This window comes from Lutra lutra, chromosome 2 (genome assembly GCF_902655055.1).
Source record: "Lutra lutra chromosome 2, mLutLut1.2, whole genome shotgun sequence".
NCBI classification, from domain to species: Eukaryota; Metazoa; Chordata; class Mammalia; order Carnivora; family Mustelidae; genus Lutra; species Lutra lutra.
The window spans coordinates 1,904,698-2,046,948 of NC_062279.1; the positions used below are offsets into that span (position 1 = coordinate 1,904,698).

The 142,251-nt window shown below is 52.4% G+C and overlaps 1 protein-coding gene and 1 long non-coding RNA gene across 3 annotated transcripts; both read left to right on the forward strand.

Moving 5' to 3' along the window:
- The first annotated feature begins 3,374 nt into the window (after nt 1–3,374).
- Nucleotides 3,375–74,816, forward strand: MYOM2 (myomesin 2). Its single transcript, XM_047713570.1, is given in 38 exon segments — nt 3,375–3,535; nt 7,613–7,731; nt 9,179–9,340; nt 11,151–11,176; nt 11,179–11,288; nt 11,438–11,595; nt 12,599–12,691; nt 19,731–19,819; nt 19,899–19,949; nt 21,878–22,042; nt 23,802–23,963; nt 26,242–26,383; nt 28,311–28,510; nt 29,156–29,209; nt 34,057–34,184; nt 37,102–37,285; nt 38,034–38,208; nt 39,488–39,609; nt 41,194–41,381; nt 42,919–43,045; nt 44,158–44,336; nt 45,398–45,512; nt 46,498–46,654; nt 46,735–46,841; nt 49,120–49,164; nt 49,705–49,841; nt 54,019–54,163; nt 54,274–54,333; nt 55,242–55,309; nt 58,167–58,280; nt 58,475–58,562; nt 59,071–59,109; nt 64,441–64,546; nt 69,743–69,906; nt 70,140–70,176; nt 71,710–71,732; nt 72,840–72,895; nt 74,090–74,816. Coding segments are annotated over 37 exon segments (4,401 nt in total). The 5' UTR covers nt 3,375–3,535; nt 7,613–7,624; the 3' UTR covers nt 74,408–74,816.
- Nucleotides 74,817–92,410: 17,594 nt separating this feature from the next.
- LOC125090680 (uncharacterized) lies at nt 92,411–106,035 on the forward strand. Of its 2 annotated transcripts, none has more exons than XR_007124413.1 (4): nt 92,411–92,814; nt 94,380–96,984; nt 100,457–102,742; nt 103,164–106,035. It is a non-coding gene; the product is annotated as an uncharacterized LOC125090680 (long non-coding RNA). The 2 variants fall into 2 exon arrangements; XR_007124415.1 differs by having other exon boundaries at nt 94,380–96,035.
- The last annotated feature ends 36,216 nt before the right edge of the window (nt 106,036–142,251 follow it).

Sequence of the window (142,251 nt, forward strand, 5' to 3'; positions counted from 1 at the left end):
GTGATGAGCACGGGCGTTCTACGCAACCGACGAGTCACCGACCTCTGCCGCGGACACTACTGATGCTCTCGATGTAATCAACTGAAAGTAAATCAAAACAAAACAACCCCCACCACGAAACACTCAATCTACCGTCTTACACATTTTAAGCGAACAGTGCGTTATTCACTATGTGCAGCCTCCGGGCAAGACTTCCCTAGACTGTGCCCATCCTGCCTGACTGACTCCCGGTTTCCACGGGGCAGGACCTCCCCGATTCCCCGCCTCGGCCCCCCGCGGGCCAGCGGTCCGTCTGCCTCTGTGAGCTGGACCCCTTCACGTGCCTCCTGCCGCGTGTCCCGCCGCGCCGTCCGCCGTGCTGGCTCGTTCCCCAGACGTCGAGGCAAGGTCTGGTCACGCCGCAGCGTGCGGTAGGCAGCCTTCTGTTCCGGCCGAACACCACGTGTGTACACCGCATGTTCCTTATCGGCTCGTGCACTGACGGACACGGAGGTCACGTCCGGGCCTCGGCTGCGGTGAGTCGTGACGCAGTGAATGTGGGTGCGGCATCTCCTTCAGATCTGCCCGTTTTTATGGATGAAGAGCCAGAACTGGGCTGGCTGGGTCACACACGAATGTAATTTTTAATTTTTTGAGGAGCCTCCGCACTGTTTTCTGGAGCGGCTGCCCCGGTTTGCGTTCTCAGCGGCCCTGCACGGCCTCCGAAGTCCTCGCGCCCGCCGACACTCGCTCTTCTCTGGGTTTCTGCTGTGGTTTGGTCTGAGCCCTTCTGGCAGTGGGGAGACCTAGCCTGGGCCACGGATTGGCATTTCCCCGGTGAAGAGCGGCCTCAAGCCCTGTCGCCCATCGCTGCTGGCCATCTGTGTGTCTTCCTTGGAGAAGTGTCTGTTCGGGTCCTTTGCCCATTTTTAAAACCGGGCTGCTTTTGGTAGTGCACCTTCTGGTTTAAGGAATGTCGGGCAGAAGTTGGGTATTTTAAGCAGATTAAAATGGGACTGAGGCCCAGGCGACCGAACGGCTCTTTAGTTAATCTCTGCTGCAGGTGGGAGGCGTGAGGCGGCCGGGGGCGGGCTGGCTCTGGGTGGGCAGCCTCAGCCCCCTGGGGTCCCAGGCAGGAGGGAAAGTGCTGAGACCCTTGTGGATGTGACTAGGTGGTCGTGGCCTGTGTGGCGGCGGCTCCTGGGGAGCGGGTTGAACAAGGTGGGGCCAAGGTCCCGTGTCCCGTCCACAGGCCAGGTCGAGGGGTGTCTAGGTGGGGGGTGGGTCGTGTGTCCCACCCACAGGCTGGGGTCGGGCAGCCCATCATACCGCAACCCGAATGCCAGGACCAAATTCTTCTGGGAGAAACGAATGCCGTTCACACCGGCGAGAACAGTCTAGGGAGAGTCCGGAAGCCGTGCTGCTGGGATAAGCGGGGTCCTGTGACTGGGACGTCTCGCGGACAAGGCCACACCCCATGTCTCTGAGCATGCTGGTGGTTTCCTAGTGGCTGGTGTGTTCCATGCACACACACACACACACACACACACATATACACACGCAGGCCCATGGCTTCATCTGCAGAGGACAGTCCTGGACGCACGGAGGTAGTCGAGCCCACACGGGCGGTGCGGGAGGGTCTTAGACCTGGAGGCAGTGACGCTCTCTCCTGCCAGGGGCCAGCGCTGTCCCAGCTCCGCGTCCTGCGGCTCTGAGTAGCACGGCTGGGCCGGGCAGCCTCTCCGAGAGGCCAGAGGCGGCGTCCTGGGAGGTAACACCCTGCTTGGGGGAGGGGCTGGAGTGTTCGGAAATTTACTGTCAGGGCTGTGAGGCGCCAGTAGGTCTCTGGTCTCTCCCTGGAAGTGAGACTGTTTTGTTTCCTGGGACTCAGGTGACAGAGGTGCCATTTGACAGGAGGTGGGGCCCTGTAATCGTCCCTTTGTGCCTGGAGGGGCCACCCCTGTGGGCGGACCCGGATGCATGCTCCCCCGGGACCTCCCCAGCGAGGGCAGCGCTGGCTTCCTTCTGGAGGGGTTGCTGATCAGCAGAAATAACACGCCAACATCCTGTTTATTCGATACCCCTTACCACACAGGTATTAAATTAAATGCTGGGCCACTGGGGTACTAAAGGGGAGAAAACACAAGGTGAAAGTAGTTAGCCCTCCATTAGGTACTGGGGACACTCAGGTGAGTCAAGTCAACGACTTCTGCTCTGTCTTTGTCGCGTTTTACAGACACATTCGCTGACTTCTTCCGCTGGGTGGGTCCTTGGCTGTGTTCCCGATCCGCCCCATGTGCGAACGTGGAGAGTTTTTCGCGCGTGGGCACTGGGGCAAGGCATTTCCTCCGATTATCGCGACAAACTGAGCTGGTGTTACAGGTGGGGAGGACGGCGAGGTAGGCCAGCCGGCCGGCGGGCACACCCTCTTCATGCCGAGCTGTGGTTCGAATGGAGTCCTTTGGCTTCTGAGGTCCGGGCCACCCCATTCGGCCTGTCTTCTTGGCGCCACGTGCCCGGGTCCAGACCACGGCCACGCCAGCTTGTGTGGGACACATGCGCACAACGATGGACACCCAGCAATCATCCGGTGGCTACATGCACGGGAAGCACATCTGTGCTATTAACTATAAATAAGATGGAACTTGGCAGCTGGGCACGGCTCCTCTTTTAGGAAAGGCCTTCCTGCTAAGTTAACTTCAGGATGAGACCCGTGAAAGCTTGAGAGTTTCTGGAGTAAAAGAAAAACCAAGAAACCTCCCAAACACACAACCCCCGAGAGTCGGGTCCGCCGACCAGCACTCAGCAAATGGCAGCCAGAACTTGGGCAGCTCTCGGGCTCGTCCGGAAGCACCAGCAAAGGGCCTGGGGACCCTCAGCTCGACAGGACCGAAAAGAAGGCTGAGAATTTGTGTGGGAGCGTTAAACAGAGTCGGAGGAACATCAGGCATGGCAGAACCTCGGCCTTATGCGCTGTCCTGGGAGGAGAGAGGTGCTCTCCGTGGGTCAGGACGGACACTTGGTACTTTCTGATTTTCATTTTTTCCAGCTCGTCAATTTTTCCCTCCTAAGATCAGGCTGATGACTGATGATGTAGGTCATGGATTTGGGGCTAGGCTGTCCCTGTGGCTATATTTAGCATCTTCCCAGGCCATAAATGGGAGGGAGGGCTGGGCATTTGGAGGGAGAAATAGCTCTGCCTTCTTCAGCCAGAGCCTCGTCGTGGGTGAGCTGGGTGAGGCAAAGCTGCTCTCCTCTTGGTCTTTTTCCTCTCTCTCTGGGTAAGTTTCTTTTCTCCTTTCCTTTTCTGATTTGGGACTTTGCAGGAACGACTAAAGACGTGTGCCGAGGCTGGGGCCATCCGATTTCCTCCGTGGACCTGTTTCGGGGGAAGCTGGTGTGAGCTGGCACGTTCACCGAAACACAGAAGGCAGCCAACAACTTGGCCTGAGTCTGTTTCTTGGACCGGATTTCAGGATTTGCTTTGTTTCCCGTGGTCACAACCTCCACTGCCATCACGTGCGGTCGCCCCAGAGCCCCGGCCCGTCAGCCCCAGGTCTGTGGTGGCTCCCGGGGGACCCCCAAGCCCATGCGCCAAGGTCTGTGCTTTCCCGAGAGTCTGAGCCAGGAAGGTACCCATGGGGACAGTGCAGGTGTGAAAAGGTGTGAAATAGAACTGGCCATTTTCTGAAGAGAAGAAGGGTCATTAGGTCATTTGCACGCCCTAGACACGGGTGTCTGGGGGACACGGGTATCTGGGGGACACGGGTAGCTGGGCGTCCAGGCTGCTCCTTGGCTCTACAGGCTTTCAGCTTGGAGCGACAGCTTCTCACGGCTGTCTTCTCGTCTGGGCTCTCCGAGGAGCTATAATCCTGCAGAGTCGCTGGGCTTGGTGCCCCCGCTGGCGCCTGGCGCCGTTCCCCGTGCCTTGGAGCTGTGCCTGCTGGAGGGCAGTGGGGCGGGGGCTGGGAGGCAGCCGGGCTCAGGCCAGCGGGGTCGTTCCACTGGGAGGGCTCCCTTTTCCCACCTCCTGGGCTCAGCCCTTGCTTCCCAGGCGTGAGTGACCCAGGCATCAAAGATTGAGGGGGGCAAAGGTCACTAAGTGGGTTTTTTAAATAAACCAGGTCCGGCCTCTGCTCGCAGCGAGTGTACGTGGAGCCAGCGTTGACGGAGGGACGCCCGTCCCTTACCAAAGCGAGAGATTCTGGGGTAAACCCTAACTGGTGGTGACGCAGCTGTGTGCGTTGCTGGAAGGTTCTCCCGTCCAGGAAGCCACACGTGATCTTGTCGCTCGATTGAATTTGATCCTGCAGGAGCGTCAGGACAGAAGGACTCAGGGTCCTTGGGGGCCGGAGAGCTCTGTGTCCGCAGGGACAGCCTCCGCCGCTCCTACCGCGGCCCCGAAAGCTTGTTCGGAGAAACGCGGCAGAAGTCGAGCTGCCGGGAACCGGGTGCCACAGCTTGTTGGACGCCTCGTGGAGGACGACGTTTACAGGGATTTTGTGCTCGGTGGTCGTTTCTTTTGGTGCCGAGCCGTTCGGGGAAAGCTTCGGGGAAGGAGACCCCGGTGCGGACGAGCTTGGGCGGAGCCCGTCTGGGGTTCTGAGGGTTCAGTTCCTCGGGGGCCTGGGCCAATCGTGCGCCCTCCTGTCATTTCTTTTCCTCTCAAGAAGCCTTCATTTGGTGTGTTCACTGACTGCGACTTTTTAGGTGTCCTTTATGAGGTGGCAGTCACGCATGGTCGCTGAAATGTTTCTGTGAATTAAAATCCTTGCTGGCCTGAAAGATGGGTGTGAGGGACCCGGCGTTAGGTGTGAGCAGGTCCCGGACGCACGGTCCCCTGTGCCGGAGGGCGGGCTCGCGTTTCCTGTTGGTGTCATTCTGAGATGTGTGCGAAGCTTTCCGTGAGCTGGTGGGCTGGGTGCAGAGTCAGGAGGGCGAGGCGGGACACTGGCCCTGGGTCCCACGGGCCGGAGACCTGGGCGGATGGTTTCCACCCCCCAGAGCTCTGTTTCCTCGCAGGGAAGGCCGGCATGCCAGCAGGACAGCGTGAGCTCACACACGTCGAGCTGTGGAGCGGCCTCTGGTTTCAGACGAATGCCTGTGCCCCAGGCTGTCACTGCCTGGCATCTGCTGAGTCCGCAGGGAGCCGGTTTCCAAGAGAGCTCCTTGCTCTGGCCTGGGGAGCTCAGGGACAACGGGGGAGGCTCTGAGACCCGAGGTTCCCCGGGTGGCCTGGATGTGGGCTCGGCTGCGTGGTGGGCCTGCTGCTCTGTCCGGCTTGCCCATGGCAGGGGGGAAGACAGTCCAGGCAGGAGTGGGGGCTGGCGATGACACATTGGGCCAGGAGTCCCCTGTGTAGAAGACGTGAGCTTGCAGCCGTCCGCGGAGGAGGGCCTCTGAGACTGTCCCGTCCTTGACAGGCAGTGCTCCGTGATTCAGGTGCTCTGCGTGTTCGTGGAGTGGGAGACAGGTAGGAACGAGGATGACCCCATCGGCAGAGTCCCCGGAAGCTCCCGATGCTGATGGCCCTCAGCTTCGTCAGGTGGGAACAAGTGCAGGGACGTGTTCTGAGACGGCCACGGCCCCCACTGCCTTGGGTGGTGGCCGGGGGAACTGTAGCAGGTGAACTGGCAGAGCGAGGAGGGCAGGAGCCCCGTGCCCTGGGTGCTGGCTGTTCCCGAGTGCTCGCTCCTCCCAAGGGCGGTGCTGAGGCCCCGCAGGCCCACAGGCGCATCAGCCATGGGCCGGTTAAGCGATGTAGTGAGGGCCGGTCGGCCGGAGCGTCGGCCGGGCTCTGCGGGGCGGTTAAAGGGGTCCCCGGGCTGTGAGGACAGCTGGCCTTTCACACTCAGAACAAAAGCACAGGCCCCTTGAGTGTGCCCGGCCCTCTTCCGGGGCGCTCTCTCCCCCAGTTTAAACCTGTCGAGGTAGCCCATCCCCTCTTCTCACCTGGGCCATCTGCGGACTCGTCCCTTGGCCAGAAGTGCGAACAGGTCTGAAGTGAAGTCAGTAAGCACAAGCGGATGTTGAGGCGGGACATGACCAGGCCACCCCGAGTGCCTGTGGGGGCTGCTTGGAGAGTTGATTTTTAGGAGGGAAAATTAGTTTTAGTGTGGCAAAGTATGAAAGGCCCAGACACAGAGGTCTGGGTGGGTCAGCCCTTTCTACATGGTTTTAGGGAAATCCTTTCTCCTCTCTGGGGTCCTGTCCCCACCCCAAGTATAACGGGTTTGGATAATCCCTCAGGATCTTTCCAAGTTCTGTGACCCCATGCTTCTAGGAAATCACAGTCTGCAGGAAATGGGCCGCCGGGAGTCTGCTCGGAGGGCGTTCTGTGTTTGCTGGGTTTCCTCATGGACACTCCAAGGGTTCTGAGCGAGGCGGTGGTGCAGGGGGTAGGTGCAGGCTGTCCCACCTCAGGGCGGCACCTGCCCCCTGTCCCCTCTGATCTGCATCCCTGTTGTCCCTGGCGCCGGGCCATGGGGCCTTGCCTTAGAGTCGCTTCTATAAATTGGGGCAGATTATTCTAATCTAAATACCAAGGACAAGTGGAGCTCAGATTTGGAATTCCTTCAGTCCTTTCTTTAGGGAGTTGGTGATCACCGAGAATTAGGAATGCTGTCGATGCTGCATTTTAGCGAGACCTGAGTCAGCCAGGGAGCTGGCACCTGGTCTGTTTGGGGGTGCGCACGGGTGGCAAACCGCTGGGTATCCTGTGCCTGTGCTACTCCGTTCACAGACACACTGCCCTACGGATCTCAGTCACTCCTCATTTTCCAAGAATTTAACCAAAATGTGCTGGCTTGCCCACTTCCCCCCGGCTTTCTTGCTGGCCCCTACCCTGCTCCCTGCCCACCCCTGCCATCCACGTCCACATGTAACCAGTGAGATGCGACTTTTCTGCACAGTGTCCTGGAGATGAATTCCCTTTCTAGGTCCCCTTTCGAGCAGTGAAGCCCCCGGCTCGCGGGGCAGACGCGGAAAGCCCCCGTGTGTGGCGGCAGCCCTTCCGGACGGATCTCTTCTGGCGTCTCATCGAGCATCTAGAGATCCTGTGTTTTCTGGTCTCTTCCCTTTGCTTGTGGGGATGCCTGCCCCTGCCCCATCTCCACCGGTCAGCCTGCCCATGGTCAAGCTTCTTCTCGAGGGTCACCTCCTCGGGGGCCTCACCTGGCGGCCCCCTGTCCTGCCAGCTGTGCTCCCTCTTCACTTCCCAGAGCAGCTCGGGTCTCCCTCTGCTCTTATCTTGTATTCTAAGTATCTGTTTATGTCTCTAGTCCGTGTTTTATTTTGTCCTTATCACTCATGTGGCTTTTCACGCTGCCTTGACCCAGCGGGTTTTCCAAACGTATTTGTTGAGCTCACACTGCAAAGAAATATAGTCCAGGTTTCGGATTTTCAGAGACACAAACCCATGATGATATCTGGTCCCGGGGAACTTACTAGGGATCCCGACTCGAAGCCCGAGATTATATTCACTTGGACAGTGTTTCTCCCATCCCCCATCCCCTGAATGAGTGTCGTTAGTGGAAGTTGACTGTCCCCCTGGGGATGCCGGTGCAGAAAGTCCAGCAGCAGGACCGCATGTGTGAGGGAGCTCGGCACTGTCTGACTCACGCTTTGCTCACAGGTGCACACCAAGATGTCGCTGGTCGCCGTGCCCTTCTACCAAAAGCAACACAAGCACTTTGACCAGTCGTACCGCAATGTTCAGACAAGGTACCTTCTGGATGAATATGCTGCGAAAAAGTAAGTTGAAATCCAGCTTTCGGACTGGTAGATCTTTGTTTGTGGGGTCTGGCATTAACGGGCTTTACCTCGTCCCCTGCACCCTGGCCATGAACTGGTTTGGGGAGGGTCAGGGATGGCACATTACTAGCACCGGCAGGGAAATTCGGCTCTCCTGATTGCCCAGCAAACTCCGTGTGGAGCACTGCTGGGACCCTGGTGGATCCCAGTGGATCACAATAGATCCTGGTGGATCCCGTGGATCCAGGGAGACTGGCTCTGAGCCCCTCATTTAGGTTATGAAGGCAGAGACTTTTGAGTAAGTGCTCCTTGCCGGCTCCTCCTCATGCAGCTCGCAGAAGTACAATCTGAAAAGTCACCAGCGCAGAAGGGCAGCCAGGAGGGACAGTGGCAGGGGGAGAGAGGCTTCTGGGGGCAAAGGGATGATTGCAGGGAGGCTGATGTCAGTAGTTTTGCTCCAGTATTAGTAAATGTAGTAGAAAGGTGAATGTATCCTCTGCCTCAGTGGCTGGTGAGAAGCCGCAGGTCTTGTGCTAGTGTCTGGAGCCTGGGGTCCTCGGGGACATGCCACACCTGCCTGGGGCCGCAGATGCCCTCGGTCTCAGGGGCCCGTGAGCCGGCCGTGCTGCCCAACCGGAGGCAGTGCCGGGCGTGCCGGGCTGCGGTCTCTGGAGCTTGAGCGTGTCACCAGGAGGCTATATTTAGACATGCCCGTGGCCCTCGTGTCAGTTGCCATCCCTGTAACAAAGAGCCAAACACCCACAGTCTCCCAGCGGCCTCTGGGAGCTTCAGATCCCCGGACATGTGTATAATCACGGCATTAGGCCACAGCGCGGGGGGAGGCATTCGCAGGCATGGGTGTAAAATGGTGAGGGAGAGGAGTGCGTGTGTGAATGCGCCCCTCTGAGGACACACGTGTGCAGACCTGCCAGTGCAGGGACGTAGGTTTCTGTGTGTGTGTGCATGCGCGTGACTGTGCACGTGTGTGTGAGTGTCTATGTGTGCACGAGTGCACAGATAGGGCAGTGCCTGCTCAGGGATGTAGGTTTCTGTGTGTGCACATGAGTGTGTCAGTGTGCACGCATGTTTACGGTGCAGGTGGGGCAGTGCCTGCGTAGGGTTTAGGTTTCTGTGTGTGGGCACGTGTGTGTGAGTACACGTGTGTGTGCGTGCATGCGTGTCATTGTGCACACATGTTTAATGTGCAGGTGGGGCAGTGCCTGCGCAGGGACGTATGTTTCTGTGTGTGCGTGCATGTGTGTGTGCGCACGTGTGTGCACACGTGCTGGTGTGCTCAGGGAGACACACACATGTGCACGTGCTCATTCATGTTCCTGTGCTGGCACGGTTCGAGGCTGACTTGCGTGCAGGAGAGAGGGGTGCAGTTTTTCAGATGACTTTGCACACTCCTCCAACACACCTGATTGTTTGTCCCGTGTCCCTCCAGGCGCACGTCCACCCAGTCGTCCTCCCAGAGGTCTCTCTCCCAGAGGTCGTCCTCCCAGAGAGCGACCGGCCAGACGGCGTCTGGAGGGACCACCTGTAGCATCTGCGCCAAGAGACTGAGAACGGACGCTCTGGAAGAGGAGGAGCACGAGAAGAAACGGAGGTAACGCCCTGTCCTCCGCTCCTGCGCCGGCCAGCACGGCGGCCTCGCGTCTCCGTGGGCAGGGGCTCCGCGGGGGTGTGCGGCCACCACGGGAACCACGACACGCCATTAGCCGAGAGCCTGGAGGGTCACCCTTGCTTCTCGCGAAGGCAGTTTCCGCTGTCCGGTGCTCGCTTTCTTCTCTCCCGTCTGTCTCAGTGAGTCCTACGGGATAACCGTGTGGGGCACTTTCCGGAGCGTTCTGCACAGCAGAACCTGCCCATGGGGCCACGACGCGGGGCCATGCCGTGTCCGTGCTCTGCCCTGTCCCACACCGCACCCCCCAGCTTTGCGCAAGGAGCAGCCTTCTCCTGTGAAGGCGCCGAGACCTGACAGGTTGAAGTTCATGTCGAGTTTCCACTGACGAGCCTTTAGCCATGAACGCGGCCAGATTATTCCCAGATCGCAGAGAAGCAGGCGGAGACCTTACAAGAACCAAACAGTGAAGCAGCCCATGATGGTTTGTGTTAGACCTGCTCTGGTTTTCCCCCTCGCCTCCCTGGACTTTTCTAGAACATTTTCTCTATATTCGAACACACTTAAAACCTGAAGGGAAAAATGAGAATTTGGCAGACACGTCCTATTTTGAACGCTGCACTACGAAGCAGGGATCCGTGTCACAGACACAGGCCGCCGAAGAGATCAGGCTCTATTGTGCAAACTTCGAATGATCCTTTCGAAGCCTTGTGGGAACGTTGCCGTATAAATTTTATAATAAAACGATGATTTCTTTTGTGAGAGAATCACTTCAACATGTACACGTGACCAAAATCTGGATTTTCTGTTACTGGACTATTTAAAAAATGGTTCTGTCTTCATTTAGGGTGTGGTTGTGGGGAGTGAGAAGCCCCGACCCTTATAATCTTATTAATTATTCCTGGTGGTGACCTTGAACACGTCACAGAAACTTTCTATTCCCCGATTTCCATAGGAGTGAATGGGGGGAGGTTGACTTGTACTGACTGGAGGGGCTGGGCCGTGGGATACTGTGATGTACGTGGTTGTGGTGATAAAGGCTCTGGGGACAATCCCTACAGTGGGAGGTCCTTTTGAGACTGGAGGGGCTCCTCTCCCAGAGCTGTCTGTTGACCCCCAGCATGTATGTGGGTTGTGGCCTGGGTCTCTCTGGCTCCTTGGTCCCCCCACCCCCTGGGGCAGATGCTAGTTTAAGGTGTGGGACAAACGCGTCCTTGAAAGATGGACCCATGGGTGCGTCGGTTTGAATCACTATTGTGTCTTCGTGTGATGGAAAAGCCAAGGCGTCCTTGGCGTGCTCTGAGCTCGAGGCATGGCCCTCCGGAGGATACGGCGGGTTAGAAATACCCCTTCGGTGCCTTTCCATCTGTCCTAGTGGAAGACGGGCCCAGAGGCATGAACAAGTCCATTTTAGGGGCTTCAGACTCCCTCTGTGTTGCTGCGTCCCGGCGTGTCTGCCCACAGCGACCCTTCTGAGCGAGCGCCGGCCTCGGGATGGTGCTGACTGCACTCCCCGCAGTAAAGGAGGGCTGGCCCATCTTCCCCATAACTGTTTTATTGATGAGTCGTACACCTGCCCTTCTTACAACAGCTCCGGGGGTGGTATTCGCTCACTAGCTGGGCCATAGTCTTGAAAGAAAGACATAAAATGAAGCAGAAATAACATCTCTCCCTTCCTCTCCGTGTGCCCCACTTGAGGAAAGGTTGGTGGCGAGCGTTTGTGGCCTCCAGACCTTCGAAGAGCTCTTACCCTCTCTGCGTGTCGTGACACTAACGTCCCCTCTTCGCCTGGCAGGTACCAGTCTCTGGTGGCTGCTTACGGGAGGCCAAGCGGGAGCGTTTCCTCCGGGAGCTGGCTGAGATGGAGGAGAACGTGCACCTGGCCCGCGCCCAGGCTCAGGACAAGCTGGACAGATACGCCATCCAGGAGATGGTAGGGGGACCCCGGGGCTCTGTGAGAGGCGTGGGTCTGGGGTGGGCTGGCCACGTGATGTGCGGATGGCCCGTGGGCAGGCAGCCTTGCTTGCCTGGGCCGCACCCCCTTCCCACAGCGCACTGACCTGTTCTTGCTTCCCGGGGCAGGTGGAGGACAGGCTGGCGGGCCACAGTCACTCATACTTGGAGCGGATGCGCCGGGCCCCCGAGATCCTGGTGCGCCTGAGGTCCCACACGGTCTGGGAGAGGATGTCTGTGAAGCTCTGCTTCACCGTACAAGGGTTCCCCACGCCTGTGGTGCAGTGGTGAGTGCGGGGTTCCTGCCCCGGGGCCCAGGGGGGCCGTCCCGCAGTTCCTCTTAAGGAGCCAGGAACGGTGGGGGCCAACGTGCAGAAGGGGACCGACCCCTGGGGGGCGCGCATGGCACACACCCTGTCCCACTGCCCACCGCGTGCAAAGCTTGACGGGACGTACATTTAAATATTTATAAACACTCCCCGAACGTCCACTGTCAGCGCCGTACCGGCCCTGTTATTTCAACTTAGCTGAGTTTTCAGAGGATTGTTGTTCAAGAGTAAGTCCCTTCAGATGACCTGAACGCGGCCGGGCAGCATGTGGGGCCGTGGCCGAGGGCCTCCGGTGACGTCAGGGGTCGCGTCTCCAGGCCCCGAGGACCCTGTTTTCTGCATCTGTCGCATACGTGTTTGTTTCCCACTTGCTGGAAGCGATAATGATCTCCCCCGAGTTCGTAGCCTGCTGCAAAGGCCACACACATTTCCTTGTAACCTAACCAGGTGCTCAGCACATTCAGAGAATTAGTGCCGGGTCCCGTGGCTGTTGGCCAGGCGGGCTGGGGAGGCAGAGACCCCACTGACTCTCGGGCTCAGGGAGACGAGGTCCTGCCGTCCTGGGTGGGGCGCGGAGGCCGGCTTTGTGCCTTCGGGATCCTGCATGACTCTGCGGAGAGGCTGGCCTGGGACCCAGCTAACGTGGGTAACATTCTTTTCCCCGGGAGTGATTTATCCTGCATTCCTCACGCATTCCGAGGACACCCGCAGCGTTCTCTGTCACAGGCTGAGGGTGGCCCCAACAGGCTGGGTTCTGCAGCAGCCGCTCTTCCTTGGGCGGATGGACAGACATGGGCCTTGGGTCAGTCCCCTCGTTGCACCACGGTGCACCGGCCTGAGGTCCTGTGAGGTGGGGCTCCCAGGGCAGGGCGATAACTTCCCCAGGGGCCCTAAGGAAGGCTGGGACAAAAGGCAAATACCAGTCTGTCTTTGCGGTAACAGGCGTGTTTCCCTCGTGTAGGTACAAAAACGGTAGTTTGATCTGCCAAGCGGGAGAGCCGGGCAAGTACAGAATCGAGAGCAAGTACGGCGTGCACACACTGGAGATCAACAGGTAGGGCATTGGGGGTGTGGTGGGCACCCCAGGGCACCTGCCTCACATAGCCAGCATCCAGACCCAGGGCACCTGTCATAGTTAGAAACAGCTGCTCAGGGAGCACCATGTCCACTCTGTGCCGTGGGACTTTGGTGGTGTTTCTGTGTTAATCTGTGGGAGAAGCTTCTGGAAGCTTCTGGAAGCTGTCCTTGCTGTCGGGTCCCCGGGAGGCAAACCTGCAGCTCTGTCCAGGCTCCCGCTCTGGGAGCAAAGAGAATACACAGGTGGTTTAAGGACAGATGTGGCCATCAGGTGCGCAGGTGACCGTGGACTCGGACAACTTCCCCACACCTGCCCCGCAGGGGCGCAGCGAGGGCCGGGCTGGGGACCAGTCCCTAACCACACCCAGGCTCCTCAGAGGAATGTATGTTTTATAGCCCTGTGTACTTTGTACGGTATCTTGTCCCAAGGAGAGGCTTAATAAATAGACCGAGTAAGCTAAAAAAAAGAGAAAAAGAAATATAACTTCTATCTTTTTTCTCATAAATTGAAAAAAGTGTAGCATACAGATGAGGAAAAGAGAATAAAAATCTTTCCTGTTTCCCACAGCATCAGTATTGTCCTGTAAAGATAACATTTCATTTTCCTTACACAGCACATGCACACACGCATGCACACCTAGATTTTTTTTTCAAAAGTGAGATTCTGCCTCTCTTTTTCTGCTTCTGTGCACACACAGTTTGTATGTTATAAGATCATAACATGGTGCAGTCCACTTCTCTCCCAGTATATCGCGACATTTTCCTGTGCTCAGCTGGTACTCTCACAGGTTCGGGGGGCTCCTTCCTGCGCTGTGATTAGGGACCACGGCCAGACACCTGGGTTTGGATCCCTGATCTACCATGTACCTTGTGACTTTGGATGGGTCATGAACTCTTCCTGAATTGTGGTATTTTTATCTGAAATCATTATCAAGACACAGATGATAAACAATGGAACGATCATGAAAACCAGATAAGACCGTGTATGTTCCTATATGTCATATAAACACGTGGTGAGTGTGTGTGTGTGTGTGTGTGGTAAGTTAATTCAAGTCCTTTCTAGGAAACGATGAGGGAGACTAATATAGGTACAAAAAGTCGGTGAGGCATCGGGGTATATAACTGCATTGATTTTATTATTACTAACTTGTAGAGCGACTATATCATAATTAGGCTTAGTTTACTTAGAGGTAAGATAACCCACAATAAAAGAATTGTTAGAAAATGGTCCCACTGAAACAGTCCCCAAGGTGACTCGGAGAAGTCACAAGTTAGCACAGCAGAGCGTCCATCACGGGACCTTCTCCCCAATGCCTTCTTACACCGAGGACATTCTTTCTTTTTTAATTAAGAGTTTTTAGACACTGGTTCTATTGACCCGTTTTATACACTGCTTACTCTGATGTGCTCCATCTGCGTGACCAACGCGTGGGGCCCAGGCCCGCACGCCAGAGGGGAGTGGGGTGTGCACCCCCGGAGCAGGTGGGAGCAGGCAGGGAAGTCAGGGAGAGGAGGCCTCAGGGGTTGGGGTCCTGCCGGACCCACCTCATAGGCTTCTTGCTGAAGGCGGGCGGGGCGATGAGATTCATCGGAGGTGGGGGTGGGGAGGCGCTTGCCCAGACACGCTGCGGGGCAGGGGGAACCCTGAGCGGACCCCACAGGCTTCCTGTATGTGAGGATGCACCCAGGGCTGAGGATCGGTGGGGTCTGACCCACGTTGGTCTGGGAGGGAGTCCACCATCTCCCCTTTTCCACCCCACGGGAAGTCCGTGTCACCTCCTTTCTTTGCTTTTCTGCCTCGTGCTCACTGGGTCCTCCTCAGTCTCCTGCCTGTGTTCTCCCTCCTTGTTTCCCAACTTCTGACGGCGGTCCCCCTCCAGGCACTGCCCCCCTGGCGCTCCCAGGACCACACCCGCCGCCACACCGCACATGGGCTGGCTTTCTCACCGGTCAGAGATGGCCTTGGAGAAGCCTCTGGAGGAGGCCTGGGGGGTTCCCCATCACCAGAACCAGCTCTCCACCTGCGGATTACTCAGAACTAGTGTTAGAAAGTTGTGATTAAGATGAAAATTTGTGACAAGTCATTATCCTGGTTTTTCAGGTAAATCTGAGGCTGTTTCAAAAAGCTGGGGGTCTGGGCCTTCTGGTGCCATTTATTGAGAACCAACTGGGTTCCAGGCACTGGTGTAGATGCTTGGGATACAGCACTAAAACCAAGGTCCTCTTCTTTGAGGTCTTACAATCTGGCAAAAGGAGGTGAACTGTAAGAAAAATAAAAAAGTGAATTATATAGTAAATCAGGAGGCCACAGTGCTGGGCGTGGGGAGTGGGGCCCTGTTGGTGTGGGGTTGGGCTGGCATGTGGGGTGAAGTAGGGTGGCAGTCAGGCTGGCCCTCACTGAGAAGATGTCTTCAGAGCAAGGCTGTAGGAGATGCAGAATGGGACAAATCAGGGCAGTGAGCCGGGAGGTCTCTGTCCCAAGGGAGCAGCTCTGGCAGAGGCTCGGAAACCATGGGTCCCAGCTCCTGGGGCTGGAGCGCTGGGTGGCCGTCACAGGCCGGGAGGTCAGAGGTGTAGCTGGGGCTGTGGTGGTCAGACGGACGCTATCAGCCGCAGCAAGGACGCTGACTTTTCCTCGGAGTTGTGGGGATGCGGAGGGTCCGAGCTCTGGCTCTGAGCACAAGGCTGGGCTGTTGGTGGTGGGCTGGCCTGGCTAGGACGACACGGTTCTGTGCAGGTGCTGGAGGGAGACCAGCGGGAGGTGGATGGTCAGACATGGCGTGTTGCTGAGAAGGGGCGCCGCTGGGGCAAGGCAGGCTGGGGATCTGCACACACACTTGTGCAGAGGGTCGGGGGGCCTCGGCACCCTGGGTGGGAACACCCACCCCTTCCGCATTTCTCAGAGAATAACCTTCTCTGCTTTGATTTCTAGAATGTGTAGCTATTTACTAGCCAGAAAGCCACGCTGTGTGGGAGGAGCAAGCTTGTGTCCAGGGCCGTCTCTTCTCTAACCGGGGTGCCCTGTGGCCGGTTGGGGGTCCCTGGTCAGCCCGAGGTTTCACCCAGCTTGCTTCTGAGTTACTAACTGCATTTACAAGGGAAAACCATTTCCCGTTCTCCAGTATGAGACTTCGACTCTTATCCCGGGGATGTTAGCAGCTTTGAACCTGGCGCATGGACAGACCCGTGAGTCTGTCAGCTGCAAGTTTGTAAACTGAGGCCCGGGACGCTGTGGCCTGTGGCTCAGCAGCCAGGCCCCCCGCAGACGCACTCCGAGTTTGTGGAGACGGACGCGTGCAGCACTGGTCTGCCTGGGGACCCCTTTGGCAGCTGCGGGGCCGAGGGGAGCCCAACTCCCGCTGTCTCCACGCGACTCAGCTGTTCATGCCGAAGTGCTGAGTCGCTGTCATTTGATCCATGGCCGTTCCGAGTGCGGCGGAATGTGCCGCCGTCCCCAGAGGGCAGCCTGGGTGACGTCTGCTGCTCTGAATACCCTCTGGCCGCTGAGCCCTCCAAGTGCTTCCCTCCCTCCTGCGCTGTCGGATTTAGACTGTAACCGACACGGGTTTATGTGCTCGCAGGACTCCCCGGGGACTCATAATGTGAGTTCTCTTTCTTCGCAGAATTTTAATGTCGTGCTCGTGTTTTATGAAAGCGCGTGGAATGACCTCGGGCGGGTTTTGTTTCCAGCACCCCTGCCTCCTCCCGGTGGCTCGCAGCACGGCTTCTGGGCCAACCTCCCGGCACTTGGGTGTAGACGTCTGTCTTCAAACTCTCATTTGAGTTAGATTGTGAATCCAGGGTGGACGTGGCTCCCAGGGAAGGATGCTGGGCCCGAGTCCCCAGCACAGGTCAGGGGTCACATGGGCACTTGTCCAAGTACCCTCCTGGCAGGAGATCAGCGGGCATGACACTGTTTCGTGAAGCTGGTCTGGGGACACCTTGAGACTCGGAGATGTATAAGGGCCCCACGGGTGTGTGTGAAGATCGGGACCTCGGTCTGTTCTGGGAAGCCGTCCAAACAGAACACGAAACCCTCTGCCTCTTAACCGCGTGCTTGCAATTTCTCCCAGCCCGAGGGACGGGCCGTAGCAGACTCTGGAGGCTGGCTGCGTGCGACCTGGGGGAGGAGAGAGGGAACGCAGTCCTGCTGGGGTGTGGGAAGACATGTAGGTCCCTGGATTATCTGTGGACAAAATTCTGAGAAGGGCCCAGGCTCCTCAGTCTGGGTGCCCGGCCTGTCTGCCCCTGGGCGTGTACTCGCGCCGGCGCTCTGGGTCCCATCCTTCCCGCAGCCGCACACTGGGCAGCACGGGTGAGCCCGGCCCCCAGTCCAGGCAGGTGATCTTATGATCTTGTCTGTGTGTCCCAGCGTATTTCATGCCATATAAAACACGCACAATGGAGCGATTCAGAAACAGTGTTGTGAGAGTGACACACAAGGACAGGCCCATACCTCCTCGCCCCGCGGGCTGTTTGGACGTCCTCCCTGGGACGCTCGCAGGGAAGCAGTGGGTCGGAGTATCTGGGGAAGTGTCTGCCCTGCCTTACACGCCAGAGCACGCCACGGGTCCTCTCCGGGAGGAAGGCGCACCGACGGACACCCCAGCTGCGAAGGGATCCCTGGCCCGCCCCCTGCTGAGTGGCACTTGCTAACTGGTCCCTTGAGAAGCCCGCGCGAGTGCGTTAGGTGGTGCTTCTCGCTATCCGATTCTCAGCTGGAAAACTGGCTCAGGATCTTGTGGGACAGGCCGCTGTGTGGGTGGGCCGCTTGCCCTCCCCGTGGGACGTTTGGTTTGAAAACTCTGGGGCACTGTCTGAGACCACTGGTGTTCAGTCCTCCCCTGAAGGGTTTGTGGCCGAAGGACCAAGAAGATTGCTGAGATTAATGGTGGCCGACTGGACAGCACTGGGAGCCCTCGGTTCGCTCTGTCCGAGGATGCAGGGAGCGTGTAGCAGGAGGAGCCTCCCCCCTCGGGAACCGGAGTGACACTGGCCGAGGGACCATGTCCCGGCTCAGCGGGTTCGCCCCCTGGCCGGACCAGCCCGCTGGCCGTGCTCCGTGAAGTGTCGGCTGTGCCGCTCCTCCTCCCTGAGACTCAGTCCCTGTGCGGTTGCAGTCGGCCTTCGGGTCAGACTTCCGTCAGGTGGTTTTCACAGGGTGCTGGTGGCTGTGCATGTGGCTCGGGCCGGAGGACCATCCCGGCTGGGGCCGTGGGGTGCCGGCGCTCCCTCCTCTCAAGTGTCATCATGGAGCCTGTGAGGGTGTCGGTTGTGGGGAGAGTTGTGGGGCTAATCCCAGAAGAAGGATCCCTTCCCGTTTGCAGAATGCATTCATGAAAATATAATGGTTTCATTGTTCAGAAGAACTCACACAAGCACACGCACACATACAATAGTTATAATAATAATTCAAGCAGTGCCTGAGGGCCGGGGAGAGAAGTCACGGTGCCTTCCGTGTAGAGCCCCGCCCTGCTGCCCCCTTCGGTCTGTGCGCCTCGAGGGAGTGTGTGTGCGGGCGCGGAAGGTGATGCTCAAGGGGGAGAAAGCCCCCGGGGTCACGGAAGTTCTGTGTTTTCTCCGGGGAACAGGCTGCACCTGCCGTGAGACTGGACAGTGTGTGGCCAAGCAGCCCCTGGGAGGCCAGCCTAGGTCTGCAGCCTCACCGATGGGCTTTGTAGCTGGGCTCGCGTGGCCACATGGTGAGCCTAGGGCCAGTGTGCCGTGTGCCCAGCCACAGGGGCGGAGCTCTGTCCGTTCGGCTCCCGGGAGCCCCGCACTGAGAGCCAGTGGGAGGAGCCGGAGGGAACTCCGCGGAAGAAGGGACCCGGTCTCAGCAGAGAGCATGGCGCTCCGAAGCCTCCCTCCCCGTTATTGGAGACACTGTCTGCTTTTTGGTCAAAGGAAATATTTTCAGCTCCAAGGAAGAAAATCAGGTTACTAACGAGCCCCGGAGAATGGGTTTGTCTCTGAGGCACAACTTCTTGATGCATTTGAAAAGGAAGCCTGGGCTCAACTTTTTCCTTTGTTCCTTGTGAGTGGGGTTTTGTGTGTAATTTCTCTCCCCAGAGTAGTATCACGGTCCCGATGCCCACTTCTGGGACAGGCAGTGGGCGCTGCTGGAAAGAGCGCAGATCCTGGATTTGCGCACACCTCGTTTACCCAAGTTCTTCACGTGTCAGTCTTCTCACCACGCTGCTACGTAGCAGTGTGTGTTCTCTGGGGGCTGGGGCTGTGACACAGGACACTCAGGTCGAAGTCGCTGCAGAGCTGGCATCTAGGAAACGCTCAGCCGACGGGTCCTCCCCTTAGGTCCCTGGTCCCGGGGATGATTTCCAGATTCTGGTGGGAACATAGCTCACAGCCAAGAAAATAAGCTTTGTAAGATCGATCTGGGGGTGCAGAGGAGCCTGCCCTGGAGGAGCTGGGGTCCGGGGGTTGTGGGGTCATTTTTCTTTCTGGAGGGGACACGCCGCCTCCCCACGACTCCTAAAGGATGGCTGCCGTGGGCAGGGCTGCAGACAGCTTCAGAGTATCCTGGCGGCTGCCTCCTGTCTGGGGAGCGTCTGCTTTGGGGACTTGGGGAATAACCTCTCACACACGGGAATGTCTGGTGGGGAGGGAGGCAGAGTGGACTTTCCCAGAGGCTGAGGTCAGTGGAGCCTTCCCACTGGCCAGATAAAGCCACGAATTCCACCCCTGTAGGAAAATGCAGGCAGTGTAGAGCAGAGACTGCCCCTCAAGGACGAGACTGAGGCATTGCAGGGATGTCTGTATGGCCGGTTTCCCTCAGAGGCAAAGACAAGCCATGGTCTGGAATCAGACATTGCTGTGTCTGGAACCGACACTAGCTCCCAGGACAGAGCGGGCACTGTTCTTAAACTGGTCGTTCATGAACAGAGGGTCTAGGTCCTATAAGAGGCTTTCAAGGAACACCCCAATCGATCTGGGTCACGGGCTTCCAGGGCGGTCCCACAGTGCATTTAGGACGCTGCCTTTCTTTCTCTCTCTCCAAGGGCAAACTTTGACGACACAGCGACATACTCTGCTGTGGCCACAAACGGGTACGGGCAGGTGTCAACCAACGCCGCCGTGGTGGTGAGAAGTGAGTGGTCCTGACCGGGCTGGGGGCACGCCTCGTGCCTTCTGCCTTTGTCGGAGCCCTTCACCCGCTTCTCTTGCAGGGTTCCACGGGGACGAGGAGCCGTTGCACTCGGTGGGACTCCCGATTGGATGTAAGTCGATGCTGTTCCTTGCTGTGCAGAAAAATGTGTAGCACTAGCACGCGATCACAAAGAAAGTGTTTTCTGAGGGTCAAATCTTCTTAAAATCATACTTCAAAAGATTCTTCCCAATCACTCCTGGTGGTGCTGGTCCACGGAAAGCCCGTTTCCGTGTCCTTCTGTGGCCAGGGGGCATTTTAAGACACTGGTGAAACTGGGAGAGTTACATGTTTGAATCGAGTCCCAATCCTTGAGCTGAATGCTGGCTCCTGCCACTGTGTCCTGTCCCCCACCCCGATCGTCTGTGACCACTTCGAGCAAGCAGCCACGTGGATCGGGACGAGGATGACGTGATGTTGGCTCTGGGCTGCCTCCCGCCTGCCTCCGGAGGGTCGAGCCTTCCCCTTCCTGAGTGTGTGACCTGCCCATAGCTCGTGGGTCTGCACCCCGCTGTCTCCTGTACCCCTGCCCCCGCTAATGCCTTCCTTCTCCACTCTGAGTGCGAGTGCATGGGCCGGCTGTCACCCGTCCATGCCCTATTTGCAGGGTAACCTGCAGCAGCCCTGTCTTGGGGCGAGTCGGGGGTGTCTCTGAGCCCCTGGGTCAGTTCTCGGCCGGCAGGCGGGGACGCCGGGCTGACCCGAGCCCTGTGAGTGTGGGGAAAGCAGCCGTGCCCGGAGCATCTCTAGGACCAGGACTTGGTAGACCCACGTACCGTGGCTCCTTGATGGTTTGGGAATGAGGTTCAGGACTGACCTGCCCTTCCAGATTATGACTGTATCAATCTGGGGTCCGGATGTTACAGGTCAAGTGTGGGTGAGAGAGGACCTGACCCAAACTGTGCTCCAGGGGAAAGCCTTTCTGGCAGCCGTGCACGCCTGTGTCGTTGGCTTTGGGTCATCTCTGCATCGGTCATACTGGATTCTCTTGTGTCCCACAATCGGGAGTCGTGCAAGACCACAGATGGGCGAGCAGGACAGGGGCGGGGCCACATGGGGGGAGGCAGGGCGGCCCGAGAATGTGTGTTGGTGCCCCTGGGAATGCACGGATGATGGCGAGCCCCTGGCTCATCTGGCATTGTACTTTGGCGACCCCTGGTAGGAGCTCAGGGCCTCCGGAGGTGACGGAACTCCCTTCCCTCCCTCCCGCCCCTCCCCCACGCCCTCCCATGGCGGAACCGTCCTCTGGAAACTCCCAGCTCTTTAGAAACATCTCCCCTGCATGCACATGTTTCTAAATTATATATCTTTGTTTGTTTGGAAAATTTACTGTGCATTTTCTTCTGAAATGTACCCCCCCCCCCAGCTAAATGTTATGTTTTGAGATTTAATTTGCTGCCTCTGGATGTAGTTGGTCCGTTTTCTGTGCAGAGTAGAGGGCGTTGTGCTGATGAACACAGCACAGCGGGTTCTAAAGCCCAGAACCCTGTGCCTCGGGCTCGAGGGGACCTTCCGGAAGACCCACAGGTTGGGGCTGACGAGGATTTCAGCCCTTTGGTCTCACCACGGGGCTCGGAGTCCACGTGACCGCCCTGTGCCTGGAGGATGGGCCGCATCTCCGTGTGGGTCTTCTCACTCCTCGGGAGGGGCTCGGCATCTACTCTTCACAGCTGGGGAGAAGTCAGATCCCACGGCGCTGGCCGAGTGGGGGAGGCCCTCCTCCGGGTGCGTGGGAGGCACCTTCTCGCCTCTGCGGCCGCACATGGAGAAGGGAGGCCGGGTCTCCTCGCGGAGCCCATGGTCAGGACATTGTGCGAAACCTCATCACCTTCCAAAGCCCCCGCCTCCTAATACCTTCCTGCTGGGGCTGAGGGCTTTGACCTGTGCATCTGGGGAACATGCTCTCTCGGGGGTGCGGGTGCGTGAGGTCCTGGGGAAGTGCTCCTGCCGCATGGGCGCCAGTCTGCCTCCCGCTGTAACCATGTCCCCTCATCTGTCCAGTGCCCCCTTCGTCCGTGATTCCGTACATGCACTTCGACGTCCAGTTTCTGGAGAAGTTTGGGGTCACCTTCAGGAGGGAAGGCGAGACGGTCACTCTCAAGTGCACACTGCTGGTGACCCCGGAGCTGAAGAGGGTGCAGCCGCGCGCCGAGTGGTACAGGGACGGTGAGTACGAGGCAGGGACCACCGCCCCAGGGGGACGCTGAGCTCCCATCACCCGGCTGAGGACGATGGGTAGGCTCGAGGGGTGGTTTGGCGGTGGCGCCCACCACGGGGATGACCACAAGCAGCACGGCCAGCAGAGCACCTTGACCTCCACCCCGGGGATGTGGACAGGTTAGCAGGGATGCCCACGTTTAGATGAGTCCCAGGAGTTTTCTCTATAGCCTCACAAGAAGGGTCTTCCTGTGATTAAACAGGACAAGTGCAGTGTCTGTATCTGCCCGTTTTTCCTTGGCTGGGACAAGTGCTCATAGTTACTAGAGGCCGTGGAGTCCTGGGCTCTGTCCTGAGTGTGAGGTTTCTCTTCCACTGGGTCTGTGGGACAGGGTTGGGGCAGCTCCCCGGGGCCTGTGGGGGCTCCCCCAGGTGGGGATAGGGCAGACTCTTCTTCCTCCTTAGTCTGCACCCCTCTGCGGGGCCGTCCTCCCTGCCCTGTGCGTGTGCGCGGCGCAAGGGAATTTTCCTGCGTCTCCTGTGGACAGGGGCTCCTGAAGGACTCTGGCTTTCTGTGGGGCCAGCAAGACTGTCCTGCTTATACTTACTTGGGACCTAACACCATGCAAAGTATTACAAAGAAGCCCACGCCAGCCTGCCCAGACAATATTTATAATCGAGCTGGGGGAAAACAGAATTGCAAAGCCCTGTCTGAGAAAGCGTGAGAAGTGTCCCAGAACAGGGTGTGACGCTTTGCCAAAGGCATGGTACTGACCATGTGTGCCGACCCTGTGGGGCCCAGCGAGGGGCCGAGACTCGGTGGTGACAGAGGAGATCTGGTTTACCCTCTGCATGCCCTTGGACTTGTCCTTCACAAAATAAGACCTCACACCCATGTCCCCAGGACGGGGGTATCCTGCGCCGCGGTTGGCTGGAGGGCCCCATGCCCCATTCCACGGTGGTCTGCATTTGCCCCAGGGCTCGGGGTTGGAGTTGGTCCATTTTTTCCCATTAGGAACAATTCTTGAATGAAGTCACTGTGGCGTGCCCGTTCGCTACCTCGGGGCCCATTCTTGGAGCGTGCCTTGGGCGCCCAGACAACGCGCTCGCTGAAGGGTTTTGGCCCATGTTTCTGCTCGTGCGAGTGGCTGTGCTCCCGCAGGCCAGAGGGGGCAGCGTCCCTCTGTCCCATCCAAGCAGGGATGCAGCCGTGTGGTTGTGTCTGCCTGACATCAGGGAGGCCAGGGGTCACTCCTCCTTTTGTCTGCTGCTCCTTGCTTTCCCACGTTGCTGTTTCTTGCCCGGGCCTGGCCTCCTCCGCAGCGGCCGGCTCTGTCCTGGCCTTCAGCTGGACGGTTTACTGCTGCTACAGGTCGCTGGCAGGCACAGAGTGGAGGGCCGTCACTGAGCCAGCCCTGGCCACAGGAGGGTGTCACCTCCACAAAACCATGGTGGTGCACTTGGTGAGACACCGTGGGGTGTGCCAGGGCAGGGAGCTGGCCCCGGCCACCGCCATCCCCTCAGGCAGAGACACGCTGTCTCTGTCCTTCCGACGCTGACCATGGTCCCATCCTGCAGATGCCCCTTCCCTTGCCATTGGCTGTTGTGTGTGCTCTCGTGTGAAACGCGGCTCTCAGACGGTTGGGAGTCTGCCGCTTCCCCCCTCCGCGTGAGGCTCGAAACCCCGCCCCCCACCAGGCTCCTCTGCGCACCTATAGTCCGATTTCCTGGACGGTTTCTGAAGCCGTCCCGCATGGCCACTCTGCAGATGTGCTGCTGAAGGAGTCCAAGTGGACCAAGATGTTCTTCGGAGAAGGCCAGGCATCCCTGTCCTTCAGCCACCTGAACAAGGACGACGAGGGCCTGTACACCCTGAGGATTGTGTCCAGAGGGGGCATCAGTGAGCACAGTGCCTTCATGTTTGTCCGAGGTGTGTGGCCATGGGTGTGCAGGTGGCACGGCGAGGGCGTGGGCGTGGGAGGACGGGACCACTGACGAGGGCGGAGCAGGTGTGTGTGGGGGGCGGCTCACTGTGCTCCTTGCACGCCTCCTGATGGGGACGTCGGGGCTCTCGTCTTGGGCATGTCTGACTGTCCGTCCACGACTGACTGTCTGTCCACGACATGAGGAAGCTATAGTTGGGAACAGGTCAGGATCCTAACTTCTGCGTCTCTGTTGATGAATTGGTAGAATGTATAAAACGACTTCTAAGCCTGAGCACGCCTGTGTTGCTAATTCTCGAGAGATTTCAAGAACAAAGAGGGGTCCTGAGTAGGGAACACCGGTGGGGGGGGGCCCTCATGCCCCAGCTTGCTTGTGAGGCGAGGCCCTGAGCTAGGACTGCTGTCACCAGCACCACCCACCTTGGTGAGCGAGCGGGCACCAGGCCGACGGCCAGCCCCCGCTTGGAGCTTCACGCCCAGGGTCCGTGTGCACCCGTTTGCACCTCCTGCCTTCCCCGGGGGCCACAGGACCCCCACGTTATGGGAAGGAGAACAGAGTCATGACAGACCAGGCGGATTAGATGCTGTGCACGTTCTGTGCCGGGCACATGCACACGTCACACCCTCGCTGTAGTGAACGGACACGGGGACCCGTCACCTGGATGAAATCACGTCTATCCTGCGTACACAGTGCCCGGGGATGTATCTCCACACACATGTGTCTGTGCACACGCAGAAACGCCTCCTCGAATGTGTGTGCATAACCTGAAGCTCTGACACTGACCTCATAAGCCGGTGCCGTGATTCTCTGTCTCCAGTGCAGACGTGGGTCTCAGAGGGGACTTCTCCAGGGTGGGGCAGCTGGGGGCAGCTGTCTGGGCCTGAAGCTGGAGGCTTCTCGTGCACATTCCCAGCCCCCGGGCCCTTCTGGGCACCTGCTGGAGCTCTGCCCTGCCTCTACTCCCAGGCCCCCTGCGGTCTCTGGTTTCGGGACCCTCCTCTCCAGGGCCAGCTGAGCCACCCTGAGGATTCCAGAACACTTGGTTCTAGTTGGCGGGCTCAGCTGTCCTGAGCCTGTGGCTGGCCTCCGGCATTCTGACGGCCTGCCCGGCCTTGCCCTCCCTTACTCGCTGTTTCCCTCCCGTCGGCTCCAGGTTCCCTGGGCCTGGAACAGCTCCACCAGCATATTGCTGTTTCCAAACCTCAACTGTCGGATCAGAGCATGAAGGAGGGGCTGTATCATCAGGGAATACTATAATTTAAAAAAAAAAAAAAAGGAATACATAGAAAACAAATCCACTCTCCCTCCCCACCCCACCCCCCGAGACAACATAAACTTGCTGGGCTGGGGTTTTAGACCCTTCCACAAAGTCTTACCGTTTTTATTGGGCTGGCATTAAAGTGCACCTTCCATTCTCTGTGCTTGCCTTCTGGCAAGGTGTTCCGTCCTATAAAAAGGCAGTAAGTACCACATAGCTGAGCTCACCTCGCTTACTCAGCACCCGCAGCAGGAAGAAAATAATGCATGTATGAGGGGGTTTCACTGGCCTGATTACTTTCGGAGGATTCTGAAAGCAAAAGAAAACATTTGGCTCAACGTCAAGGAATCCTTAGTTTTTAATACGTTGAGGAAAATCGAAGACAGTACACAGTGTTCACGGCCACCCAGGCAGTACAGACTGCAGATAAGAAGTTAACGGTGTGTGTGCCCTTTGGGACCAGCACTGCTGGCCTTTGGGGCCCCTGTAAGAACGTCTGAAGACCAGATGTACACGAGGCGTGCTCACCAATGGTCCTGAGAGTGCTGTACAGACCCAACGTTTGTTCACTGTTTGCAGAAAAGAAAAAGCTTAAGTCCTCCATCCTGTGAGGACTTGGAAAGATAGAAGCGTCTAAGGTAATAGTTCCCAAGTGTTGGAAAGGCCACCTTCTCAGCTTCATTTCTTTGGTCAGTTTTTGACGTGACATTATGTGACAACCCGCCCTCCAGAGAAGGTGACCTTCCATTTCAGAATCAATTACGAAAAATCATGGACTTCAGTATTTTCTAGACGATAGAATGTTTTTGACTTTGAAACTCATAAATAGGTTTATATTTCTTGTCACCAAGCCATCATAGTTTAAAAAAATAGTCAAGTCATTGAGATGTGAGGAGCAGGTCGAGTGGACTCAAATCGGGGAGATGCAAGTCCGAGTTTGAAGAAGTGGGCAACAGGCTTTCCAGCACCCAGACCATGTGCCTTTCCTCCCCTCCCGCCACTGCAGACGCTGACCCGCTGGTCACTGGGGCTCCTGGTGCGCCCATGGACCTGCAGTGCCACGACGCAAACCGCGATTATGTCATCGTGACTTGGAAGCCACCCAACACCACCACCGAGAGCCCTGTCATTGGTTATTTCATTGATCGGTGAGTGCCTGCTGGGGACGCTCCTGAAGCGGAAGCTAAGGTTGGCCCAGACGACGTCTTTGGAGAGTCCTCTAAGCTCAAGTTCATGACACTGTTCTTGTCATGGGGAATTTGGTGGGATCGGTGCCTTCCCTCTGGTAACTTAGAGTGTGACTGAGCCGTTGGAACACGGTGGGGTTAGGGTAAGTAGATTTCTGTGGTGTTGTAATTATTTGCCTGTTCAACACCCTGTATTGAATCCACCCCCCAACTTTTCTAGACACATGAAGCCCCATTTCTGGGTTCTCTGAAGAGTTCAGTCCTGCTTCTCCCTCTAGAGGAGGAGAAAACGGGCACAGAAACGTAGCTGGGAAGGTCGCCGGCCCATTCGTACCCAGGTCCTCATTAAACTGGGTTTTCTTCTTGCTTCCAAGAAAAAAAAAAACCTAATATTTCAAAGTCTAAAACATTGGAATTTACTTTGGAGCTAATCACTTAACTGTGGACATCATTAAATTCGTGGGTCCTTTCACGTTCCTTTACTGGGTGTGGTGCTCAGGGGCTGGGAGGGAAACCAAGCAGAGCGGGTGAGTTTATTGGACACGCAGTTTATGCCCCAATTACACACTTCAATCGCCAAGAGAAACTACAGTAAAAAACAATGAATTCAGAAGTAACACAATCGTTCTGGGGAGGAATTTAAGATGTTATGTGTATAACACACAGGAAAATAAGATGTTTATTTCAGAAAAGCCGTTCAAGTCTGGTTGCTTTTTGGTTGGTTAAGTTCCCTTTTCCACACCAACAGAGCTACTTGTTTGGGTAAAATATTCCCTGTTGGGATAGTATTTGGAAATGCTAAGGTCAGATTTGTGGGGTGCATTGGGTAGGGTTTACCTTGAATTAAAATCAAGAAAAACAAAATAGAGCGATTTGCTGTTTTCCTGTGACATTTGAACATTTTTTCAGCCATTTGGCAAAAACAATTTCGTGGCCCTTCTTATGTAGGGATCCACGCCCCTCCCTCCGTCATGAACAGGGACGAACCCAACAGAACCTTCCGGTCAGAGGACCCTGCACCAGCCAGCTTGGGGTTAGCTGAGGGGCTCCCCGCCAGACTCAGTTTGGACCGTGTTCTGGCTGTAACAGGTTAGCACCTATGGGTCACAGAACTTGCATTAAAATTCTGGATCATTAGGAGAGAGAGATTTGGTTCTCTCTAAAGCAAATGTACAGCCCTGGCTTGGAATTGCTCCAAAAGATGACTTTTCTGACCTTGCTGTGTTCTCCTGGGGATTCGACGTGGGGTTTTGGTGCTGAAATTTCTCAGCCTGTGAAAAATGCAAGCTACTCTCTGCATTTCCACGGGTCTGGTCAGGACTTAATGTTTTCAAAAGACTTCCGAATTCCACATGTGAGATGCTGGAAGGACACATCTCATCGGCACTGGGACAGACTGAGCCTGCATTCTGGACAGATTTCACTCCCCAGGCTCTCATACAACGGGGCGCGTGTGGGGGACCGGCGGTGAGGGCCGTTTCGTTCCGTGCGCTGGCATCGGGCCTGTAGGGGGAGCGTAGGGCACTGCTGATTCTGCCGTGTAAGTTGGAAAAAGGACTGTCGAGGATGCATCCCACGTGACTTTTGGAGGAGATTTTGCCTAAATGTGGTTGGTTGAAGGCTGGAATGGGTCTTCAGGCTACAAATTATAAGGCTTCTACATAAGTAAAGATATACTTTACATATCCTAAATGGCTCTGTCTTTTGAAGATTGCTCATATTGCTGCTTAGGTAAATCTAGTGCCGTAATGCTTTGACTTCTACAATGTCATGTGATTTCCGGTTAGAGCTGTTTCTATACATGGAATACGTGTGTCATGTACACACAGACCCGTGTGTATTTATTCGGCTGATGTATTTGTGGTTCTCCCCTCGTTTTTATTTTAAGATGTGAAGTGGGAACTGACAATTGGGTTCAGTGCAATGACGCCCCTGTGAAAATCTGCAAATACCCTGTGACCGGACTCTTTGAAGGAAGGTCGTACATTTTCCGCGTGAGGGCAGTCAACAGCGCGGGCATCAGCAGGCCTTCCAGAGTGTCTGAGGCCGTGGCTGCCCTTGACCCTATTGACCTCAAGAGGTTACAAGGTAGGTTGTGCAGATTTTAAGCCCCAGAGGTGTCTTGGAATCTTGAGGCCATTTTTATGGGATTTGTTCTTTCTCTTCTATGCTCAGCTGTGTACAAGTTTTAAGAATGTCTTCAAGAACTGAGCATGGCGCAGTGACATTTTATAGTGTCCATATGTCCGCCAGTGTCACGTTAGGAGAGGGTGTGGCCAGGCCGGCATATTGTCCGACACCAACCACACCGCCTTCCCAATGCTCTTCACTGAGATCCAGTCAGACTGGTTGAGAATTAGCGTTTTCTTGGTCCATCGGTGATGTAATTTCAACACATTTGATAAGACTCGGAAGGCTTTGAAACCAAGCCACTTTATTTTTGAATGGCAATTTCATGTGACACAGATGCCCAAAAGGGCTTGGACCCTTAAATATGGTGTGAAGTGAGCCCCTACATTTCCCTTGCTCGCGTGGTCTTTCGAACCTAGTACAAAGGTCTGAGAAGCACTAGTATAAAGACTGCTCCAAGTAGTATCTGATTCCCTCCGAGTTGCGAGTGTGTTGTGATCATAACGCGGGGCGGATTTGGATCTCGTGCCGAGTTAGGGAAACTGGGGCTTTCTTGATGAAATCTTTGGACGCCAAATTCAGCATCTACTTTTCTCTCTGCAGCGGTCCATTTGGAGGGGGATAAAGAAATCGTCATCTACCAGGATGACCTCGAAGGTGAGTGGCGCTTGAGCACTGCAGCCTCACTACCCGTGTCCTAGGGAGTCAGGATGGTGGCCAGAGACCAGAGCGATGGACAGCCAGCACCCAGGGGCTGGTTAGAGCTGCGTGTCAGCACTGCAGCCGTAGGTCAAGTCTGCAAGTGTTTGGCCTGCAGAAGTTAGAAGACAGGAACGAGGTGGGTGGAGGGCGAGGATGGGATCCAGGGTCCTCCTGGGCGGTTTCATGGCTTCCATGTCAGTCCTGGGTCCTCTTGGGGCTGTGCAGAGAATATCAAACTGAACCCGAGTCTTTGTCACTGGCTGAGGCTGGGTCCTTTCTCTCAGACTCCATGACTAGAGGACTATTTCAGTTTTTCTTTTTAAACAAAAATTTTTATCCTTAGTATTTTAGTTGAAATGGATGGTATTCTCCCTGTCAGTATCCCTGGCCTGAAAATTCACATTTCCCTCATTTATACTGGATTTTCTGAACACTTCTCTTTGATATTCCTTTCAGAGATAGCTAGGAGGATCGATTTATTAAGGAGGGGAACCCGGCATTATTAATCAGAAATCCAGAGATTTTAAGCAGACTTATAATTAGAGTTCATAGAGGAAAACAAACAAGTTACAAATGAAGAAACATGAATTTGGAGCTAGTGCCTCAGGAGATGCACTTTGAAGCTCTCTTTTAAAAAATTGCTGCAATCCTAAAATATATATATATATATATATATATATATATATATATATATATACACACACACACATATATATATATATATATACACACATATATTTGTAAATAAAAAAAAAAAACTGCTGCGGTCCCAATGCTCTTTCCCCAAAGAGCTACAGACCTAGGAGTTCATTTGTTGATTTTCATGTTTGCCCCCAGACGGTCTCCAGACGTTGGATCTTCTGTACCTATAATGGCTTTTCTCTAGTATCTCTAGAAGAACACATAATTCCCAGAGGGACACTCCTCAGTGACATTTAAAGTCTGAGTTAAGACCTCCACTTCCGGGCATACTCAGAAATTGGGGAAGGTGCCCGTAAATAATCCACAAAAGAAAACTAATCCAGGAAAGGTTGACTTCCTATGACTTCTAAATAAAGGATTGAAGTGTAGCTATTGGAAAGTGTAAAATCTGGCTCCTGCTTGCAGAGGAAGGCATGTTCCTGTGCAGACCCACCTGCATAAATGTGCATTTTTGACATGAGAGCAGGAAGGGAAGTTCTCTTCATCACCTCCAGCAGGCCAATGGGATCAGGGTGGAGGGAAGCACCCCAGGTCTCCTACATGGGTGTGTAGACATTCAAACAAAACTACCTTCCAGGAGGAGGCAAACTCTGCATTATGTAAAGGTGGGAGCATGAAACAGTGTAATTGAGCCCCCCAGAGGGAACCGTGTCCTTCTGGGGAACAGAGCTCTCTCTCCATGTAGAGACGGGGATGAGCTGCGGGTAAATCCCAGCTACGAAGTGCCAAAGCCAGAACTAATGCATCGTAACACACTTAGCTGTCTGATCGATAGAATGGAAGTTTGGTTTCCCAGACACAGTAGATCTTCTTTCCAGCCAGAATAGACTCACTGATACCATTTGCCATCTCTCTTCTTACATTTCTTTTCTGTGAGAAGGCAGCTTTTCTGGCTGCCTGGGGCCTGTACCTTCGTTTTGTTTGAATCCTTCTCGAACTTGGCTGCATCCTGTTCATTTGTGGATAACGTTCCTGGGGCTCAGCCTGTAGCTGGTCATTCAAGGCAGAGGCAAGGACCCTCAGCTGGAAGGCTATCTGGCTGGGACTCTGAGCCTCCCAGGGCTCCCGCTCTCTGGGAAGGCTCTGCATGCTGCAAAGGGGTGGTCCCCACCATCTGGTGCAGACCTGCGAATTAGGGTAAGCTCTGTGACCTGCTTCAGGGTCTGTGAAGTTCATGAGTTTACTTTACTCATTTTAAACAACAAATGCTTTCTCTAATTAAAAAAAAAAAAGTCCTTAGAGAAAAGGGATTTCCTGATGCTTTCAAGCAACCCATTTCTGTGTTCAGGCACATGTTGTTAGGAATTTCTTCCCATCACTCGCCTTTTTTTCTTTGTGGAGGCCCTTCTGCTTCTTTTTGTGCTAGAAAAGGACTGATAAATGCTGTTCATTTTAAGGAAAAGGAACACTTCTTTGTTGGCTAGAAAAAAAAATCACCCCTCTGCTATTTTATCTACTTATTTTTGCTCATTTTTCCCAATCAGTTCAATCTTTATGTCCTCCTCAAAGGTTTTAATTACCGTCAGGGCTCTTCTCGGAATATCATCCGACTCTCGTACCCATTCTTGCATTGGTCCCTTGAGAAATGCACACTCTGCTTTGGGGCTGGCCAGAGCAGGCTTCTGTCGCGCTCGGCCAGCCCAGTTTCCCTCTGCTAGTTCCACGTCCAGGTGTCCGGGGCTGGGGGGCTGGCAGTGGCAGCCGTGTAGAAGGTAGAGTGCGCTCCAGACGGTGCGGTGCCCATGACGCATGCGCTTTCTCCTTAGCTCTGTCAACCTGGGCAGTCTAAAAATTCCCAAGACAGTTTATGTTTTTGTGACTCAGAAAAAAATCTCCCGGTAGCCGGCTGTGGAGTCTTTGGGCGGGTAGGACAAAAGGCAGGATCTGCAATTGGGGGATGGAGGCCTGGGCCCCTGTCCTGCCTCTCCACAGCCCAGGGATCCCAGGGAAAGCTTGCGGCTTTCTGAGCTCCATCTTCACCCCTATGGATGTGGCTTGTGAGAGCGGGGTCCAGAGAGGTCCAGAGACTTCCGAAGCAGAGTCTTGGGCAGCACCTGTCACTCAGAGGCACCTGGTCCACGGGGAATATCTCCCAGGTGACATATTTGGAGTTGCCTCTCATGGTGGCTTTCTTTTTTCCTTCCTTCCTTCCTTCCTTTGCTCCTTCCTTCCTTCCTCCTTCCCTCCCTCTCTCCTTCTCTCCTTCCTTCCTTCTTCTTCTTCTCCTTCCTCCTTCCTTCGGATTTATTTATATGCGTGAGGGGAGGGGCAGAGGAAGGAGAGAATCTGGAGCAGACGCCAGGCCGAGCACGGAGCCCGACCTGGGGCTCAATCTCATGACCCTGAGATTACGACCTGAGCCAAAACCAACAATTGGACGCTTACCCGACTGTCCCCCCGCAGGACACCTTCGTTTGCTTTCATTTGCTTGTCTGTCCGCGTTCTCCTCTCAGCTGTTGGGGGGTTGGTAGCACAGATCAGCTTGTGTCCCTGGCCTCTCCTTGCCTCCTGGGGCCCTCGGAGCCCTCGCCTCTTCTGTCCGTGGTTGGGGTCATCTGTGCGTCTCCAGGCCTCCTGCTGCTGCGTGGCCCAGGGCAATCCTGACAGGCTCCAGGCCTCGAGTCCCTGAGTCCAACCAGGGGCTCCCTGCTGACAAAAGCTGACTCTTCCTCCTTCCCCAGTGCAAATGAAAGGCTTCTTATTCTCTTGCTCTAGGCCTGGAATCTGGGCTGGTTCTGGAAACAGCAAATTGCTCAGATCTGGAAGGCAGCTCTGCACTCAGGTGCCTGTTCTCACTGTCCTTACTACCCGCCTAGCTTCCCTCAGGTCCCTGGGTCTGCTTCTCACGCCCTCCAGCACCTCGGAAGGAAATCGGATTCAGCCCTGGGGACTCACCATGCATCGTCCTAGGACAATTTCCTGCCTCTTCTCTCTTGCATCTCTGTAGGTGTGGACATAGCACATGGGTCCAGTGCAGGCCTGTTGGGTGTCTGGAGGCCCCACCCCACCAAGCCCTCACTGGCATTTCCCTGGAGACAGTCTGACTCCTTGTTTGAAACCTGACCCGCTTGCCAGAATGCTCCTAGATTAGGCCATGCTGTGTTTCCGTGCCTGTGGGACCTGTGAAATGGGTTATGCTCTGTAACGGGACTCCTGGGAAATAAAACCAGGCTTGTTTGTGTTGTCTCCATGGGCTTGTTCAATGCTGTGCCTGCGGCACAGTCCTCAGGGAGCAATTGGATATTGAGAAGGGCTGAGATGTCCTAGGGACGTTCAAACCTTTTTAATCATGTGCTAATCTAATTGGAAGCTCGTAATAGTTTGTATTGCAATGACAGGGACTGTGGGTCTGGAAAACCTCCACCTCGTAGGAAAAGCTCTCCTCTCCAAACATGATGCCCTGACCCCTTAAGTCATATTAAAACACGATGTGCGTCATGAGACAGGTAGAGCATACATCTCTGCTTGCAAATGTTTCCTCCTAGTTATTTGCAAAGGGCTGATTGCTGTCACTCCAGAATTTCAAACGTATAGGTGTAGGTTACTGTGCTTGGGAACGTGGCACAGATCCACCTAGGGAGGGAGAAACCATGTGCTCTGGAGGCTGACCATGGTTGCAACGCTGTGAGGGCGTATGAGGAGCGTAACCGTACCGGAGAGGCCGTTAGAGGAAGGATAATCTCATTCCACAAGGCTCTGTAAGGCAGAACACAGACCACTCGAACCTTCTCTGCACAGATTCTCAGCTCAGCAAGAGCTCCAGTCCTGGTCAAATGCCCTGTTTTTCTGGGTGAATCTTCTTCCTCCCCTTCTGGCTGAAACTCTGGAAGATTTTTGCATCAGATTTTTTTTTTTTTTTTAATGGACTGGCTCATGTTAGCAACAAAAATAATGAGGTGATCTTAATCAGTGCATTCTACTTGGCTGGGAACAACACTTGGCTCTAAATCCCAAAATAGAAATGAAGCAAAGGACAGCTCTGCCGTGCCTGTCCCTAGCGCCTGGTAGCGCACCCAAGGGGCGACGCTCCCACGACAGGCCCCAGTGAACGGGGTGACCTGGGGTTCATCCAGCGCTAACAGAGTTTGTCACTCTTGTAGGCGATGTTCAGATCCCAGGGCCTCCCACCAACGTGCATGCCTCAGAAATCAGCAGAACATATGTCGTCCTCAGCTGGGACCCACCTGCTCCCCGTGGCAAGGAGCCGCTGATGTATTTCATCGAGAAGGTATTCTGCGGTCGCGTGTCCTGACACAGCAGCTCTCTGTAGGATATCACACTGTGCTACTCCATGGGTTTTAGAGATGAGCAACCGTGAGGTCAGTCACCGAAGACTTGACCGCTGTTCCTTACTGGGGACCTGAGGGCAGGGTGAGCCCGAGTTGTGCATGTGAGCATCGGGGGATAGGGTCCGGGTCCTGGCTTTGCAGCCTTCGTGGGAACAAGTGGGTCACTTCACGTCTCCGGCTCTGGCGCCCCTGCCAGAACGGGGCTTGGTAAGTTCTTTCCCGCGGACACGTTCTAGCTCGCACATTTTGAGGACCGCGTGAGACCTGGGGAGCAGGGCAGATGGCTGTAATAAGCCATGTGGCCACGTGGTGGCGGTGTTGTACAGGGATTCGCTCCGGAGGCTGCGGCCATCGCCTGGGTGGTTTGAGGACTAGCCCGGACCCCTGGAAAGAAGCACACATGCACGCGCACACGTGCACACGTGCACAGGCACACACGCGCGTGCACACACGCACAGGCAGCGAGAGCACAGTGACGTCCGCACTGCACGCTCGGGCTCTGCTGCTTCAGTCCATCCTGCTGCTCCAGGCCCGGGACCCGGTCGTCGCCTGCAGAATCCCGGGGCTCCTTCGGCTCGGCCACCGGCTGCCCGCCGTAGGGAGTCACGGACCACGCGTGTGGCAGGAGGAGGGGAAGCGGCGGGCGCGGCCCCCGGGGAGCCTTGGTGCTCGGCGGTCCCAGGAGGCAGCGAGCCCCGTGAGAGCCGGGGCGAGCCCGGCGCTGAGCCCCGCTGAGTGGGGTTGCCGGGTGCAGGCGGGTTCGGCCGCGTCTCGCTGTGTCACAGTCCGCTCCCGGGTCGGTCCGTCCGCAGCCCGTCCAGGGTGCTCTTTGGGTGCCTTAGCTCCTCCCAGGGCCCAGAAGGAGCGCCAGGATGTGCTTTCCTCCATCTCCACCTCATGCAAGGCCAGGGTGAGCGGGTGGGCCCTGCCGCGCAGCGTCGAGGCCCTGGAAGTGCCTGGCGCATCCCTGAGCAGGTGGTCCGCATGGCAGCCCCCGCTGTGAGTCCTGCCCCGTAAGGCCCCGTGCAGGGTCGCTGGACGTTCTGTGCCCCCGGTGGGCTCCCGGACGCCTCCCGGCCTGCTCTCTCCCGGCCGAGGCCCGGGGATCATCTCCCGGGAGAGTTCTGCTTGAGGCCGGGTCGGCGGTGCCTCACACGTGCTCCTGTGGCTGGAGGTGTCCCCGCGTGGGTCCCTGCCAGCCCCCGGACCTGCGCCCCGTCCTCCCGCCTGCGGTTCTCATGAGCAGCTCCTGACTTCGCTGAGCCCCGCCGCGCCTCGCTCAGGCTTCTAGAAGCCTGACAGGAAGCCCCTGATAGTTCCCCGCTCCCTCCCCGCCCGCCACCCTCTGGCGTGAGGCTCCCCTTCCCCGATGGGCCCAGCGGCGTGTGCCCCTGACGGAGAGCACGGGGGGCCTCCTGGGTCAGCTCCAAGAGCGTGACTCCGCTTCTGCCGCAACAGCAGAAGGCTTCAAGCGCGGCCCTGACTTGTGGAAGCCGGGGTCGCTTGGGGCGACTTCCCAGTCCTGGCCGCTGTCCTCTGGGCCCGCGTGCACCTGCTCTCACTACTCAGGATCCCCTCACAGAGGGGTTACGTCCCCACCGGGAAGAGGGAAGCGAAACATGGGATGGAGGCTTTTCGAGTAATTATCAGTGATGCAACACCAGATGACGAAAATTAACCCTGCAGCAAAGGTGCAGAGACGTTTGGGGAATAAAACGAGAATCACCGATACTTCCGTCCTTTGAAGTAGTCATTACACATTTTTTCCGGACACTCAAAATCGACTTTTTTCCTAGCGCGGCTACTGAAACGTGTTTGCACACACAGGACTTTTGTAAGATTTAAGTCCAGTTAGTTAACATGGAATGTATTACTGGTTTCAGAGGTGCAGGCCTGTGGGTCTCCCGTCATGTGTAACATGGCTTGCTCCGTCTGAGCCTTCCCAAGTGTCCATCACCCAGTGAGCCCGCCTTGCCACACCCCTCCCTTTCACAACCCGGGATACACATACTTGTGGTCTTTTTCTCTATAGTCTTTTATATACTTGATGTGTCATAGGTACAGTTTGTCTCCTGGGTGACATTTAGCTAAATGGTGTAATTGCCCTCATCTGGTGGGACCTTTTCCAGCTAATGCCAGCGACTGCATCTTCAAGCACAGGAAGGAATCATGACGTGTCCCATGCTAGTACAGCCCGTTATACAGATTGTTGTTATCTTAATACTACAATGATAGCTGCAAAATAGTGAACATTTTATTCTGTGTATTTATTAGTATTTCAAAACAATTATTTATTTATTTCAGTGGGAGGAGCGCTGGGGGAAGGGCAGAGGGAGAGGGAGAATCTCCAACGTCCCCACACCGAGCACAGAGCCTGACACAAGGCTCGGTCCCACGACCCCGAGGTCATGACCTGAGCTGAGATTGAGGGTCAGAGGCTTAACTGACAGGGCCACCCAGGTACCCCTAAACTAGTGAAAATTTTAAATTGAAATGAGACCAGCTGAGTATGATGGGATTTTATAAATACCCCAAATTATTATTAATCCCTTATAGTTCATTCTACTTTACTAAAACTGCAACCTATGTATAAATTCCCCTAGGTTTTTTTAGTTTATTTGTTGTCACGTAAAATTTTTACTGGTAAGTGTTTCCAGCTTTGGGTAATTTTTCATCTGCTTTTCCAAACTGGTTTCCTTTTTCATAAAATTCAGAAAATAGTTATTGATGGCCGGGGATGGGCTTCACTGCCCGGACATCCCTGGAGATTAATTTGGCCAGCTAGAGCAGAACATGTCTGCGGCACGCCTTTGGGGAGCTCTAGCTTCCTCATGTAAATCCTGTGTCCCTTTGCAGTCCGTGGTTGGGAGTGGGACCTGGCAGCGGGTCAATGCGCAGACGGCCGTGAGGTCCCCTCGGTACGCCGTGTTTGATCTCGCTGATGGGAAGCAGTATGTGTTCCGGGTTTTGTCAGCCAATAAGCATGGCCTGAGCGACCCGTCAGAGATCACTGTGCCCATCCAGGCTCAGGATATGATTGGTGAGTACGGCCGTGCTGGTAAGTGGCCACGGCTTGGGACAGGCCCTGAGTAAGGGACACCAGATGCCCTTCTGTTGTGTTGAAAAAGACAGCTAATGTTGTCTATGAGCCAAAATGCCTCGAAGTCTCAGTTGACAAAGGATGGATGTCTCTCTGCCATGTTGATGGCTACTCAGCATTTCTCCAAAGTTCCATCTTATTTTTATGGAACTAACAAATGGGTTAGAAATATTTTTAGGCATTGGTCGCTTTTTGGAGAACCTTGAACTCACTGGAGTTTCTTGTCCATGTGGCTTGAATTTCCCGCCCTGGAGATGCTGTAGGGAATTGCAGAAATTTGGAATTGCCCTGTGGAGAATATCCAGGGTCAGATCATGACTGGGTTTTAAATCCCCTTACAGATTCTGGCCAATCTGATGGAAGTATGTCTTATTTTCTTAAAGTTGTTACTGTCCTGTTAGCTAAAGCATGTGTGCACGAGAAGGTGCTATTTAATGGTTCTGGGGGACAGGTACAGGAGACCGAGTGATTGTCCTTCCTTTCCTTGTGAGTCAGGTGGGAATTGGGAAGACAGTCCAGCAACTCCAGGGTGCCCCGGGTGGCAGTCCCCTGCCCATTTCTGCTGCTTGTCCCTCCTTGTCCGATTTTGGGGAGCCCTTCCCTGTGGACAAAGGGCTTGAGGCTGTTGGGTACAGCTTCTGGAACTGAGACACTGTTCATGGCTCCTCACTCTACCTCCTCTGTACAGCGGTCCCTTCTGCCCCGGGCCGGGTGCTGGCATCGCGGAACACGAAGACATCGGTTGTGGTGCAGTGGGACAGGCCGAAGCACGAGGAGGACCTGCTGGGCTATTACGTGGACTGCTGTGTGGCAGGGTCCAATGTGTGGGAGCCGTGCAACCACAAGCCCATTGGCTATAACAGGTGCGGGGGGCCCCAGACCCACTGTATGGGAAGGACCCATGACAGCTGGGAGCCACGCGGCCCTCAGAGTAGCGTGAACCCCGGCAGACATGACCGTGAGGCTCCTCCATGGGTGTCTGTTTTCTTTCCTGCTCGTGAGGGGCCAGGACTTGAAAGCCGATGAGTGGGTTGAGAGCACGGGGCTGGAATGGTTAGCATGTTGATGAGAGAACTCTAGAACCTTGGTCCTTCTGGAGTTATTATCAGTTAAGGCTTACCTTCCAACAGGAAAGCTAAAACAGCAGCCAGGACTCACGAGGTGTTTTATTTTTCCATATTGAGTTTTCAAACTTTTTAAAAAGGCTTTGCATGAATGACAGTCTTCTGCTCCAGCCACTGAGGGAGACAAAGTGGGGGACTGTCCCCTCTCTTATGCGGGGCAGGGGTGGGGAAGTCAGCTCGTGCTGGGCGGAGAGGAGCATCCTTGCCCCCAGCATCCATTTACCCCCCCCACTCCTGCTGAATGTGCAGGACGTCTGACTTTAGTAGGTGCTCTCCAGGGTATGCTTCTCAGGCACGTAGAGGCAGCAGTCAGATTCTCCACTGTGGATGGGTTATTGCCGATGGCTCAGCCATCTTTCCCTTTTTAATTTACTTAAAAACAAACAAACAAACGAAACTTGGGAAAAGCCATGGCTAGGAAGGGAGAGATGTCACTGAGAACAGTATGGTTAGATGTTTCAAATCCATGGGCAGCAGACTCAGAATGAGATCTCAGGACAAAAACCTAAAAACAGCATTCTCAAGATGGAGTTTTGTAAATGGTCACTAAAGGTCTGCAGGCTCTAAGAGGGGAGCAGACTTTCTCACGTGGACGGGGTGCTGGCCTCTGCTGAGCTCCTCCTGCGCGGGTTCCCACTTGATGCTTGTAGTGATGCTGGGAGGTGGGGACCATGGTCCCATTCTGCAGCTGGGACAGCTCTCTCACAGAGACAGTGACCTCTAGAGAGGATCTGTGGGTGTTGCTTTCTGTACCCTCAGACCTGTGCCGCTCCTGCCCCTGGTGTAACCAGGCATCATGGCCTTCCTTGCTGACCCTGTGTGTTGATTTGCATCCATTAACTAGAATTGAAATGGAAAGTAGATATATAGCATACATATATAAAGAACTCAAGCTACTCAAGTTCCTTCTAGTCCCAGTGAAAAAAATTTTGGAGTATTCTCATGATTTTTACTCTGCTGGAGGAGAAAGGGAAAGGCTGAGGCGCATGGTCATGCCCCTGAATGGTGTTTTGCTCAGGTTTGTGGTGCACGGCCTGACAACTGGCGAGCAGTACATATTCCGGGTGAAGGCCGTCAACGCTGTCGGCACAAGCGAGAACTCACAGGAGTCCGACGTCATCAAGGTCCAGGCCCCCCTCAGTGAGTAACCGAGGGCCTTCGTAAACTCCACAGGAATAAATGCTCGCGGTGGCGATAACATGCTGTTCTGGGAGGGCTCTCATCCGCCAGCCGCATGTCTTGGAAACATGGGGCTGAGGGAGGAGAGATGAAATGCCAGCAGGGCCACACTGAGGACACACGGCTTCATGGCAGGTCACATGTCCCTGCACGTGTGTGCCCACCTTGACATGCGTGCTCTTGGGATGAACATCTCTTTCGAGGTTGCTGGTAACCTAGAAAAACATCAGTGGCCTTTCCAGCTGGTCTTAGTTTAAGGGGCTCTTGTCATCCTGGAGAATTCCAAATGTTGATGTGAACTCTGTGGCTTTGTTCATAAGTGGTTATCGTTAAAAATGATTTTGGTCAAATAAAACAATTTGGGACCTAATTTCAGAGGTGGGCTCTGGGGCCATGAGTGTTGTGATTGTCACCCTGGTGATTTCATACAAAATGGGCTACATACATGACAAACACATGCCCTGGGACATTTGGTGCATGAATGTCACATGCTACTTATTTTCAGTCATACTGATAGCCTTTCATTCCTGAGAGAAATGTTTTGCTCTTTATTTACTTTTGTCTCTAATTAAATTATTATCGCATTTTCAGAAGTTCAACTTTCTCTCCTAACAACACATAAAGTCATGTTAGAGAACAACCAAACAGTGCCCAACCTGATGCTACTTAGGTGGTCAGTATAGCACAAAATCATTCTTTTGTTTGAAGGTCATTATTCTGATCTGCCAGTTTTACCCAGGAGGGACTTCCAAACATTACCATTCCTACTTACAACAAAGCAGTCGTCTACAGTTTTATCCTGTGATGGGAACAGGTCTTTCCCCGGTCACCTGTTTCTTGGGTAACAGAGAATGACCAGACGCAGGTCACCTGGAGCTGGGCCCAGAGCTCGGGGAACAGAGGCACACTGTCCCTCAGGCCCTTGGAGAAGATGGTCCATTTCCAAACAAACTCATGTGAATTCATACTCACTTGAACTGATCTGATGTGGGAAATTAAGACCGGCTGGGCAGTAACGTGCAGCATCTCTGGTCATGGGGCACGGCTGTAATTCTTTTTTTTTTTAATTTTATTTTTTTATAAACATATAATATATTTTTATCCCCAGGGGTACAGGTCTGTGAATCGCCAGGTTTACACACTTCACAGCACTCACCATAGCACATACCCTCCCCAGTGTCCATAACGGCTCTAATTCTTCATGAATGTCACAAGAAAGCTCCTCCTGGAGGTTTTCCCTAGAGGAGGGGGAAAATCTGTTGTTTCAACCACCCAGGCCAGATTTGAATAATGGATTGTTCCTGTGTTGTTGAAATATTGGAAGGTGTGTGTGTGTGTGTGTGTGTGTGTGTGTGTGTGTGATTTCCTGGGGGAGGTATTTAGGAATAGCAGTGAGTGGAGAGGACTGAGAGTCACTGTCTTTAAAGGAAGAGATGAAAACATGCAGGCATGGTTGAGGTTTGGGGGCCCCTCTGCAGAGCAGGAGCAGCCCCAAGCAGGATGGGGCAGAGACTGGGGTGACCTTCCTGCTGTGTGTCCTTGCAGCTGTCCCTTCGCATCCTTACGGGGTCACGCTTCTGAACTGCGATGGCCACTCCATGACCCTTGGCTGGAAGGTGCCCAAATTCAGCGGGGGCGCACCCATCCTTGGCTACTACATAGACAAGCGCGAGGCTCACCATAAGAACTGGCATGAGATCAACTCTTCTCCCGTCAAAGAGAGGATCTTAACGGTTGGTTCTTATGGGCCCACTGGTTTTTGCTGGGTGGTTTCCCATTCTGGGCAGAGTCCTTCAATCGTGACTCAGAGTTCAAGGGCGTTAGATAATGTGACACGACACACAGGCGGGTTCAGAAAACTTCATAGCCTCATGGGAAAAGCTCTAGAACTGGACCTGAGGAAGCATTTTCTTTTGAGACGCAGGAGAGGTAGAGAGGCAAGGAAGCAGGTGGTGTGGGGGGTCGTGTCCCTGCTGGGAGCAGCCCCAGGCCCCCAGCCCGTCACTGCGTGGCTGTACAGGGCTGGTGCATCTGTGCTTAGCTGGTGTTCCGTCTGAACACCCTTGCGTGTGGCTTGTTCCTCACGGTTCTGCTCAGAGAGACTTGTGTGTGCAGCCTCTGAGCGAGTCACTTGCCCAAATACACGTTCTGCCCGGGCAGAGAGAGGAGAAGGAACATCGACTTAGAGTAGGAATATCTGGGATCAAATCCAGGGGCAAACCCTCCCCAGCCACAGGCTTTCTCTTCGCCTCCCTGAGCCTTCCGCTGCTCCTTTGTGTGGTTTAGGTCACAGGCATGTGTGCGGGCGTGTGTGTATGTGTGTGCACGTTGGTGCATGTGCACGCACACATGTGTGGGAGTCTGTACGTGTGTATGCGTGTGCCTGTCTGTGCATGTGTAAGCGATTCTGTGTGCATGCGTGTGTGCACGTGCACGCACATACACGTGTGAGTCTGTGTACATGCATGTGCGCACGTGTGTGGGAGCCCGTACGCACGCATGTGTGTGTGACTGTGTGCATGCACGTGTTGATGCATGTTCGTGTGCGACATTACCGATATCAATGCACGGTCAGCCCCACCGCTGTGCTGAGCTGTTCTGGACGAGGGCCCTGGCTCCTGAGAGAAGCACCCTCTTGTTTTCAGAACGCCGGCTGCTGCCGCGATGTGAGCTCCGTCCTGCAAGGAATGGGACTCTTGACTTCAAACACTTGCTTTCGAGGCTCTATTTTTCCAGGAGGTGGTGTCATCTGGATGCAGTGGGGCAGGGCTAAGGGCTCTGGTCAAGGCCTTCCCTGTACTTTTGGGGCACAGACCCTCATGTGGCCGCAGGCGCGACCTGAGGGCCGCCTGTCTGTGTGCTGGGGGTCGGTGACGGGTTGTAGGGCATCACGCAGCTAGGCTAGTCTGGTTTCAGGCTCCTGCTGGGGATTCTGCAGAAGGGATATGGGCTTAAGGGCAGGCCCCCATGCCTGCTATTCCACACACTCTCTGTGGCTTTCCTCTCCGTGAGCCTCAGATGGGCTGTCGAGGGGGTCATTGTGCCATCCTCGTAGGCACGGTGACGGGAGGAATGAAACAACGTGGTCAGGTTCCCTAAGCGACCACAGCATGGCAGCTGCATTCACAGCCCTCTGGGACTGCACCATCCAGTTTACTGGCCCAGCCCCCACCCTCACAGTTCATTCTAGGAGTCGGTCATGACTCCTCCAACAGGCAGACGGTGATGTGGTTTTTTACTTCCTGTGTTAATTTAAATGCATCTCCACAGGTGGAGGGCTTGACAGAAGGCTCACTCTATGAGTTCAAAATCACTGCCGTCAACCTGGCCGGGATCGGGCAGCCATCGGACCCCAGCGAGCTCTTCAAGTGTGAGGCCTGGACCATGCCCGAGCCTGGTGAGAGGCCCTTCCTGGACCATGGAGCTGCCCTCCGTGTCATGAGGTCACGAGCCCCAGAACTAGTGGGCATTCTGTCTGCGCATGCTAGGGCGTCCCGCCCTGTGCCAGGCATGGGGCACAGCTACGGACGAGGTGGCCCTGTCCCCCGGCAGAGGCTGAGTAGTGATGAGCGTGGGGTGGTCAGTGGGGTTGCGTGAGGGGACAGGGAAGGCGGCCCCGGGCAGGAGGGGACGGTGCTGGCTGCGAGACGACACAGAGTGTGACAGTGCGGTTCCAGTGTGAGAGGTCCGGTTCTCCCAGACCCTGGGGGGACCTGGGGGCCTCTAGTTCAAAAACGTAGGATAGTTGCTAATCTGCTTGCATTAGGACTTTATGTTTTAAGTCTGTTTTCATCAATTCTCAGAACCTGGGTCTTCACTGGTTGCCTTTTGTCTATCAGGAATCTAAACGGGACGGGTAAAATGCTCCTGTTTTGAGCAAAACTGAAGTTGAAGCTATTTTGTGCGCAGAGTATAGTGTCTTTTCCCTCCTTTCCTTTTGAGTGGTCCTTGTTTAACAGAATGAATTTGGACCCCTTAGAACAGCCAGTGGAAGGAGAGCTCTCCCGACTTCCAGAGACTTTCTGGGGCTCCCCACAAAGGGCTTAGCAACCCCTGAAGATGTGGGTGACGTAGTTCAGGCACAGCCCCTGTGCATTTTCCCTTTGCTGCCCGAGGCCACCGGACCCGGGGAGTCCGCTCTGCCCCCTGTGGAAGGCTCTAGGGTCTGAGCAGGTGATGTGTTTGGGGCTCGAGGAGCAGGCGTGTGTCAGGCAGGGGTGCGGGTGACATGCGTGTCCCTGGTCTGTGCACCTGCTCTCTGTGAGCCGCACCTACTGGTCCTGAGTGCTGACAGGGACTCACAAGTGACTCCAAGGTGCCCACGGTCCCCAGACGCTGGCCCGACTGTCCCCTCTCTGCGCTCCATACATTCTCCAGGACATGTGTGAGGAAGGCCGATGTGATATGTAGAGTCGTGAGGTCTGGGAGCCGATGAAGTTGTGTGTCCCGCGGCAGCAGACGCCCGGGGTTGGTGCATGCACACACGGCCGACTACGTCTGCCTTTTCAGGTCCTGCCTATGATCTGACGTTCTGTGAGGTCCGAGACACGTCCCTGGTCCTGCTATGGAAGCCCCCCGTGTACTCCGGCAGTGGCCCCATCACGGGCTATTTCGTGGACTATAAGGAAGAGGACTCTGGGGAGTGGGGCACCGTGAACAAGGCAGCAACCGCCAACCGTTATCTGAAGGTGACGCTGTTCCCTCCCGTGTCCCCCACCCTCCTGGGACGGGTTCTCTGGTCCCTCCTGTAGATGGGCTTAACGCTGCCAGGCCAGCCGCTCAAGCAGCTCAAACCATCCCGTGTGGCGCTGTGGATGGTCCCCGTGGGGGCGATGGCCGCTGTGTGTCCACGGTCAGGCCCGTGTTGTACCCGTGTCCTTCGTGACTGCTCGTAGAAGTCGCGTGCGTAGACGCACGTGCACGCGCAGCTGTAAGATGCCTGAGAGGAGGGCGTATGCACGTTCCTCTCTCCTGTCCTCCCAGTGGTTCTGTTCTTAGCATCGACAGCTGACCCCTCCCTGGGGCAGTTGTGACTCCCGTCTTCGGGTGGGTCAGCCACCCGTCCTGGCTCTTTGTCTCCGCTGCCCTCCTGCAGAGGATTTGCCTGCTTGCTTGTGGGCTCTGTGGTGTGGTGTGGATGGTGGCAGCTGACCAGAAGCCCACACCTGAGTCGTGCACATGGCTGGATCCTCTGGGCAGCCGTCCAACCCTGCGAGACCAGATCAGCTTCTGATCCACACCAAGTGAACTAATCAGCTTCCAGAGATCTGGTCCAATCAGTGACTGAGAAAATAGCTGGTGTGTATTTTATGTATCAGCACAGATCATGGTTCACAGAAGCTGCACACGTGCAAGGAGAGAACGACTTAATTTTGATGTGTCCCGACGATGGGAACTCTGGCCCGGTTACAAATCACATTTAAAGTAATGCTTCCTCCCATAGCATTATGTTGACTAGGAACGCTCGGCTGCCAGCGGGATATATGATTTTAATTCTGCTTTCAAATAGGCGAAGGAGAAAGGAAGCCTCTCTCAACATGGAAGAGAGTCTGTTTCTTCTTGCTAAGTCAGACTGTGAATGAGTGTGAGTCTGTCTCACCTTCCATCTGTCTCACCTTCTGCTTTTCCAGCTCACTGTGCAAAGCTCTTCCTTCTTTCAGAAAAGGGGCATGTGCATGGTAAAATGTGAAGAATGAAAAGTCCTTTTCACTTATCGATTAGCATGTGACATGGTCTCTGTCTTTTTCAGGTCTGTGACCTGCACCAGGGCAAGACCTATGTCTTCAGGGTCCGGGCCGTGAACGCCAGCGGGGTGGGGAGGCCGTCAGACATGTCTGAGCCAGTGCTCGTGGAGGCCCGACCAGGTGAGACATGACCGTGTGGCTGCTAAGGATGGCGGGAGGCTGGGTGTGGGCGTGGGCGATGGGTGAGCATGTCTGTGTGCGTGACGCAGGGAGGCTGGCTCCTGCCGTCTTGTCCATGGTGTTGAGCAGCAGACAGGACAGGCTGTCCTCCAGCCCTGCACGGCCCCAGCACCCCGAGTCACACTGTGGCCCCCAAGGCCATTTGCACAGTCGGTGGGGTCCGCATCTGGAGCAGTAAGACTGCATGCGGAGATGACGATGGTCTCTCTCGTTATTGCTGAATTTTGACGGGGAGTCAGAAGAAAGCTGTTGGTCGGGAACTTGGGGGCAAGTGGCGAAGGCTCACGGAAGGGACGTCAGCGGAAAGTGCTTCCGAGGGTGACGGCAGCTCACAGGGTACGAGGGGAAGGAGTGGTGGGTCTGCGAACTCTGAGACCGTGTTGTCTCCCTCATTGCTCCTCTCTCTGGGGACTGACCTCACATCCTCTGCTGCTGGAGCTCTGTGCTTCTGCCTTCACCGTAACTGATGGCGTCTGTGCCTGCCCAGGCTGACGGGACCTCCCCACTCTCTGCTTCCTCAGGGACAGATTCTGATGGGTCTGTGTGGGGCCAGCCTCCACCTGGTCAGAAGGGACAAGCAGTTTCCCTCCCCTCCCCCCGCGGAAGGAGGGCAGAGGGAGGAGGCCAGATGCCATGATATCAGGGGTGCCCAGGGCCCTCCCAGTGGCCAGGGGTCAGATTTTGGGGAGAAGGAGGGTCTTTACGGCCAACATGTCCTCTACAGCGGGACTGGATGTGGAGACGGGAACAGACGGAGACGTGACGACTTAAAACCCTGTCCACTCCGGCCGCCACCTGCTCCGGGAGCATCTGCCCTCCCGCGGGTCCCACTCAGCGCCCCAGGGGACCATGCAGGGAAAGCCGATGACTTGGTGCGGACCAGGACGTCGTGCTTGCGACATGGCGCTCCCTACCCTCTCCGCAGGCACGAAGGAGATCAGTGCCGGCGTGGACAAGGAAGGCAACATCTACCTGAGCTTCGACTGCCCAGAAATGACGGACGCGTCCCAGTTCACGTGGTGCAAAGCCTATGAGGAGCTCGCGGACGACCAGAAGTTCCGGGTCGAGACAGTGGGAGACCAGTAAGTCCCCTCGCGGCCAGCCTGGGGGCCGCCGGGGACGCCGACAGACACGTAATGTGCCCCGCGGTTCTTCCTTCTAGCTCGAAGCTGTACTTTAAAAACCCAGACAAAGGGGACCTGGGCACCTACTCGGTGTCCGTGAGTGACACGGACGGAGTGTCCTCCAGTTTCGCCTTGGATGAGGAAGGTAACGTCAGGGGCTTGGCGACGGAGCATGCCGGCTCGGGGGCCGGCAGGGGACACTGATGCTAACATGGAGAAGACATGCTTAGGAGACGGGCGCCTGTTCGTGGGGGGCCGGGGCGCGGGGCGATCGCAGAGGCGAAGGCTCCCTCACCAGTGTAACGAGTGCTCTGGCGTTCATGCCCGTCCGGCACCCACGTCACCGGGCCGGGGCCAGGGCTTCTGGAGTGTCCCCGTAGAGCCCAAGGTGGGTTTCCGCTGCATTTCAGTAGCTTGGCAAGCGGAGGGGAGAGGATGGGCACGTATGGCCACGAGATTAGTGTGAGACCACGGATGGGGGCTGCCCCTCCCTTCCAGCACAGAAGAGTCAGGACAGTAAGAGAAAAAAAATATATGTTTTCTGTGCGTGAAGTAAGATTCAGCCGTCAGAGTCACAATGTCTTGCTCTCTTGCAAACAGGAGACAGCAGAAAGAAGAGCCGGGTCACAGCCGGGGGCCCAGGGCAGGCAGGTCTGTCCAGGGCGGACTCACGCACCTGCATCCCTGGCCCGTGAGTGGGGCTCACGAGGCAGACACTGTGCTGCTGGGGATTGTAGTTTTTTGTGTCCAGTGCTTGTGATGGACCCGGCCCACAGTCAGGGTCAGCCTCACGGTGAGGCATAGGGAGCCCCGTCGCGTGGGACAGCTCGGTCAGATGTCAAGCGTTCTCCGGGTCTCTAGAGCTGTCTAGGGGCCGAGAGTCCCCTGTTAAAATACGGGGTCTTCTGGGAGTCCTGGCGCCTGGTGGGCTGACCCCAAAGTTCCCCGCTGGTGTGTTGGGCGGGGCAGGCGAGAGTGTGACCCCGAGGACACCTGACTCGGAGGGTCACTAGGTGTGGGCAGGGACGAGAGGCAGGGACGAACGCCAGGAGGACCCGTGCTGATGCCTCAGGTCGCTGCAGGGCAGGAGCTGACTCTGGGTAGACGGGGAAGCTTGTGCAGATTCAACGAGACCCAGCAGGAGGGCGGCCGGGGGGGTCCGTGTGGACGCTGCTGTCGAGGGTCCTCAGGATGCTCATGTCCAGAGACAGGCGGGAGCAGGTCCAGAATCTGCTCTGAATGCCTTGTAAGCTGCCATTTCTGACCCAACTCAGTGGTCTTCTGGTTTTAACTCAAAACATCCTTACATAATCCTGAAAAGTGTTCTGTTTCTCTGCACCAGTTTTAAGTTTGTAGGTGACATTTTCACTCTAATTTTAAATAGTTGCAAAGGATGAAAACTCCCAGCATGTTTTAAAACGTATGTGGACTTTATTTTTTATTTTTTATTTTTTTAAAGATTTTATTTATTTATTTGACAGAGAGAGATCACAAGCAGGCAGAGAGGCAGGCAGAGAGAGGAGGAAGCAGGCTCCCTGCTGAGCAGAGAGCCCGATGCGGGGCTCGATCCCAGGACCCTGAGATCATGACCCGAGCCGAAGGCAGTGGCTTAACCCACTGAGCCACCCAGGCGCCCCTGTATGTGGACTTTAAAAACTCTTTTAGATAAAACCTGGGAGCTGCTGATTTTGCTCATTTGACTTACGGAAATTCCCACCATTAGACCTAACAGGGAAGTCAAGCCAAGCTACCCAGTCAGGAAAAGTCTGACCTCATTTTTCGGTGCAAGTAAGTGTGTTCACACACACCTTCATGACCGCCGTCTCTTTTCTAAGTTCTAATTAAGAAGGAAGGAAGGAAGGAAGGAAGGAGGAAATGGCTCAGAACCTTCCATGTTTCTTGGCTTGCTTGTGGGCCTCTTTCTGGAGTGATGCATTTATTTTTATCATTTTATTTTTATTTTTAACTTGTGGCAGTAATGCAGCACAGTGAAATCCTGGGTGGGCAAAGCATTTTGAGGGACATCTTGCAAAGGGAAGGAAAATCACAGACCCCCCGCACACTCTCAGCGCCTGATCGATATTAGGAAGGAGTTCGTGTGGAATTTGAGGGTCTGGAAATGGGTGTCTTGAAAGCCCCCCCTGCAAAGTCTGCCCCTGCCCCCAGCCCCACTGTCCCCAAGGCTCTGCCTCATGTGCCCACCACCCCTCCCCTTCATGCAGGGTTATTACAAGGCGAGGGTCTCAGGAGAGAGTGTTCGAAGGTGGTTTAAATCCTGTTTGCCTTTTCACTCCTCCTTAGCATTTCTTACGCAATTAAATCTTGGTGGTACCAGATCTCCGCTCGGGGTTAGACTTGCGATTGTTTACGAACTTCTGCATGTCTGGGTCGAAAACCAATGCACGTATCTTTCTCAATTTTAGAGCTCGAACGTTTGATCGCACTGAGCAACGAAATCAAGAACCCCAGTAAGTAAGAGTGGGACCCTGCCTGCTTGCAGGCCGACTGCGAGCCGGGAGGCCCTGTTCGCTGCAGCGCAGGGCTCACGGGGAGTGCTAGGCGAGCCGACCGTTGCCTTTCACACGAGCAGCTTCCACGCTTGTCACCTGCTCGTTGGAAGCAAACACAAGTTGATAATGCAACTCGCAGAAATTTTATTGCATAGAGAGAGTTTTGAATTTGGGGTTTCGCGTAGCTGATCCTAATCCCAGCAAGTCGTCAGGTGGGGTCTTCGGTTATGGAGTTGCACGCAGGCGAGTGTGTGCCTCGGTCTGCGGGGAGAGCCAGGAGTGTGAGCACACGGCCCACGAGGCACGGGGCTTTACCTGCACCAGCAGGCTAGCTTAAAGTTTGTTTTTGTTTTCTGGTTTTCATGATCCAATTCAACACTCCGGGGTTTCACATCCTCAAAAACCTCAGTAACCGGCTTGATGTTTTCCTCCAACATGCAGCCCTTCTCCGACAGCGACTCGTGCATTATTGACTTCCGATTTCTCTTCTTCCCATAGCAATTCCTCTGAAATCAGAATTAGCTTATGAGATTTTTGATAAGGGCCAGGTTCGCTTCTGGCTGCAGGCCGAGCACTTGTCACCGGATGCCAGCTACCGGTTTATTATTAACGACCGAGAAGTCTCTGACAGTGAGGTGAGCTCATGCGTGCGTGACCCCCGGGTTCGGAGAGGCGGGGGAGGACCTTGGGAGGTCAGTGACTTCGGGTCAGGTCCTGGGTGTGTTTTCATCCCCCTTTGAGCTGCAGAAATTGGGGCATAGCTGGTTGGCGAGATGAACGTGTGATGGCTGAGTCCTGCCATGTTCAGAGACTGGTCTGGGTTAGACGAGAGATCAGAGTCCCTGAAATCCGGGCCCACCAGAACCAAACAATGGTCACTTTGTTTTAGAGACGCTGAGCCTGGTGCTATGAAAAGGTGACGTGGGGGGCATGGGATATCCTTAACGGACAGGCCTGCTCATTCTTGACCCTGGTTTCAAAGTTGGGCATTCTTACCCTATTGTCTGCAGGCCCCGCTCACCGAGCACGTCCCACGGAAGGCATCCACGGGGAGATCTGCTTCTACACCTTCCCTAAACTTTTAGGCTGCTCTCTTTTGTGGCCCATCTGGGCAGAGCGTGGCAGGACTGCCCACAATGTCTAGAATGCTACGATACAAACACTCTTGCCCTGGGTCTGCTTTTCGTTGTGTGTGAGGAGTCCTACCATTATTGTAAATATTCCTTTTCTGGCCGTGGAATACCAAGTATGCTTCCGTGTACTTCTTGTCCACGAATTCCGGTGCAGCGGCTGGCATTTGCAGCTGAGGGAAAACCTGCTCAGCGGGCCCTTCCTTTCGTGTTGACTGGAGAGTGAGGGGCCTTGACCCCCTCTGCTCGTTGCCCCCAGGATTCAGTGTATGGTGTCGTCAGCCTGCTCAGCGTCCTGCTGGCTCTGGATGCCTTGTCCGTGTGCGCTGCCCACACGTCCGTGGGACACTTGACATGCAGGAATCACTAGGGCCACACAGGGGTCCTCCCAGTTCAGCAACACTGGGCCCCTCATCTCTGGTCCAGGCTTTGTCCCCGCGGCTGTTTGGTGAGGTTTACCTGGTTAGAGGAGCAGGTGTTGGGCAGAAATCCGGGATGGACAAAGATTGTGTGTGTTGTCTTACCTCTGAGGGACGGCAGCGGACATGAAACGGGTACAGGGAGCCATGGCCATCGGGGACACGCAGGCGTTTCCCTCTGGCTGTGGGGAAGCCAGCGGCACGCATTCTGTCCCTGGGAGAGCGCGCCGTACGTTCAAGGACTTGGAGAAACCCTCTTCAAGCAGATGCCGTGCTGTGAGATGGAGAAGAATTTAGTGTAATCGTGCTTATTTGTGGAAGGTCTTCTGATGGGCATTTCCTCCCTGCTGCTTAGAGCTGGCTTTAAACGCTGACGTCTTTGCTGCGTGGCTGACCTTCTGGGATGGGCCTACACTATTTCACCGGCTTAATTAGCGATCCGCAGGTGACTTTTCTGGGGTGGAGACTCATGTTATTTTGTGTGAGTCACATAAAGGCCTGTATTTATGGCGCCTGTAAAATCATTGAGCTCTATCCTGCTGCATAACGGCAATCGCAAGAAGCCTAATTAATTTCTCAAACCTGCCCAGACCCAGCAGTGCCGTAGCCGAGAAAACTGGAAGAGCTAGTGTATCGCGAAGACTGTGAGAGTCCCGCGTTCTTACTTCCAGACCCTGTGGGGGTGGCTCCCGGGGTCCTGTCCCTGCACGTGGGTCAGACAGTAAGAACGGCGCTTTGTCTCATCGATTTGGCATTTGCTCTCCGTGGTCAAAAGTAAACGCTCGGAAGGACAGGGCAAGCAGCGAGCTAGAAGCACCTGTCTGTGCGGGTGTCTCACTTCTGTCCCCACCTGCCTGGCCGCCGCTGCCGCCGCCAGTCTGCCCGGAGGACACACGCTGCTGTGTTCTGCGACCGGGACCGTTTCTCGGTGACCGCCCGCTCAGAAAGTGAGCTGAGGCTGGTGTGTGCTCATTTGTGTCTCTCCGTCGTGTCCCACAGACCAAGCTCCTGGCTCAGTTTCCCATGCAGACACAGTCTATGACCGCATGGTGTGCGTCACATATGTGAAATCACAGCGAAATGTCTAACTGTGAAGGTGGTGTCTGCTGGAAGGCAAGGCCAGGGGGTGGGTTCTCATCTCTTAAAACCTCAATGTCATATTGGCTCAGGCAGGACCAGAAGTGCCACGGTTGATCATTGGGAACACAGTCATCCTCTTCCTCTCCCCTGCGTGCATTTTACAAATCATTTCTGATTGTCCCCCAGAGCCAGCCAGAGGTAGGGACCCTCGGGGGCATGTGGGCCTGCGTCCCAGAACTGCAGAATGGGCACCAGGCGACTGGGCTACAGTGGTCTTCCAATAGTCCTGCAAGGCCATCCGGGCTCAGGGACAGTGCTGGGAGGGCTGAGGTGGCGAGGAGGGTTTCCAGAGTAGGGGTGCCCGAGGTGAGTCTGGAGAGGCAGACAGGAGTCCAGACTGGCCCTGCCGTTGCCCACGCCGAGCACGGGCAGGGGGATAAATGGAGGCCAGCAGCGGAAGGAGAGAGGTCTGCAGCTGGAGGAGGCGTCTGGAGCTTCCCAAGTCAGGCAGAAGAGATTAGAAACGGCGCCCGGTGCTCGGGGAGGTGAACTCACACATGGATGGGGCCACGTGGCTCTTCTGCTCATATCTGAATGCTTGTGGCAGCGGCACTTGGAAAGCTGAACTTGAACGTGGGCTCAGAGATAGAAGGTCGCCATGGAAATAGCACAGCGTCTGTTCCCTCCCTCTGTTGACAGGTTTTCTGTAAAATCACCTGCAGATAGACATTCTTTCTGTGTTCTTAGGAACGAGAGCATTCTAGGCTGAGTATGCTTCCTGAGGGCAATGGAGCTTCCCTGGGTGGCCCTGCTTTCCTCGCCACTGACCACAGATCACTGGTGTTTGTTCGGCTCATCCCGGTCCCCGGGCCTCCCCCTGCAGGGCTGAGACCAGGGTTCGGGTCGGGAAGACCCTGCTGGACCCCCTGCAGGGCTTACAGGGAGACGGAGAGTCTGCAGGGAGCGTCCTGCGTCTTCCCGGGGACATCGCAAGCCATCACCAGAGAGAAGAACCCTGAGCCCCAGGGCCACGGCCTGCACACTCCCTGCCTTTGAGATGACTCAGTCTTTGGATGTGGTTCTTCTGCCCCCGCGATCCTGGCTCCGTTTCAGATACCGTCTGGTCCAAGGCTGAAGAAGACATTGTCCATTCGCCACCAGGAAACAATTTGGTGTCTGTGAGCCCGTCACGACCAAGAGAGCGGAGTGTGAGAGAAAGCTGAGCTTTGGATGGGCTCGGTGGTGTGGGGACGTGTCTCCAACCAGATGCTGTTGGTAGGGAATTAACTACAGTGCGGTTGTCGGAACCACAGCCAGTGGGGTGCCCCGGATGGTGAGATGAACTCGTCAGTGAGAATCCCACACACATCTCTGTGGTCCTCACTGCGTTCCGGGCACACAGGCACTGGGTGGGAAGGGTGAGGACAGTCCGGGTTCTGGAGGCTCGCCGTCCGGCAGGATGTGTGGCAGGTGGTGGGCGGACACTTGGACCGGGTGGCGGTCTGCCCTGGAAGGGGACGCATGAGCAGCCGGGATGCTAAGGGAAGGGCACCCCGCCGACTCCTGGGGCAGTTCCCAGGGGGTCCTCCCTGCTCTAGTCTGGAGGGAACAGAGCAGGGGAGGTAAAGACGCCACATCAAGTTGGGCCTCAGGAGCGAGGGGGCGCGCAAGGCACCAGACTTGCCTGGACACGCACGCTCTTCCAGAAAGTCTCTGTGCACCTGACACCTGGCTTCTGTGGCCTTGGTCCACACGGTGGCCTTGAAGCCACAGTTCTGAGACCTCAGAGCACAGACAGCATGGTGCTTGACGGTGGGGTGCTGCCGGCCAGCTCCGTCTCATGGTCCGTGAGGGGTGCCCTGACGGGCACACCGCCTTTTCATCATGTCCTGAGTTGCCTTGTGCTGGTTGCCAGTCTCGGGTGTGTGCCGTCCCTGCTGGAGCCTTCCCGGAGGAGGCACCTCCTGCACAGCCCTCGGGCTGCCTCACCGGGTGGGCACACGTGTCCCTTGGTTCATGCACGGGTCACCGAGAGTTTCCACGGGTACAATCTCATTTTGCGTTTTTGTGGGTGTCACAGTCCCTTAGGGCGTAGTGGTAGATGCGACGGTCAAAGTCAGAGACAAAACCGGGGGAAGAAGTCTCTCTGGGCATTAATTCCCTGCCTCCACCATTGCTTCCAGAAACACAGAATTAAGTGCGACAAAGCTACTGGCATTATCGAGATGGTCATGGACCGATTTACGATTGAGAACGAAGGCACCTACACCGTGCAGATACATGACGGAAAAGCCAAGAATCAGTCTTCTCTGGTTCTCATCGGAGATGGTACGCCCTCCTGCGTGCGTCTGTGCGCCTGAGAGAGGAAGTCCACGAGCTGCTCAGACCACACAGACTCAAACATTTCTCATTTCTTTTCCTTTCAATATCGACTTCAGCGTTCAAGGCTGTCCTAGACGAGGCTGAATTTCAAAGGAAGGAATTCCTCAGGAAGCAAGGTAGGTCTGGGCTTGCCCCCAGGAGCTGAGCAGACTGAGAGTTTCCAAGTGTGCTTTCGGCAGATTCAGACTGTAAACGCTATTACAAATGATCACGAAGTCAGGCGTTTCCCATCCGTGGAAACTTGGGTATTTTTCTGTTCTTTGCACTTTACATTTATTTTCATCTGAGTTTTTGTCTTGCTTCTACCTTGAAAAGCCCCAGAACCTACAGATTACTGTTTGTATTTCCTGTTCCTGAGTCAAGGACATGATCAGGGTGGCCGAGGGGCCGGCCTGCTAACTGAGTCGTCTGTTTGCCGCTGAGACGGAGGTGACCCCAGACCCTCATTTCTTCTTGGTGTAAGGGACTTGGACGAGCAGCCATGTGACAGACGGCCATGACTGCGGGCTCGCTGCATCCGCCCTTCCTAGGGACAGGCATTTCACTCCTGCCGCGCCCCATGCAACCCTCCGGGTCGGTCGGCTACTCTCCTTGCCTTCGCCCTTGTCCACACACACATTTCCATCTCCTGGGGTCTGGCCATCCCACGGTGACATGGCTTTCCAGGGTCACCTCTGCAATTGGGGCACCGTCCAAAGTCCGAGCTGGGGTTCAGGCCTCCCAGTAGCTGTCATGAGCGCGTGGACCCTGTGACGCCGCCTCCTGAGCTCCTCCTGAGCCGGTGTCAGGGGGCTGGGACCAGGGGCGTCTGGGGACGTCTGCTCTGTAGCTTCCTGTGGGGCAGAGCTCGGTACTTACTGCGTGAATGACATGTGAGTGCAGACGCGGCCCTGTCCCGTCCTGTCGCATAGCACAGCTGTTCTGCCGAAAGCGCTTTCAGAGATGCAAGTAAGCACACGCACAGACGCATGTGTACACTTTTTTCTTTCCCTTAAAAAAACCATCTCTCCCCATTTTCCCCCAGGCCCTCACTTTGCGGAGTACCTGCACTGGGGTGTTACAGATGAGTGTGAAGTTCGGCTTGTTTGTAAGGTGAGGCCTGGGCTCCAGCGAGGGGACGGTCAGCTCTCCCCTCGGGGCTGTGGTGGGCCTCGGGGGAAGCGTCCGCCGGTCACGGGATGCGAACCCACGCAGTGTGCTGGGTGCTGCGTGACTTCGAGTTTTGCCGTGTTCTCCACGGAGACTGCGGTGTCCACGCCTCCTGGAGGGACTGCGCCACGGCGACGTGCAGGGGACAGTCAGAGGCAATTTAAACTGTTTAAGAGTTTTAGTGAGGGGCCGTTTGGGAAGTTCGCTATGATGAAAGACATCTGGTAATTTCCATGCTGCTCACATGGTTTCTTCAAAGAAAGAAGGAATGTTCTGGAAATAAGAAGCTTAGATTTTGTCCTAAGAATCGAGCACTGAAGTAAGCCTTTCTTCCTGCGGCGACTGCAAACCTGCGTGTGCGGGAACAGACCGCCAGGAGCACGAGCTGCGGGAACAGCGCTATAGCAGGGACCGGGGACCAGTAATGCCTGGTTTTGTCCCAGAAAAAGAGTGATTGCATGAGGGGACGGATGTGTTAACTAAACGTGCTATGCTGGCCATTTCCCAGGACTGGGATGTATCCCTTACACTTGAGCAAGGTTAACTGTCAATTATATCCCAGTAAAGCTCGGGACAAAAGTAAGGTGAAGGCCAAAGAGAGTGAGATAAGGGATGGGGCAGCATTCGCCTGAGGAGAGGAGAGTGGTCGGTCGGGACCAGAGTGTGGGGGCTGGTGTGCTGGGGCTGGAAGGAGGGCATCAAGCGTGTGCTTACACGGCTGTGGGGCTCGTGGGACTTCTCCCTCCTGGTGTGCTCGGAGATCATTCTAGTGCCCTCCTCCCTCTGTAGACACGCGATGGTATTTCAGGTTCCCTGACCACAGCGAGTCAGAAGTTTTTAAACGCAGATACTGGAGGGACTGAACACAGAAACCGACTGACACTGGAGCGTTTTGCAGTTTGGCACACTTAACTGGTACAGTCGTGTCCCAGCTCCTGTGACGCTGCAAATCTTCCTACGTGGTCTTCCCCTTAGTAATACGTTAGATGATTTTTTGAATGTACTTGCATAACGAAACACGGGGAGAAAATTTAGGCAAGGGTATGTACATTCATAATATAACTTCACAGAAAACTATCTTTTATATTTGCTTATTTATTTATAAAACTATCTTTTAAAAGAAGAGTTTACCATAAAATAAATTTCAGTCAGACACAAGAAAATCCCCTAGAAAGTTCTTGTGTGGCAGACGTGGGGACTGGGGTGCTCCCTCTCGGACACTGAGTCAGGCTCATGCCACATGATATCTTGGGGGTCTTATCACTCTCTTTTCTAGGTATTATGGACATTTTCGGTGCCCGTGTTTAAGGAGCAGGAGGGAGAAATCGCAGAGAGTACAGAGGGAAGACAGTGGGTCCTTCCGGGGTGTGAGAACCTCCAGCTCTAGGACCAGGCAGCCTGCGGGGTCTGTTTCAGAGAACAGATGTCGGAGCTCGCTAGACAGGCTCGTATTTAGCACGCAGGAGCCAACAGTTGAAAATATCTGGGAAAACTAGAGTGAGGGGGAGCAGCACAGAATTGAGGTAAAGGGCGTAAGGGTTGGGGTGGCCCTGGAGTATGGGCACCAAGATCTTGAAGTGTCGGGAAGGAGGTTGTCTGCTGGACCATGTGCTGCCGTCCTTCTGCCGTCGAGTGTCCGCTCGTGGTCCGGAATTGAGAACGGGGCTCCTGCCTCTGGTGCACGGACTCAGCAAATATCTGTAGACCCACAGGGCGTGCTGCCGGGTCCTGCGGTGCGAGTGGGAGCGGTAGCACATCCCGGATCCCTGCTGTCCTGGGGATTGTGCCCTGGAGTTGTCCCGGGTGACACAGCTCGTGGCTGACAGGCGCTCTGAGCGGTGCGGACTACAGCACAATCAGAACCGGTCGCGCTGTCTGAATGCTTGTAGTTCGTTTGTGTCCCTGACATCACTTTCGCTGAGTCCGTGTGGGGTGTAGACGCAGAGTCACTGGTCTCAATAGTCTGCCCTGGCCAGTTCAGTCCGTTTGTGGAACCAGGGTTGCTTCTCATCCGTGGGTGAACACAACAAAGTGTGTGAACCAAAATGCTTCCTCATCTTTGGAATTCTGCAAAGCTTCGTGTCAAACGTAAGCTCGTGTCACAGATTGAATTGTGAGGAGTTTTAGTAGAAGGAAAGTTTCCATTCTCATCGGGCGTATTTGCTGTGATGGTTTCATCCCTTCTCTGCAGACACACCTGAAATGTCACGCGGCCAAAAAGCCACTGAACGGTTTGATGGCCCTCTAAGAATACTTCCCACTGTTTATAAATTTAAAATACACTGCTTACAACTTGTTTTTATTACTGACATTTCATATAAATCAAGAGCTCCTCATGCTGCGTGATTTCACGGGCTAGGACGATGTGTCCTTCTGTATGCAATGGTAGAGGCGTAATGATTTCAGAAGCTGGAATTTAGAAATGTATTTGCAATTATTAGGACTGACAGCTCTTCCGCAAGCCTCTGGCTGAGGCTATAATGAAAATTGATGGTATTTTTTTTTAAACTCTGTGATTTAAAATCCAGAGACTTTGCTTCTTACACTTTTATTTATTTATTTGAAAGAGAGAGACAGAGAGAGAGTGAGATAACTTGGGGCCCGGGTGGGGTGAGGAGGAAGAAACAGGTTTCCAGCTGAGTAGAGAGCCAGATGCATGACTTGATCCCAGGACCCTGAGATCACGACCTGAGCCAAAGGAAGAGGCTTCACCCACTGAGCCACCCAGGCGCCCCCCAGAGAGTTTTTTCTTAAAAGCCAGAGTAATTCACATCCTAACCATAAGATTTCTGCCTCGTAGGTTGCAAACACCAAGAAAGAGACAGTTTTCAAGTGGCTGAAGGATGATGCACTGTATGAAACAGAAGCGTTGCCGGATCTGGAGAAGGGGGTCTGCCAGCTCCTCATACCCAAGGTACCTGCTGTTCCCGGAGCAGGAGGGAGGCCAAACAGAGCCAGGGCTTTCAGACAACTTGGAAATCCTACATTAGCTCCCCCTTTTAATCCTGAATTTTCTGTGGTTTGCAAGGGGAGTGACTACCCATCACTGATGACGCTTTCTGTCCTGGCATTGATCTTACGTATGTCCGGGATGTGTTTTATTTGCAGCTGTCAAAGAAGGACCTGGGTGAATATAAGGCGACCCTGAAAGACGAGAGAGGTCAAGATGTCTCTGTCCTTGAGATAGCTGGCAAAGGTAGAATAAAGCCTTCTTCATCCTCTCCCAGAGAAATCTGTCCAGCCAACCGGAGGTGGCGTGCTCAGAAGGCCCCTCCGTGTGTTTCCTGACGCTGTGCTGCAGAAGACCCATCTCTACCTGCATTCACACCCGCTTCAGCCTTTTGGAAAAATATGTGCTGCTACTTTGCGTTTGTAGGAAATGTCATTTTAGTCCATCATCATAAACCAAGTTTTCTCCCATTAGTAATGGAGTTAGAATGATCAAAACGGGAGGGGGGAGTGATTCACTTAAATGTATAGTTGGATTTATGTGGAGTCAGGTTTTCTCATTCCTCACATAAAAAGGGAACAGGTTAGAGGGATTTATGACCCCCAGGAGCCTTTTATGGATAAATGTTGCCATTTTAGTGTTTCATTTTTCAAATGAACATCACGACTTCCTGTATCAATTTAATTAAACATGAAACTGCTGCCTTGTGATGAAATTATACTTTGTAACGGGGCATTTCCCTTCTTCCTTTCAGTGTATGAGGACATGGTGCTGGCAATGAGCAGAGTGTGTGGTAAGTAAGGATTTCCAGGGTCTGTGTGGGGCCGAAGTCCCCGTTTCATGGGGCGGGCACAGAGCCCTGCCAAGGGGCACCCGGGGCAGCCCTCCCGCTGCTCCCTTTCGCCATCTGAAGGGGTTTGAAGCACTATATTTAGGATCCGTATTTTATTAAAAAAAAAAAAACAAATGCAGTTTGGGCCTCCTGATTAGCAATTAGATGATTGCCTTGTCGTAACTGCTCTCAGCCTCTGTATTACCGGTGTTGAGCAGCTACAATGAATTTGAAGCGTCTGGCTTCACGTCATGTCTACAAAAGCCTTTCTTCAGCTTTGCGAATGAATCCTTCCTCCCCACTTCCCCTTCCATGGAAACCGAGAGGACGAGGAGATGGGTTAGGAATTCTGTAACAACTGCTCCTACGTGGGTCGGGCTTTATGCTAAGAAGGACATGTTATTATGTGGCTTTTTAGAGATGCCATAACTTAGATCCTCAGAGCCAGTGACCGGGGCAGGAAAGGGGCCCAGTGCATGGCCCTCTGCCCCCAGAGTCCGGGCTCTAACCAGCCGTGACCCACGTCCCTTGCCAAGCTTACCTGTGGCTCACGCGGGCTCTCCGACGTTCTGGAAACCTTCTTGTGTTTATTTGTCATTGCTCCCTCAGAGTAGCCCTGCAAGGTAGATTGTCCTCAGTTCTACTTCGGCTCGGTCAGATAAACATGACTGTGTTTTATACGCGTTTTGCCTTGACGCTGATTAAGGGACCGGGCTGTCCCCGGGGCTGCCGAGCCCCCAGCTACAGGACCGTGACGCCGTCTGGAGGGCTGGCGTCCCGTGCTCCGTGGAGCTGTTACCATATTGTGTAGCACGCACCCTGGCGGGCTGACGGCCGTCCTGGAGGAGTGAGCGTGTGTGTGCAAAGTGGAGGTCCTCCCGCTCTCCCCTGCCCCGGTGCAGGGAGGACCGTGTGCCGAGAGCAGACGCAGGGCCGCCCACCACACACACGAAGCCTCGGTCCTCCAGAGAGGCCAGGCCCCCGCCATGACAGGCCCCACATGCAAGGGGCAGCAGCGAGCGCCGTCTGACGCCGATGTGAGTGTGTTGGCAGCACGCCTGGCTTCCCGCAGCCCCTGCCCCTGCTCCAGAGCCCACAGCCCCTGCCCTCCCCAGCCCAGCTCCTGCCCCGCCGTCCTCGCAGCAACCCCCCAGCATGGGGCATTTCTGGGCCGTCCCACGGCGTCTGGGCCGTCCTGGGTGCTGGTCTTGCTTTCGTCTTGGGGCGACAGACATGGTTCCCGCCGCGCCTGTGCCCTCGTCCCAGACCGCCGTCCCGCGTGCGGCCCCGGTGCTCTTTCAGGAAGTGCTAGCCTTTGTTCTTGGGCCTGGAGAGGCACCTGCTTCCCTCATCCTCGGGGCAATGGTGCCCCTGCCTCCCCCAGCTGCTTCTGAGAGTGTCCGTAGTGCCGTGTGCACACTCGCTCACACGCATGCAGACGCACACTCACATGCACAGACTCACCCACATGCCTGCAGACGCACACTCATGTGCACACAGACACACTCACACTCACATGCACACAGACTCACACTCACATGCACACAGACTCACACTCACATGCAGACTCCAAAAGTCAAACTCCTCAGCTGGGTTTCAGGGACCTCCATTAACTGTGCCACAGAATCCCCCGAGGGTGCCCGCTGAGTCCTGCGGGATCCCAGAACTGCCCGGGGTTTGTAGGTGAGAGCTCATGTCCCTGAGGAGCTGTGGTTTATTCTAGGTCATTCCGTTCATGACTACTGGGCTGTGCACGAGAAGCAAACCCGCCAGCGTTCCTAGACCTGGAGTCCCGCGCTCTGCTGACTTCTTCCCTAGGGGACATGCGTCTCTAAGGCATCACCCACACGTCTGTGACAGGGGCAATCATGCCATTCTACAAAAATATCTCACGTGTATTGTTATCTAAAGGGGGCCGAAGTATATACCCTGGTTTTCGAGATTGATGGGACTCCTGAATGTCTAATCAGAGAACACCTATTGGTGCGACGGAAATCTCAGTGGCAGACTTCACTTTCGGTGTGGCATCTCTCATAAACTAAATACCCTGCTGGCTCGGTTTTGTGTCGCAGAGTAAGAATGCTCCTTATGCCTTTGGAATCAAGGCTTCACAATGATGCATCCAGCAAAACAGGAGCTAGAGCATCGTAGTTACACTTAGCCCCTGTCGGAATCATTCTTGGAGACGAGGCTCTCGTAATCCAGTTCTGGGAATGGTGTCCAGGTCCTTTCTCACTGCGGGCAGCAGGGGCAGCTCCCCGCCGGACCGGCTAGCTGGAATCAAGCCCGTCTGGTTCTGCAGAGGGTCTCCCAGCCGTTCCCAGGGCTTGATTATCAGTCCTCGGGGAGTCTGCCCGCTGACGTCCGTGCTTCGAGTTGGGACATTTTCTAGCGTGCCTCTTCCTCTGTCAGTTTGTGTTTCACGGGTGGCACCTTTGTTTCCTCTCCGCTTGACCAGAAAACCTTCTGGGTGTCTGATCATTTCCTGCTTCTGATTATAATAGTCTGGAACGTGACCCTGAACTTCAGGCGAGTTGGCCTTTCCTAAGACTACGCCATTTCTGCTGTTCTGTGTTCAAGGATGTGTGGTTGCTGTCTCAGAGGCAGGGCCTGAGCAGGAGGGAAGCTGAGGGGTCAGCCCGCCCCCTCCCCTCCCGTCTTCAATGCAGGAGAAGCCCAGGGGAGGACACGTCGCTCCCGTCCTTTCTCCGCGGCCTCACTTATGTTCCCAGCTTCCAGCAAGTCCAGAGCGTGCCGGGCACCTTGTGTCTCCAGCTTGCATTTTCCTCTTCTCACCTGTTGCTTCCATCACTGTCCTCCTCTCTGTCCAGGAGAAGCAAGAAACAAGAAACGGAAGGACGGGGAAGGAGAGGGCTTGGGTGCGGCTGCTCACTGCAGAAGTTCCCTTACTGGGCTGTGGCCAGGGACACAGGAGTGCCTGCCCCCTCCCCCTCTCTCAGCCCTTCCTCCTTCCTCCTTCTGTCTTTCCACCCGGCTTCTGCCCAGCTTCTGCCCCCGCACCCCTCCTCTGTGCACCCCTGTGACCCTTGGCCCTTCCAGGAGAATTGTCCTTCCTTGAGCTGAAGGCTGTCCTTCCTGAGGCCCCGGAGCTCTGACGTGTCCGGGACATGAGGCTGTGGGGTCGGGGGAGGCCCCGGGGGGAAGCTCCTGCTCCCAGCACGGCCCCCACGCCGTGTGCGCTCGCGAGGGTGCGTGCCTCAGTGAGAACGTGGTGGCTTTGTCGTAGCCTTGAATTAACGTGAGGGCCTTAAGCACGACATGAGTTAAAGAAGATGTTCTGGGAGCATATTCAGCCCCGGGAGAAAGGAATCCGTCATTTGGGACACGGTGGGTGAACCTGGAGGCTGTGCTGTGAGGACGCCTGACACAGAAAGGCAGGAGCTGCCTGACTCCCTGGCTTGTGGCTGGGGACCAGCCGGGCTCACTGGAGCAGGCAGACTGGTGGGAATTGGGCTGGGAGGGGGGCGGGGAGGTGTCGGAGAGCGCTCGGTCTCTGGCTCGGAGCTCGGCGGTGCTGCCTTGTGCCCACGGTCACGAGCGCCCTGCTGTACGCTGAAGGGGTCGTGTGGGAGGTGAGCGGAGCAGGCGTCCCGGGGCGGGCAGGGCGGCAGACACGTGCCCGCCCAGCTGCACCGGCTCCCCCAGTGGAGCTCCGGCCTCCCCACCCCACCGAGCTGCTGTAGCTCAGGCTCTTGGAAGGTAAAGGGATCAGGGGCTCACCGATGCGGGGGAAGCGGAGGCCGGGGTGTCTCTGAGCCCTGCGTGGGTGTCCAGTGACCTCCCTGTTGGTCACCCCCAACCCTCCATTCCCCTGGGCTCCAAGTCAGGGCCTCATGCTGCACATCAGTTCAGCCCCTCTGCTCACACAGCCCCCCCTACCCCTCACCCCTGCCCCCTGCCTTCGAGAGGTCTGTCACGGCTCTCATCTTTGCATTTGGGTTTGTGCGTGCTTCACATCTCTGGGGAGTGGTGAGTTTCAGCAGGAGCCGAGGTCACAGAGGCGACCGGGGGGCACTGCCGTGAGTGGGCGCACAGACCCTGCCTCAGGGAGTTCTTCCAGTCGCTCCGTCGGGAAAGCGGTTCCCCCCTGAGTGTCTGTTGGCTGATCTTCCCTTATGGGGGCTCATGTGACAGTAAGTGGAAATCAGGGACCACCACCGTCACGGCCGTTTTTATTTTGGTGTCTATTTCTTTACACAAAGTCATAAATACAATTTGTTTCTTGTTTTTTTTTCTTTTTTTTTGCCATAGTTTATGATAATTATCCACGTTTTATGTCGATAATTGCCCATAGTCACTGTTGCCATAATGCTGATTCACAGAGCGGCTGCTCTGTGGTCCAAAGTCCTCCTTACAGGGACGGTGACCGCTGCTTACCCTTACGAGTTGCCGTACGGTGCTCATCCATGAACAGAGAGGCTGTTTCCAGTATTTGGGATTTTTCCTTCGGGTATGTGGGTCGTGTGGAGTATGTGGGTGTCTGGAGGGCTCGTAGCAGAAGTCCCCGGTGGCTTATAGCCTTAGCACATGGTGCGTTTCGAAAGTCTCTTCTCCATCACACCCTTGTCGGTTGTTTTAACTGTATCATTTTCTTTTATTTTGCTGATTCCGTAAATAGTATCTTCTGGGTGCCTGAGTGCCATGGGTCTGTGTAAATTCTCTGAGGTTATGTGTCTGGTACAATCTCTGCTCCCAGCTCCCCACCCCTGCCTGCCCCAGCGCAGCTGTCTAAGTTCCCACTCCAGAGACACGAATGACGCCTTCACTCATTTCCTAGGCTTTCCTCACCACCCGTGGCTTCTCCTGCCTTCTTCCCTCTTACCCGGTCTTTGCTCATCTCAGAGGATGGACCGTAGCCTTTCGACTCCTTGACACCTTCCTGTGTCATTTCTGTGGAGTCATCTCTCAGAACACTTAAGTTCCAGATCAGTTAATACAGAATTCACTGCGTTACTGAGCTGTTTACCAGAAATTTCCCTCCTCTTCTGAAGCTCAGCGGCCAAAGGACAGATGTTGAGCCTTTCTCTAACGTTCCGCGTCCTTTACGGTATTCAGCAAAGAGGATTTCGGCCTTGGCAGGCATCTGGCCTTGGCAGGAGCTCGGGGAGTGAACGGATACGGTGTGGGGAGGGTGAGAGGAACGTGTGGCCGGAACATACAGACCAGAGGCTGCATTTACACGGGACAGAGCAGTGTCCCCTGCCGTTGCACCTTTGGTTCTGACGGCTGCCGTGCCGCTTCTCATGGTCTGAGTCTGTTTGTTTTCTGCAGGGGCGTCTGCTTCTCCCCTGAAGGTGCTCTGCACCGAAGAAGGAATAAGACTTCAGTGTTTCATGAAATACTTTACCGAAGAAATGAAAGTGAACTGGTATCACAAGTAAGTATGAGTGTGATTGACGGCGGCCACAGGTGGAGCAGTGCCCAACACATACAGCTGGGCACTGTGCTCCTGGCCGTCTGTCATGGCACTGCCCCTCCTCCGGACAACCCTGGCCTGGGGCAGGGGACATCATGGCCATAGAGGGGACCTCTAGGAGGGGAAAGACAGAAAAATCCCTGAAGGTACTAGAGACACATTTCTGCACCGTCTGGGTTTAACCAAATGGGGTGGCACATGTGTTATCTGCAGTAGAGCAGGCAGCTAATGGAAAGATAGTACATGGAGACCACACTCCCCGTGTCCAGTCTGTCAGCTCCTCACTAGCTTGATTAAGAAGAGAAGGGCCAAAGTAAGTCTAGAGTTAAAGGAAGAAAGGAAACGACAAGGTCCCGTCTGAATGGCAGGTTTTCCGTGTTTCTCGTTGGTGGCCTGTGGCTTCTCCAGGTGCATGGGGTTCACCCCCATAGTACCCGAGACTTTTGTCGTGGTCGCAACACGGACGAGCCCCGGTGCCCGGCCCTGGGGTCTGGGTCTTTCAAACCCACACCCCAAGGGTGTCCTTAGAGCTGCTGCTCAGAACTGCAGGCCACCAAGCAGGCCAGACCGAGGTCGACGTTCCCCTGGAGCTGAATAAGAAGGGGGGCAGGGCGAGGCTTCTGCTCCATCTCTGCTCCGACCCGAGGACACAGGTAGCGTCCCTAGCCCGTGTTCTCAGTGAAGTCAGGGTACCACACTCCTGGCCCCTCGGTGAGCTGAGCCCCCGGGTTTTATGCGTTCATTGTATCTACTGTTTTCCTCAGCTTGAAACTGTTTTATTGGATCTCACATTTACAATCATTGCAATCTCAGTGATACACCTTCATTTATGAAACCCATCCTAATGGACCACAGTTTTCTTCCTTTTTTCCGATGTTCCCTCAGCCAAAGCACATCCTACCTCTAGATATGCTCCTTCTCGCACACTTCTGAGGCGGAGGCTGTGCTCGCGGCGATCTCCCTTTTGAAAGCGTCATGTGTCCAGGTGCCTCTGCTTGCGAGTCCGGTGTGAAGGGCGTAAGGAGTGGATATTCTTGGTTTTCTCGCCCGTTTGACCCCCGGTGGGCTGTGTTTCTGCCAGTGTGGCGTCCGGTGGAGGCGGGGTCATCGCGGGACCCCGGGGGAGGGTCTGTGCCTCTGAGGCAGGGTCCTGTGGCAAAGGCCCCGCTAACGGGAGCCTTGGCTTAGTTTCATGCTGTAACTTTCCCTGGAGGACTGTTTTCTTAGACGAGTGGGTCCATCTGTCTCCACTGAGCCCAGCGCTCCCCGGACAGGTGCATTCCTGACTTCCTTCCTGTGCTGCTGGGTCCCGGACGGCGTGTGCTGTCCTGCAGCAGGTCCTCCGTGCTTGGGACGTGTGTCCTGTGTTCCCTACTGACCCTGGGCTGTCCCTGGATGGGCTGCTCCGTTCTCCATGCTTTCCCAGAGCGGCACACACTGCAGCAGGCACTGGGGTGCACAGACTGGATGGGCCTGCACACCTGCGTGGACACAAACTGCTCACATCTGTGTGAGCACACTCACATGCACATGAAAGCACACCCCTTGTAGATGCACACATGTGTGAGCACACTCGCACCCACACAAATGCATACCCCATGTGGGCACACACGCGTGCGTGAGCACACGCTCACCCACGTGAATGCACACACCCATGAGAAGGTGCATTGACATCTGCGTGAACACACGTCACACACCTGCATGAGCACACACTGCCTACACCCGTGTGAGCACACTCACACTCACACTCACATTCATATGAATGCTCGCCCTGGCGTGGACACACATACACACACACATGCGGGTTGGTAGATGTGTCAACACTGGCACTGGCAGGACGTCTGTGTCACCGTCACAACCACTGTGCATTAAGCACTTCACACACATGGTGTCACACAGTCCTGGATTGGGTGCGACTCCCCACTGTCATCGATGTGGAAACTGAGGTTTTGGCGGAGGAATTTGATGGGTTTGCTCCAAGCCCCACAGCCAGTGCAAGAATGGGGACCTAGGTAGCAGTCGGTCTGACTCTCACCAGCTCCCTGCGCGGGGTTGTCAGGCTCGTGGGGGCTCAAACAGATAGGCAGACGGATGGACAGACGGAGAAGTCAGGGCTCGGGTCAGGTGTGTGACTCCTGGATGAGGAGGCGTCAGGGGAAAGGTCGAGAGAGCCTGCAGAGAGGGGGGCGGCGTCAGAGATCTCCATGGACCCCAGGGGCCTCGTCTGTGTGTTTTCTCCCCTCCAAACAGAGTCTGCTCCACAGCCCCCCAAGTCTTCCTTGAGCACCTCGAGGGCTAAGATAAACCTTGGCCTCGATCCTCCTCGACTGTTAAGCGATAGTGAACCGCGTGCTGCGGGTCTGTGGCGCTGAGACACCACGCTGGGTCGTATTTCACTCTTCGACTATTAAATAAGTGATTAGGAAACAGGAAAATGGAGGAGACTAGGAACGCCCAGCCCACTCCCTCGGAGACTCACTGCCACTGGACAGCTGCAGGGCGGCCCGGGGCCATCACGGGTGCAGGCTCGACTGGGGACGCCGACTTCTTCAGGGGCCCCACTGCTATCTGGGGCACAGAATTAGCACATGGCCCAAGAGAGTGTGAGGCTGTGGAAGAAGCTGGCTCCGAGCTTGGTCCTGGCAGCTCAGCCGGGATTAGGGGTGAAGGCACATCCCCATCCTAAGACAGCAGCTTCTTTCTGAGCTGGAGCTCTGCGGGGGGGGGGGAGCAGGGTCACTGCTGCAGAACCGTGGCACCCCTGCCTTAGGGAGCGGGGGGCATTCCTGGGGGTAACGCATGGGGCCCGAGGAGAGCAGCACGCACTGCCACCGCCCCCCCACCCCCAAGTGCAGGGGATTTACGCTTTCTCAGCGCTGAATGATGTCGTGCGGACACGGGTGGTCTTCACCCAAAGACACTCTCAAGGCTGTGGAGTGTTGCTTTCTGTAAGTCAGACTTGAATGGCAAAGGGCCCTGTGGCTGGGGAACGGGCGCCGCCGTGGCGGGCAGTGTGTCCGTCTGTCTCTGCTGCTGACCTGGCCGGTGGTGTTCAGCGCATGGGAGCCGGGAGGCCGTCTGTACCTGCTTGAACTGCTCTGGGATGCTTGTTCTTCCCTGAGCACAGAAGACAGAGACACAAGGAAACCGTGCTGTTGTCTTGTCCAAGCGAGCTACTGATTTTGCAAACACATCACCATCCAAACGGGACGTATTTCAACAGAAACTTAACTCTTCTGGGGCTAAAAGTGTCACTGTTTCCCAGAGCATGTGTACGGTGACTCTGGAGCCGTGTGAGTTCCATGCGTTGAAGAAAGCTGGGTCCGATGTGGCTGATAACATGCAAACTCCAGTCACGTTTTTTCATGGCCCAGGCAACTCGTGGGCTTCTGGCCATGCCCCATGGAAGCCGCTCCAGACTCTCCGCCCCGTCCATCTGTCCCTGTCCGTCCATGTCTCGCACATAATCATGGACGCAGATGCCTAACCATCCTGACCTGTGTGCCCAGAGCACAGCAGTCTTCCTCTTTGAGGACGATGTATTTGAATTTGTGGAAGTAGAGACAAGCACTTTTGCAGCCCCCAGACCCTTGGAGAACGTGGCACAGGGAAGCCTCCAGGGCCGGCCACACCCGGGGCTGCAGACGTGCAGAGCAGGCAACCCTTCCTCTCGCCCAGCTGCCCCGGGCACAGCCTTCGAGGCAGAGCGCAAATCCTCGGTGTCGCTGAGACCCCTTCTCAGCTGAGCTGGGGACATGCTGTAAATCCCAAAGCAGTATCCTGTCCCGTCCCGCAGGGAGGGGGCGATGCCATTCCCAGCAGGGGACTAGTGCGTTGGGATGGGTGCCTCATTCATGTGTGGGGCTCATGTTAAAATCCCCACCTCATCGGGGAGCTTCCGCACACGTCCTGAGTGCAGACGGCCGTGTTGGAGCCCCGTGGCCGTGCGTGGACCCAGCAGAGCTTGGAGGCCTCCAGGCTGAGCCTCAGCACCAGCGGCAGCCAAGGGAGGGGACGCAGCAGCATGGCCGGGGGCATTCACGTTGGAGAGAAGGTGTCTCCTTCCTCTGCTTGGAAGAGGCCCTCCATACACGTTAGCTGCCCTTTACTTGGCCGTGGTGGGTCAGTCCACAAGCTGTCATGGCGGGCTTAGCTCCCCACCGGTCTACGACGTATGGTTTGCCACGTGGTCCACCCAAATGCCGACTGTCAGGGTGTACAAGGCATGAGGAAGCCTCCTCTTTGTCCCGCTGCGATGTTCGTGATGTGTGTTACTGACCAAAGTTTCTGTTGGGGAGTTTGCACACGTGGGATCCTCATTGTGCCTAGCGTTTCAGGCTTGGGACTGATTGGCCAGCCCACAGCATGGTGTGTTTTCTTTGGAAGAGTGTTTCTGTCTGCAGAACTGAGAATCACTATGCACAGGTGAATTTTCTATTTGTGCATGGGAATGAGGCGGTCTGAGAGCTGGCATCCCCGGGATGGACTAACGTCCTGTTCCTCTCTCCCTAGCTCCTGGCCAGCACCATCCCACTCTCCGTCTCCATGAACTTGAGTACTCCAGGGGCCTCCCTGTAGAATCATTGCAGTCTGTGTGTTTTGCGGGTGACTTCTCTCACTCCGCAGAGTATAATGTCCTCCAAGGCCATCCACACTGTAGCAGGTGTCAGAATTCCCTGTTGCGTTGTCTCTGTACCTGACATTGACATCTTCTTTATTCTCCTGGTGATGGACATTGGGGTGCTGTCATCTTTAGGGTCTTGTGAACGATGCTACGGTGAGCATGGTGCAGGCACTTGTGTCCCCACTTTGAGTTCTTTGGGGTTTCTATCCAGAAGTGCAGTTACTGACATATGGTCATTAGAAAACTTTTGAGAAAAAAAAATGCTGGTCTAAAGAGAGCATTTTTGAGTCTATTATGTTGTGGCCAACAAGAATATATTAAATAAGAACGTTTCTTTAAGAACTAGGCATCAGGTTCAATTTTAGAGCTACTGATGTAGTTAATACATTTATAATATTCAGAAAAATCTCTTGTGACACAAGCCGGCTCAGCAGGGCTCCCCACCAAACGAGGGTCCCTTGCCCCATGGCCGTCTTGCATATAAGTTTCTAAGTTGAGATGAGTTTCTGTTAACTCTTTATTTTTTTTTAAAGAGATGCCAAGATTGCGTCCAGCGAGCATATGAGGATTGGCGGCAGCGAGGAGATGGCCTGGCTGCAGATCTGTGAGCCTACGGAGAAGGACAAAGGGAAATACACCTTCGAGATTTTTGACGGCAAAGATAACCATCAGCGCTCCCTCGACCTGTCTGGGCAGGGTAAGATCCGTCCTGCGGCCTCTCCCGATTTTGTGTTCAGGGATCCACTACAATGCTGGAAGAGGAAGTGCTCTGATTTTATGCTTCTCACTCAGAGAAAATTTTTTTCTGAATCATCAGTTTATCCCTTTGGCTGTTTGCCCTCATTAAGTCAATTCACTGGTAAAGCACCTGAGTGAAAGAAAAGCCAAACACATGGAAACCATTAAACTGTTTGCAATGTTTCCCTGCAGCGTTCGATGAGGCCTTTGCAGAATTCCAGCAGCTCAAGTAAGATTTGCATGTCCGCATGGATTTGCATGTCTGCATGGTGGTCTGTCCCCCGCGGGCCACTTGGCCGAGCGCGGAAACATGGGGGGCCCCGGCACCCACAGAAAAGTGACAGAGGACAGGCGTCCTTCTAACCCGTGCATGTTTTTATAAATTAACTTTCTAGAGTCGTCATTACCCAGGGTTGCTTTTGATGATGAACATGACAGATTTCTGAAAGAGTTAGAATTATGACTACACGTCTTACAGAGCAATTAAAAAAAAAATAAAGATTTTATTTATTTATTACTACTTGTGACAGAGATCACATGCAGGCAGAGAGGCAGGCAGAGAGAGAGAGGAAGGGAAGCAGGATCCCTGCTGAGCAGAGAGCCTGAAGTGGGGCTCAATCCCAGGATCCTGAGATCATGACCTGAGCAGAAGGCAGAGGCTTTAACCCACTGAGCCACCCTGGCACTCCCAGAGCAATTTTTTAAATGTTATATGTTTACGTTCTTTTTAAAGACTTTATTTTTTTGAGTGATTTTATCACAGTAAGATTGAGAAGGAGGTGCAGAGAGTTCCTGTGCACCCCTGCCCGTCCCCTGCCCCCCCCAGCCCCCCGCCAGCACCCCTCAGATGGTGCATTTGTCACCAGCGATGGACCTGCAGGGACACGTCATTACCCACAGTCTGCGGGGGACATCGGGGTTCCTCTGGGTGTGATCCATTCTGGGGGTTGGGACAAGTGTGTGACAGCGTGTGTCCCCAGCAGTAGGATCACACAGAACATACTCACTGCCCTAAAACCCTGCGGGCTCCCTGTCCACACCTCCCGTCCCCTGTCTTCTGTCAACCACTGATCCTGGGCCTTGTCCTGTCTCCATGGTTTGGCTTTTCTGAGCACGTCCTGGACTTGGAGTCCTGCAGCACGGACACCTTCACACTGGCGTATTTCGTGCACCGATCTGCATTTAGGGTTCCTCCCTGACTTTGTGTGGCTTGAAGCCTCGTATATTTTTAGTGCTAGATAATATCCCATTGTTCCGAGAGAATTTTTAAGTAATCCCTCGGGATTTTTAAACACGTATCTGAATTTTGGAGCATCCAGAAATGAGAGCGGTCAGTCAGTGGCCGTACTGGGTCATTCAATAAATGAGTGTTGAAGGGACGAACAGGCAGCTAAGATAAACCAGGAGCCAGAGTTTTCAAAAATATCTAAAAATCTCCAGTGCAATCTGATGAATTTGGTGAAAAAAGAAATCTCTCCAAACTACATGCCTGAGCCCTGAGCTATTCCATGGGCGTCACCTGCCAAAAGACGGGGCCTCCCGCCACCACCCGCAGCGTCGACAGGGGGAGACACCAGGAAAAGTGCTCGGACACGGCTCCTAGTTGCTCAGTGCTTGCCGGGAACGTGTTCCTGTAAGAAGACACGAGCACGTGTCCTCCTCGCTTTCGCTTTCCTGCCCAGCAAAGGTCTGAATCGAGCGATGCTTGTCGAGGTTGTGTTTTCTCACGACTTTCTTTTTATTCTCTCCCTTTGATTTTTAGGGCAGCGGCTTTTGCAGAGAAGAGTAAGTACCTGTTACATTGTAACAAGCACCGCCTGTTGTTTTGGGGTGGGGCAAAGGGACCACACTGTAGCGTTTCCATGTTGTGTGTTGAATGTTAAGTAGCAAACCTGCCGGCTGGGATGGAGGACCTCCCGCGACTCCCAACACCCACATCCCCGACTCTGCCAACACATCCCCGACTCTGCCAACACATCCCCGACTCGGCCAACACATCCCGATCAGGCCCAGCCCAGCCCGGCTTCCTGCTGTGGCTCCTTGTTCGGTCCGGGGCTCCTCTCTCCCCTCCCACCTCCCCCCTCTCGCTCCGTGTTCTCTGAGATACGCAGCAGGTGCGGCCATAGGTAGAGCACGGAGGGCAGAGGCTCAGGAAATCCGTTCGTCACACTCGAAGGTCCTTGAGACGGAGGCCGGCCACTCGGAGCCACGTGGGGAAGGGCCGGGTCGGGAGGCGGCAGTGAAGGGCGTGCTCAGACTCCAGCGTTTGTTGGGGTTTCCCTGGGACGGGCAGGCGGGGCAAACAGTGTAGGCCTGGCTCTTTTTAGTTATTTCACTGGGCTTTGGTTAGAAGGGGTGGTCCCTCGTTGCCTGTCCCCAGGCCCTGGGGTGATCACGGTAGAGGGCTGCTGCTCCCAGGTGCGGCCCAGGTGGGGGAGGCGGGGCCCAGGAGCGTTGCCATGGGTGGACGATCTCGGGAGGCCACCTGGCTCCAGGCGGGGTGGTTGGCCTGATGCCGGCTGGGCCCTTGGTGCTCTCTGAGAACGGGGCACCCTGGGACGGGCCATCTCCTCAGCCTAGGATGTCAGAGTGTCATAACACACAGAATACGGAAAGCCCGGCTCTCCGGACGCACAGGACCCTTCTCCCTTCCAGGGTGCATTTGGCTGGAGTGGGTTCCCCACAGGGAGCCCTTGGTGAGCTCCTGCACATCCCTTGTTCCATGGAAGGCCTACACCGCTGTCCCCCGCACACCTGAGACTTTACGTCCACAGTGCAGGAGCCCCCCGCCCCCCCCGGGTCGTCTTGTACCTACGTGCTGCTCAGCACGGGGCTGCTCAGAAGAGATGGCCCTTGGACAGTTGTCTGAACTGAGTCGCCTTCATGTTTCAGATCGTGGCAAGGTGATTGGAGGCTTACCTGATGTGGTGACCATAATGGAAGGCAAGGTAAGTACGCGCAGCAGGACGGTGTGGGGTTTCAGCAGCGCAGGGCAGTCCCCCTCTCGTGGTGAGCCTGGGGAGCCTGGGGGAGGGGATGCATGTTGTTCAGCCCCAGAGGACGGGGAGCTCCCCACCCACCGTGATGCTGGTCTTCGGCTGCTTCTGTTACCCTGTGTTACCAAAGGATGGAGGAGTTTACCGTTCTGAACCCACAAGCAGCAGCTGTAGGAGCACGGGGACAGGGTGCGTGACTCAGGGTCCCAGAGCAGGTGTGTGGCCACGGTGGGTTCCAGCCCCGGCAACCCCCCGGTCCTGGATGTTTCCTCCGGTCCTGGCCGTGCCCCAGTCCCGAGCCCTTCGTGGCAGTCACAACACAGGGACCGGGCCGACCACCACCTGTAGGAGGACAGAAACACATCATGGGAGAAATGAAACCATCTGTGCTCAGCAGTCCAGGCCATTTTGGAATTCACGATGGAGGCACTAAGTGGAGGTTTAGTTTGTGGCTGGTCCGTGGAGCTCCCGACATCGAGTTGGCACCTCTCAGGTCTCCAGTCATTCTAGGTCCATGTCCAGGGGACGCAGACACCTGAGAGAGTATTATCAGGCCAAAATCTAAAATGTCTAAGCCTTCTCTCTAGCAGCTAAGGCAAGCCTAAAGGGCCCCTGAGCCAGGGTCATTGTGGGTCTCCCAACAAGGACTTGTCCGAGGGGCGAGCAGCAGCGCTGCTGTCCTGGGGGCTGAGCGTGCGTGGTCACGTAGCGTCACAGTGCTTTGGCTGCACCCGATGCCTCCTTATAAGACACTGTCTTCTCTGCATTTGCTGGAGGACCCGGCAGACGGGGTCCATGAGCTGGAAGGGAGGAGACATTGGGAAACAGGCTAAGCATGTCTGCTCTAGAACGTAGAGTGTGATTTCCTCTCCTTCCTTTAAAGACATAGACCATGATTAAAACTCGAAAAAATAGGAGAAATGATCATTGCTCTTTATCATGAGCTGCCTGTGAGGCTGCGAGCTTGTTTGCTTCCCGCTGTCTTTGGGTTCCGCGTGCCAGCTTGGTGCTCGCGTGCAGGAAGCGTGCGGACTGACCGAGCCGCGTGGAGCGTGGGTAGACTGTGCGGCCCCGTTCCTATGGGAGAGGCAGCCCGACGTCCGTGTTTCTAATCCTCCCTTCTCTTCCCTCCCTCACACCCCGAAGACCTTGAACCTGACCTGCACGGTGTTCGGAAACCCTGACCCCGAAGTGGTGTGGTTCAAGAACGACAAGGACATCGAGCTCAGCGAGCACTTCTCGGTCAAGGTGGAGCAGGCCAAATACGTCAGCATGACCATCAAGGGCGTGACCTCGGAGGACTCGGGCAAGTACAGCATGAACGTCAAGAACAAGTACGGGGGTGAGAAGATCGATGTCACCGTCAGCGTGTATAAGCACGGGGAGAAGATCCCCGACATCGCCCCACCACAGCAGGCGAAGCCGAAGCTCATCCCGGCCTCGGCATCTGGGCTGGCCCCGTGACGCAGCGGCTGCCCAGGGCAGGGCGGGGCGAAGGCCATGCGAGTGCCGTGTGTTTGCTCAGACGGGTGACCGTGAGTGAGGTCGCGTGTGCCGACGGGCCAGCACGCACCGACGCTTTTGAATTTGGCATTTGGTTGTCATTCTTTTATGTCCCTCCAGGGGAGAAAGCCCGGGTTGTTTGCCATAGGCTATAACAACGTACGTCTGCAGATGCCAACAGAGTGGGTTGCAAGGAGCCCGCTCAGGTTTCCGCACATGCTGACACCAAGCCCCCGGCATGCTGCTGCTTCCCGTCTGTGGGGCAAACAACGTAGCAGCTCCGAAATCCTGGTTGCAGAGCCTTGCATGCATGTGTTACCTGGTTGCACTGTTTTCTCTTGCCGTAGATGAATAAAGCTTTAAAACGCAACTTGTGTGGTCTCCTGTATCAAGCCGTACCTGACTCCATCTGCTCCCTCTCCAGGCTCAATTACAGATTACCATTTGGTGGCACAGCCAGGGGCCCGCAAGCGTGCCATCTGGAGACAGGGAGGGGGACGCAGATCACACTCATGGCATCTACCTGCCCGGACTTCATGGAGGCCCCACGGCTGGAGGGGACAGTGGCCCCACACGACCATTGTTCCCGAGAAGGCGCTTCTCTCGTGTGGACTTAAAGATGTTCAGGGCGCAGATCTGAAACTCTCTGTAGAGGAAAACAGGATGCCTGGATGGCCGTGGTCCTTCTTAGGGAGCCGGTTGACTAGTTAGGGGTTTTGGAGCAAAGAGAGGCATCACTCGAAGCCATCAGAGCGGTGGCCGTGGAGGCAAACTGGAAATTCGGCTGACGCTGGATCTCTCAGTGAAGTCAAACAAAACGTTTGTCTGAACACAGCCTTCTTTGAACCCTTTCTTCCTTCTTTGGGAAGAGGCTGAAATTCCTTGGGCATGAAATTCCTATTTTAACATTTTAGTTTTGTATTAAACATATTGCTCGTGTCAGAAAAAAACTTTTGGGCATTTCGGAACATTTTTATGTCTCTGTCATTAAGGCTCAATGAGATTGTGTTATATTTTCCTAAGGTCGTAAACGAAACCCTGAAATTTCAATATATCCCTAATGATACCAGCCCACTGAGCAGGTTTTTATAGGAGGTAAAGTGAGGATCAGCAAGAATTTTTAAAAGTATCTTTCCCTTCTCCGTTGTGCAGGTGAACTTCAGGTGACTTTGTCGTCACTGCAGAGCAGGGCAGTGTTTCTGGAACATCTTGGCAAAGGGAGACACATACAGATTTTCCTAAAATTAGTCTTTATTTAATTAAATAGGACTTGCTTATTTTATAGTTTAAGGAGTCATTTTTGTTTAGAGATTATAGTTCATGGGAGACAATGAATTTCTTAAAGCCGTATCATTTTTTTGAGGGGGTTGAATTTATGTTTTTAGAACAGTTTTCGGTTCACAGCAAAGCTGAGAAGAAGGTGCACAGATTTCCTGCGTTCCTCCCTCGCCCGCCGTCAGCAGCCGCCCCGGACGGTGCACTTGTCACCATCGATGGACCTGCGTGGACACGTCCTCATCACCCCCAGTCCACAGTGTACACCACGGTCACTCTAGACGATGCATGCCCGGGTTGGCACACACGTGTGATGACACGTGCCCACTGTGACAGGGTCACACACAGTCGTCTCGCTGCCCTAAACCCTCTCTGCTCCACCTGCCGGTTCTCCCGCTCCCCTGAGCCCCAGCAGCCACCATTGTTATGTCTTTACAGTCCCCGCGGTTTTGACTCACATTTTTTAAAAGCAAGCTTGCTCCTTCTGAGCAGGCTCAGGTCTGTACAAGAGTTGCGAGCACTGCAGGGTTCCATGCTCCCTTCCCGTGGTTCTCCCTGTGGGTAACGTTATGCTTCCACAGTACCTTTGCCAAAACAAAGGAGCTGGCGTTGGTCTGCCCATCCTAACTGCAGACGGCTTTCGGATCGCCCTGGATTTGCCCTCCATGCTCTCTCTGGGCAGTTCATGGTTGCTTCTGCCTGGTCTGGTCTGCCGTAGTTCCTGCCTTCACTTGTTTTTGAAGATGGTGACAGTTCTAGGAATGTTCTCCTGTCTGGGTTGGTCTGACACGTTCTCATGATAGTCTTGGTGATGGGCTTCGGGAGACCCAGCGGGGAGGTGCTTGACACCCACACACCGGGGTGACACCGACCTTCGTCACGCATGGAGATGGTGCTGGACGGCTTCTCCCGGTAGTGTCACTGACCCTCTCTTTCCTGCTCTATTCTTGGCTCCGGGTCATTTGGGCCAGACCATGTGCAAGGGGGGGGTCCGTGGAATGAGCTCCTCCTGGAGGGGAGAACAGCTACACAGGCACTCAGGAGTCTTCTGGGGGAAGACGTGCCTCTTCTCTTCCTTTTGTTTCTCTAGTCAGGCACTATGGATACAGGTGTGGACTCTTGAGATTTATGTCGTACTCTGGGTTATAATCCAACACTACGCTGTTTGCCTTGTTGCTCAGATCATTCTGGCATTGGTCTGAGGTCCCTTGTCATTTGCTGTTTGAGTGCTTCCTGACTTCCTGCTCCAGTGGACCCTCGGGCTCCCCTTTGCACCTTCCCCGCCCCAGCCCGGGACTCAGCCATTTCTCTAAGGCCCCTGGCTCCTCTTGTTGGAGAAGCAGATGCAGAATCCAAGGTCTGGGTGCTGGGGTTCATTTACTATTTTTATCACAGTCCTTCGCCGGCTGTATTTATGCAAATGTCCCACAGTATGGGCAATCCCAGTCTGATTACCAGTTACTCCCTGGGAGGCAGAGTGTAAGGAATTAGTCAGGGAAGACATCTGGGTCACTCACTAACTGTCTGGAAATCCATTAAGTATATGAAGAATGGTTGTCTGCCATCCTAGAATCCACACCTGACGTGGGAGCAAACACGCCAGCCTTGGATCAGGAGAAGGGGCGAAGAGAGCTCATTGCTTAGTCAGAGAAAGCCACTCAGGCTCTGGGATACCTACCGGCTCCCCTTCAGTCCTGTGCCAGTGTGACAGCGTGAGGACAGAGGGGGCTGGCGGAGGCCCGGATTCCGTGAACAAATACATACGATTTGTTCCCAGAGCCACAAGACGGCACACTCCCTGTGTCCTACATGTCCCGCCTCTCCATCACTTAATGCTTTGGTTTATGTTTCCTGAGAACAAGGAACAAGGTATCCTTTATGTTACCATAGTCTAGTCGTCAAATAAAGGGAACTCACCTTTGATATAAAACTGTAATGTATAATCCATATTCTGACTCTGCTAGTTATCCCAATAATAAGCTCTAGAGTTTCCCCTCCATCCAAGAACCAGGTTGGGGTCTTGTATCACATTTCATTGTGTCTTCTGACTTCTTGCAAATCTGGGACAGTTTCCCGTCCTTCTCTATCTTTAATTATGTTATTAGTTTTGAAGGACAGAGGCAGGTTATTTTATGGAGCTTGTCTTAATGTGGGTTTGCTGACGTTTCCTCATGATAAAATTCAAGCTGTGCATCCCTGGTTGTGCTACCATTTGCATGAGTTAGGTTCTTCAGAGACACAGAGCCAATAGGAGACAGATGATAGATACATGGATGGATAGAGGTGTAGACAGATAGATGATAGGTAGATATGTAGATAGACTAGATAGATAAATATGTAGATTGGTGGATGATGGGTGGATGTCTAGATAGATGGATTGATGGATGGACAGATATGCAGATAGATTAAATAGATATGTAGATGGATGGATGGACAGATGGATAGATAGCTATGTAGGCAGATTAGATAGACATGTGGATGGGTGGACAGATGGATGGATGGATGGATAGACAGATAGATAGCTATGTAGGCAGATTAGATAGACATGTGGATGGATGGATGGATAGATACGTAGAGTCAGTACGAGCAGATTTATTACGCGACTAGCAGATGTGGTTGTGGAGGCTGGGAAGCCCCACCATGTGCATCTGCAGCTGGAGACCCAGAAGAACCAGTGGTGGAGTTTGGCCGAGTTGGAAAGCCTGCAAAGCAGGAGTACCAATGTCCAAGGGCAGAGGAAGGCTGTCTCAGCTCAGGCAGAGTGAGTTCATCTTCCTGCACCTTTTTTGCTCCATTCGGGCCACAGCAAATTAGATGATGCCCACCCCCAGAGGGGAGGAAGGGTTTCTGGGCTCAGCCCCCTGATTCACATGCCGATCTCGCTCAGACACCCTCACAGGCTCCAGCTTCCTGCAACCCAGTCAAGCTGACATGTCCACTGACCCCACGCTACTGCAGTGATGTGCTGTCCTCCCCGGGTGGCATGCCCAGAGGCCTTCTGCCTTCAACACAGAATGCCTCCATCCCATGATGATGGGGCCATCAGGTGTCACTGCATGGCTGCCGTGGTCCCCTGCAGCCACGCACAATCTGTGGGGTCCCCTGAAGACCACATCAATGTCCTGGGCATGGTAGCCTTCTTGTCTGTGCCGCTTTCCCACAGTGGCTCGGGGGCGCAGTCGGTCCAGTGGCTCCCACGGCCCAGGTCAGCTGCTGCTTGTCACTCACGCACTCACTCGTGCCCACACCTCCCGTTCCCACTCTCCATTGCGCTGCACTCACAGGCACCTGCTTTGTCACTGGCCTGGACTGTTTTCCTGCCCCGCCCCACTGCTGTGCCCCGCTGTCCGCCTTCAGCTGGGTCTTCAGCACTTGGTGTGGGCATCCTCCTTCCCGGGCAATTTGTCTGTGCTCTGTCTGTCTCCAAGCTCTCCTTGTGCGCCCCAATAGCCTCTCTGCTGGCATCCATGGGCCGGTCCCTGGGCGAGCGGACACTTCCCTGATAAGGCCGATGTCAGGGTTCACACGGGGCTTCCTCTGATGCTTGTTGTAGTCAGAACGGCCTGTGACCCAGACACAACCTCCCCCTGCGCACACCTCTGGCTGCTGGCCAATGACAGCACCCGGCCGAGGACAAGCAAGGATGGGGGCACCCACGCCTCTTGGCCCGGGTCCTGGCTCAGTGGCTGAGCAGTTCTGTCACTGGGGGCACGTCACTTGAACTATTTAAGCCATGTTTCCTTTTGTCTACAAAAATTGAGGAAATAATGCTTTTTACGAGAGAGTGCATATGTACTGTTACAGAAAGAGTGAATTTTGGATTCGTCTGATCATGAAATATGGTGGTCTGGGGTGCATGTGGGGCTTTTACATAAATCAACCATCTGTTGAAAATGTTTCTAGGGTCACCTCATGAGAATAGTTAGATACAGATTCATTTAAATCAACCCCAGATGTGGGCTTCGTCTGGGACTCAGAGCCAGACAGGAAGACAGGAGCGTGTGTGGGAACGTAAGCAGCCGAAATGTGATTCAGCATTTACAAAACTCGTGCTCTTCAAGCCAATCGTGTCTCAGGCCACTAGCTTCCAAAACCGAGACGAGGGCTAAGGAGGGCACAGGAGACCCAAAGCTTTTTCTGCAGCTATACACATCCTGCTGGCAGCTCAGCACTCACACTAAAAAGGTAGAGGCCACAGAAAGAGAGTGAAAAGTTCATTACCAGGGCCTGGGGAGGGCAAGTGCAGAGACGTTGGCCAAATGCTACAAACGTCCCCTTATATGATGCATGAACTCTGGGGGTCTAGTTCACGGTCTGGAGACTACAGTTAAGCAGACTGCTCAAAGGAAGCTGCCCAGAGAGCAGACCTTAAAAGTTCTTCCCACAAAGCAGGAAGAGCAGTTACGCGATGTGACGCTTTGATGGGAATCATTTGGAGATTGTGAGCGTCTTAGATGGGCACTGCATGCTCCTCACATGTCGTTATGTGTCAACTGTGTGTCAGTTGAAGCTGGAGGGGTGGGTAGTACTTGTAAACCCGGTCAAGTTATGTGAGAAATACAAAGATTTTGCATCTTCTTAAAAATAAGATTTTAAGATCGCCCATATCTTACTTTTAAAGAAGCAATTCACGGATTTCCTCCTCTCTGCTCTCAGGCCTGGCCAGCATGAAGTTGTGTGAGGACAGAAAGTGAGCTGGAGACCCCTTCTGGGAATGCTGTTTTCTGTCTTGTTTTCATTTTAAAGCATCAGGTGGCACGCTGGCAAAGCTAACGCCTGTGGGGCCAAGACCCGGGAGCAGGGAGGTACCACTTATTTTGTACTATTTAGTACAGCTCCCCTTACATCAAATGAGTCCTGATCGTCAAGATGCGCGGCCGGTAAACCAAGGTGGACGTGGGAATGTGGACCCCGTGCACAGAGAGCACTGTTCCCTCAGGGACACACGCTAGTTCCTTAGTCAACAGACATGACGGCGAGGCGTGTCTCTCACGAAGCCGCAGAGCTGCGTCACTGTTTGCGGGGAAGGAGACCCATCCTGGGATTTACGTCACTGGCTGAGCGTGGGACAGTTGCCACAGGAGGACTGTGGATTGAGTACACGTGCCTCAATCAGTGTAACAAGTGTGCTGCTCTCAGCAAAACGTATATGTATTTTTTTCTATGAAACGTTTGAACCCAGGAGCGCAGTGGGAATCCACATGTGAACCTTAATGGCTTAGAAAATTAAAAACCATAAATAGATTTAGAAATTGCATTTCATAGAGTGCATGTACAGTAACAACGGCGTGAAGCCAATGTTCGGATGCGTATTTGTGGCAAAAGGTACTGAGAGTGTTTCATTAGCGGGTGGAAATTTGTCATAAAGGTTTTTTTTTTTTTTTTTTTTAACTGATTCAAACTATTTGTTAATGAATGAAGGTAGGTTTGTGCGTATGTCGATGGGGGAGATGTCTGTCACCCGAGCGCTGCACAGAAAGCTTTCCTCCTGTTCTGGGGTTCTGGCTTGGTGCTGGAGAGACGCTCAGTCTCTGTAGGAGGGACTTGCAAACAAGGGCAGGGGTGCACGTACTGTCTCTCACCTCCCCACGCGCATCAGGTGGACACTCGGTTCCCAACGAAAGGGGGCAACTGTGACTGGACCCAGCATTCATTCCCCTCCCTGCTCAAGAGGTGAGGAGAGGAACATGAGCAGCTCTGAGCTCCAGGTGGCAAACCCATGTCACTCCAGGGGGGACCTGCCTGCCCAGACGTCCTCCAAGGCGTGCCCGGGCTGACGGGGTAGTTGGTTCTGAAGGAGCCCTCTTCCTGTCCCTCTCCCTGCCCCCACCCCCGTGATATGCCTTGTCCCTGTTTAGTGTCCCAGCCCGTTGGCAGGCCTGCGAGGTCCGAATGCCCAGCATGGACGCCCTGCGAGCAGGCCACCAGCCTTCGCCTCTCGCTGTCTCCTTCAGCTGTCACTGGGGGACGACAATGGCGCCCACTCCCAGAGCACCCATATCCTGTGAGGACGCATGACCATATATATATATATGAGACCCCAGGTGAGGTACTCTGTATACAGCAGGTGCTACTTAAGTATATGTGTACCCAGCACTACTAGAATCAATGCTGAACATTTAGTATTTTACCTAGATTATTTTTATCTTGACTTTTCCACCTTCTTCCTCATTCACACTTTGTTACTTTTCCCCCACCATCTTCTCTGTGATTTCATTTAAAGTTTTAGGCCATTCTTTACTGTTTTCCATCAAGGGAGATCTCCTCTGGACCCAGGACCCCTTTTCCCATCCTACACAGAACACCTGTATGCAGACTGAGGGGTACTTTTTTCTTGCCCTTACATTTACTCTGGAAACATCCACTTTTAAAAAAATAGGCCTTCCTGGGAAGATGGGATTGTGCCCCCATTTCTTTCAAATTATGGTTTTGTTGCTCTAGCAGCAGAAAACTGGATTTTGGAGAGATGAGTGGCCATCACCGAAATAACAGACCCGTCAAACCCGTCTCTCCGTCGCGTATGTTCAACCGAAGCTGCTGGTAGCTGGTGTGATTCTGGTGGGACTCTGGTCCCCTCAGCCCGCCTCACGGACCTGACATCCGGCGTGCACCTCACTCGCAGGGTCACGGGGCACGATGCACCTGGGAATCCTAGCCCGCAGTCCGTGATCTCTTCGCCAGTATGGACGGTGCCTGTGCTGGCCTCCCGGGCCTGGCTGCCGGGTGAGCTGGTCAGTGGCCAGTGGTCGGGGGGTGGCCCCCGCGCTGAAGAGCCCACGGGCTAGAAAAACAGGCTACCCGGCGCTCTCCTCTGGAAGCACTGGTCTCCCACTTGCTTGTTGGAGGAAGAACTCTCTGTTAAAGGCTTCCCATGGCCGGCTGCTCAGTGGCTTCGAGGTTAAACTCAAGGGATGCTGGTGGTTTACGGGTGAGGCTTCACCGTCCTGTTCCCAAGGCACGGCCGGCCCCAGACCCAGGCGGGTCATCAGCTGAGTGGCTATCGGTTCCCCCGGAGGCAAGTGGCAGGGATACTCATACCCTTGGAGGCACCCCTTCCCAGCCTTAGGAGCACTTCTGAGTGCGGAGTTAAATCAACCTGGGGAGCCGTCCTCGCCACGGGCTCCCTGGGTTCCGGCCCCGTGATGCCACTAGATGGCACTCGGAGAATAGACACGGAATCCCGCCGTGGCCAGCCCAGATCTATCTTTTTGACACGAACACATCACGTAGTGAATGGGAGATTATTAAAGGCATTACACTTACCCGGTGACAAGGACAGGTCCGGCAAATTACTGTTTCCAGGAAATAGCAGGTCATTTTGAAGGCAATAATATAGCCTCTTAATCTTCACATGATACACATGAGAGGGAATAAAACACACCTAGTGAGGTGTTACAAGGCTCTTGTTACATCAGTGAAATCATCAAAATGTGTGATCTATCTATACATTAAGTTTGGGGTATGAATTTTAAATATTCCATGTTTCAAAGAGGCGTGTCACACGCAGCCGGCTCACTCATTTGTCAAAGCAGTAAATTACCCAGCACGGAAATTTTTCACATTAAGCATCTGATCCTGGAGAAAGATCAGTCAGGGCGGAGGTTGTGGATCTGAGGAGTTTCTGGATCTTCAGGGAACTGTGCTCCCCCAGGTGACCTTGGGTGACCTTGCGTATTTTCTCAGTGGTCGTTCTGCTTCTTGATTTTTAAAGACGTCTCCATAATGGGCATTTGGGGGAAGGAGGTTTTGGGAGGCATCAGGGAGTCCTGTCACCCCATCTTTTATGGTGAACAAACATGGTTATCTGTGTGGTCTCTATTTTTTTTCATGTCTTAATTGCTCCCTTGAGGTATGGTTAATTAATGGGAAGAAAGATGACACGGCAAGGTCCCTTTCACTGGCTCAAAAATGGATTGAATCCATTTAATCATCGTTTTACCTGTGGAACTGCAATGATACTTCTAAAAAAAAATCTAATTTATTTATTTCACAGAGCTAGAGACAGTGAAAGAGAGAACATAGGCAACAGGAGTAGGAGAGGGGAATGCAGACTCCCCGGTGAGCATGGAGCCCGATTCAGGGCTCGATTTCAGGACCCTGGGATCAAGGCCTGAGTCAAAGGCAGACATTTAAGGACTGAGCCACCCAGGTGCCCTGTGATGATACTTTTTAAGCAGTGGGGGCATGTGGAAGAGGTACGTGAGAGGAGCATACAACAGATTACAGTGGGGACAAACACGCCCCAGGAGATTCACCTCTGGGGCACCCAGACCACCTCCCACTCACCCTCAGCCTCCTCTGGTCACCTCAGCTTTGTGTGTCCTGCATCCTTATCTCATTCAGTGAGACTCTCATGTGGGCCCACCTCCCCAGGAGCACAGGCATTTCTTTCATTTCTCCTCGTGTAACCCTGTCAAGAAAAGGGTAAGGCAGAGTAGAGCAGGGGGAATGGCTCTGGGACAGACTAGCTCCCTCAGTCCTCTCCATCTCTGTGCCCCGGTCTCCTCGTCGGGGAGTGGGGCCCACGGTGGTCAGACAGCCCCATGCATGTGCCCAAGGGCCCAGCCCTCCCTGTTCCCCACTGGCAGGGACCTGCCCCTGTCCTGCAAGGGGTCCCTTCCAAAAAGACGGCTTTCCAACAGCTGGTTGGAATTGTTCGGTTTGTAGTTAGGGTCAGCAGTCCTCTGGCTTCCGGAAGTCCTTGTCATGGCAGATGTGTTAGGACATCAGCATTTGCATCTGTTTCCATGAGGAGTCTGTTCTAGATCTCCAGGGCTGAGCCTCCGGTGCCTCGGGTCCAGGTGGGCGGCCACCTGTGTCCTCCCGGGCCGCCTGGTCAAGCGTGTGTGGCTTGGCTCCCGCAGGCGGCCCCCTGCTTCAGTGGTGCTGCGGGCCACCTTCGGTTTGGGCGTCAGGTTGTGACAGCAGCCGGCATGTTCATCGCTTTGGGTTTCTTCCCGTTTCCTCATCGAACCACAGAGAATGTTGAAGAGGCAGGACAGAACAGCTGACCCCCGCCCCTCCAGGAGGGAGGCTAAGAGATCACACTTGAGTGCGTTTCCAGTACTCGCTGGCACCTGCGGAAGCCACTCAGAAAGGCTGGAGAGTGCCTGAAGGTCCGCAGATGGCCCTCCTGAGTGCCCCTGTGTCAGGATGCCGGGGACAGCCCAGGCCAGACGGAGGACTGTCCTCCTAGGATTCCCGCACACAGCTCAGAGCCCGGAGAAGCACCGGTGAACTGAGGCCTGGGCTTCTAGCAGGAAAGGCACACGTCCACGTCTGCCTGCCAGGACTCTCAACAGGTGGGCAGGGCCTGTCCCCACAGCTGGGCGGGGCCTGCTCCAGCAGTGGGCAGGGTCAGCTCTATTAGGTGGGCAAGGCCATGGCGCTTGGGGAATAGGGGGTCAGGGCCTGGGGGGTGGGTCTCCTCCAGTGGGTGGGTAGGGTCTTGGCACCTTCAAGGCCTTCCTCAGGTCTGCCTTTGACTGGCATAGAGGGATTTCTGTTTTATTTAGGTATTGTATTTCATTCCATTTTATTTCCGTTATAGCTAGCATCCGGTGTTATTTTGGTTTCAGGTGTACAAGATAGTGATTCAACGATTCTGTACCACACCTGGTGCTCATCGAGACAGGTGCGTGCCTGCTGCCACATCTCGCATTTCCCCGGCATGCACCTGCCTCCCCTCTGGTGACCATCAGCGTGTTCACTGTAGTTGTCTGTTAGTTGGTTTGTCACTCTTTCTCTTTATTTTACTTTGCTCCTTTGTTTTGTTTCTTAAATTCCACATGAGTGAAATCAGAGGTATTTGTCTTTCTCCGACTGATTTGTTTTGTTTAGCGTGACACTCTAGCTCCATCCATATCATCGAACATGGTAAGATTTCGTTCTTCTGTGTGATTGAGTAATTTGCTCCAATACAAAAACGCTAATTCAAAGGGTAACAGGCACCCCAATCTTTATAGCAGCATTATCAACAGTAGCCAAATCATGGAGACAGCCCAGGTGTCTATCATCAGGTGAATGGATGCAGAAGATGAGATATAGCATATATGTAATGGAATATTACTCAGCCATCAAAAAGCATGATTTTGTTTTTTGCCCAATGGAAGAAAACTCATGGGCATATATTCCCATGTTTCCTCTACTAAAGATTAAGAGAAGCAAAAGGAAATAAAACCCAGTGCTCCTCTTAATCAACTCGGCCACATAAGTAAAAGGTTGCTTTTAGGGTACTTCCCCCCGCCCCATGCCATTGCTACTTGCCTTACAGTCTCGTGAAAAAGTACACCCCAGCTCTACTCAAGCAATCATTAAACCGTTCATTCACTCGGCCGTTCGTGTGTTGCTCCTTCAGCAAACACTTGAGCCCGAGAAGCATCTCGCTCCCCCAGCACTGCGCACACTCTATCACTAGACTCTCGTAAAAAAACAATAAAAGGGGGTGGACATTGCATTTATCCATCAAGAATTCACTTCAATGACTGATATAACAACACTGGTGAAGTCTGACTTTTTTGGAGCCCTTTACTGAAATAACCCAGTTTGGCACCAAAATAGCTTTTATGTGGAATTATCTATGAGCAGAGGCTTTATTAAGCAAAGTAATGAATGTGGACAAGATCATGGGAGACATATTTGCACTAAGTCTATGTTCCAATCAACTGAAATCTTGCTTTATAGATACGCCAGAATTGACAGAGAAAGCCCTATCTATCTGTTCTTTGCAGCTTCAGGGGAGCAGGACACCCTTGTTCTTCAAGGCTGTGTCCCTGGCCCTGAGTACCATGCCTGACATGGCGGGTGCTCCGAGGACGTTATGCAACATACAGATAAGTTGTAGCAAACCACATAGGGCCTCTGCGGGCTACGTCCTCATCATGCCTCCCCCCGTTTCTAAAGCTAGTCAAGAAAACATCTAGAGAACCACTTTTGTAATGCAGTCCTTGTACACATGAAAAGAAACCTAGTTGTAGATTGTCATCTATCAAACAAGTGGGGCTTGTGTCTGTGGCTGCGTTAGCAAATCCGGGACAATCAGGCTCTTTGTAAACAGTAAGGGATAATCATGGTTATTTCTGGATGTGTTAGTCTCTCTGTCTCTGTCTCTCTTCTTTCCTTTCATGTGTACTCTGGATGGGTCTATTTTAGTTTTGTCATTAAAAATTTCAGACACCTAGAACACTTCAGAAAACGGTATCAGGTGCACGTGGGCCCCCCTCCCCCGTCTTCTCCCCGCTCCCCCTGCAGAGGGCACCACCTTGTCCTAATGTCACATCCACTCTCTTGTATATCTTTTTTTTTTTTTTTTAAGATTTTATTTGTTTATTTGACAGACAGAGATCACAAGCAGGCAGAGAGGCAGGCAGAGAGAGAGGAGGAAGCAGGCTCCCCACTGAGCAGAGAGCCCGATGCGGGGCTCGATCCCAGGACCCTGGGATCACGACCTGAGCTGAAGGCAGAGGCTTTAACCCACTGAGCCACCCAGGTGCCCCCTCTCTTGTATATCTTTATTCCTTGTCTGTAGCTCTGCATTTTCCTACTGAGAAATAACCAGGGCGTTTCTAATTTTTGATATTGTAAACTGTATTGAATGAGGATTTTTAATAATGCATATTTGCATATATCTGTGAGTTTTCTAAAGTACGTATCTGGAAGTGGAATTGCTGGGTCGTGGGAACTGGCACCATCACTGTTACTAGTTGTTGTCAAACTGCTCTCCAAAACCATTATTAAACTTTGGCTGGGAGCCCCAGCACATGGAGTTCCTATTGCTCCAAATTCCCTTAAACATTTGCTACAGTGTGATGTGCTTTGTGGCCGTGAAATACTATGTTTTGATTGCCTTGCTCGCCCCGTGTTCTAACTGGTCTGTAGATTTGCTTGGATTTTCAATGTTGAAAATGGTATTGCCTGCAGATATCATCCATTTCCTTTCTTCCTTCACGATTCTCACAGGTTCATTCGCAGGCTACACCCCCAGTACAACAGTGCAGAGGACAAGGGACAGCAACAGGTGTGTCTGAGTGACGTTCACAGCGGTGTGTGACAGGACAGTCCTGGTGAGTTCTCATAGATACTGCTTGTCAGGCTAGTGAAGTTCCTTCTCACACTTGGTTGCTACAAGTTGTATTTGTTTTTAGATCTCAAGGAATTGCTGAGTTTTGTCAAAATTTTTTTTAAAGATTTTATTTATTTATTTGACAGACAGAGATCACAAGTAGGCAGAGAGGCAGGCAGAGAGAGTAGGAAGCAGGCTCCCCGCTGAGCAGAGAGCCCAATGTGGGGCTCGGACCCAGGACCCTGAGATCATGACCTGAGCCAAAACAGAGGCCTAACCCACTGAGCCACCCAGGTGCCCCGAGTTTTGTCAATATTTTATCTGCATCTGCTACAATACTTAAGTTCTTATTTTCTCTTTTGGTCTGTGAATGTGTTGAATTATATTCATGGACATTCCAATTAATCTGTTCTTATAATTTTGGAATAAGCATTTCTTGGTGTGCTTATTAATACACATTGCTGGGTTATTTGCAAATATTTTATCAAGAACGTTGACATTTATATTTCCTATAATAACTTCTGCTACTGTCTCTGGTTTGGTTTCAACCATGGATGATGTCTTCTTTGAAACATTGGTAGAAATCCCCTGTAATGTCATGTGGCGCTTACATTCTCTTGTGATTTGTTCTCATAAAAGGTTGTAGGACTTCTCAGTATTTTAATGTATTTTGAGACAGTTTTGTTTTATTTTGAAAATGTTCCTTTTGTACAGTTTGACAACTGCGTTGCAACTGAATTTACGTGGTATTATCTCGTGCTTCAGAAAGTTCATATTGTCCCCATAGTTAAATTCTCATGTTGATTAATATTTGGGGCCATGATTTTTCAATTACACTGCCAAGTATTTGTTTATTTTCTTAGTTATTCACTTTTTTTTTTAATAGCCAGTATTTGTTTTGCTCCCCTGCTCAATGGTTTCCTCCATTTCCTGGTTCCCGGTGCTGCTCTGGGTTTCACAGATCTGGTTCCCTCTGCTCCTGCTGCCTGTGCCCTGCAAGCCCTTCCTTCCTCTCTGCGGAGCCTGGGGTCCCATTCAGTCTGTCTTCCTGACCAGCACGAGCGTTTCAAGCTGCACGTCTCTGCCCACCCTGCTGTAACTCACAGGAACATTCTCCTCCCATCCGGCATCTGGCCAGTCCTCCTGGCTTCGTCCAGCCCCTGCCACCAATTCATGGGCTTTCTGGGGTGACAGTTTTGACAGGGGCCCCCTTAAGATTCCTTCCTTCCATAGACCTAGAACATTCTCCTTAAAAAAAAAAAGAGAGAGACTTTACTTATTTTTTATAGAGCAGTTTTAGGTTCATAGCAAAATTGAGAGGAAGGCACAGATACTTTTCATGGACCCTCCTGCCCCACCAGACGCACAGCCTCTGGCACCATCAGCTTCCCCACCAGATGGTGCATTTGTTACGCCTGATGAACCTCCGTGGACACGTTGTCATCAGCCAGAGCCCGTGGTTGCATCAGGGCCACTCCTGGTGTCGTTCATCCTGCGGGTTTGTACCGATGTCTGATGGCAAGGATGCATCATTGAATACCGCGCAGAGTAGTTCCACGGCCCCCCAGATCCTCTGGGCTCCCTCGTCCCGTCATCGTCCACCCCCGGCAATCTCTGATTTGTTTCACTGTCTCTGTAATTCCAACTTTTCCAGAACGTCACACCATTAGAACCACATGGTGCACAGCCTTCTTGCTTTGGCCGCTTTCACTAAGCAATACACAGAGATGATTCTTCTATGTCTTCTCGAGGCTTGACGGTTCCTCCGTCCTCAGCACCAGATACTACCCCACTGCCTGCAAGGACAGAGCTCGTCGATCCAGCGCCAGATGAAGGACATCTTGGTTGCTCCCACGTTTTGGCAGTTATGGATAAAGCTGCTATAATACATCCATACGCAGGTTTCGTGTGGACGTAAGTGTTCAGCTTCTTTGGGTGAATACAATGGAGCATGGTTGCTGGGTCATGCTGCTGTATGGTACGAGGATGTTCTGTTCTGGAGGAAACCACCAAAGCTCTTCCCAAGCCCTCTTACCACCTGGTACCCCTGCCAGCAGCTCACGGGGCCCCTGCGGCTCCACATTCCCGCCAGCACTCGACGGTGCTGGTCCGTGTGTGGTCAGCGCTCTGGGCTTGGGGCCTCCTCGTGTCTCATGCTGTCCTCCAGCTTCCGACCCTGTGCCTTCTGAGCCCCAAGGTCCCATGCTGTCAGAGCGTCTTCCCTGCCTTCCCCGGCTCTCTATTCCTGCCACCAGGCAGTGCCTACGCAGTCCTCTGAATTAAAAAAATAATAATAAATACTAAAAGCATTTCTAGGTGTTGGTAGACGGAGTTTTTCTACAATACCCTGTCTGCCATGTTTCTCAAATGGGAGGCCTCAGGGAGTGTTTATGTAAATAAGGTATGTCAAGTTGTGTTTTTCGTTCATCGTGAGCTTACAGGGACTGTGGACATCATTCCCTCTCACACACAGATTCCCTGATATGGCATGCCCTGTTGGTGAAGTCTAATTCACGTTCGTTATTTTTTAGGTTCTACTATGACTTCCAGCAGCAACGTCTGCTACGAGCTTTCTCTGATACCCAGACGTGTGTCAGACACAACTTCAGAAAGTGGTGGTTTTCATGTAAATTTACCTTCTCAAACTTCATGCTATTTAACCAAGTTATTTTACTTGTCAGCCCATTTCCTTCTTAATATTTTACTTCTACATCGATGAACCCCATCCTGGAAGGGACTCCAGTCCTTGCAACTCTGACGTGTTCTAGAACGAGGACCTGGCACCTGTAAGAGGGGGAGAACATGGAGCAACATGGAATCTCTCACTGTCTACAATCTATGTTCTCTTCACATGTCTCTTTGCTACTGTTCTAGTTCAAGTCCTTAAGACTTTTACCGAGACCAGCTGTTGGCGTCCTCCCTGGGCTTTCTTCATCTGGTTTCCCTCCACCTGACCCATCACTCTTCGTAAAGCCAAGCAATGATGAAGAAAATCCCTTGTCCAAAAAGCTTTGCAGGAGTGCCTGTTGCCTGCGGACTGACATTTCGCTTCCTCCAGCCCGACTTTCATTTGTACGATCCGTCACTGTGTTCCACACGCCTGTGGCCTCCAGCAGCCCCCTTTGCTCTCAGGCCACCCTCACGACGCCTCCACCTCCCTACCCTGTTCTGCAAGGATGGTTTTCTCTCTGCCTGGTCGCCCCTAGCCCTTTCTCTTGTGGAACTTCCTCGAGCTGTTTTGTCACCTGCAATGTTCCTCATCTGTGTTTCTGCCTCCTTCTGTTAGCGCGGGACCCGCTTCACACCAAGCCATTTTTTGGTTCTTTAAGAAGCTGAAGCAACTTTATCTCACTCCTTCGTCCTCGACCAGTTCGCGCTCATATTTTATGACATTTACTTAATCCGATGGCATAGTGCTGATCCCACACTTTATTTCCCGAGGTGATGGGTTCCTAATCCCTCGAAAGAAGTACGTACTCTTCCCCAGCTCAGCAGGGATTGCGTCGCTTTTCCTGCACAATTCTGTCATCCCACATTCTTATTTTAGTGCCAGACAGGTGCTGGGGAGCCTGCTGAGTCTCACTGGTTCTCAGTTGGGCAGGACAGGAGCCCCTGGGGAAGCATGTCAGACCCACAGAGCATCCTCCCTCCTCCACTCTTGTGGGTCCCTTACATCATTGCTTTTGCCGAACCGTAATTCTGCCTAACGTCGCTGGATTTCCTGCCTGAAAAGATCCTTATTTAGAGGACTAGCCACAGAGCTTCAAAAATCTTAGAATTCCAATCATTTTCTCTCTGTGTCCCTTCCCCATGTCCTTCCCGCCGCAGATCCCAGCCGCAGCCCTGTCCCGCTCCCGGCTGGTGGTGGGACCCACACTGCCTTCTGCACATGCGGCTTCTTCCATTTTTGGATCTATTTTCCTGAGGTATCCCATCACCTTTCCTCTACATCACGTTAACCCTGCACATATTTTTTTGCCCCTGAGAATATACTTTTTTTCCATTTGTACTGAAGTCAGCGGCAGCAGGTTTTATGATGGGGGGGAGGCTCTCAATCTAATCTAATGAAGGAAATGAGATTTCACCTTACATCGCAGTCAAATGTTAAACCAACGCCTGCCAATAGGGTAACACAGAAGTTGATTTGTTTATAAATAAAGAGCTACTTAAACCTTAAGAACTACTCACCAGGGGCACTTGGGTGGCTCAGTGGGTTAAAGCCTCTGCCTTCTGCTCAGGTCATGATCTCAGGGTCCTGGGATCGAGCCCCGCATCGGGCTCTCTGCTCATCGGGGAGCCTGCCTCCCCCCCCCTCTGCCTACTTGTGCTCTCTCTCATCAAATAAATAAATGAATTTAAATAAAAGAAAAAGAACTACTTACCAAATGAATGTATAAATGAATAGGAGGAAGACAAAGAAACACAAGGAAAGAGAATGCAGCTCCGGATGGTGACGGGCTCACCGGCTGGATGCGTGGGTTTTCCCTTGATGGACGCATGTACCAGAACACGGATCTGTGCGCCTGCAAGACATACAGAGTTTATCAGTTATACCCGGGAAAAGCAAAAGAATTAGGAACTGGAAACTCAGCATCAGCGCGTCCACTCAGTGCTAGTGACGTGTGCCTCATCTTTAAGACGGAGACACTGGCTACCGGTTTTCTCCTGCGAGCACTTATTTTCCTTCTCTCCTACTCACACTTCAACTTAATGCCATAGTTTATTTTGCATTACTTTTTGTCATCATGGTTTAGTGGGGCCTCTCAGAATGAACATCTATTGTTCATGTGAGCGAATCTCATTTTAGCTTTTGACTGTAGCACATAAGCATTAAGTGACACACAGTCCCGCCAAGAAGTGAGCTCAGCGAGGCTGAGCTCCCCCTGGATCACTGTGTGAACACGGAGTCCAGAAGACATCCTCACGTCAGCTTTCTTAAAATGCTCAGGAAGGCGCTGGGGTAGCATTTGGTGTCCCAGATGGAAGCTGTGCCTTCACGTATCCCAACGATCCTGCCAAGTACTGCAAGACGGTAAGTTTGAGCTGCCTCCTACCTAGGGCGGCGGCTGGCGGTGTGGTCCTCCCCGGGGAGCAGGGACCTGCGGGGACGTGGTCCTCTGCAGGGGGGAGGGCTGGGCGTAGTCCTCAGGACAGTAATTAATTTTTCTGTTCCCCGAATTGGTCAATGTAGCATCTCTGCCGCTCAGTCAGCATGTCAGTAGACTCGAACGTTCCCACAGGCGTCTGCGATCTGCGAGTCCGTTATTTACCAGGGAGGCTTACGAGGCAGGACCTCTGCCGTTCAGCTGTTCTTCAAGCACGTCCACAGGGAACGCATTCCCTGACCTCGGGTCTCCAAGTGCACAGCTGTTTGGGCAGCCTGCGCTCCCCTGCAGGCCCAGCGGACGGTGGCCATGGTCCCGCCAGCCTGGTTCTCCAATGCGCTCCCCTCAGCAGGTGTTGATTTTCGGTAAACCCGTTCTTGCGCCTTGACAGAGACCAGGAGCTGTGCACACAGCACAGTGAAGTAAAGCAAGGGGCCCACGAGAAAGCGGTCGTGCTCTGGGAATGAGTGCGGGGGCCTGTGATCAGACACCGAGCCCTGGCCTGGACCCCACTTCTGAGCTAGACGAGGTCAGTTATGCCTGTCACACAGCAGGATCCCGTCAACGTTATCCCGATAGGACAATTGAAGATCTTCATTCCATTAGAAGAAACCGGTCAGCTAGTCGCCCCAAGGAAGCGGAACCATTAAGACCTAAGTGTCTGGATGGATCTGTGCTCTTAGTTTAGACTCGGGGTCTTTGTGAAACGTCCAGGGAGCCAGCCTGGGTGCAAATAATTGAACTCACTCCACATGACAATGGTCTGCAGAGGCAGAGGCAGGAAGAAGGGAAGGGAAAAGGCTAGAAAGAAGACACGTCTGCTGACTATGGCAGTGAAAGCCCCATGAACTAGTCTCTAGGAGGGCTGGTGTGTGGACCCGGCTTTTCCATCCAGGGCTGGGCCACGGGGAGGCTGCTCTTGGAAGACGAAGGTCACTGTTTCCTGGGGGTCATGACTCCATGACATGAGCTCCGCTCTCCCCTTCAGCTTTTGCAAAACTGGGGCAGATCAAGGGCTTTTCTAGGGACTTCTCTAGGCCAGCGTCCTTCCTCAGGAGCCCCGGGCGTGCCCGCTGAGGCTCTCCTCTGCTCCCTCCAGCAAGCCAGGCCCAGGGTGTGTGAGGCCCGTGGAAATCAGGCCTGAACCCCCACGTCTGAGTCATGGAAATGCGTTCTGGCAGTGGCTTCTGACTTACTAGATCGATTTGAGCTGATTTTGTCCAGATTTCTTTAACTAATACAAATACAATATGTTCCCTGTAATTGAAAACCCATTTGTTTATAGAAAAGAAAACAATTACCTTTTCTCTTTTGCGATTTCAGGAAGAGTGTTCTGCACAGGACAGCTTCTCCTGATCTGGGAACACATGAGGCCTAAGGCTTAGGGATGCTTTTTCTTGCTCTTTTCACTGGGGAGGAAAGAAACATGGCGGCATTCTTCCCTGTTACAATTAGGTTGGAGACAAATTCTTTATCTTTTCCCATCCATCAGGAAGAAGAAATAAACAGATGAATCTTGCTTCTTCTCACATTTCAGAACTACTACTGCCAAGGAAGGGGGTGAGGCACGAGGTGAGCCGCGGTATCTCCGCGCGTGCGTGAGACCGAGTGCCCTGTGTCAGCGGAGAGAAAGCAAGACCCAGACAGAGCCCCCAACCCCACATACAGACACAAAATAGAATCATCCAGTTGTGCGGACCGGAAACTACAGCTCTTTTCATCTGATTACGGCGACCAAACACCACAACCCGTGTGCTTCCCTTTAGCATAGACACTGTTTTTTACTAAACAAGGAAACTTGAAAACCTAATGATTGTATTATTCTCCTCCGTGGAGGACTTAGTCACTGGGAAACAAAGGGTTTTGAAACACGGAGTTTTTCGCATCAAGAGAAGAACGTGCCCCAAACTGTGTCTCAGGCACTGGCGAGCATTCGCGGGGACTGGCGTGCTTTCCCATCCTGTGTTTTCTGTTTTTGCTGTTTGGGTGCCAGTGGAGGTGGAGGCGGGGACAGGGCAACGGGCAGGCTGTGGGGCCTGGGGGTCCGCAGCCACGATGGGCACGGTCCCTCAGTCACTTGAGGGTCTCAGCTTCCTCCCTGGGGGGCGGTGAGATGAGCCGCTCCCTCGTGGTCTGGGGGTATATGCGGGGTCTGGTCGGCGCAGCCCGATGGCACTGAGTGACCCTAGTGAAATGAAGCTGCCCAAGGAAGGGGATCCCAGAGGAAGTTCGGCTCAGGTCACCTCGTCTCCTCGCGTCTCTGCTCGGCTCAGACCAAACATGCCCCGATAGCCCCAGTGTTCACCGACCTCCCTTTAAGGCTCTGGGTGTGTCAAGTAGGAAACGTCTTCCTGGAGAGTGTTCCCAATGGTGCGGTGTGACTGACCCGTCAGTGGTGGAGTTTTGTCCCCTTGAAGTACTTCCTGATGTCGCCGAGTTTGTGAGATGCGCTCTCACACCCACTTGCGCGTTGAGCATAGTGGGCAGATTGCAAAAAGGTGTCATCTGCCGAGTGCCCAGGCTCCCTGGGAAACCGAGACTGTGTTGTACCCTGGCTGCTGGGAACGTGCCCTCAGCCTGGGAAGACTCAGCACAGTGTGCCTGGGCATTCTGACCTTGTCAGGGTCCAGGACCGTCAGGAAGCCATGTCCCCCCACCTGGCCCAGGGCATGCGCTCCCCTCCTGGACCCTCACCCCTCCTTTCGGCACTTACCGCAGGCATCGCCATATGAAAGTGGCGTCTGTTATATGCCTGAAAACATCATGCTCCTTAGAGACCCTCTGGGAAGAGAAACGTCTTCCAAATTTGGTTCCTGATTTCGAGGGGCTTGCAGAACCTTTTTCTCTGGTCACGTCACACGCAGCTGGCAGAGCACCTTTGGGCTCTGTGTTTCATGACAATACCACGCAACACCATGAGGAGCAGTTAACCTCATCCGTCAAGAATTGGTACCTTATAATGATCTCTCTCAGGTCCTATAATAGCCCAAGAAACGGATTTATCCTATTTCTTAAACTTTAAACCTGCTGCGACCCAATTTGTCAAAGGCTGATTTGTGCGAGCTGGTACAAAGAGGAGAAAAATTTCTTGAACCCTACAAGCGGAACTGAGCACAAACTCTGGAACGTTCATGCATGACCATTTAAGGTATCAGTTGTAAGCCCAGGAAGGCTGAGCTTATTATACCCACCGGGACAGCAGCTTTGAGGTTTGTGGGTGCTTGTGCCAAAGCCGGCCTCCCCTCCAAGGCACTGCTTTCTCAGGGCCACGCACCCCAGACCCGGCAAGGCTTGGGGACAGCGCCGGTTCTAGAACCCGCAGAAGCAGTAAGACAGGAAGCTTGCTAAGTGGAGGTCCAGCTTAGTGCCCTGGGGACACAGAGCAGGAGACAGTGACCTCCAGGACAGCTGGCTGGGGAGCTTGACGGGCACTGACATTGGCTGTGGTCCAATGTTACCCTGTGGGTGGTAAGGAATGTACCAGAGGCAGAAAAGATGGGGGAAAAGAGACATTTTGGCATAGGCTGACTACTGAGAAGATGCTTTTATTTTATTTATTTACTTTTTGGGGATAAAGTTATTTAATGTCATTTTTAAGTTCAGGGACTTTTAGAGAAATGGAATTTATATCATTTTCTGACCCTTGCAGATTCCATACAGAAAATACAATATAAGTCTGACAGGCAAAGAGGTGATCTCAGAAAGAAGAAAACCGGAAATAGAAAAACAAACAAAACATTTACTTCACAGTGAAAAATACATTGTGAACTGATTGAACCGTGTTACGCAGCTCTGCCTCCTACAGCATGAGCAAAAGAGGGACGGAGGACGTTACGTTGGCTGCCTCCCAGATATCTAGGAAGTACTCTGAAACTTATAAAAGACATAAGGTTGTTGCCACATCACCAAAGTTAGACATTTTCTGGGCATAATGTAGACGAGAACGCGTTCTGTGTGTTGTTGAAGTTGGTACCACTTTGGCAATCGTGCTGATCCCTTTGGAAGGTCTCGCTGAGCACGTAATTCTCCTGGTCTTTCCCCAAACTGGAGGGTGAATGGCTTCCTGATGGTGTCTGACCGTTATGGGAGCATCTCCTGTGAGTCATTTTTGGTGGGATGATTGGAAAGTGATTATACACTGACGTGGGGACGGGGCGCCTCTCCTCGACTGTTCTACTTGCTGGGTGGGAGGTATTGGTGTAGAGTGGATGATTTCTGGAACCTTGTAGAACCTGGTCTAGCTTCCCACTGAACCGTCTTGTTGGCTCATAGACGGAGAATAATCCGAGTTTACAGACTGCGGCTCCGAGCTGCTGTTTCCTGTTTCAGGCTCCAAATGTCCAGAGCAGGAATAGCAAACTCTCGTTTGTGTTCAGCACAACGAGTGCTGATAAAATGCTCTAAGTGGAACTAGTTCTGTCCTCGTCAAGGTGCTCTTGAAGGAAACCATTTCTGTTCTCTGTGACTTCGTCTCCCCGTGTGTAAAACCGAGGTGGTATCTCTTTCCACAGCTGCTGAGCAGTGGATGATACTTGCCCCAGTTCACAGAGCAGAGATGTGGCCAACGTGGTCTTGAAACCAGTGGCTCTTTGCCTCAGTCCCTGATTCCCATGGACGTCACTAGCGCAGAATTTCCCACCCTGCCACCTTCAGACATGACAGGCGCTTGGTTTCCTGCTTCCCCTCTGCTGTCCTTCACCCACTTCTAAGAGGCTGAGCATTACCGTGAACGGGCATCTTCTTAATTCAATTCTCTGGAGGTAGAACTGGATGCCGCAAGAGCAGACACTGATCCTTCTTAAAAGGAATATGATTTCTGTGTCTTCTGAAGTGTGAGCTGTTGTGGGAGGCTCGGCTTGGTGTCTGGTGTAGACATGCCGTGGGAGAGCGCACAGGTGTGCGTTCCAGAGCATCAGCAGTCCTGGGTCCTGAAGGCTGATGGAGAGAAGCTGTAGATGACACAGCTTGTGCCGACTCTCTGCCAGCGGGGGATTTGCGGGGTTGAGGGGGTGGGCGGGGCATGGCTGGCGTGTCCAGAAAGAGCTTATGCAACACGGCACAAGTGACCCAGCGCATGCCAGGTGTCCGGGCCGTTCCCACGGATAGAATGTGCTGCCCGCGTTCTTTCCTAATGAAATTGATATCTTCGTGTCTTATGTAACTCAATATTCTATAAATACCCCTAAGTCCGGGGCTGATTTGTGAAAGCCAGAGTTCCCTAATCCTCCAGGGTGTTAGGACTCTGCATTTGGCTGCAGAACTTTGGGATAATCAGCTTTTAAAAAGCAAATGCCTCTGTCTCTTTCTCTGTCTCTGTTCTTCTGTGCAATCCAGAATAATTCCTGTTCCTTAAATAAAGTGGTATTTTGATGGATTGTATAACAGCTGTAAAAAAATCGCTACTTATTTTTGTTGTCAGATTTTATACATGAAGTTTGTGTCCAAATACATGAAAGTGGAGACATTGGGAGAAAATACAGATGTGAGAAGTGTGTGTGCCCCGTATTTAGATTCTGTGTTTGTTTATATGTTTATTTTTAAAGATTTTTAAAAATTCATTTATTTGACAGAGAGAGATCACAAGTAGGCAGAGAGGCAGGCAGAGAGAGAGGAGGAAGCAGGCTCCCCGCTGAGCAGAGAGCCCGATGCGGGGTTCGATCCCAGGACCCCGAGATCATGACCTGAGCCGAAGGCAGAGGTTTTAACCCACTGAGCCATCCAGGTGCCCCTATATACTTATTTTTAAAATTTATTCTATGGACCACAGTTTTCCTATAGATAACTTATTTTTCATTATTTAAAAATAAGGTATCTGCTAAATACATAGGTATATCTATTCTTAAAGTATTAATACATTGTATTTTAAAAAACTCATGGACTCTAAATTTATCATAAATTACATATATTAAGCAAACAGAAGCAATTAATTTAACAATAGTTAATCATTATACTATTAATATTTTACCATAAATTTGCAGGACACTACAAATCTCTAACTTCTTTTGTGGAGAGTAGGCTAAAAACCACTGTAGTTCTCTTTCTGCTCTGTCTCCAATCTTAGATAATCCATTTATGTTTCTATCTTCCAAATACCAAGTGGATATATAATGAAGGAATCTTTTGAAGTATGTCAATAGATCAGAAATCAGGTTACCAACAGGGGCTGGTGAGGATGTTCCTAAAAGGGAATCTGTTCACACAGTGGGTGGAGACACACACTGGTGATGCCTTCATGGCATTTCACATGTAACATTTAGGGACATATTACATATCAACCCTATATTTACTTTGTATTTATTATATTTCAGATATTTCATTTGTGTAGCATTTATGTTTATAAGGTATATATATTTCTATTACTTTGCATTTTTAAAATATTGTAAATAGTCAGTGCTCATTGCAAAAAATCAAATACTATAAAGTGGAAAAAAAACCCCAATCTCTTGCTCACTTCCAATTTTTAGTTAATGTGCTGCTGAAGCGAGCACCTCCTGCTCACTTCTATGCCAGATTCCTCTCTTGTGTTTGCTTCCTCTACCCTCGAACCAGGCAACCAGTGTTTTTATTTTGTTTTTATTCTTCCACATGGAAAATTAATACTATTTTAAGTTATCCTTTCATCTGATCCATCCATCCATCCATCCTTCTCTCTATCCGTCCATCTGCTCATCCTCTGATCTTCTTTTTTATTTTATTTATTTATTTATTTATTTATTTATTTATTTATTTGACAGAGAGAGATCACAAGTAGACAGAGAGGCAGGCAGAGAGAGAGAGAGGGAAGCAGGCTTCTTGTTGAGCAGAGAGCCCGATGCGGGACTCGATCCCAGGACCCTGAGATCATGACCTGAGCCAAAAGCTTAACCCACTGAGCCACCCAGGCGCCCCCATCCTCTGATCTTCTGTCTGTCTTTCTAGCCGTCCGTCCATCTAGTCTTCTGTCCATTTGTCCAGCCATCCATCTAGTCTGTCATCTACCAGACAGCCAGACAGCCAGTCACTCTCTCCTTTCCATCCTTTCAAGTTCATCTCTAGTTCTTGTAAACTATCCCTAGTCTACAAGAACTCATATAGCACAATGGCATAAAGGGAAATTGGGCCACAGAGAAAGTAAAGAGGGGATATTAAGATTTTGAAAGCTAGTGCACAGAAGTGAATGTCTTCGTGATGGCAGGGAAGTGAAGTAGGGAAATGGGTTTAGCTCTGAGCTCAGGAGCACCCAGAGATGACAAGGACACTAGAGTGAGCCTTAAGGAAACACCGAGGAGATTCTGGGGATGCTGTGTGTGATGTGCTGGGAAAGGCAACAAAAGGGAAAGTAGCTTTGGTCTCAGCCGGTTTGGTGTATGTCTAATTAAATAAAGCCACTGGGCGATGATTCCCTTGAACCATAGTCTAAGTGCCCAAAGATACATGCTGAACCAGTCCTCAGCTACAGAAATATGAAATCAGGAGCAAAAGGACCATTTTTCTCAGCTCCCTTGATGTGCTGTTGGTGTTTGCCCATCTTTTTATCTCTTTATAAATCCACGTTCATTTTCTCTTGGTCCTTGTGTGCCATCTTTACAGGTCGTGTCAGGAAACCTACCCCCCCAGTCTGAGGAAACTGTCCACAGCAGCACTGAGGATGTCTGTGTGAAATGCCCGTTACAAAGCCAATGGACAGCAGGTCCTAGCAGAGGTGCTGGAAGGCTTCCGAAGCCACGGCTGCACAGTTAATGATGTTCCCAAAGTGCTGAGTACAGAGGACTTCCCATCCGAGATGTGAACGGTGGCATGTTAAGAGAAAAAAAAAAAAGGAAAGAAAAATACCCAAAGTGCTCAAAGTGTGCAGCTCAGCAAAATCTACACACAGCACATGTACTCTCAAGGTCAGTTATAATTTATCTGACTTTAAGAATAAATTGAGGCCTTTGACGAAACACATGTCCAAAGAACAAAAAATGTGCATCTGTTTGCACAAACGGCGGCTTCCTCCCTAGCTGAGAAGCGGGGGCTGACGAGCTGTGCGTGTCCAAGAGCTGGCTGGGCTCCAACGCGAACCCTTGAACTGTTCAACAATCCTGCGAGCTCGTGCCCTGCCAGGAAGCCATTCTGACCCCAGCGTTCGGTAGGAAAGACCCAGGATTCCGTCAGTTCACAAATCTCATTTCCCTCAGTGCACGCAGTAAGGTTTCACCAGTTCCGGGTGACCACGCAGGCAGGGAAGAGACCCACTCACCTCCAGCGGCAAAGCCCCTTCGTACTGGGCTCCAGGGGTTGCTGTGTTCAGGGCAGCTCCGTCCGCGCATGCTTGGATACTTGCGCAGCCTGCCGGACCGGGGCTGAAGGAGGACTGACCACGGCCACACTGTCCCCTCCTTGCCCACAGTCCACACGCTTGCTGCCCTCCTTGTGCCGTCCAAACACAGAGGGTCTGGTTGTGTCGCTGTCTTTCTCTGGTCCGATTGCTGGTTTGACTGACCTTCAAGTGGAAGCTGCTGTTCCGTGAGTCAGAGGTGCTTTACCCCTCAGAGACTCAGGAGGTGACGCAGGGTGCCTGCCACTCTTCTTCTCAGAAGGACGGAGCAAGGGGATGCCACAGTGGCCGTGACATCTCTCTCGCTAGCATACTGTGGGTCTTTGCAAGCTCTGCTGCCCTTGGATCCAGATAGGGGCTACCTAGACCTCTGCCCTGACCCTCTCCGGCTGGGCTTCCGTCAGAGTTAAAGGGATGTACCCATCAGGGTCCTCACATTCTCTGGTGATTGCTCTTTGCGTAGAGAGTCTAGGGCTTCTTCCCCAGGTCCTTGTCACTTCACCAGTTTGTACCCAAAAGACACCTGTTTATAGGGATCAACAGGTGCATAGAACTTTGATCAGGGGTGGATATCAACATGGGTGTGTGATGCCACTTGCAGGGTAGGAGGTGGGAAGGTCAGGGTGTTAGATGAGGCCAGGACCCTGGTTTCCTCGTAACCCATGTTCACACTGGAGGCAGAGCTCTGAGAAGAAGGGTGGGTCTCCGGAAGAACCAGACCCCCTGGATATTATGAAAGTGTATTTGCAGAGAGTGGGCTTCAGAAACATCCCACTTTCCTGCTAGTTGGCTTGATTTTTAACTTTAAAACATCTAGTGGTATGATCTGTGACGTCCACTTCTGCTCTTGCTCTGACTTTGCTAGTCATGCAAAACACGCAGAAAATTGATTTCCTGAAGCAGATCTGTAGTGTATTCTGAGCTCTTGACAAGTGCAAAGGAATTAATGGCCTCTAAGCTTTGCGCCAAGTGAGAAGAGCTAGGATTTAGTGTTCATTCCCCTGCTACAGGGAGCAGACCCAACTGCTGGTAATGGAATAATGTCAAATCAGGCAGGTAAGATTTAGTAACCTGGAAAGGATGACCACATGATAGGTGGGATTCCAGGAAACACTTAGCATCAGGAACGTCTAAAAGGGTTTCTGGATGGACAATCTGGGGTTTGGGACATGGGCAATCTAGGGGGAATCATAACTGGCCAGGAGATGTCAGGACCTCAGTCCCAGATTTCCCAGGTAGGTGATGACAGAGAAGTCACAAGAGCTTTGAGGGATCCTGAAGGCATTTGTGGAAGGAGTCCAAGTGTAGGCAATTAATGGTGGGACTCACGTGAAGAACCTGGTGGTCGTGGTGGTGTGTGAGGAACCTGAGAACAAAGCTATGACTCATCTACATTGCCTGGGGCCACAAAACACAAGAGATGACCAAGAAAGAAGATTCCCTGAGTATGGCTCCTGGGTTTCTCATCCCATCCAGACTGGAATGGCCCCAGACCCTGGGCATGTACCTGGGCGGGATTTAGACTTACTATGGAGAGAGGAGCACTGTTTGAACAGGTAAGCACGTGAATAAATGATTTCTAACAAGCAACTACCTTAATATCTGGGGACAAGTTTACTCCCTGAAATGAAGCTGGTAAAAATTTGCATTATGAGTGAGATTAAGGAAGGGCAAGATGTGGTAACCTAAGAAGTCATTTTTGAGCTGTTGATGGGATCATACACTGTTGCCCAGGTCTACATCAAGAGACTAAGAGACCAGGGTAATGGGTCAGATGGAGATGACTAGAATAAATCAAAGTTAATCTATATTTTCAATTAACTCATAACTTTTTAAACAACAGATAGTTTTGTGAAGGATAAAAAAGCATCATTTATTAACAATCCTTCATTGAAGGACTCCCATTGAATAGAAACCAGGGAGAAGAATGTTACTTTCTTGTGGAATCCTTAATTTACTGTCATGGTGTTTCTATAGGAATAGCGACATGAGGACGACGAGGAAGATGATGGAGATGATGAGAAAGATAATGATAAAGAGGACGAGGAGGAGGAGGAAGGGGATGAGGAGGAGGATGGTGAGGTGGAGGAGGGACAGGAGGGGGATGGCAGAGACAGTGTATCTCCTGGGATGAAGACTACAAGGATGTCTGTCCCTCGGGTTGGGCCTGTGGTCCTCTCCCCCTGGGGGGTGATGGAGAACGGAAGAGACATGGGTCCTGGAAGTGAAGAAGCGGGGTGGCTGCTTCCGTTCAGCCCGGGCCAGAGGGACAGCCTGATTTAGGGGACGCTATTTCCCTGGAGCAGCGGGGGCTGGTGGATGCTGCCCTTGGACACGAGGTGGGATCTGGGCATTATGCTGGGCAAAGTTGGTCATGTAGGACCCTATCCAGCAACTGATTTCCTATAACTTTTATTGTCCAACCATCAGTACTTTATTTAAAAAGAAAAAAAAAAAAAAAACACCTGGCAATGTCTACACATTCTGACACATCAACAGATACCAGAAATCACCAGGCTTGGAAGTAATTAGGTTAGTGTATGTGCTCTGAGCAATTAAGATTCTCTCAGGAGGGACGAGCCACACTTGATCACATTATAGTTAACCTTTTCTGGTTTCATTTATCAAGCCAGCTTGTCAGACAGATGGGCTTGCCTGGCTTTAACCTTGCTCCGTCTTACAGTCTCAAGGAGAATTTTTGTACATTTATTTTGCTGATAAGGGTTTCCCCTCCCCCCATAGTTTATTTACTCACTTTCATCTTGAATTTAAATTGCTTCCCTCCACCAAAGGGGCATTTCCATAAAACTTATACTTACCACATGCGGAGGTTGTGCTGATCTGGCCGGAAGTATGACTAGGAAGTGTTGTCCATCAAATTCAAGACACGAGGAAAACCAGATTAGTTTTGGGCTCTGTGTGGATTAAGGACGTTTTCTCCGATGTAGCTGGGGACTGACGTGCAGCTGGTCCCCGCACCATGGTTTAGGTGGGGCTCTTAGGAGCTGCCGTCTCTCCACTCCTGCGTGTTTTGAGAAACATTAACCCCATCCCCTCCCCCGCACGGGAGGCACGTGCACGGTCCCCCTGGAACCTGGCTCGCAGCCTCTCACCCCTGCCCAGTTGCCTCTTCTGAAGCAGGAGGCAGCGGGGAGGGTGGGATGGATTCGCTCCTTTGTGCCCACACAACTCAACGAGGAAGGGCAACGTTTCCCAGATAAAGAAACACTTGTAGAGGCCGGTATGGCTGGTGGGACACTGCAGCTCCTCCCATGCAGAGCCCTTCCCTCCTCTCCCTCCCAGGCCGTCCCCAGGACCGCCATCAGGGCACAGCGCCGTCCACCTGCTGCTGTGAGAGCAGAGTCCACGGGATGCTCTGTTGATCTCGTCCTGCCCCTCATAGGCCTTTTCTTTTCTTCTTGTTCTTTTCTTTGTCTCATCTTTCCTTTTTATGTGTGTGTGTGTGTGTGTGTGTTTTGTGCATTTCTTAGCACTCGACTCTATTTCTGCAAAATCCAAGCAAACAGCAAACACACACAGAGCTCCCTCGCGTAGCGCCTGAGAGGGGCCGTCAAGCCAATGACATGAAATACCGACCGGACCTCCTCCTCCTTCTCCAGACAAATAATAATAATACATACAAATTAGCCCTTTCATCAAGCCGCTTGTTTGGAGACCCCGAGGATGAATCACGGGCGTTCCCATATTAGCCCAACGTACGAGCTGCGGGCGGCCCCGCTCTCCTGTACAGACGAATGAATAATGCAAGTGCCTTTTTTATGTTTCACTGTACATTCGTGGAGATTCTAAACGCTGCCAGTATGTCTCTGCAAATTAATGCTGAATTAAAAAACAGAACGGAATGATTAAAGTGCCATTAAAATGATCTATAAATCTTTCATTCTAAGAAAGGGCAGCCCACATATTACATTATCTGCACAATCTAAGTGGGAATAATTAGTCTCACTCCAATTAAACCTTGAGTTATGTGTATGGGGTAGATGCAGTCTGATATCTCGGTGTTTTTTAAAGGACCGTAAAAGGCTAGAAGAGTCACAGAACCGAAGCTTCGCCGCAGAACATGACTCTGTTTAGAGGTCGTTAGATCTGAAAGACGTAGCAGCGGCTGGTGGGCTCCTGAAAGGCCGCTCTATGACTCACAGTAGCTAAACATGGCAGTTTGGGATCCTGATTTCTGGCTCAGAGCGTGGCCATTCAGGGCAGCTGAAGGTTCCCGCTGCAGAGGGAGCAGCCTGAGTTCTCCGACAGCAGGGATTCTGCTGCTTGTTCATGGTTTTCCCCGTGCTGGTCATGGGAGGTGGAGTGACCCCTGCACAGAGTCTCTGCAGGTCTTGGGAGGTTCCAGATTCGTGGAGAACCAGAGCTCACTGGGGACATCCCTCATTTTCCCAGGTGTCCTGCGGAGATGGCTCTAGTGCGGAAAGCAGGTGTTCTGCTCAAGGCAGGCAAGCGGGATGGCAGGGTGGGGCAAGGGGCCCCTGGAGACCAAAGGGGCTGGAATCCACATGTTGTCACCACCTGTGGACCCTTTGCTTCCTAACTCCCTGTTTCTCAACAAACGGGAGTTCCTTTTCTTCGCTCTGGTTTGTTCTCTGTCAAAGGTGTTACCCTGGATTCACAGCAGGAGGCCTAGAGTGCCGCAGTCCCTGGGGGCGCCCGCCAGCCCCGGGAGCACTCCCCAGTCTGTCCCCCACCCCCACCTGTCAGGCAGACACACTGGTCTGGGCACTGTCCTCTGTAAAAGGTAAGCACTGGATTCTGAGGGCGGTTTGCTCTCATAAAACCAGACCCTGTCTCCCTGGGGCCATCTGTGATGCCCTGACGCTGTGGCCTCAACTTAAATAAAGACCTTACATGCATGTATTTTTTAACAATATGTATTTTTTCATGATTTTGTCAGCTTAAAGTACTCAGTGAAGGAGAATTTAAAAATAAAAAGAAAAGAAGATACATAAAAGGCCATTTAATCTAATTCATACCCAATTAAAGTAACACCGAGAGAACTTGGTACAAGGTCTGACATGTCGTGATGACCGATGATGCTCACGTTTGTGGAGAAATTACTGAAGGTCTTTGTGGTGGGGTTCTGTAAATGTAATGGCGCTCCGGCTGGAACAGAATCTCAGGGAGCGACCACAGTCGTGTTTGCTAGACACCACATCTCTTCATCTGATCTACAGATTTGTCTTAGCTTTGTCCCCACATGTTTGTGTTGATAAAATACCTCTGAGTTGACAATTCATATACTTTGTAATCGAGGCTTTGCTTTGGATCTCCGTGCTCTGTTTATTTCTATGGTGGTAAAAGTCACGTAACAGGGTGTTTACCGTGTTAACAGTTTTTACTTGTCCAATTCCGTCCTGTTAAGCATATTCACATGGTTGTGTTATAGGTCTACAGACCTTATTCATCCTGCAAATCTAACCTTTGTCCCCAGGAAACACCGATTCTCCCATCCTCCTCCACTCGTCCTTTGCAACTGACTTGCTACAGTTTCATCTCCTTCAGATACTTTGTATCAGTGGAATCACGTATTTGCCTCTTTGTGTCTGCCTAATTTCAGTCAGCATGATGTCCTCTAGGTTCACCGTGGGGTCACAGATGGCAGGAGTTCCTCCTTCTTCAAGGCAGCATAATATTCCATCATGCATACGTGCACATTTTCCTTACACGGTCATCCTTTGCTGGACATGTGGTTTGCTTCGATCTTGGCTACTGGGAGTCATGGTGTGAGGAACATGGGTGGGGAGATACCTCTTTGAGATCCTAATTTAAATTCTTTTGAATAAGTACCCAGAAGTGGAATTGCTAGGTTGTAGGTAGCTCTACTTTTAACTCTTTGAGGAAGCTCCGTACTGTTTCCCAGGGTGGCTGTCCACATTTGCCTTCCTACCATCAGCGCATGAGAGCTCCCCTTTCTCCACATTTGTCACCAGCCTTGTTCTCTTCTGCTCCTTTGATAGTGGCTATCCCCGTGAGCAACTCCATTTCCACGTTGTAAAAACACCCGATTCGTGTACACCCACAGTGTGGGGACGGCGCTGGTTTGCTGCAAGGAGAGCAGGCCCCCTAGCATATAGCGAGGTGGGCGTGGTGAGTGCGGGTCTCAGTGGGCTCGGCGTCCTAGGAGAGCCCCTCAGGGACCCATCTCTTCTCTCAGTTCTTACGCAAGAAGCTGTGAAGGACAGAAAGTGGCTCGCAGAGCTGCCGTGGGCGCACACTCAGTGGTAGGTGCGAAGACGCTGCAGAAATCATGGCGCTCTGGGAGCAAACGTGACGGGAATCTCTGACAAAGGTCTCCTGACTTAAGGATGTGTAGGATGTAATAATGTTTGTTAAATTAAAAATAGTAGTTGATGTGCTTCTGCCATAGGTTCCTGCTATGATGCCCTCCCGACCTCACAGCTGTGGGGTGATAAAAAGCTGAAATCGGAGGCACCTGCTTTCCTTCTAGAAAGTCAAGGTGCTCATGTGTGTGTGCTCCCCCCGGCAGCCCTGACCCTTCATGCAGCCAACTCCACACTTTAGTAGCTGTTCCTTGTAGGACACTGTTCTTGCTGGCAAATTCTGTCCCAGTCAGGAATACATGTACCTACAAGTAAGGTATGGCAAAACTCACCTTTGCTTAAAATATAGAGTTTTACTTCTCTCACATATAAAGGAGATGTGAGGAAGCTCCCCACACCCCCCCCAAAAAGATAATAATTTTAAAAAATACTCCTTAAGGACTACTAAATTAAGCCATGTGGTGCTAGGTAAACCCTAGATCAAAGAAAAACCGAAACTGAGATTTCCTGCCATAAAGCACATTGATATCAAGTCCAATGGAAATCACCAAAAACTATACTCAGGGGAACGTACACCCCTAAAATTACATCACTGGTAAAGACAAAAAGCCCTGTAGAAGAAGTTAATATCATTCTTGATAAATTTAATAAAAGAATAGCAAAATAACTAAAAAATTAGGAAAGGGGAATTACTAATTAAAAAGCTCAAATTAATGAAATGGAGAAAACATTGAGGAAAGAATAATTTCCTGTCCTTTAAAATTATGGACTTAGATAAACTTTTCAAAGGCTGATTAAGGAGCAAAAACGAGCAAAAATATTTAAGATTAATAATGAGAAATCATAATATTAGGTCAGGTCGGAAAACTTAATTAAATATTCCATGTAGATCAATTGAAATAAATTTGGTGGAGTCTTTTGGGTTATCCACATAGAGCGTCATGTCACCTGCGAAGAGTGAGACTTTGACGTCCACTTTGCCGAATCGGATGCCTTTCATTTCTTTGTATTGTCTGATTGCGGAGGCTAGGACTTCTATGTTGAACAACAGTGGTGACAGTGGACGTCCTTGTCATGTTCCTGGCCTTGAGGTAAAAGTTCTCAGTTTTTCCAGATTGAGGATGATATTTGCTGTGGGCTTTTTGTAGCTGGCTTTTATGATATGGGCGCATGTACCTTCTATTCCCTACATGACGGAGAGTTTTTATCAAGAAAGGATACTGCAGGTGCTGGCGAGGATGCAGAGAAAGGGGAGCCTCCTACACTGGGGGTGGGAATGCAGGCTGGTGCAGCTCTGGAAAACAGTGTGGAGAGTCCTCCATGCTGCCCTATGACCCAGCATTTGCATTACTAGGTATTTACCCCCAAAATACAGACATAGTCAAAAGAAGGGGCACCTGCACCCCAATGTTCATAGCAGCAATGTCCACAATAGCCAAGCTGTGGAAGGAGCTGAGATGCCCTTCAACAGACGAATGGATAAAGAAGATGTGGTCCATATACAGAACGGAATATGACTCCACCGTCAGAAAGGATGTATACCTACCATTTGCATCGACATGGATGGGACTGGAGGGGATTATGCTGAGTGAAATAAGTCAAGCAGAGAGAGTCAGTTATCATATGGTTTCACTTATTTGTGGAGCATAAGGAATAGCACAGAGGATCATAAGGAAAAGGAGGGAAAACTGAATGAGAAGAAAACAGGGAGACAAACCATGAGAGACTCTTGACTCTGGGAAACAAACTGAGGGCTGCAGAAGGGAGGGGTGGGGGATGGGGTAACCGGGTGATGGACATTAAGGAGGGCACGTGTGGGATGAGCACGGAGTGTTATACGCAACTAATGAATCATTGAACTACGTCAAAAACTAATGATGTACTATATGCTGGCTAACTGCACATAATAAAAAAAACTAGAAGAAACAAAAACAAAAGCAAATAATGAATTTCATCTAAGCAGGAAAAATACTAAGAGAATTTCAATTAAAACCAGGAATTATACTGGTCCTGTCATGACTGCCATTATTATTTAAGGAAATTTTCTAATAAGAGCAGCAAGACAAAGTGAAACCATTCAAATTAAAATAAGAAAGAGATGTAACACCATCTACTTGTGCTGATTTTGTAATTTTATGTATAACATACTCAAGAGGGTCTTGTTAAAAATAAACTAGAATTAAGATATATCAGCTTGTTTGTATTCAGAATAAATATGCACACATCAATAGCATTTCTTTAAACTAAACATCTAGAGACAGAAATGAGGAAAAAATCATTCAACTTGCAATAGAATTAACAACCGTTTTTAGTAATAAATCTATGTAAACCAGAGGGACTTGATAAAGAAAATTTTAAACAGAAGAAAACTTCAAAAAGAGGTCTGACAAAATTTAAAGATGTCTTCCTTCAATTATTGGAAGGGAAAAATGAAAGATTCGCTGTAATAAAGCACCAATTATTTTCATACACCAATGGAACTTCATTGGAAAGATATCTCTTCACATTCTTTGCTCATTTGTTTAAATCGAGCTATTTGGTATTTGTAGCCATTAAGTTGCCGGAGCTCCTTTTACATTTTAGATATTAACTTCTTATCAGATATATGATTTGCAGATAAAAACGCTCAGGGAAATGCAAATTAGAACTACCTGTCAGAAAGGCTAGAATCAGGAACACGAGAAAGAAGTGTGTTGGCGAAGATGCGGAGAAAGGGGGCCTCCTGCACTGTTGGCGGGAATGCAGGCTGGTGCCACCACTCTGGAAAACAGTTCTGGAAGTTTTTTAAAAAGTTAAAAAATAGAACTACCATACGATCCAGCAAACCCTCTTCTGGGAGTATATCCAAAGAAAACAAAAAGACCAAATTGAAAAAATTCCACGTGCACTGCTGCATTATTTACAGTAGCTGAGCTATGGGGGCAGCCCAGGTGCCCATCACCGGACGAGGGGATAAAGAAGATGTGGTGGATATACACAACGGAGTATTATTCAGTCAGAAGAAGGAGAGCGTCTTGCCATTTGCGACAACCTGGGCGGCTCTCGAGGCCATTATGCTGTGTGAAATAAGTCAGAGAAAGACGAAAATAGCGCACGGTATCAATTATAAGTGGGATCTGAGAAACAAAACCAAGCAAAACCCTCCTGGAAACAGAGTAGAGAAGCGGTTGCCACGGACTGGGTTTGAGGGAGACGGGGAGATGGATTCAACTGGAAAAAAAAAAAATCAATTCTTCCAAAATTCCCATATGTGTTAGTCAGTTCCAAAACAAAGCTCTGTCAGGACTTTTTGAGAAAATGAAATACTTCAAAAATGCCAAGAAGGAATGAAACTGTGCAGTCGTTGAGGTAAGAGGAAGGAAACTTGTGTGACCGGAACAAGGCACAGTTGGTGTAATCTCGTCAGCATGCCAAAGGTATGGGAATAAGCACCGGTCATCCGTGGGCATAAACTGTGGGCAGCAAATAAGGTCCCATCCCATAAGGAAGTGAAGGTAGGGCAGCCTGCGTGAACTGGGAGGAACTGGAGGAAACCCTGTCCTACAGCACTGGTGAAAACCCCATGTCTCCAGAGCTTTAGTCAGCATGGGACTCTAAAACATAAATTTAATAATAAGCCTGACATAGTAATGTGCATTCTAGACACACAGAGTCATTCTGTACAAAACAAGGTGTACAAAACGTTCTATACATAGAGAGTGTGTTCTGGACATTCTACACAAAATACATTTTCCCTTCCTGGTGTGTTATTCTGCTTGCCGCCCTGACAGGATCATGCAGACAGGAGGCTTACACAACAGACTGCCACTTTCTCCTTGTTCTGGAGGCTGGAGGTCAGGGGGGCAGGTGTGGACAGAGCTGGTTCCTCCCTCCTGGGCGCATAGACACTGTCTCTCCCTGAGTCCTCATGTGGTCGTCCCTCTGTGTGTGTGTGTGTGTCCTCATCTCTTCTAGTGAAAACAGCCCTTGTACTAGACCAGGGCTCCATGCTTAGAACCTCATTTCACCTTTCACTTCCCTAAAGCTTCGGTCTCTAACGTAGAACGTGTGAGGGCTGCACCATTGGACGTGGGGCAGTGTGTGTGTGTGTGTGGCACAGTGCAGTCCTTAGCACTGTGAGAAGAGGCAGATAAGCATATGAAAAGGAAGGTCAAGATGATGGAACATGGTGTGCAGAATGGAAGTTCCTTGAGGTGAGGAGAAGCAGGGCACAGGAAGGACCAAGCTTGCTGTCAGTAGACCTGTTGTGCTTTGAGCACTGGACAGGTGAGTATGGCCAAGTACCCAAATACCTAAGTCAATAAATGCAGGAGGAGCACTCATAAAACAAAGCTAGACTCCTTCATGAATTAAGGGTTATAAGCAAACAACGTTGCACTCCTAAGATTAAAAAAAAAAAAAAATCCCAGAGTACATTCTTACATGGAGTTTCAAGATAATGTCTTAGCCAGTAGCAGACCATCAGAGTTGTGAAAAACAAAGTTCAAGCCTGACAAAGAACTCCACCAACCAAGTCAATGAAAACTTAGAGCGGTGCAAAGACATACTTGGAACACAGATGAGAAGCAAGGGACTAATATATCATCACCCACGAAGAGTTTTTACAAATTCAAAGGAAAAGACAAGTCACAAAATAGAAACACAAGCAAAAGGTGTGAGTTAGGTCATGGAAGAGGGACTTGCAAATGACCATCAGACAGACGCACTAATGTTCAAAGTCACAAGCAGATGGGGAAATTCTAATTAAAATAGCAATATCACTTAATACCTAGCAGAGTGGTAAAAATGGTAAACAGTAATAATGCTTGCGGCCGCCAGGAACACGGGGTAGACATTGTTGCCAGAAACTTACATTGTTAGGATGATTGTTTAGAATAAGTTACCAAATCCGGGGCGCCTGGGTGGCTCAGTGGGTTAAGCCTCTGCTTTTGGCTCAGGTCATGATCTCAGGGTCCTGGGATCGAGCCCCACATCGGGCTCTCTGCTCAGCAGGGAGCCTGCTTCCTCCTCCCTCTCTCTGCCTGCTGCTCTGACTACTTAAGATCTCTGTCTGTCAAATAAATAAATAAAATCTTAAAAAAAAATAGAATAAGTTACCAAATCCTATCCAAATCGAACTTGCCTGTGCCCTGTTACTCCACAGCCGTCTTCTGCAGCTGGAGCTCACCGAGGCACAGACGTAGGGAAGGCTACATGAGCAAGGATATCCCTGACAGTATTGTTCGCGATGACCGAAATTGCCCTTTGAGACATGCGTGCTCATCGGGAAGGATAAATACACCTTGGGATACCATACAGATTTTTTTTCAATCTTCAATTTTTTAAAAAGATTTTTATTTATCTATTTGTCAGAGAGAGAGAGAGAGAGAGAAAGAGAGAGGACATGCACAAGTAGGGGAGTTGCAGGCAGAGGGAGAAGCAGACTCCTCGATGAGCCAGGAGCCCGATGCAGGACTTGATCCCAGGACCCTGGAGTCATGACCTGAGCCAAAGGCAGATGCTTCACTGACTGAGCCACCCAGGGGCCCCTATCATGTAGTCTTTCAATGTGCTTTTGAGGTCTGACAACTAATCTAGTGGGCGAGCTGCAGATTGCTATTGAGTGAATAATGTCAAGATAAATACGGACAGAATAAGCCCATTTTTGTAAAGAAAATATTGGTCCCAGACCCTTGAAGCCAGTGTGACACAGCACTGTGAGCACGCAGGTGTGGAAATCGAAGTGATCGTGATTAAAGCAGCATGGAGAAAATCACGAATGGATACATACCAGGTTGTTCACTGGGTTTGCTAGAGGAGATAGCTGGGTGGGGTCCCGGAGGACGCTAGTAGATGTCGGGGTCGCAGGGGAAGAGAGGAGACAAGCACATAAAATGTGTGAGCAAAATAGAGGATGTGGACCCATTGACATAAAATTACGTGTGTGCGCATGTGAGCGTGCACACAAATTTGGGGATGGGAGGATAGGGCTGTCTGCAGCAGATTGTTAAAAAGACAGCAGACTTGCTCTATAATGAATATGGTACGGCTGCATTTTATTAAGCATGAACAAAGGGACAAAGCCCTGTACGTGCATATATTTGGAAAAATGATCTATTTGTATCTCAGGTTTGGTGCTGTTAGGATTAGTTATGATTCATCATTCTAATCCATCCTCCAGGAATTATTTAGCATAATGGGTTTTCAGAGTGAAAACAAGCAAACAAATGAGAGAAAAGCAGAGCCTTATTAAGGAAAACAACAAAAGAGGTTTTGGAGGAAGCCTCTGCGCAAAGTTAGCTCCTGACGCCCCGACTCCAGGCCCGACCATGGCCGCGCCGCATCTTGTCTCTTGCTGGCTCCGTGCGCTCCTGACAATGCATCGATTCCTCCGTCGCGCCAAGGGTGCTGAGTGCGGGGCTTGCGGGAGACTGTGTTCCTCCTGCGAGCCTGGAGCCGAGGGAGTCCGCAGGAGAAGTCATGCTCCATGATTCATGGGTGTCACAGATTATGGCCACACAAATCACATCCATGATTCGCACGCCATCATTTCAGCCCAATTTGAACAGAAGCACATCTGTTATTTACGGAAATAACCATGAATTACCTCTCAACATTTTTCCCCCACATTCTCAGTGGTGCCACTTCTCTTCATATTTATGGGCTATTTTTGCAATGAGATAACGAAGTAGTGAGCCAGCAACCTGGCTTGATGGGGAAAGTGGGTGATTTCTTTTTTCTGGGCTCAGTCACACAGCGACAGTGGAGTCCCTACTGTGTGTTGCCCGCCCGTGCTGTGTGGCCTCGGGAACACATTCCGGAGCACAGAGTCTGTGGATCCCAGCATGAGGCTCCCCAGGGCGGGACGGCAGCGACAGCCAGTATCCATGGCTCCCATTCCGAAGGCTGAAGCCGTTTTTCTGCAGGGACTGCGGAGGAAAGCTTAAAGGCGATGTACCACAAGTGCTGTGCTGATGGTCTGATTCCCGCACACCCTGCTGTCTACACCCGATCCCACCCCCGCTGTCCACACCCGATCCCACCTCTGCTGTCCACACCCAATCCCCGTACACCCCACTGTCCACACCCGATCCCACCTCCACTGTCCACACCCGATCCCTGCACACCCCCGCTGTCCACACCCAATCCCCGCACACCCCCGCTGTCCACACCCAACCCCCACAAACCCCTGCTGTCCACACCCGACCCCCACACTCCTTTCTTCTCCTCAGCCGACCCCCACTCACTTCCACTGTCCACACAGTGCAGCGGCCAGCCACGCGGTGCTCCCGAGGCCCAGTGAGCGTGTCTACTGCAGTCCTGCCTGTGGCATCCCTGCCTGCCTTCTGGCCCGTCACAAGCCGTTTGTCCTTCCTTCCTGACCCAGTCTGTGGGCTTTCCTTGCTGCTGCCCAGCCATGGGCCTGCATTCCGGCCGCTTGGGCTTAGCACACCGTTTGCACACAGCGGGGGTTTGCGTGTGAGCAGGCTCTAGTGGGGCGTGCGTGGGGTATGTGTGTCCCTTACGTACTGCACTAGGGGTAGCTTGCTCTGCAGGTCTCAGAGCTGGGCCGTCAGAAGCTCTTGGAAGAAGTGGGCCCAGGGGCAAGATGAGGGGTGCCCTCAGCCCTGCCCCTCGTGGGGGTGCTTCCCTGGGGGCCCGAAGAATGGAGACAGGGGACCACAGGCTGCCGCTGCAGACCGTGACCTTGGCTGGTTGGCCGCGGTGCTCCCCGGTGCTGTCGGTGAGCGGCTCTCTTTCCCTCCATGGTAAAACCCCTCAAACAGGCGCCCAGGGGCAGGAGACCCCCGTTTTCTTCACATCCAGCCCTTCTGGGGATGCGTTTCAGAAGGCGACCAGGGCAGAGGCAAGGAGCCCCCTGCTCCATGGAGGCGAGTATGGGGGTTTCATGTGGTTCTCAGCCCGCACGTGCGCGGGGGGCTGCGGGGTCAGGCCCGAGGCTGTGGAGCCGGCTCCTCTGGGCTTGTTGGAAAACCCGCCGCGAGCCCCACACCGGAGAACTGCAGCCCTGAGGTCTCGTGGGGGAAACTGAGCCCCGCACCTGCCGTGTGGGGCCAGCCCCGCCAGCCACTCAGGAGAAGGAAGCTCCTCTGCACTCAGATCCTCGAGAATCGGAAGACGCTTCCCGCGGGTTCCCGGGCTCAGGTGGTTTATTATCACCGCCCGACCCTGGCCGACTTTCCTTCTCTTTGAGATCCCGAATGTGTTACATCGCGTCTCTGCTCAGGCGGTTAATGAAAGCACCGTGGGGTTCTCAGCTGGCGGGGGAACCGGAGCTGTGTCCCCATCTCCACCTGGAACGGAGGAAGGGGACTGACGATCCCACCGGCCTCCCGTGTTTCCAGTGGTGGGTAACCCTGGTTTGGGGACACACAGGCCAGGCCTGTGGGGGCCATTCCCATAAGATGGGTGTGTGATGCCTTGAGGGCAGGGACCTGGTGTGACATGTGTTTCCTGTAGTGGGAAAAGCTTTGCACAAATGTCACCAATCAGTAATTACAGCTGCGCATGCTCAGAGCCCAGAGACAGTCACTGTTGGCCAATCCTGTTCTTACTCTCTGCTTGCCTGGGTGGTGAGGACATGTCAGGGACTCAAGTCTTAGCTTCTTTCTTTCTTTCTTTCTTTCTTTCTTTCTTTCTTTCTTTCTTTCTTTCTTTCTTTCTTTTCTTCCTTCCTTCCTTCCTTCCTTCCTTCCTTCTTTCTTTCTTTCTTTCTTTCTTTCTTTCTTTCTTTCTTTCTTTCTTTTCTTTCCTTCTTTCTTTCTTTTTGCCTTTAAAATTGTTTATTGGCATTTTTTCCCCTTTCATGGACTTGTCTTAGATATTTGACAACCAGAAGGACTGAACAGACATACGGTGCTGGGTAGATTCTCAGTCCTTTATGCACTTGAAGTCATTTTCATGACAGCCCCTGGCGAGGGACTGTGATCACGGTCACCCTGTGGACAGGGACACCAAGGCCAGAGACTGTCCTTCCCCCAGGGGCTGGCAGCATATGGGCCTCCCCTTGCCTGTCTGAGTAGCATGACCTCCGGGGCTGGCACCGGATTTCTACCAGACCGTCATGTTAAAGAGGGCATCAAGGTGCTGTCGCCCTGGGGCGAGCGGTAACTGGACATGTGTGTACCATGTGGATGCATGTGGACAGTTTCATCCTCTTCGCTGGCTGGCGAGGGAAGGATGCCTTCAGCAGGTGGATGGCACATGCCACGCAGTGGACGCCCCCGCAGCAGGGGTCAGGCCAGCCGCTCCCTGCTCACCCCCATGCAGGTCTGCGGCCAGCCTCCTGAATCCAGCCATGCCGGTTAAGTGCGACAGGACGGAGGCCATCGCCCTGAGTCCTTAGGGCCGCACACGTCTTCTGGCAGGTGGTCTGGTTGCTTTCAACTCTGCAGCACAGTCCAATACCGGCGGCAGAGGTCGAGGAGTCCGCGAGCCTGGAGCAAGGACTGTTTACGGGAAAAGTGAGACGACTCTGGCGTGGGTCTTTATTTATTTATTTTAAGATTTATTTAATTATTTGACAGAGAGAGAGAGAGAGTGCACGCACAAGCAGGGGGAGAGCGGCAGGCAGGGGGAGAAGCAGGCTCGCTGCTGAGCAGAGACCTGGGACTCGATCTCAGGACCCCGGGATCACCACCTGAGCCAAAGGCAGACGCTTCCCCGACAGAGCCCTCCAGGCGCCCCTTTTTTAGGTGTTTGATTCAGGCCCTAAGTGCGGCTCTCTGCTGCCCACCCCATCAGGGTGTGATATTGGCTTGATTTGACATCTTGGCTGGGGTTTGGGGGCAGTTATAGAAGTGTCCCATTTTGCTTGTCCCTTGTGGTGATGGTCACACCAAAGGTCAGTGTCTTAGGCTAGGGTCTCTCGGGAAGCAGAATCGGTAGGACACAGACGGACATGGGTAAGCGAAGAGAGGATATCTGTTATGCAACTGGCCCATGCATTTTTGGAGGCCGAGACGGGCTATGATCTACCATCCGTCGGGCAAGTGCGAGTCTGAGGAGGGCCAGTGGTGTTTAACTCAGTCTGAGCCCAGAGGCCTGAGAGGCAGGAGCGTGCACGTCTGAGGGCAGGAGAGGCAGATGCCCCAGCTGGAGAAGAGAGAATTCACCCTTTCTCTACATGTTGTTCTATGCAAGCCCTTCACAGGGTGGGTGAGGGAGTCCGTGCACACCGGCGAGGGAGGACCTATTCCCTCCGTCTCCCGACTGAGATGCTGATCTCTTCCAGAAACATCCTCACAGACATCACCCAAAATAATGTTTTACTGGCCACCTGGGCCTGCCTCATGTTGATGCATAAAATCTGGCGTCACCGGCAGGAGCCCGGGGCTGGTTACTGCCACGCGAGCATTTCAGTCCTGCACGCTGGGGCAGGGGCGTGACCCTCCGCAGAGCCCCCGGGGGTGTACTGCACACGGGACACTAGCCGGAACTCTGATTACTGCTTGCATGTGCCCACAAGCAGCCTCTGCCGTAAGGGGGCTCTGACGGGCCGGCCCACCCCGTGACTGGCCGCGTGCGGACCTCCCAGTGTCTGTGTCATCCACGCCCGCCCGTCGCTGCGGGTCCCTCCCAGCTCGCTCTTCCCCGACCATGAGTTGCACCGTTCGCTCCGGGGGACTGTCCGGCTTCTCGGAGACAGACTCATTCACTGCACGATGGGAACGAAGATCCTGTTCTTTGTCACTTCACACGGTTCTCTGGGGCAGGAGGCATGGTGCGTGGGATACAAGCTAAGTGGATACCCTCACCAGTGAGACAACAGCGTCCACCCCTGTTTTCAGAAATAAAGCTGACAATTGCAAGACGGCTTTCGTCTGGAAATTAGCGTCGCGTTTTCTCCTGAGATGCAGGACTGAGCAAGTGATCCGAGACACCGAGCTGTCCCTCCGTCCGGTCCTGTGTCCAGCCTGAGCATCAGCTGTGTTTCCAGCTTTCATGATTTCTTACTACTTCACGGACATCTTTTGCAGGGGGAACAGCCACTGGTAATTTCAGCTGGTGTGACCTCCATTTCCAAGCAATCATGGCTATTTCAGAGGTGGGCATCGTTGCAAAAACGCTTGTGTGTGACAGTTCTGAGGGATGGAAGTTACGGCCCAGTGCTGGGATCTCTCTGCCTCTTGGAAGCACAGAAATCACTTTCTTTGTCAATCAGGTTGTACTTATCCTTTACAAGACAGGACCATGACACCATCACATTTTCCCCGAAAAGCAAGATGATAATCCTACACCTTGTGCTCAGGAGCATGTTACCAGCCCCATTTTTTTTTTTTAATTCCCACAAAGGTATGAAGCATCTATTGGGAAAGAAAGGTCAGCCAGACCCTGTGCTGAATCATTAAATACTCATTTCCACCCCTGCCCAGCATCTTCTGAGGCCACTCATCTCATATTTTAGATTTGCCATATTATTGCGAACAAATTAGTGTCTCCCTAGATTTAAACTGAAATAATTGGAGTGATAAAGGTTGCTATTTAGTAATTTTATACTAATCCCGACCAGAGAGGAACAAGGGATTTGGGTCTCATGGATGCAATCCTGATCTGCGGAAGGGATTTCCGACACGGGGATGAAAATGTTCACAGATTTAGCCGGTTTTGTCAGATTGCCTTTTTGAGTCATTAAAATAAGGATAAGCGTGTAACTGGTTGTTTGCTTGCGGCATGGAATGGGTCTTTCAAAGCCCGCCATGGAAGCACAATAAGCCTTTAGGCAAATGTCTAAATTTCTACCTAAAACTTGCAGTCAGCAAGAATGCAGTACCCACTGGGGACTGGCTCTAGGTGCGATGAGCAGGGATGTGGAGCGTTGCCTTTCTGGGTATCCTTCCTGCACCCTGCTGTGACCCACGAGCTCGTCATCCCAAGGACTTCGGGCTCCACTTCGCATTTCACGCCAGCGCAGGTGTCAGGCTCCCGCTGCCCCTCATCTGTATGAGATCACCCGTGCACAGCCCTGATGTAATGACGCCTAGCAGGGGCAGACGTCCAGAGCAGGAGATGTGCAGCTAGATCTTGAGCAGGCTGGGGAGAGCAAGGCTGGCACAGGAGGAGAGATACAGTATGATTTTTTTTTTTATAAGAACCTCTTTTTCTTGAAATGGAAGTGATTTTGCACGAATGCAATCCACACACCGTGTTAGTTGGGCATTCCTTCCGGGAGCAGATTTGAACCCGCGTTCTGGACCTGTCACTGGCTGGTTACAGACCCGTGGCTGAGGGCTGGGAGGACTTTGTTGCCCAACTCTTTCAGGTGTACAGGGGGTGGAGAGGATGTCTCTGTGCTGCGGTACCCCTCCCCCACCCCAGGGCTTTCCTGAGTGGGGAGCTGTCTACACATGCTGTCTTAAAGCCACGGCATCTTTCCAGCCAAAGCACAGGCTCACTCAGCTTGATCTTAGTCTTTCCCTCCTTCCAAATAATGACGGCAGGCCTGGCGTGGACGTGCCTCCCCAACATGCAGGGAGGGATGGGGTGCTGAATGCAGCCCAGCTCAAGACAATAACTCCCAGAGCTTAGAACAGGAACAGTCTAATACATGTCTCCTCGGAGTGCTTCTGGCCATGAAGGGAGATGAAAGTCTGTTTCCTGCTGATAAACAAGTATGTGTTCAATCCAAGAGTGGCTGTGAGAAGGCGGCCCGAGCTTCACTATGTAGGTTTTAAAAAACTTTACTAAAACGTGGGCAATTATCTGATAGTGTTGCAAGGGAGATGTCACAGAATTTGTAATTAGTACCAACCTGAGTATCAACTTAGGGTCATGCCATTGCCCCACTGCCTGGCCAACCGGCCGCCATGTTTTATTTCCCCAGGCTAAGCCTGGCTCCTTCCGGACTGCACTTAGCACCCCCCACCCCCAGTGGCTTTCTTTCCCGTCTACCCAAGTGCCGAAGACTCTCACATGGGGGCATCATTTCTTGTGTTGGACAGGTGGGTCCCTAGGTTGACCCTATAGGGTGACTCCTGGATGCCAGTCACTGAACCTAGTGACCAGTTCTGCCGTGGCCTCCCGAGTGCTCCTCGTCAGAGCTGGCTGTGAGGTGGGAGGGAGAGGATGTGGGCTCTCCGGGGGGCCCTGCAGAAGCTCCTTTCGTGTTGGAAGGACCAGCCTTCTTTCTGGGTGTGCATGGCGTCTACAGGGCTCTCTTCCTTCTGCAACAATCCACTGAGCTGTTTTCTTAATGTGGCTTGTGCACTTTGCTATGGATTTTATTTTGATAGAGATGTTAATCATGAAAATGCCCAAGAGCCTGGTAACACACACACACACACACACACACACGGGTTAATAGAGACCGAAGGTGTGTGTCCCTAAATCCATACATGGAGTCCTCACCCCCAGTGTGAGGGTGTCAGGAGGCGGGGCCTTCGGCTGTGATGATGTCATGGGGTGGAGCCCCCGTGATGTCCTTCTAGGAGAGCCCCCACAGGAGGACGCGGGAAGGGGTGTCCGTTTGAAACCTGGAGGGGGTCTTACCAGAACCTGCCCACGCTGACGCCCGATCTCAGACTTGCACCTTCAGAACCGTGGGACATGAGCACCGACGGCTTAAGAGCCACCCAGTGCGTCGTGTTCTCAGAGGTCCCAGCACAGCAGAGATCTCTCGCTCAACCGAAGCTGTGGGGAGGAGGACCTTCTCTCACGTGACTCAGGTCCTTGTGCTCAGTGTCTGCCTTGTGGCTTCATCATCTCCAGGCCTGGCTTCCAGTTCCCCGTGTGGGCAGGGGAGCTGCACGACACACGTCCTCCAGCATCCTCGCAGCTCAGGGGAGCGGAGCCTGGATGCCAGTGATGCAGGACGGCTCGGAGACAAAAGCTCAGCATCCCTGGCCGTGGTGCACGCACGCCCCAGCACAAGCTCCCAGCTGAACTGGAGGCCAAGCGAAACCATAACGGTAGTAATAAAACCCAGAAGGTCATGTCAGGATTTCCAGCCCCGATTCAGCTTAAAATCTAGGGTTCCAAGACTGATAATAGGAAAACACCTTCAGCCCTAAAGGAGAAGCAAAGACACTGATTATGGTTTCCCTAGACCCGGATGGACCAGTGTGGGGAAGCAGGAAAGAGGAAAAGACGCCCCCCACCCCCGCCCCATCCAGATCCGCCCAGCATGAGAAAGAAGGTTCCCGGGGAGGGATGGAGCCCTGCTATGAACTGGGTGGAGCTTCTAGAAAGGAAGCAGAGCTCAGGGCTCCTGGGGTTGGGGGGTGACTTTTATCCGAGGCTCCAACTGTGGAGAAAGGACAGTGGTTCTGGCTGAGTAGTGGTATGTCTGGGTGTGATTATCATTCCGTGGTGAGTCACAGAACTATGACTCTGACTTGTCCGCGGCTTTGCTGCTTTTCCTTGTTGATGTTCATGTGTCTTGCTCCATCAAGGGTCAGAGGGGTGTTGCTGTCCTTGGTCACGAAAGGGAGATGGTGCCGTTTAAGTGCCCATAGGATTATGATGACCTGCCACCCCAGGTATGAAATTCAAAATAAACACACCACCAAAGAAATCAGTGCTGTTTTCGAAGTGACGGGACGTATATGTGCGCTCTCCCCTTCCTGCCTTTCGTGGTGTCTGTCCTTGTACAGCCCCCTCCCCTGTAGGCGCTTGTCTTCCTCCTGGGGACTCAGCCACCGGGTAACTCAGCACCCGTTTTTGGTTTTTGGAAAGCCCTCAGGGAGTATGCTTGAGTCCGGGAATCCTTGCACTCCCCAAGGCTCTACGTTGTGTAGGATCAAAAGCCCCACGTGGACTGAAAACGTGCTCTGGTCGTCAAAGGGCCTGAGAACAGAGCTTCCTCTAGGAACAAAAGGAAACACCGTCCATCCTTTTCTCCAAGCGTCACCCCTCAGGCCCTTTGGGAAGAATTTCACTGTTGAATTGGAAAGGATCGTTGGGAATTTTTCAGTCAGGGTGGACCACCTGCTCCTGGTGAAAATAGTAGTCAAATCACCTCAGGAAGACAAAGTCCACGGAACCTGATGACCCCGTTTCTCTCCTGCATGCATTTGGTGCCTAATAATTCATGGGATAATCGTTGTCTTGGCCATCTGGACTCTCCAGCCCCCCTCCACCTGCCGGCGATCAGGATGCCTGGCTTCTGGTTATGACTTCACCACTGACGAGTTGTGGGAATTCGAGCAAATCCCAGAGTGTTTTTGTCACTCACCTGTGCTGGCCAGTAGGCACGCGTAGCTTCTGTACGTCTCTGGATTTCTGTGCAAGTCGAAGGGAAAATGCACAAGTGTGCATTACAAATGATAATGTGAGACTTGTTAACACCTCTCCTATCTGCACCAATGCCATGCCTTTATTTTTAAAGGGGGGGGACCCTAGGGACAGCCGTAGTTTTGGCTGGGTGTTGTGAGGGGAGAGGGGGAATGCAGGGGAAGCTGGGTGGGGAGACAGAGTTCCTGGCCTCTCATTCACAGGAGATCCCCAGGGCCTCCTGGGCTCATCGATTTCTTCCCCGAGAGATGAAGGGACTGCCCCTGGATTCCTAAATTCTTATTCAAGTCTCACGGTCTCAGCCAAGCCTTTCACTTGCAGGTCAGAATTTACAGAATTTACAGGTCCAATTCTCGGTGGACCACACGCTGCGATCGTGCGCGGGATCCGAATTGACTTTTCACGTGGGATGAAGGAACTCTTTCTCTGAAAGAATTTGGGATAAAGTCATGTCTTCTTTGTGTGTGATGGCATAAGATCATATTGAAAATAGCTTCCAGGATATGCCTGACAGCAGTTTCTTTGCGATCTGGGTTGGTGTATATTTATTACGTGAAATCATCTCTGTCCCAGGCTGATCACGGCACGCGGCCGAGTAGGTAGGCGGAAAGTGGCTGCTGTACATTGTGTCCTGTGCTGGCAGAGTCTTTCCAGGGTGGATGGGGATGAAGGACTCGTTAGTCACGCCGGTGTCTGGAAGTGGACTTGCTCAGACCATCCAGAGGAAGGATGAAGACTCCCAGGACGTGAGGTGCCATGGCAGCCCAGGGGAGCGGGCTTGTTAAGACACATCTGCTCTGCTCAATGTCCCCCTCAAACCGAGTGTCCAGGCACCAGCACTCCCACGGGCCGCGGGAACCTGCAGCGCCAACTCTTAACACAGGCGGCTGGGGTTGCTTCCTTCAGGGGTGATGCGTGGCTGGGGAGCGTGTCTCTGAGGAGAGCCCAAACGGTGTATGGCACTAGGCTTCTTGGAAGTAAGTGGGATCAGAGTCGCTCGTCAGTGAGGTGCTGTCCCCACTCCTTCTGAATGGTGGCCTCTCACGCATCAGCATCGCCCCAAAGGCGCAGGAGGGAGGGAGCAAGCAGACTTGGGGCGTAGAGGAAGCCACAGACATCGAGGCAGAGCCTAGGTCTCTGCCACGCACTCTGGCAGTTGCTGAGGAGATCGGAACTTTCTTGAGAAGCAGATTTTCCGCCTCCTTGTATCTCCGCTCCACATGTGTGCTGGTGTGCGTTGGAAGCGATTCTAACCTCACTAACTTTCCGGTAAGATGGTGATTACCATCTCACCCAGTGGAGGGAAACTCAGGCTGTATCTTTTTTTTTTTTTTTTTAAATTGAGATTTCTTTATTTTTCTCCTGCTGTTTATTTTTTTATTTTTTTTATTTTTTCAGCATAACAGTATTCATTATTTTTGCACCACACCCAGTGCCCCATGCAATCCGTGCCCTCTACAATACCCACCACCTGGTGCCCCCAACCTCCCACCCCCCACCCCTTCAAAATTCTCAGATCGTTTTTCAGAGTCCATAGTCTCTCATGGTTCACCTCCCCTTCCTCAGGCTGTATCTTAACATCGACCTTCTGCACACACGTCTTCACTGCCTTGAATATCATCACCATTTAATTCCATTTTGGGACACTTACAGGAATCTGCTGCTGTTTTGTGCACGAGGGTAAGCCGTGACTGTGCCCACACCCCAGGGCAGGGAGCTCCGTGGACGAGTGTGGACAAATGAGTGTGATGCTTCCCGCATTGCTCTCGTGCCCCTGCCGGACAGACTGCGGCTGAGTATTACCCAGGTTCGGGGACGGGGAAATCTTGTCTGAGGGTCGCAGGAGGACCTCAGGGTTGCTCAGGCTGGAAGCAGCTGGGAGCGGAGAGCAGAAGGGATTTGCTGGCTGAGAGAAGAGCATCGCAACGTCTGAGTTACGTGATCTCCTCTTGGACTACGGGTGACTCAGGACTGGATTCTGTGCTTTCGCCTGGTGGACACTAGTCGCCGATCTGCTCTTTTTAGCAGAAGACCAAATTCTCAGATACTGTAATCTGCATTTCTCATTAGAAGTAAGTCCTCAACTGAGTATATAGTCTTTAATCTCACATGAAAGACAATCGATAGAAAACGATCCCCAAACCCTGCCTGAAGTTAGTTTACACTAAGCACCCCCAGCCCGTGAGGCCTGCGGGGCCGTAGAGAGCGCGCATCATTTCCCTTCTGTTTGCTGAGAGCTAGGACGGTCCCTAGAACATGAAGAGCACTGAGCACACTGAGGAACTGGGTGGAAATGAGTAATGCTCAGGGGTCGTCACAAACTTTTGGGGCATGTTGTGTCCAGCTGCGTAATGGAACACTCGCCCCCAGTCCGGATTTTCTCAGTGTCCTCGAGGAGCAGTGTCGACAGACATGAGCTGCTTTGTGTTGACTACTATGACGTAATGTGTATTTAATTGCACTTTCAAGTAAGGGATGATTCTTCTATTACAGAACGCGACTTGGTGGATACGCGCAGAATGAATCAGTCTGTGCACACTTTTCTGACAGACGAGACAACAGTTTGGGAAGCGACAGGATCAAGCACGACGGTTGATCTTCCCATTTTTGGTGGACATTGATTTGTGACTTGTTTTGACATACATCTGTGATGCTAAATAAAAAGTAACCGATGTCCAACATGAAGAGAATTCTCCTGTCAGTTTCCCGTCCCACCCCCGTGCGGGCTGAGAAAGGCTCCCGACCGCTTTACGATCCACTTAGGAGGGGGCCAGGTGCACCTGACTAAGAAAGCTCCTCTTGGCTCTCTCTGAAAAGGGGCATCTTCTGTTCACACTGAGGAGGTAAGCCATGCGGCCCACAAATCAGAGGGAGGTTGCGCTCCAGAAGCGTCGCTGGAGAGCCCCGTCAGTACTTCCATAGTGCATTCGCCTTTGCCTTCCTGGGTGCCTCCCGTGGCTGTCTTGACTTCCTCATTATAGGCAGTTGATCTCACAGTTTGCAGATTCCCTTTATCCACATCAGCTTAATTGCCCAATTTTATTTATAACTCACGAAATCAATGGTCACAGTGCCTTAACGGTCATTTGCGGCCATGCCCAGAGTTACAAAAAGTTGGAGCCGCTGGCCTCTGTGTGCCCGGCTTTGGGGGGGGCGTGTTTTGCCTTCTTGGTTCAGGTCTCACACCAGCGACAGTCTGTGTAGTGGCAAGGTTTGTTGGTGTTTTCCCTGTTTAAACGGCCCCCAGACATAGCGCCGAAGACTGTGTAGCGTTCTGGAAGCTCAAGACCTTAGGAGGAAACCATGAGTGTCACACAGGCTTCCTCCCTTAGGGCGTGCGTTGCAGGGCTGCTACACTATGTATTAACATGTATTAAATAAGGTGTCTTCAAACAAAAGCCCGTGTAAAACAAGGTCTGTTTGGCCGGTTGTTGGGCATGTTGTGAGCAGAGGACCCCATATTTCCCCTGGCAGCATGATTCAGCGAACACTAATTCAGTGTTTGTACGGACGACGTAACGTAACGAGCACAAACGGTGAAAACCGTACTTTCCTTTTGAGATTTCCGACCACTGAAGACAGCACGGCTTGGATCTGTTCAGACGACCTGACTCTCCCGACAGAGCTCACTCTCCTTGTGACTGACCCAGCAGGATCCGCAAAAGCGCTGACATGAGAACAGAGAACGTGTATCGTGGCCCAGAACCGAACCTGTGATTTCTAACTTACGTGACTCTCTAACTGACCGAATGAGATAAACATCTTTTTCAAGGACACGTGGAAACATCGTAATTACCGAACGTGTGGTTTGCCGTAGGAAACGCAAACAAAGTAGCAACAATGTAGCCGCTCTCCATACTGATGTCAAGGGACTGTACAGCCACTCAAGCTGTTAAACTATTTACACTGTATCCCACTAATATGTCACCTTACCTCCCTCCTCTTACTTTACCTACAGCAGTGTGGGAGCTAAGTGACTCCGTGGAAAGGGAAATTAAAATAGATTTATATCGGGAGTAGCCGACAGTTTGGAGTTTGATAGTCTATAAAAACTCGAAAACTCCTCTCTTTTTATTTGGCCTTGGGGCATAAATTACTGATTGAGCTGACAAACTCAGGCTGATATAGTACGGGAGCATTTCATCAATAATATCTCTTTTGCTTATCCAGTAAGTAACCTCGGTGTTAAATAGAGAGGGGAAAGAAAAATCTCCCGGGGAAGATATCCATTCCCAAACAGCAATGGCTTGAAAAAGTTGTAATTCCAGTTCTGATTCAACTGGGGATGAATTTCAACGGGTCTCACAAGAGGGCATGAGTCTTCGTGGCAGGTGAACCACGGCACTTGGTCATGGTGTCGGAGAGGGTCGAGAGCGGTGGTCTGGGGGCGGACCGGCCTCCCAGAGGGCACCTCTGACCCCAGAAGGGAGGCGATCCCAGAGTCAGGACGAGGGGCTGTGGCTCTTCCAGGCTGCCAGGCACTACTCAGGGTGAGGAGTCTGGCTACGGACTTTATAATTTTACTCAATAATGAAAACACAATTTTTTCAGCAGATGCAGGTTCCACCTTGCCTTACACCAGAACCCATGAGGATGTCTGATTCCTCGTTCACTACAATTACCGCACATTCTGGCCAAACAGCACATTGTTTAAATATTTTTAGTAAAATATCAGATTGTAATTCTGGAATCTCTTTGAGATTCAGCTGGAAATGAGCGCGTTTGAATCTCCAGTGCAAAAGAAATGCCCCAGGCGGGATATTACAAATATGGCAGTGCAGCTTTTCCCATTGTCAATAACAAATTTTCCCAATTTATTTTACTTGCATTGTATAAAGTGGGGAGAACTGATTCCTTCCAACTCACACTATCACGTGATTTTGAGAATCAGAAAAGGTGATGTTGACTTGCTCCCACAATGGGCATGTCCTACTTGGGAAATACTGTGCATGTGTATTTTAGCCCCTTTCCCAAAAGTATGGAGAATTTCAGGTAAAACACCTGTGCATTGGGAATTTCTGTAACCTGGGAAGGTTACAGAATTGTGGCCCGGGCCTTCTAGGGACTGGCAATGTCCGGAATTCGTGTCTCCCAGAGCGTGGCCTCCCTCACCAGGGGCAGGTGCGCGGGGAGTCCCGGCCTCTGACTCTTCTGGAGCCCACAGGCATGCTGCAAAGCAAATCTGAGAGCATTCCCTTGACAACCTGAAGGGGAAAACCTGCAGTGTTTTCAAGGAACAGAGAGGACGCCCGGCACGTGGCAGTACTGATGTGGTCCTCCTGATGTTGTGGCTTATCCCACGCATTGCCTCTGTTCTGGGCGAGGCCAGTACTATTTCATTTTGATGAACGTGTGGACAGTTCTCTGGATGGCTGCCAGGTCACCGTAATCGTCGGTCCCCCTAAGCCACCTCCAAAAGAATAGATATTTGGTTTCCTAATGTCTGGGAAAGGAGCCAGGAGAGTTGTTGCAATGGAAGCGTGGCCTGTGTGCAGGTGTGCTCGCAGACCACAGTCAGAGGTACGGCGTCCGTACTTTCATTTTCTCTTTCCATTTCAGTTCGTGAGAACTGGGATGTAATAATATTTCTTCCTATGAGTGAAATATGTGTACTGCTTCTTCTTCTTTTTTTTTTTTAAAGATTTTATTTATTTATTTGACAGGCAGAGATCACAAGTAGGCAGAGAGGCAGGCAGAGAGAGAGGAGGAAGCAGGCTCCCCGCTGAGCAGAGAGCCCGACGCGGGACTCGATCCCAGGACCCTGGAATCAGGGCCTGAGCCAAAGGCAGAGGCTTTAACCTACAAGCCACCCAGGCGTCCTGAAATATGCGTACTTCTTAACCATTTCCCTACTCTTGGGCATTTGAACGGTTCCTGGTGTTTTATAATACACAGTGCTGAAGGGAAGTGACTTTGGTAGCAAAGTTTTGCACGTCACCTTATAATATCACTGTTTTCTTACAGGTCTCTACCCCCTCTGTGTCTATGTGGTGTCAGGAGCCCAGCATGTTCACGGGTGCCATGTGCTCGTACGCATGTATAGACCTCATACAGACACAAGCAAACGTGCATGCATCTTTTTTTTTTTTAAGATTTTATTTATTTATTTACCGACAGAGATCATAAGTAGGCAGAGAGGCAGGGCAGGGGGCGGGAAGCAGACTTCCTGCTGAGCAGAGAGCCCGATGTGGGTCTCCATCCCAGGACCCCAAGATCATGACCTGAGCTGAAGGCAGTGGCTTAACGCACTGAGCCACCCAAGCACCCCAAATGTGCATGCAGTTACTAGCTTTCTTTTCATTGTGTTTACGGTGCTCCCATGGGTTTAAACACTTGTAGGGGACGTTTTTACCTACTTCATTTCATGTAATCCTCTCCGGGACCTGGTGAGGCGGTCGTGGTTCTCACTGTTGTGCTGGGAAGGAAGGCTGTCGCTCCCAGCGCCTGGGAGAGCAGAGCCGGACTTTGCGGCTGGGCTGTGGCACACAGGCCTCATGCTCCCCGTGCCTGGCCCTTCCAAGTTGTCACAGCACTGAGCAAGTGGGATTTCACGGGAAAGAACCCACACAGGACGAGGCTCTTACCAAAGTCTCCCGGGTCCAGTGTGACAGACGAGAAGCCTTCTACGTTGATGTGGCTGGGACTGCCTAATATTTCCATGCCCTCGAAGCACCATTTCAGAACTTTGTCGATTTTGAAAGCACTCTCGCAGCTCAGGGTTTCTAAAGTTCCCACAAATCAATTAGAAGACATTTATTTAATCTGAGGTTAATCAATAAATCGACCGATTATGAAAACGAAAACATTCCCAGTGTGGCTTTTGGATAAACATATTGCGGCCACGAAGCCCTATGTCAGGCCTCTCTGGCCCCGGCTTCATGTTTGTACGGTTTTCTAAGCAAATCAATTAGAAGGTCTGATTTCAAGTGAGATTAAGTTGATCCGTTATGGAAATTAAAACATTCCCCATGTGTTTCATAGATTCAAAAACGGAGGCCACAGAAAGCATTGATCTGCATTTTCCTTTACGTTTCGTTCGTTGGCTTCAGTCCTGCGCCCTCGCGTGCTTCGATTGAGACGCGGGAATCCAGGCCCGCGTGCGGCCGGCGGGGGCTGCGCTGACTTCGGCGGGTCCCGTCCGGCGGCGTGAGGCAGTCAGAGGCGAAGCCGCGCCTGGTCCCAGGATTAGGAACAACCTCCCCCAGGACGAGCCTCAGAGGACCACGCACGCCCTCTGCCCTCCTACGCGGCTCCGGCGGCCTCCTTGTCGTCCCTGCACTTGATCTCGGCTTTCCTGTGCTCGGCTTTGAAAGCAAAACAGGTTCTAGGTTGACTCGCAGATTCCTGGACAACCCAGGGCTTTCACGGGAGCAGTGGGGGAGGGGCCGTCCCACCGGGGAGCAGCGGGGGGAGGGGCCGTCCAACAGGCGCCAGGCGGCGGGTGAGGGGCCGTCCCACAGCGCAGAGGACTCCTTGTCTACTGAGAAGGGCTTCCGGGCTCGCCTTCGCTCCACATGCTCACGTGGAGGACGGACCTGGAGCTCTCTGGGTCCCTCTCCTAAGGGCCCGAACCTCTTCACAGGGACGTCAGCCTCCTGAGCTCGTCACCCGTCCGAAGATCCCCTTCTAATACCGCCACCGTCGTGGTTAGGGTTTCAGCCCATGAATTCCGGGAGTCCCTGCTGGAATTCTTTGTGTTGTTTGTGGCCCTTGGGAGTCCCTGCTGGAAGCCGCTCTGCGTGCTGGAAGGTCTGGCCTTCGTGGCCGTGCTCCTGGGCCGGGGACGCCGCAGACAGCAGGTGGGGGTCTTCCCACTCCCTCAGTGGGAGAGAACCTGCGATTTTCTCGGTTATTCTAAACGTTTCCTCCCCTAGGCTTGAGCGGCTGAGTGAAGGCAGCAGGGACTAGAGATAATCAAGGAGCCGCGGTGACTGCATTTTGGATGTCAACGATGGCACTGATGAGCTGTGCAGTGTGGGGTTTCTCCAGCTTCACTGGGAGGCCTTGACAGAGCCTCCAAAGTCCTGTTCTTCTCAGTTATATCTGTAGAAGAAGGGCAGGGGGCGGGGAAAGGAAGAGCAGGGGGCATGGGGCGGTGGGTGGGGTGGGAGGGGGGTGGGGGATGGGGGGTGCTGGGGAAAGATGGGCAGCCGGTGGGGGGCTTGGGGACAGACGCCCCATCACCCTCTTTCTGGAGGACTCAGTTACACACTGAGCTTTTCACTGGGCCTCCTGCAGGTGGTACCTGCATGTGTAGGGGGCTCCCTGCTGCTCCTGCTGTGGGGGGGGGGGCGGGGTCCTGTCCCATCCTGCAGGGGAGAGGCTGCTCAGGCTGACCCCAGCTTGTGGACAGGGGATCCTCTCACAGGAAGGAGCGTTTGTGGGCTGGGCCTTCTGCTGCCTTGTGTCCTCGGGGAGGGGGAGGCAGGGCAAGAAGGAGTGGCATCCCTCCTGACCTCAGGGAGATGCATGGGTCCTGTCCTACCTGCTGGCTGTCCTGTAATGTCCCTCACTCTGACCCTCATTACCCGGAGTCAGCACAGACCCACAGGTAGGGGCTCAGCCCCAGGAGACTGTCCCCAGGTCATCTCAGGGGCCACCTGCTGGTCTAGGACCCCTGAACTTCCTACCAAGGGACTGTAAGTCAGGACTCCCATGTCCACCTCCTGGGATTTCATAACTTGGGACAACATCTCAGAGAGCTCAGGGAAACCGTTACCTTTGTGGTTTATTACAAAGGATACCACTGTGGAGCCTGAAGGTGGAAGGGATGAACAGGGCGGGGGAGCAGGGTGGAGCTTCTGTGTCCTCTCTGGGTGTACCCCCCACCCAGCACCGTGTGTGCACCAGCCTCGAAGCTACCCAGATCTCACTTTGGAGCCTTAGGCTTGATCCTCTGGCCCCCAGCCTCCATCCTGAAGCTCTCTGGGGCCCAGCAGGTCACCTCGTTAGCATAAACACAGGTGTAGTTGAGGTGGGCTTGCTGGGAGTAAGGCAGATACCCCTCTCCCCCTCTCAGGGGAGCTCCGGGGCCCAGGGGTTCTGTGCCAGGAACTGGGATGACGATATCATACGCATTTTTAGTTCTATGACCAGGGCAAGGGGAAGAATGCTCAGTGTAGAAACACACCCAACTTTAAATACTCAGAACCACCCCCTGAGCCAGAAGAGGCTGATGCCCCTAGTTGCTGAGTTCCCAGTGTGGGTTCCCTGCATCCCCAGGGGAAGGTGAGCCAGGAGCACACCTCACCCATCTGTGTGCGAGCTCTTCCATTTAGGATGTGGTTGGTGCCATCCCCGGGCAGGTGAGACGGGGATCCTCTACAGCTGCTCCTGCTGGAATCAGTCTCCTAGTCCCTGACACACTGAGCCATCTGTCTCAGGGTCTCTGCGAATCGGAGAACTCCTTTTGTGGATGACAGACAGGGGCCCAGGTCTGCAAACTCCAGGCTTCCTGTCCCCTTGTGGCAGCCCCTTGGCTTGTAGATAGGAAGCTGGAATCCGGTGGGTTTCTGCAGGATGACCCGGTGTGCTGAGCATGACATGGGTGTAGACCCCGCAAGACTAGGATGCGTTTCTCCTGCGACGGGAAGACTCAATCCATGACAGCTTCTGGCTGACTTTGGACGAAGGGGTGAACTTGGGCAGAGCATGGGGGCTGTAGACCAGGATTTCCCCATGTGGAAGGAATGAAGAAACCCACTTCTTTGTGTCCCCAGACAATAATGTCTCTTCTTTATTTTTTATTTTTATTTTTTTTAATTTAAATTCAATTACCAACAAATTCAATTACCAACATTAGTTTTTGACATAGTATTCAGTGATTCATTAGTTGCATGTGATGTAATGTGATTCATTACATGCATTAGTTGCATGTAACACCCAGTGCTCATCACATCACATGCCCTCCTTAATGCCCATCACCCAGTTTCCCCATCCCCCCACCCCCTCCATTCTGCAACCCTTAGTTCGTTTCTCGACTCCCGTCAAGAGTCTCTCATGGTTGTCTCCCTCTCTGATTTCTCCCCCTTCAGTTTTCCCTCCCTTCGCCTGTGGTCCTCCACGCTATTCCTTATGTTCCACAAGTAAGTGAAACCATATGATAATTGACTCTCTCTGCTTGACTTATTTCACTCAGCATAATCTCTTCCAGTCCCGTCTATGTTGATACAAAAGTTGGGTATTCGGGGAGCCTGGGTGGCTCAGCGGGTTAAAGCCTCTGCCTTCAGCTCAGGTCATGATCCCAGGGTCCTGGGATCGAGTCCCCCATCGGGCTCTCTGCTCAGCGGGGAGCCTGCTTCCTCCTCTCTCTCTGCCTTCCTCTCTGCCTACTTGTGATCTCTGTCTGTCAAATAAATAAATAAAATCTTAAAAAAAAAAGTTGGGTATTCATCCTTTCTGATGGAGGCATAATACTCCATAGTGTATATGGACCACATCTTCCTTATCCATTCGTCCATTGAAGGGCATCTTGGTTCTTTCCATAGTTCGGCGACTGTGGACATTGTTGCTATGAACATTGGGGTACAGATGGCCCTTCTTTTCACTACATCTGTATCTTTTGGGTAAATACCCGGTAGTGTAATTTCTGGGTTGTGAGGCAGTTCTTTTTTTTTTTTTAATTTTTAAAATTTTTAATTAACATGTAATGTATTATTAGCCCCAGGGTACAGGTCTGTGAATCACCAGGTTTACACACCTCACAGCACTCACCATAGCACATACCCTCCCCAATGTCCATAACCCCACCATCCCATCTCTACCCCCTTGCCCCCAGCAACCCTCAGTTTATCTTCTGAGATTAAGAGTCTCTAATGGTTTGTCTCCCTCCCAATCCCATCTTGTTTCATTTATTCTTTTCCTACTCCCCAAACCCCCCACATTGCCTCTCCAATTCCTCATATCAGGGAGATCATATGATAGTTGTCTTTCTCTGATTTACTTATTTCACTCCATCCACATTGTCGCAAATGGCAAGATATCATTTCTTTTGATGGCTGCATAGTATTCCATTGTCTGTATATACCACATCTTCTTTATCCATTCATCTGTCGATGGACATCTAGGTTCTTTCCATAGTTTGGCTATTGTGGACATTGCTGCTATAAATACTGGGGTGCACATGCCCCTTCGGATCACTACATTTGTATCTTTAGGGTAAATACCCAGTAGTGCAAAGCTAGGTTATAGGGAAGCTCTAGTTTCAACTTTTTGAGGAACCTCCATGCTGTTTTCCAGAGTGGCTGCACCAGCTTGTATTCCCACCAACAGTGTAGGAGGGTTCCCCTTTCTCCGCATCCTCGCCAGCATTTGTCATTTCCTGACTTGCTAATTTTAGCCATTCTGACTGGTGCGAGGTGGGATCTCATTGTGGTTTTGATTTGTATTTCCCTGATGCCGAGTGATATGGAGCACTTTTTCATGTGTCTGTTGGCCATCTGGATGTCTTCTTTGCAGAAATGTCTGTTCGTGTCCTGTGCCCATTTCTTGATTGGATTATTTGTTCTTTGGGTGTTGAGTTTGATAAGTTCTTTATAGATTTTGGATACTAGCCCTTTATCTGATATGTCGCTTGCAAATATCTTCTCCTATTCTGTCAGTTGTCTTTTCATTTTGTTCACTGTTTCCTTTGCTGTGCAAAAGCTTTTGATCTTGATGAAGTCCCAATAGTTCATTTTTGCCCTTGCTTCCTTTGCTTTTGGTGATGTTTCTAGGAAGAAGTTGCTGTGGCTGAGGTCGAAGAGGTTGCTGCCTGTGTTCTTCTCAAGGATTTTGATGGATTCCTTTCTCACATTGAGATCCTTCATCCATTTTGAGTCTATTTTCGTGTGTGGTGTAAGGAAATGATCCAATTTCATTTTTCTGCATGTGGCTGTCCAATTTTCCCAACACCATTTATTGAAGAGGCTGTCTTTGTTCCATTGGACATTCTTTCCTGCTTTGTCGAAGATGAGTTGACCATAGAGTTGAGGGTCCATTTCTGGGCTCTCTATTCTGTTCCATTGATCTATGTGTCTGTTTTTGTGCCAGTACCATGCTGTCTTGATGATGACAGCTTTGTAATAGAGCTTGAAGTCCGGAATTGTGATGCCACCAACTTTGGCTTTCCTTTTCAATATTCCTCTGGCTATTCGAGGTCTTTTCTGGTTCCATATAAGTTTTAGGATCATTTGTTCCATTTCTTTGAAAAAAAAATGGATGGGATTTTGATAAGGATTGCATTAAACATGTAGATTGCTTTAGGTAGCATACACATTTTCACAATATTTGTTCTTCCAATCCATGAACATGGAACATTTTACCATTTCTTTATGTCTTCCTCAATTTCTTTCATGAGTACTTTATAGCTTTCTGAGTACAGATTCTTTGCCTCTTTGGTTAGATTTATTCCTAGGTATCTTATGGTTTTCGGTGCAGTTGTAAGTGGGATCAACTCCTTAATTTCTTTTTCTTCTGTCTTATTGTTGGTGTATAGAAATGCAACTGGTTTCTGTGTATTAATTATATATCCTTACACTTTACTCAATTCCTGTACAAGTTCTAGCAGATTTGGAGTGGGGTCTTTTGGGTTTTCCACATATAGTATCATATCTTCTGCAAAGAGTGAGAGTTTGACTTCTTCTTTGCCGATTTGGATGCCTTTAATTTCTTTTTGTTGTCTGATTGCTGAGGCTAGGACTTCTAGTACTATGTTGAATAGCAGTGGTGATAACGGACATCCCTGCCGTGTTCCTGACCTTAGCAGAAAAGCTCTCAGTTTTTCTCCATTGAGAATGATATTCGCGGTGGGTTTTTCATAGATGGCTTTGATGATATTGAGGTGTGTACCCTCTATCCCTACACTGTGAAGAGTTTTGATCAGGAAAGGATGTTGTACTTTGTCAAATGCTTTTTCAGCATTTATTGAGAGTATCACATGGTTCTTGTTCTTCCTTTCATTAACGTACTTTATCACATTGATTGATTTGCGGATGTTGAACCAACCTTGCAGCCCTGGAATAAATCCCACTTGGTCGTGGTGAATAATCCTTCTAATGTACTGTTGGATCCTATTGACTGGTATATTGGTGAGAATTTTTGCATCTGTGTTCATCAAAGATATTCATCTGTAATTCTCTTTTTTGATGGGATCCTTGTCTGGTTTTGGGATCAGGGCAATGCTGGCCTCATAAAATGAGTTTGGAAGTTTTCCTTCCATTTCTATTTTTTGGAACAGTTTCAGGAGAATAGGAATTAATTCTTCTTTAAATGTTTGGTAGAACTCTCCTTGGAGGCCATCTGGCCCTTGTCGTGGGGCAGTTCTATTTTTAACTAAATAAACTTCATATGTTTTAAAACTACTCTACTATCTTTAAATAAGTCAATTTATGTATGTATGTTCCTATTTCACTTTTCATTGTTCATAAATTCATAAACTATGTAAGTGGGCAGGGTCTTACAGACTGTGATGATAACTTGTTCTTTTTTTTTTAAAATATTTTATTTATTTGAGAGAAAGAAAGAGAGCAAGCAGGGGGAAGGGGTAGAGGGAGAAGCAGGCTCTCCACTGAACAGCGAGCCTGATGCAGGACTCGATCCCAGGACCCTGAGATCATGACCTGAGCTGAAGGCAGACGCTTCACGGACTGAGCCACCCAGGCATCCCTGATGGAGTTTTCAAGGTCACTGCATTACTTACTGTTGGTGGGTGACCATGGAGCATAGTTTCCGAGACTCGAAATGCAGGATGATTGTCATGCATTAAAGTAATTCAGGGTAATTTTTCAGGTACAAACAGAGCCCAGATTCAGAGATACAGACCATCTTGGTTCACCATGTTCTCTGACATATGGGACAATGCATCATTATGTGGTTCCTTTGAGGTGGGGACAATTGGGTCCCTAGCATATAAGTGTTATTGGCTAGGTTGTAAATGAATCTCACCCTTAATTTATGCTTTTAATGTTTCTTTAGCTAGAGTATAAGTGCATTCTGCTTTCTCCTGGGGTCTTCCCTGAGACCAGGAAAATTGCCTGCTTTCAATTCTCTGATAGCTGAGTTTTTCCCCATAATGAACTAACAAATATCTTCATTAGCGCTTCTCATTTCCGCTTCCAGTTTTCTCAGAATTAAGCAATGTAACGCTTCTGAGGATGCTCTTTCTTAGAGTCTAAATAGAGACATGCAGGAATCAAAGTCTCGTTTCCCCCTAGAGTGTCTGATTATGTGGGAACAAATACAGCCAGCTCTCAATTATCCATACTAATGGCAGCAGGGACGACTTGAGAAAGTAAAGTCCACAGAGCTCAGAAATCTTCCCCTCATTTATTTCACCCTTTCTGCCCAGTGGACATGTGACACCGCTAACAAGCAGCAAATGAGGGGGCTCACATCCCGTCTTCTCTCCATCCTTTCAAACCTGGGCTAATGAGTGCCCAAACCACAAATGGAAGAGACAGAGGAGGTAAGAGGCGGGGGTAATCCCACACCTGGAGAGCCCTGTCCTGAAGTTGTTGCTGTCTTGTGGTGTGCACACAGGTTGGACTGAAAATCTGTTAGAAGATTTGCTCCCAAAGGGCTGGGATTGAAGTGATCTCAGGATAAGGAGAGAATCTGTTCAGTATCATTCTTCCCACCAGTAAGTCTCCCTCATTACATGTCCCACGCATCGCACAAACCTGGTCCCCTCCCAACACCACGGGATCTTAGTGTTGTGTAGTAGATCTCCCTGTTCCGTCTGGCACTGAGATTTTTACTGGCTCTCCCTTTTAAGTGATGTTTCTTACACTTGTGCTTCTTGATATTTTAGTGTATACTCTTTCTCCTTTTAAGATACAATCCCAGAACATACTGTGTTCTCACAATGTTTTGTTCTCACCCTTGGCCTTTTGTTGTGTGTCTGTGTGAGCGCTGTGGAAATGCTTTTCATTTCTTCCACTGCAAGTTCAAGCAGGATTATCTTTGCGTTGGAGCCTCACACTTGGAAGGAGTAGCTGGTTCGTTAGTTTAAACTCAGACGTCCGTACTCTGTGATTGGCGTGGTAAGTGGGGGAGAGACACAGAGAGAGACAGAGAGACAGAGAGGCAGAGAGATAAGGGCAGTCAAGGTCACCAAAAGCTACAAAGCAGAAGAAAACCAATTCCAAGAAAGAAACTGGAGGCTCTTGTTGAGCTTCTGAATGCAGAAGCCAGTGGCCTTTTGTGTGGTTATTACTGTAGACATCTACTGAGCATCTCACCCCCCCGCCCTGCTGGGAGCTCCACGGAGTCCCTTGTTGTGTACCTCCTCTCAGGGTCACGGCATTCCGGTAAATCCACACCATTTTCATGTGCATCTTATTGATGCAGAAGCTGAAGCATTGAGAACTCCAACTGCTTGCCTGAGACCTCATAGGCAGTCCACTCAGTCACCTGTCTCCCAAAAAAGGGCTCTCACCCACTGTTAGTTTTTCCTCATATTCCACTGTCATGAGAAATAGAGAAACTTGGAGGGTGAAACCCGATTTTTAAAAAAATGACTTGAAATGCGTCTTTCCACATAGAGCGGACCGAGCCATGTTGATGGGGGGATGAGTCAGACGAGAGGATGAAGATGAAGATGGGGGAGAGGGACGCTTTCTTAAAAAGCTCCTGAAGAGGGAAGACAGATGCCTCTCCATGCCTGTAAGCAGGGCCAACATCCAGAGCACGGACGGGCACCCTCCCTCACGCTGGCGGGAGCGCAGCATGGAGCGGCCGCTTCTGACACAGACTAACAACACCTGGAAGAACCGAACACAGGCTACCGTCGGATCCCAGATGCCTGCTCCTTGGTATTTACCCAAAGGAGCTGAAAACTCATGTCCACACAAAAACCTCTGCAGGACATAGAGCAGCTTTATCTGTAATTGCCAAAACTTGGAAGCCACCAAGATTCCTTCAGTAGGTAGACGGATAGGTGAGCTCTGGTCCAAGCAGACAGTGGGATATTATTCAGCACCAAAAAGAAAGGAGCTATCAGGGGAAGAAAAGACAGGAGAGAGACTTACATGTTTATCATGAACTGAAGGGAGCCAACCTGCGAAGGCTACGTGGTGTATGATTAGAACGCTGTGACCTTCTGGAAGGGGCCAGCCCGTGGGGCCAGTGGCTGGGGGCAGGCACGAGCAGGTGCGGCACGGAGGAGTTTTAGGGCAGGGAAAACGCTGTAGGACCCCACAGCGATGGGCACATGGCATTCAATTTGTACCCAAACCTATAAAATGAACAACACCGAGAGTGACCCTGACGAACCCTGTGGGCTCTGGGGGGTGACGGCATGTTCATGGGGGTTCCTCAGGGGTGATAACTGCACTGTCCGTTCGGGGTGCTGGTGGAGGGGGAGGCTGTGTGTGTGTGGGGTGGGGGCAGTCCACAGGAAGTCTCTGCCTTCCTTCCAATTGTAAGCCTAAAATTGCTCTAAAAATATAAAACTTAAAAAATCTTTAAAAAATGGGAAGCAAAGAATTACCCATACAGGTACAGGGATCAGCCTGGTGAAGTGTGGCCAGTCTGAGCATGGAGAGATACGGAAACGTTTTGAGGTGAGTGAGAAAGAGGTTGGGGGCACCTTAATGACTCATGACCACAAAAGAGAGGTGAGAATATTTGCCTCTGAGCATCTTTTCAAGTAGGAAAGGGAATGTTTCTGTGATCATCATTGCTCTGAGATAGTTGTAGTTGGCTTTACAATATGTTAATATATTACCTTGACAAAATTAGAATGAACTCTGAGGGGAGAGAGGCACTAACTCGCTCTTGGCTCAAGGGGTGACTGTGGGAGCACATCTTGGAGACGGATTTATTTATTTATGTTTCTGCGCGCGGAGACCTTGAAGAGAATGGCTGGGTTCTCCACTGCCGGTGAAGGGCTTTGAGGATCCCGCGGCTCATCTGCTCTGCCTTGAGTGGGGGAGATGAGAGCCGTTGGTGGCTTGTCTGTGGGGCCCTGGGTATGGGCTGTGGTCACATCACCTCTTCTCTGCACCTGCCAGCAAAGCACATGCTGCTCTCCCTCTCTGACCCCCAAACCTCTAGCAGGGAACTGGTTACCCGTGCACTTTTATATGATAAGTTTCGATTTTTGGGGGGGGGGGTAGAGAAATGAGTTAGTTCACTGTTAGAGTTTGCACACAGGGCTCTCCCCTGTGGTTTTCAGGGCAGCACTCCTCTTACGCTCCTTTCTGCTTCCGGTCGTGGGAGCCACCTGCAGTTGGGAGTTTCAAGCTGTTCGTGTGGCTAAGCCCGTGGGTTTCCTTGGAAATGAAAAGGCTTGTTAACCAGGCAAAGGGTCCCCAGGGTGCCAAGCCGTGTCTGAAAGGGGTGTCTAAGCTTCCACACAGTGAATTTGGAGGGTGAAGCCTGCTTTTCTGTGCATGGAGTGATCACTGGGGACAATGAGGCTGAGGTCGCAGGGAGGGATTTGTTTTCTCTCTGTGTGCAAATGCACTACTGAACTGGCTAGCATCTCTGTCCCCCCCAGGCCGCCGTGTCTCCAGAGCCAATGTCACTTGTGAGCTCTGAAAAGCCTCATTTCAGCTCCCTGGTACACCCTGCACATGCTCCTTCCAAACGCCAGGCTTTGCTCTGATGCCCCAGCGTCAGAGGCCTCAGGGAGGAAACATCAAGGTCAGTCCCACAAGCCTCATTCCGAAGTGCCTGCTGTCTCAGATTTCTAGGGATTTGCCTGACTTTGCCGTTCTCAGACCCATCTGTACCGCTTACATGAGCGCCTTCCCTTCGATACTATCTCCCCAAAGAATTTCCATGTGGCTGTAACACCTTCTTGAATATTTATACATAAATTTCCTCATCTCCTAGTTTCTTTCCTAAGATTCCCGCATCCCCACAAAGTCGCTTTAACGGCTCTGCATTACTTGGCTTTCCTCCCTCCTCACTGGGGTCAGTAAACCTGCCTGTCTTGGCTACCACATTCATTCCCTGTGCAAATGCACCCTTCGTTTCTATGCCCCCCTTTGCTTCACTTTTCCACACTGCCCCTTATCATCATGGGATCTGATTCATACATGTTCTTAAGGCTGAACAAGAGGATTAGAATATTTGGAATGAAATGTGCCCTGTGGGAGTGAGGGAGGCAGGTCCCTGTGAGCAGCCCCAGGACGGTTTTCCAGCCCGCTTCTGCCCCATCCGCAGCTCCATCTGCCTGGGCTTCGGGTCGGAAACCGGGTCACGCTGGGTAGCCGCCCGCAGACCTCCAATTAGGACTCACGGGTATGCTGGGTGCAAGCGAAGTCTCCGTTCCAAAGGCAGCCCCCATGCCCCCACTTTCCAGGTCCTCGGGATGGCCTGTCCACCCTGGGGACCCCGCCTTCCCTGCTCTGGGAAGTTATTTTTCCTGTGTGGAAGCCACTTTCTTCCCCTGTAAATAGATTAATTGTATCTTCCTCTCCGGGTGTTTTAGGGGATTCAAGCTAATCAAATCCAAGAACCTGCTGGGAGGGTTTACGAGAACATCATTGTAAAATCTCAATACATCAGGTCTCTCTCCTCCCTCCGACAGGCACCGTGCTCCCTCACCAGCCTGGGCAGACTCTGGCCCTCATACCTGGAGGGTCAATTTAGGAAAAAAACAAATGCTGGGGCGATGGTCTGGAGATAAGGGGCTTTGTCTTCCAGGCCTGTTGCTGGCTCAGAAGTCGGAATTCCAGGAGCCTCCCTGAGAAGAACGTGGGTTTGCAGTCCGAGTTTGCAGTCTGGCTGGCACATCTTGTGTAGGAGTTCAGTGTGTCCTGTCCCATGTCAGAACCGTGGGGACAGGGTCATTCACTCCAGCTGTGTTTGCAGCCCCAGTGCCCCCGCCGGACTGCCACTCGCTTTCAGGGACTCATCTCCGCTGCCTCCCCTGCAGGTGCCAGTCCCTCTGCTCTGGCCTCAGGCCCTTCTGCCAGCAAGCCAGCCATGCCCCCTGGGCACCTGCTGGGCAGCTGCCCTGGTGTGGGCAGCTTTTCCCCCAGGAGCCCTGTGGCTCCTGCCCAGATTCAGGTCCCACGTGACCAGCCCCGTGAGCCTTCCAGGACTCCTCTGCTCGGCTTCTTAGTAGCCCAGTGTCTCCTGACGTTCTGTCCACTCTGCTGATTTACCAGTTCTGTTTACTTACCCCAGGCACCCACGAAGTCGGTGAGATCGCAGGCCCTTCTGAATTCTTAGGACGGATTCTCAAAGTGGGGCTCTCCCAGATCGGGGTGCACGGGGGTCCCATGACCCAGCTCTGACTTTTCAGTATTTGAACTGCATTTTAATAATTGAGAACGGACCCAAATGGTGTCATCATGACATCTACTTTATTTTCAAATTATATTGAAATAGCCTACGATGTGTGCTCTGTACGTGTTTTATTATTTTGGCTGGGTAAGGCCATAACTCCATTAGCCCATTGCAACCCAGTGAAGGCGGACCTACGGGGTTCCTGTTGAATAATTACATATGTGCCCATGTCCTTATATTGGTCACATGTTTCTGCACGTGTTTCTGCGTGTATGTATACATCTCCTGTTAGAGAACAGGCTTCC